At 44.9% G+C, this 121,417-nt stretch overlaps 5 protein-coding genes across 8 annotated transcripts; 4 read left to right on the forward strand and 1 right to left on the reverse strand.

The window, feature by feature from the left end:
* The first annotated feature begins 10,835 nt into the window (after positions 1 to 10,835).
* CCR2 (C-C motif chemokine receptor 2) lies at positions 10,836 to 19,226 on the forward strand. Of its 2 annotated transcripts, XM_049863111.1 has the most exons (3): positions 10,836 to 10,851; positions 11,015 to 11,126; positions 15,956 to 19,226. In XM_049863111.1, the coding sequence occupies exon 3, from the start codon at positions 15,967 to 15,969 to the stop codon at positions 17,017 to 17,019; it is 1,053 nt and encodes a 350-aa protein (XP_049719068.1). In that variant the 5' UTR covers positions 10,836 to 10,851; positions 11,015 to 11,126; positions 15,956 to 15,966; the 3' UTR covers positions 17,020 to 19,226. The 2 variants fall into 2 exon arrangements, with proteins under 2 accessions (XP_049719068.1, XP_049719069.1); XM_049863112.1 differs by lacking the exons at positions 10,836 to 10,851; positions 11,015 to 11,126 and adding an exon at positions 11,204 to 11,341.
* A 13,826-nt stretch (positions 19,227 to 33,052) lies between these two features.
* On the forward strand, positions 33,053 to 39,627 carry LOC126064265 (C-C chemokine receptor type 5). The gene is made up of 2 exons (XM_049863124.1): positions 33,053 to 33,133; positions 35,676 to 39,627. The coding sequence occupies exon 2, from the start codon at positions 35,687 to 35,689 to the stop codon at positions 36,746 to 36,748; it is 1,062 nt and encodes a 353-aa protein (XP_049719081.1). The 5' UTR covers positions 33,053 to 33,133; positions 35,676 to 35,686; the 3' UTR covers positions 36,749 to 39,627.
* An 18,697-nt stretch (positions 39,628 to 58,324) lies between these two features.
* LOC126063611 (C-C chemokine receptor-like 2) lies at positions 58,325 to 60,672 on the forward strand. Its single transcript, XM_049862048.1, has 2 exons — positions 58,325 to 58,414; positions 59,081 to 60,672. Exon 2 carries the CDS (start codon positions 59,141 to 59,143, stop codon positions 60,179 to 60,181), a length of 1,041 nt encoding a protein of 346 aa, XP_049718005.1. The 5' UTR covers positions 58,325 to 58,414; positions 59,081 to 59,140; the 3' UTR covers positions 60,182 to 60,672.
* Positions 60,673 to 65,606: 4,934 nt separating this feature from the next.
* On the reverse strand, positions 65,607 to 117,894 carry LTF (lactotransferrin). Of its 3 annotated transcripts, none has more exons than XM_049862046.1 (17): positions 117,798 to 117,894; positions 114,323 to 114,486; positions 111,835 to 111,943; positions 111,305 to 111,487; positions 110,815 to 110,962; positions 109,705 to 109,760; positions 107,687 to 107,865; positions 106,434 to 106,608; positions 105,424 to 105,578; positions 103,323 to 103,413; positions 102,062 to 102,109; positions 100,944 to 101,099; positions 99,974 to 100,115; positions 96,206 to 96,273; positions 93,207 to 93,391; positions 91,427 to 91,616; positions 65,607 to 65,762 (listed from the first exon to the last, which is right to left on the reverse strand). In XM_049862046.1, exons 1-17 carry the CDS (start codon positions 117,838 to 117,840, stop codon positions 65,728 to 65,730), a joined length of 2,127 nt encoding a protein of 708 aa, XP_049718003.1. In that variant the 5' UTR covers positions 117,841 to 117,894; the 3' UTR covers positions 65,607 to 65,727. The 3 variants fall into 3 exon arrangements, with proteins under 3 accessions (XP_049718003.1, XP_049718004.1, XP_049718002.1); XM_049862045.1 differs by lacking the exon at positions 65,607 to 65,762 and adding an exon at positions 89,509 to 89,709; XM_049862047.1 differs by lacking the exons at positions 65,607 to 65,762; positions 91,427 to 91,616; positions 93,207 to 93,391; positions 96,206 to 96,273; positions 99,974 to 100,115 and adding an exon at positions 67,619 to 67,754.
* Positions 80,123 to 82,552, forward strand: LOC126063612 (C-C chemokine receptor-like 2). Its single transcript, XM_049862049.1, has 2 exons — positions 80,123 to 80,298; positions 80,967 to 82,552. The coding sequence occupies exon 2, from the start codon at positions 81,027 to 81,029 to the stop codon at positions 82,059 to 82,061; it is 1,035 nt and encodes a 344-aa protein (XP_049718006.1). The 5' UTR covers positions 80,123 to 80,298; positions 80,967 to 81,026; the 3' UTR covers positions 82,062 to 82,552.
* Positions 117,895 to 121,417: the final 3,523 nt, after the last annotated feature.

Consider the following 121,417-nt stretch of genomic DNA (forward strand, 5'->3'; position numbering starts at 1 on the left):
TGGCCTTTGAAGTGTTCAGTTTATTCAGGAAACTTCTTTGCTTTTGGTTTAGTCCAGTTGTACTGACCTCGCCTGTATTGTATGTTGTCTTTCTCTTCACCTAAAGTAGTTCTTATCTACTATCTAATTAGTGCAAACCCCTTCCCTCCCTCCCTCCCGCCTCTCATAATCATCAAAGAATAGCTTCTTCTCTGTTTAAGCTATTTCTCAAGTTCTTTTAACAGTGGTCTGATACAATATTTGTTCTTTTGCAACTGACTAATTTCACTCAGCATAATGCCTTCCAGATTCCTCCATGTTATGAAATGTTTCACAGATTCATCACTGTTCTTTTTCGATGCGTAGTATTGCATTGTGTAAATATACCGTAATTTCTTTATCCATTCATCCGTTGATGGGCACCTTGGTTGCTTCCATCTTTCTGCTATTGTAAACAGTGCTGCAGTGAACATGGGTGTGCACATATCTGTTCGTGTACAGGCTCTTATTTCTCTAGGATAACAGAAGGAGTGGGATTGCTGGATTGTATGGTAGTTCTATTTCTAGCTTTTTAAGGAAGCGCCAAATGGATTTCCAAAATGGTTGTACCATTTTACATTCCCGCCAGCAGTGTATAAGTGTACCAGTCTCTCCACAACCTCTCCAACATTTATTATTATGTGTTTTCTGGATTAATGCTAGCCTTCATTTTCTTTTTTGTTGTTGTTGTTGGAGTGCGATAGAATCCCATTGTAGTTTTGATTTGCATTTCTCTAATGGCTAAATATCGTGAGCATTTCCTCATGTATCTGAATGTCTTCTTTAGTGAAGTGTCTGTTCATATCTTATGCCCATTTTTTAATTGGGTTATTTGTCTTTTTGTAGTTGGGTTTTTGCAGTATCATGTAGATTTTAGAGATCAGGCACTGATCGGAAATGTCATAGCTAAAAACTTTTTCCTAGTTCGTAGGTAATCTTTTTACTCTTGGTGAAGTCATTGGGTGAGCATAGGTGTTTGATTTTTAGGAGCTCCCAGTTATCTACTTTTTCTTCTGCATTGTTAGTAATATTTTGTATACTGTTTATGCCATGTGTCAGGGCTCCTAATGTTGTCCCTATTTTTTCTTCTGTGGTCTTTATCGTTTTAGATTTTAAATTTAGGTCTTTAATCCATTTTGAGTTCGTTTTTGTGCATGGTGTGAGGTATGGGTCTTGTTTCATTTTTTTGCAGAAGGATATTCAGTTATGCGAGCACTATTTGTTAAAAAGACTGTCTTTTCCCTGTTTAACTGTTTTGGGGCCTTTGTCAAATATCAACTGCTCATATGTGGATGGATTTATGTCTGGATTCTCAATTCTGTTCCCTTGGTCTATGTATCTGTTGTTGTACCAGTACCAGGCTGTTTTGACTGGTATGGCGGTATAATAGGTTCTAAAATCAGGTAGAATGAGGCCTCCCACTTTGTTCTTCTTTTTCAGTAACGCTTTACTTGCCTCTTTCTCTTCCATATGAAGTTGGTGATTTGTTTCTCCAGCTCATTAAAAAATGTTGGAAATTGGATCGGAATTGCATTAAATCCAGAGCTCATTTTTTATAAAATAGACATTTTACAATGTTAAGTCTTCCTATCCATGAGCAAGGGATGTTTTTCCACTTATGTAGATCCCTTTTGGTTTCTTGCAGAAGTGTTTTGCAGTTTTATTTGTATAAGTCTTTTACATCTCTGGTAAGATTTATTCCTAATTATTTTATCTTCTTAGGGGCTACTGCAAATGGTATTGATTTGGTGATTTCCTCTTCAATGTTCTTTTTGTTGGCGTAGAGTTTGTATGTTTATCTTTTATCCTGAAACTTTGCTGAACTCATCTATTAGTTTTGGTAGTTTTCTTGAGGAGTCCTTAGGGTTTTCTGTGTATAAGATCATGTCATCTGCAAATAAAGATACTTTTACTTCTTCCTTACCAATCTGAATGTCCTTTATTTCTTGATCTAGCCTAATTGCTCTGGCCAGGACCTCCAGCACAATGTTGAATAAGAGTGGTGATAAAGGGCATCCTTGTCTGGTTCCCGATCTCAAGGGAAATGCTTTCAGGCTCTCTCCATTTAGGACAATGTTGGCTGTTGGCTTTGTGTAAATGCCCTTCATTATGTTGAGGAATTTTCCTTCTATTCCTATTTTGCAGAGAGTTTTTATCATGAATGGGTGTTGAACTTTGTCAAATGCCTTTTCTGCATCAATTGATAAAAACATGTGATTCTTGTCTTTTGTTTCATTTATATGATGGATTACATTAATCGTTTTTCTAATGTTGAACCCTCCCTGCATACGTGGTATGAATCCCACCTGGTCATGGTGAATAATTTTTTTGATATGTTGTTGAATTCTATTGGCTAGAATTTTGTTGAGGATTTTTGCATCTAAGTTCATGAAGGATATAGGTCTATAATTTTCTTTTTTTGTGGTGTCTTTACCTGGTTTTGGTATCAGGAATATACTGGCTTCATAGAATGAGTTTGGGAGTATTCCATCCTTTTCTATGCTCTGAAATACCTTTAGCAGTAGTGGTGTTAATTCTCTGAAAGTTTGGTAGAACTCTGCAGTGAAGCCGCCCAGGCCAGGTTTTTTTTGTTTTTTGGGGGGCGGGGGGGAAGTTTTTTGATTACCTTTTCAATCTCTTCTTTTGTTACAGGTTTATTTAGTTGTTCTACCTCTGTTTGTGTTAGTTTAGGCAGGTAGTGTGTTTCCAGGAATTCATCCACTTCTTCTAGGTTTTCAAATTTGTCAGGGTATAATTTTTCATAGTAATCTGATATGATTCTTTTAATTTCAGTTGAATCTTTTGTAATATCGCCCATCTCATTTCTTATTCAGTTATTTGCTTCCTCTCCTGTTTTTCTTTTGTCTGTTTGGCCAATGGTTTATCAATTTTGTTAATTTTTTCAAAGAACCAGCTTTTGGTCTTAATTCTTTCAATCGTTTTTCTGTTTTCTATTTCATTTAATTCTGCTCTAGTTTTTATTATTTGTTTTTTCCTGGTGCCTGAAGGTTTCTTTTGTTGCTGTCTTCCTATTTGTTCAAGTTGTATGGATAATTCTTTAACTTTGGCCCTTTCTTCTTTTTGGATGTGTGCGTTCATTGATATAAATTGGCTTCTGAGCATTGCTTCAGCTGTGTCCCAAAGGTTCTGATAGGAAGTGTTTTCATTCTTACTGGGTTCTATGAATTTTTTTATTCCATCCTTAATGTCTTGTATAACCCAGTTGTTTTTGAGCAGAGTATTGTTCAGTTTCCAAGTATTAGATTTCTTTTCCCTGCTTTTTCTGTTATTGATTTCTACTTTTATGGTCTTATGGTCAGAGAAGATGCTTTGTAATATTTCAATGTTTTGGATTCTGCTAAGGCTTGCTTTGTGACCTAATATGTGGCCTATTCTAGAGAATGTTCTATGTGCACTAGAAAAGAAAGTGTACTTGGCTGCTCTTGGGTGGAGTGTTCTGTATATGTCTATGAGGTCACGTTGGTTGATTGTGGCATGTAGATCTTCTGTGTCTTTATTGAGCTTCTTTCTGGATGTCCTGTCCTTCACCAAAAGTGGTGTGTTGAAGTCTCCTACTATTATTGCAGAGCTGTCTATCTCACTTTTCAATGCTGATAGAGTTTGTTTTGTGTATCTTGCAGCCCTGTCATTGGGTGCATAAATATTTAATGTGGTTATATCTTCTTGGTATATTGTCCCTTTAATCATCATATAGTGTCCTTCCTTATCCTTTCTGATGGATTTAACTTTAAAGTCTATTTTGTCAGAAATTAATATTGCCGCTCCTGCTCTTTTTTGATTGTTGTTTGCTTGATATATTTTTTTCCATCCTTTGAGTTTTAGTTTGTTTGTGTCTGTAAGTCTAACGTGTGTCTCTTATAGGCAGCATATAGATAGATCGTGTTTCTTAATTCATTCTGCCACTCTGTCTCTTTATTGGTGCATTTAGTCCATTTATATTCAGCTTAATTATGGCTAGGAGAAAAAAAAAATTTTCTTTTATGAGTTTAGAGCTGTCATTTCAATGTCTTTTTGTGTGTGTGTGTTGTTGATAGTTTCTTTTTCCCACTTAATTTTTTGTGCTGAGTAGATTACCTTTATATATTGTCTTTTCCTCATATTCATTGTTGTTGATTTTGTTTCTGCTGAGTATTTTTTTCTCGTATTTTATTTTGATGTATAGGATAGTTTGTCTCCTTTGTGGTTACCTTATTACTTACCCCTATTTTTCTAAATTTAATCCTTTTATATCTTTGTATCACCTTGTCTTCCTCGCCATATGAAAGATCTATGACTATATTTCTTAGTCCCCCTTTATTGTTTTAATGTTGTCTTCCTTCACATAATAACATTTCTGTTTCCCTGTTTTGAGCATTTTTTTATCTTATTTATTTTTGTGATTTCCCTGTCTGAGTTGACATCTGATTGCTTTGCCCAGTGTTCTAGTCTTAGGTTGATATCTGATATTATTGATTTTCTAGCCAAGGAACTCCCTTTAATATTTCTTGTGGTTTTGGCTTGGTTTTCACAAATTCCCTGAACTTCTGTTTATCCGGAAATGTCCTAATTTCACCTTCATATTTGAGAGGCAGTTTTGCTGGATATATGATTCTTGGCTGGCAATTTTTTTCCTTCAGTTTTTTTATCTAAGTCATCCCATTGCCTTCTTGCCTGCATGATTTCTTATTGACTCTACCTTTTAGGTAAGTTTTCATTTATCCCTAGGTGCTCTTAAACGTCTCTCTTTATCTTTGGTTTTGGCTAGTTTGATTATAATATGTCTTGGTGACTTTCTTGTAAAATCTACCTTATGTGGAGTTCGATGAACATCTTGGATGGATATCATCTCATCTTTCACGATATCAGGGAAGTTTTCTGCCAACAAATATTCAACAATTCTCTCTGTATTTTCTATTTTCCCTCCCTGTTCTGGAACTTGAATCACTCATATGTTATTTCTCTTGATAGAGTCCCACATGATTCTTAAGTTTTCTTCATTTTTTAAAATTCTTTTATCTGATTTTTCTTCAAATGTATTGGTGCCACGTGCTTTATCTTCAAGGTCCCCAATTCTGCCTTCCACTTGCTCAGTTCTGCTCCCCTGACTTTCTATTGAGTTGTCTTAATTCTGCAATTTTATTGTTAATCTTCTGAATTTCTGATTGTTGGGGTCTGACTATGGATTTTTCCAGCTTATTAAATTTTTCATTATGTTCCTGAATAAACTTTTTAATTTCTTCAACTGCTTTATCTGTATGTTGTTTGGCTTGTTCTGCATATTGCCTGATTTCCTTCCTGATGACTTCAAGGGTTCTGTATATTAACCTTTTGTATTCTACCTCTGGTAATTCCAGGAAGGCACTTGCATCTAGAAGATACCTTGATTCTTTGTTTTGAGAACTTGTCGAGGGGAACATGGTCTGTTTCTTTATGTGACTTGATGTTAACTGTTGTCTCCAAGCCATCTATAAGTTATTGCATTAGTTTATGTTATATTTGCTTACTGTATCATAGCTTGTTGCTTTGTTTTGTTTTAATATGCCCAAATGGATTGCTTTAGTGACCTAGCTTGATTATTTTTGCCTTTGGAGCCCTGACGTCCTGTCCCCAGATGGCTAGAGCTATTATCAGGTATATCAGTCTAGAAGTCCATTCACTTTTCTTTTATGAATTCAGCTCAGGTGTCCAGGTAGCTGATCATCAAATGTATGGTACAGGCTCTGTCCTACAGCCTTAGAGGGGCAGGAGTGTTTGGTGTAGGTACCAGTATCTGATTGCAGCAGGGGGGTCACGCTCTGAATAAGGCAGGGGCTGAGAATCATCCCCCAAGTGTCTCTGAGGAAAGTGGGTCCCTGTTCACTAGAGTTTACAGGTGGGTGGGTTCTGTAGATGGACGATGGGCACCCAATGTTTTTGGTGGTAAGGACTGGGAGGTACCAGTTATCCTCGGGCCCCTGTCGTGGGTGGCTGGGTGACCTGAATGAAGCCACCAGCCCTTAGGCTCCTGATGTGGGTAGGTGAGGACCCTGTTTAATAGGCAAAGCGGTGTTAAACATCAAACACCCACCTCTCTACCGCACAGCTGAAACAGTTGTAGCCTGCCAGCAAGAGCCTATTCTCCTGAAATAGGCCCACACAGGTCCATGCAGGGGGGAAATGTACTCAAAGTCCACAGACCATTTATGCCTGGATAGGAGCTACTTCTGTCCTGAGCTCCTCCGGTTAGTGGAGCTGGTAAAATATCTTCTCCCCCAATTGTGAATTTATTCCTTCTCCAGAGCTCCGCAGGGGTCAGGCCCAGGGAAATGAACAGCCGTTGAAGCCAGCTTGGGGGTGGGGTGTGTGGTAAAATATATGCAAGTACTTAGCTTTTGCTGAGAGCACCGTTCTTTTCTGGTTCTGGAGGTGTGAATAGGCTGCGTGGCTGGCTGGTTCTCCCTGAGGAAACTGTGGCCAAATGCTAGTACCAGCCCACCGCAGCCTCTACCAGGAATGGTGCCTGAGGGCTCCTGGCAATTCAAGTCTGGTAACTTCTCTCCGCTTCTGAACCGTCTCTTCCTCCCCCTGCCCCTCAGTTCATTTTCTAACCTTGCCTTTGATGTTCAGGGCTCCTAGCTTGTCATAAATATACTCGTTTCACTTGTTTTTTCAGGTCTTTGTTGTAAGAGGTCTCCCTGGAAGCATCTGTCTGTTCTGCCATCTTGGCCCTGCCTCCCCTTTCATTTTTATTTTATATAATGTTTAATTTTTCTGTAATACCATGCCTTACTCTTTAAATAGAAAAAAAAATTATAGCTATATATACCTGAGCTGCACTGCAACCGAATTCTCCTCCCCACGCTTGCCCTTTACCCACCACCGAGTATTGATGCTTCCTGCAAAGCCAGCAGCAGTTGGTACATCCCCAGGCAGCCCTGTGGGGCCAGGTTGCCCATCTCCACCACCCTCCACCCACCCAGGTTAAGGCCTTTGCCACATCCACCAATCAGAATCTCTGCCACATCCAGTTCTGTGGGTTCCTTCTCACACCACCTGTGCCTGCAAACAGCAGTATCTGGGTTTCCTGCAGTTGACCCCTCCCTGGGACACCTCAGAAGCCATAGTCAAATAGCATGTGATGTCAGAGGTGGGAGAGCAGTAGCTGTGGACCCCAAGGATAGCTATGGAACATCATCCTGCAGGCCCTCAACCTCTATTCCCCTTCTACTTATCGTGCCTTGTGGTAGAGGTGGGGGTGGGCAATGGTGGTGAGAGGGAATCTCAGGTTTTCAGTTCCCAGAATCAGCATTCACTTGCAGTTACTATTTCTGGGGGCATCGATGAATTCCTTCTAAAACCTCTGTCCTGATCTACCCCCAGCCAAATTCTTCTCGCAGAGCAGGCCGCCTCTAAGGCATGTGGACTGAAATCCAAGTCTAATCATGGAGTAGTTTAAGACATCTGGGCTACTGAAGAACACAAGATAATCTCTCTCCTACAGGGTTTAAATGACTTCCTCTAAGTCACTGGAGAGGGTTTTGTAGCAAGTGAAATTAGCAAGTGAATCTCCCCAAATTTTATTTGGCCCAAAGGAATGGAAACATCTGAAGTGCTAGCTTTACACTCTGTTAATTAAAACTTAAATTACCGTTTTGGATGACATTTTTAGTTCTATTTTTTATCACATATTCTTGTCTGTTCTTGGTTCCTCTAGAGATGAGGGTGAACTTGAGGGATGAAGGAGAACTTCACTCATGCCTGACCTCTGTTACTCGACATTTTCCTTTCCAAGAATCATTTGCAGCTTCTGGGTTTTCTTGCTATAACTCTGTGCCTCGTTGTGTCACATTGTCACTTGGGGCCAAAGTAATGAAGGTACTCTATTTTATTTTTATTAGGAAGACATGACCAGGACATGTAGGAACATAACAACAGTGCTTTTTCTGTGGGTGTCATATTAGTCCAGATCACTGTTTTCAACCAACAATGAAGGTGTAAAATCCTAGAACTTGCCAGTCTATTTTAGTAGGTCACAGGAAGCATGCAAACCATAGAAACCACAGTCAACTAAAACATCTGTGTTGACAAGGGACAAGAATTTCTATATCATCGAAAGGTGCCAATTGAACAAACTCATCGCAGATGAGAATGGAGGTTACAAGGGGCATCATCAAAGTACCGTTTCAGACTGTTGATAATCTTTTCCTGCCTTCTTGCTCCAGCGGCAACTCCCTCCAGCCTGGCTTTGTTCATGTTTCATTTGGTTGAGAACAGGTCTTGCTACCCATAGTCTGGCAGAGAGGCTCTGAGAACAAGCCTAATGTTTAGCTTCGATGTTCTAACCCTGAGCTCTGATCCTCACAGTGAGAATACACAGGAATCTTAACTCTGCATGGCCAGTGTCACCTGGTTCTTCCTTAGGCATTCAGAAAGCATAAACTATTTTCATTCCATTGATTTGCAGAACTGAGCATCTTCTCATCCTTGCCCCAGGTCTCTTGAGGTGGCCACAGCGTGCCCTCTGTGTGATGCCACTTGGCCAGAAGGCACATCAGACAGAGCCAGGTGACTCATGATACATTTTCTCTCAAGCCTACTCAAAGGGCCATGCTCATCTTCCAGACTGGGAATTTGTGAAACCATGCCCAGTGCCAACAGGTAGATAAGGGGTTCTGAAACTCATGGGAATGCATCTTTCCTAACTCTCCATATGCATAAATAATTGTAAGTTGTGCTTACCCAGACTCCGTGTTTCCTAACTCTCTATACGACTAGATAACAGGACAGGGCAAAACAACAAACAAAAAATTATCTGTTTGACTTGACTGTTGTTGTGTGATGATCTGCCATTTACCCCTAGATCCATCTCCACCCATCTCTGTCTCAATGAGAACTGATGTCTGTGGACATCCCCTGGACTCCCCAGTGCTCTGCTTCCTGTTGGGGTCAGCCACTGGGAAACACTAGCTAGAGATCAGAGAGTAAGAGTAGCAGACCAGGACACTTCCTGCTCCTTCTCTTCCCTACTTTGCCGAAGTTCTAGCAGTGGCTGCATCCTTCACCCATCAGCTCTCAACTCCAGCTCTCAACAGGGCTCAGACAATTCTGTTTATTGATTTGATCCTTCAAGCATAGGGGTAATCCCTCCCACTGCTGCTAGTCTCTAGGCACCTCAGTATCCCCTATTGATGCCCTTGGCCTTGTCCAACCCTCTGTAAACATGCTCATCATTATACATAGTCTCTTAAATTCTAGGTGTGTATGCAATTTGTTCCTTGCATTAGGAAGGCAACGATTCAAATCCTCGCTCTACCACTGTTACCTCTGCACCTCTCCTTCTCTCCTTGTTTATAAAATGACAGGGTTGGAGTCAATGAGCTCTACTGTGAAGACAAATGGAGAGTGGCCCTGATCAGCAGGAGCAAAATCCCTGAGTCCTAATCTTCTCCATTCCCAAGTCAACTCAAAGGACTGGTGGCAAGATGCCTGGGTCAGGAGGTTCCAGAGCGGCAAAGCACCCAGCTTCACTGTGGTGGGGGTAACCAGCCTTGTTATTAAATCCCAGAGAGGCCATTTTTTTTTTGCTGCCCAGAGACTACATTAGGGGGTAACTGGGGAACTTGTTCTGTCCGTGAACAAGCAAGGAGCTGTCCTCTAAGTAAAATCCAAAGGTCTTCTTTACACAAAAACCAGGTCTCATGCAGGGCACACTGTGGTAGCCTGTTGAGGTCTACAGAGGACACCTGGTCTGCACCGAGTGGTCTGTTGTAAGGGGTGGCTGTCAACTGCTATTTATTGTCTACTCTGTGCTACCACCACTTTCTGTCAGTTTGCGGTACTGTGGTGATTTGCATGTTGCTACGATGCTAGAAGCTATGCCATCAGTATTTCAAATACCAGCAGGGTCATCCATGGTGGACAGGTTTCAGCAGAGCTTCCAGACTAAGATAGACTAGGAAGAAAGGCCTGAAGATCTGTTTCAATAATTAGCCAGTAAGAACCCTGTGGATCACAACAGAATATTTTCCAATGTGGGGCTGGAAGAAGAGAAGATGGCACAGTACCAGGCAATGTACTATTCTGATGTTACACGTAAAGTTGCCACGAGCTTTGGAGCTGACTGAATGGCAACTAACAACACTCCATGCCAGGCACAGTACTAGCTGTTTTATATCGATTTAACCCTCACAGTTCCCAGGGGTCTTATTCCTCCTACTTTATAGTTGGAAAAATTGAAGCTTAGAAAGAGTGAGTAACTTTCCAATGCCACAGGTTAGTGAGTCCAACCATTCGTTCCTGACCCCAAGGTCTGCGGAATTCCAGAATGTGCCAGTGGCCAGTGGGGGCCAGCTAAGGTCATACTGCCTTCCCCACAGGACCTTGGGAACTTCCCTAGTGCCTGCATTGCAGAATTTATACTGTCGATGGCATTTTCTTTTAACAAAACTTCTAAGAAGGAATAATTCACCAAAGAATTCTTATAATTGTTGTCCTTTTTGCTAAGGACAACACTGACACAAAAAATAATTTAGCAATCTCTTTTTGGTAAAGAGTTTTATCTACGTAAAATCGTAATTGGATTCCAAGCCTACCATGGCACTGAAACCAGTGCGCGCAGGGTCACAGGATGCCCTCTATCATCACCAGCAGACCCCGTTAGCATTTTTTTTTCTTATTTTAAGTCAAAGCTGTCCTCTGGCAAGTGACAAGTTCTCTGTGCTCCTGTCATGCAAATGACCACTGGCAGAAGGGCAGACAGCGGAGGAGTTCCAGATGGAGAGACCCACAAGACAGAGAACCCCATGCGTTCGGTCTGGGAGCAGATGTTCAGGGTGTGTCTGGCTCACACTCAAGGTTGCATAAGCAAGATTTCAAAATGAATTCTACTCGGGAGACCTCAAACAAGTGTATAACGATCCTGGCTGGAAAAGAAGAACTATATTATCTCAAAAAAAAAATTCTTTTTTTGTATCTTTAGCATCACTTGCCCTCATATCTCCGCCTTCTTTTTCTGCAGGAAACTTGATTTCCTACTTCTGCACACCAAGTTTCTACCTCCAGATCTGCTGGGTTTGGTTACTGAGAAGCCTGACACACCAGTGGCGCCTGGAAAAAACCATCACCGACCGGTGAGTTGAGGGGCGCTTTTCCTGTGACTTTATGAATCAGAGGCTCAGAGTGCCTCAAAGCTGTGGAGGCACCTGGACTAGACGCACCTTGAGAGACCGCAAAGCCTGTGAACTCTGGGGGAATGACCAAGACCGGGGCAGGCGGGAGGGAACAGCTGCACCAGGAGGTTTTAGCAGAGATCCTACAGACAGTGAGGAAGCGCAGAGCCAGCAGGGTGAGACATCTCCTGGGACTCGGGGGGGGGGGGGGGGGGTCAGAGAGAGTGCACTAAAATAAGGTAAGAGAAGCACAGTTCTCAATACTACCCTACTCAGCCCCCAAGGGCTTTAAAGATCTGGTACTTTCTACCCTTTCTTCCCTCTCTAGTCCATATATGTGACAGTCCATGCTCTGAACCAAAATGAGCCTCTTGCCTCAACTCAGGAGGTCCACAGAGGCTGAAGTGAGGAGTCTTTCTACAGGCAGGTTTTTACCTGAAGGATGTGTTATAACACCTGAAACCCAAAACCTAGGTCGGTGCATTTCAGCCACCTTGCTGAGCATCCACTGTGTAGGAGCTAGGTATGCTGGAGAGATGGGGGGGGGGGGGTGTGGAAACAGCAGAAAGACAGAGTGGCTAGTATTTGAGATGCCAGGGCATACAAACAACACAGGGTGGAACCCAGGACGGAAGGTGGTCAGAGCAGCACACCTCCTCCCAGCCACCTCCCAGTCTGAAACTAGAGCGAGGGTCTGGTCCGTGTGTTACTGATAGATTTCCTGTGTGATTCTCATGCCCAGCGTCTGAGAGCCTCTGATCTCATTCACACTCTCGGGTTACAGAATAGCCCAGAGGGCTCGCTACGGGAAGGTGCTCTGTGTAAGGACTGTCAATATATCAATTTTTATACGGTCTCCCATCCAATCACCTGGGAGCCCAGTTCACAGCAGGGCATTTTGTTTTCCAGCATCTTGCAGCCAACTAGTTCTGTTACTCACTTTTTCAACTGATACTTACTTAGCAGCTACTGTGTGCTGGGCTCAGCGGGAGAAAGATGTGGCAGTCTGCTTCTGTAAAGATCACAGCCTTGGAAACCCTACGAGGCAGTTCTACTCTGTCCTATAGGGTCACTGTGAGTCAGAGTCAACGCAACGACAAGGTTTTTTTGTTTTTTATGTGCTCGGCTGGGAATCCTTGGGTGGAGCAGCTGGTTAACCAAAAGGTTGGAGGTTCGAATCTACCCAGAGGCACCTCAGAAGAAAGGGCTGGTACTCTACTTCCCAAAAACCAGCCACTGAAAGCCCTATGGAGCTCAGTTCTACTCTGACACACCTGGGGTCTCCATGAGTCGTAATGGAGTCAGTGACATCTTGTTTGTTATTTTGTTTGTATGGGCGAGGCCAGGTTCTGGGGCACTGGCGTGCCTCAGTCCAAAACAAGACCCCTGGCCACATGGAGCTTTTTTTCTAGAGGCAGTGTGTAAGTATGTGTGTGTGTGTGTGTGTGTGCTTGCACGTGCCCGTGCGTTGGGGGGGGTGGGTAAGGGAGTTCTGTGGGTGCAGGTGTGAATTCAAAGGCTAAGTGCCAAAGAAATTTTGTTCCAAGCATGGAAGAATACTTAGAAAATCCGTTAACTGTTCTGTGACATCTCTACTCCCAGAGCCTGGAGTTTGGAGCCCTTGAGAGCCTTTGAAGTAAACAGCCTGAGGTTCAAATCCAGCTCAACCATTGCTTGCTTTGTGGGCTTGAGAAAGACATTTCATCCACCCATGCTTCAATTTCTTCATTTCTAAAATGTATAAATGCTTACACCCAAAGTTGTGGGAAGGAGAAAATTAATGTATGCAAAGCAGCATAGCCAGCGCCTGGAGCTTAAGGAGTACTCAGTGATCATAGTTGTAATTCTTAAAAGCCAAAAACCAAACCCACTGCCATCAAGTTGATTCTGACTCATAGCGACCCTCTAGGACAGAGTAGAACTGCCCCATAGGGTTTATAAGGAGTCCTGTGCATTCATTCAGTGAACATGTATTGGCACCTTCTTTAGCCAGATGCTATCATAAGAGCTGGGAATAGAAGCAGGATTTAGTCCTTGGCCTCAACAAGCACCCAACGTGTAGAAGACAATGTGGTAAGTGCTTATTTGTGGTAAGTGCTTGCTTAAGGGCAAGCACAGAGTGTTGTGAGATGATAAGAGTAATTTGATAGAGGGAGTAAAGAAGACTTCCCAGGGAAGGGGAATTTGAGCAGGGTTGTTGAGGGATGAATAGGAGCTCACCAGCCATTTTAGGCAGCAAGACAAGCATACGCAAAACCAGTGAACCATGAAGGAAATGGTGACTTTGGGGGAAATGAAGAGAAGGTGGGTGTGGCTGGAGCCCAGGATCTGGGACTAGGGAAGTGATTGGAGATGAAGCTGAGAAGACATGAGCTTAGGAAGGCGCAATGAACAGTGGGCATCACCTGTGTGGTCCTACCATATACAAACCACAGGGTTACTGGAGGTTTTGAGCTGAGAGGTGTGTGATCCAATTTCCATTTAGAGAAGACAGTTTGAAAGGGAGGTTGGCTGGAAATGGGGAGTGCAACGAGCAAACACAAACCCACCACAAATCAAGAAGTGAGGAGAGTGTGGCAAGGAAGTGGCAGTGAAAGAGGCACGGGGGGATGAACCGGAGGAGATCTCTGAGGTAGAATTCACGTGACATAATAATAACACGGAGCATTTCTCTGTGCAAGGCTCTGCTGAGTGCTTATCTCCATCAATCTTCACAGCAACTCAGGGAAGACACTGTTCTATTTGTAAAGAGACTGAGACTAAAAAGACGTAATTAGCCCCAAATCACACAGCTTGTAAATTGGGGGCATGATCCAAATCCAGATCTGATAGATTCCAAAGGTCCTGGAGGGAACCCAGGTTAACACCAAGCCCTGCTTCTCAGAAAGCTGAGTAAATGACAATCACCTAGATAAGAAATCTACGAGTGGGAGCAGTTTCAGGAGTGCTTGGTTTCGGAGGGGTTGAATGTCCTCTTTGTTTACTGCATCTCCAGTCACTAGAACAGAGTATGGCTCATAGCGGATGCTCAATAAGTACTGGTTAAATGACTACACCATGAGGAGATGGGAAGTAGGCAATGGAAAATTCAGTTGTGAGGTTTAGGAGAAAGCTGGGACTTGAAGGCAGAGCTTTGAGAAGCATTAACCTACGTGGGAGTTAGAACCCTGAGAGTAAATGATGATATGATTCAAAAAGAGCTTTGTAGCAACAATAAAGAGGTAAAAGGGGTGAGAACCAAGAATAGTGCCTGGGGACGCTTAAGGTGTGGGCAGGGGAGAGGCACCACCACCAGCAAACATTTTTTTATAAGAAGTTGGCAGAAAGATCAATGAGGATGAGACTGGAACAAAGCTGGGCATTTGAAAATTGGGTTGTGATTGGCAGCATCGGCAGGAGAAGTTTTGGCAGGATGATGGAGGCCAGATGACAGATGCAGAAGTTTGAGAGGGGTGTCAGTTAGATAACCCAGTCAGAATGCTTTCAGCTGCAAGTAACAGAAAATTTAACTCAAAGTGGCTTGAAAACACAGGATTATTTTTGTCAGATAACAAGAAACCAGGAGATGAAAAGTGTAAGGGAGGTTTAGGATTCTGCTTGGATTTTCTTCAGTTCTCTGGGTCTTTCATTCATGGCCCCAAGCTACAAATCCTTGCAAGACAAGCTCCTAAAGCTGGTGGGACAGGTAGGGGTTTCCCTGTGTGTCTTTCTCTTATCAGGAAGGTGCATTTCCAGAAACCCCTCACACACTCCCACTAACATATTAATGTCCAGAAGTGGGTCACATGGCTGTTAACACCTGTGAAGGAGGTAGGAAAAGCAAGCTTCCAGCATTTTTAGCCTTGTAATGAAATCAGGCTTGCTGGGGAAGACAATCATTAAAAAAAAAAACAAAAAACCCATAGGGTTGCTATGAGTCGGAATGGACTCAACAGCAAAGGGTTTTGGTTTGGGGAAGACAGTGTTGTGAAATAGCCGTTGGGTAGATAACTGATGTCTGCTGCTAGGACTAAAAGGGAAGTGAGGGACTAGCGTGGAGTCCCTGGGTGGTGCTCGCAGTTTACGTGCTTGGCTGCTATCCAAAAGGTTGGAGGTTTGAGTCCATCCAGAGGCACCTACTTCTGAAAAATCAGCCATTGAAAGCCCTATGGAGCACGGTTCTATTCTGACACACATGGGGCCCCCATGAATCAGGATTGACTCATTGACAACTGGTTGAATGGACTAGCACACATGCTTTTAAGGAAAGAACAAAGACTGGGGAATTGCTAAGTGGAGCAAGGATACTTTTAAGATCAGGGATTTTACATTGTGTGGCCATCCTTTTAGTCTCTATTTCTAATCTGTTGCCCTCTAGTCGATGGATTCCAACTGCCGACATTTTGGTTAACAGCCAAGCTCTTAACCACTGCACCACCAGGGCTCCCTCTGTTTCTAGAACAGAGGAAAGAAAATAGATGGCAAGGAAAGATTTCCCCAGTTCTTCCACAACATGCTGTCCACATCTCAATCTTTCTTTACAAGAAGTATCGCGGGGAATGACAAAGAAGCCACCATCAGTTATGACTATGACTGTGGGAACCACTGAGGAAGTCTGTTGTTGTTAGTTGCCTTTGAGCCAATTCGGACTCATGGCAACCTCAAATGTATAGAGTAGAACTGTGCTCCATAGGGTTTTCTAGGACCTTATAAAAGTTGACTTTTTTTTATTCACAGGTTTGAGCAAGATGGATGATGAAACATTGGGTTTTCTAGGACCTTATGATAGTTGACTTTTTCTTTATTCACAGGATTGAGCAAGATGGATCATCCAACATCGAGTCCGATGTATGAATACATTGACATCGATTACAGTGCTTCAGAGCCCTGCCGAAAAACTGACTTGAAGCAAATCGCAGCCCAGATCCTGCCTCCGCTCTACTCGCTGGTGTTCATATTTGGTTTCGTGGGCAACATGCTGGTCGTCCTCACCCTGATCAACTGCAAAAAGCTGAAGAGCATGACTGACATCTACCTGCTCAATTTGGCCATCTCTGACCTGCTGTTTCTTCTCACCCTTCCCTTCTGGGCCCACCATGCTGCAAATGGGTGGGTCTTTGGGGATTCAGGATGTAAAATATTCACTGGGCTATATCACATTGGCTATTTTGGCGGGATTTTCTTCATTATCCTCCTGACAATTGATAGGTACCTGGCAATTGTCCATGCCGTATTTGCTTTAAAAGCCAGGACAGTCACTTTTGGGGTGGTGACAAGTGGGGCCACCTGGGTGGTGGTTGTGCTTGTCTCTCTCCCAGGAATCATCTTTACCAAATCCCAAGAAGAAGATTCTCATTATGTTTGTGGCCCTGCTTTTCCAATAATATGGAAGAATCTCCATACAATAATGAGGAATATCTTGAGCCTGGTGCTGCCACTCCTTGTCATGGTCATCTGCTACTCGGGAATCCTGAAAACCTTGCTTCGGTGTCGAAACGAGAAGAAGCACAAGGCCGTGAGGCTCATCTTCGCCATCATGATTGTCTACTTTCTTTTCTGGGCTCCCTACAACATCGTCCTTGACCTGATCACCTTCCAGGAGTTCTTTGGCCTGGATAATTGTGATAGCTCTAACAGGCTGGACCAAGCCATGCAGGTGACAGAGACTCTTGGGATGACGCACTGCTGCATCAACCCCATCATCTATGCCTTTGTCGGGGAAAAGTTCAGAAGGTATATCTGGGTGTTCTTCCGAAAGCACATCGCTAAACGTCTCTGCAAACAATGTCCAGTGTTCTTTGGGGAGACAGCAGATCGGGTGAGTTCAGGGTACACCCCATCCACTGGAGAGCAGGAAGTCTCAGTTGGTTTATAAAATAAGGAGCCATTTGTTCATTACTTTTAAAAAAAGAGAAAAATAAACTACCTTTGGGGAAAACAATCCATGTATAATAATAATCTTCAAGGGTTTGTTGAAGAATAAAGACCTGTGAAGCAGGTGCCCAGAAACCTCTGGGTTGTGCGTCCCAAGACAGAGTTATGGCACAACTTGTATAGACAGCGTATGCTCAGGGAATATTCCAGAACAACTACAGGTAGAGACTTTGACTCTCCAGCAAGCTCACCTCAGTTCCTGGATGATGCTGCATCTCCCATGTTTATGCTTTTTCCAGTCTACACCGTTTCATCGTTCTGTCTCTGTTTTTATCAATCTCTTGTAATCAAGGGCGCCCTTGGGGAAGAGGAGGAGATGGCTACAGGTGGAAGGGGAATGAGGGTGAGTGGGTCAGGGTGAGTGTGAGAAGGTGGGAGAGTGAGCATGGTTGAGCCTGGGTGAGTGTGAAATTGAATAAGGGCTTCACTCACTCAACCAGGAAGTGGTGGTGACCCTCAGCCTCATCTCCCACCTGTAGTTAAATTTGCAGGCTTTGCCAGGTCATGGAGAGCTTGGAAACTGTAACAACTTCCCTCGAATTTTGGTTGGGTCCAGTGATCTTCTTGTGTGTAAGTGCATGATACAATTTTTATCTATGACAACCACGAGTCAGAATCAACTCGATAGCAACTGATTGGTTTACTGGCTTTGTGCCAACCACACACCTTACATCTGAAATCCATTAAATGCCCTGTCCCATTATTTGCATGTTTTTTAGGCCTTATCTTCCTATAGAAAATTTTATGTAAAAATTTTGTTTATAAAATATTGCATAATCTATGATCAGCTGAAAAACAAAACAAAAGCAGCTTGTTTGGTCCTTTGGGGGAAAGGACAAGGCTGGAGATAGTGTGAGAAGGAGGTGAAGACAAACGAGTCTGTCCATCCAGAGCAGAGGGGCCGCAGCAAGAAAACAGGGATGTGTGGGAATGTTTCCGGAGTCAGCTAAGAGGAAAGAGCAGGAAGGATGGGTCAGAACCATGGAAAAGCCTGGTGACTTTGCACCTGAACTGTGTTTGTTTCATTGTTGCTGTTGCCTGTCCTCCTGCCCCTGTTGCTTCCTATTTATTTGACCACAGCCTTTATCATATAACTCTTGGCCATAGGATTGCCCTGCTCCAAAGTCCAGTTTGTGGAGGTCCAGGAGAGCAGAGGGGAGAGAATAAAAAGGAAACTGGAGACAAAAATCCCTTGGTAGGCCAGGGAGGCGGTAATCAATCAGTGGGGCCCTGGAGCTTCTCCTTGGAGCAGAGAAGGAGTCTGGAGCCTCACCTGGCAGAAGGCCCCTTCTTTGGGAATGATATACTAATCACATATCAGGCCTCTGAAACTCAGAGTCTAAATTACCAGGAGGATGGGCTAGATGGAGAAGATTCTCGATGGATCTAGATACAGGCTTAGAATTCAGATCAAACAAACAAACAAAAATTTCTTCTCTCTGGAAACAGTAAAAATAAAATCAAAGCTGATAATTGCAACTTGCAAATGTGGTAAAATCTCATTTTGAAGGGTTCCTCCTATGCCCAGCCTGAAAATATGGTAGCAGTCACGGAGAAAAATCTGGTTGAATTTACAGGCTAGGAATATGGCTATTTGGGGAGACTGCTGGTTTAGCATCAATAGTTATTGATCTACAGGAAGTCGGAGGTCTGTGATCTGTTGGCTTATTAGCTCATGTGGATGTAGCTTCCTAAATAATGTCCTTTGGATGCCAGTGGACGCTCTACAACCATCACCTCAACCGTGTCTTTCTTCCTTTAGGCTTGTTGCCAAAAACCTTTTTTATACCACTATGAAGCAATGAATTTAAACATATGTGAGTACTTCAGTGTTTTGCAGTGGTCCTTCCTGATGCTCAAATTGTCCTGTGTTTGACCAGTGGGAGCTCCTCAATCCAGCTGGCTCTTAAATCAAAGCTTTTGAAAAGCTCACTGAAGTGAGGAGCCTGAAGACTCCGTTCTTAGTGGAGCCAGGTTAAGAATGCTCATACATGTTAGCAGTGTGTTTCAGAGCTGATACAAGCAAGAAACGTGGGCTTCTGGAGCCAGGTAACTTGGGAACTACAAGTTATTATGTTATGGTTCTACTTTCTCGCCACTTAATTAAAAATGACTTCAGAACTGGGTGGGTGGGGAGGGGAAGTAACTTCACCTTCTGACATATGTATTATCTTAATGAATATGTTTTGATGATGAAATGTAAATATTGTTTGAAAAGTTATGATTTGGAAAATAAATCAGTGCTCTAATTTGATTGTTTAAAACTGTTTTGTTATACTCTACTGTGATAAATGTCTTATCGTCCACAACTTGCCACTCCGTCTCCTGTGCCGTTGCACACACCTCCCCTTGCCACATGACTTGTGGTGTGCCCAAAGACTGAACACCCTTCTCCACCACAGCTGCGAAAAAAAAAAGAAAAGATACCTATTGCCACGTAGTTGATTTCAACTCATGGCAACCCCACATGTTACAGAGCAGAACTGTTTCAAAGGGTTTTCTTGGCTGTAATTTTAATGGAAGCAGATTGCCAGGTCTTTCTTTCACAGCACCACTCAGTGGGTTCCAACTGCCAACATTTAGGCTAGCAGTCAAGCACAACCTTTTGTACCACGTGGGGACCAGAATGGGAGCTCAGTAACATCATCTGCCTAGTTCAATCAGAAGCTTTCAAAGTGGATCACTGAACCTCATGTTTTTCCCTGCTCAGCCATGGGGAAGGCTCTTTTCAGATCACGGTTCCTCAGCTCAGGTGCCTGAGTGCAGAGCCAGGGACACAGCAACACCACAACCACATGTAATGGGAGCAGAGTCCATGTTCACTATTATAAGCCCCTGAGTTTGGGGTTGTTGATTAAGAAGCAAAAAAGCTGACTAGTACATATGGTATACAGTGACTTCATAAATAAAATTTGGAAATGTGTCTTTGTTTTTTTCATCATGGAATTCAACACAACAAACACATATGAGGATTGCCTTAGTTATCCAGTGCTGTAACAGAAATACCACTAGTGGATAGCTTTAACAAACAGAAGTTTATTTTCTCACAGTTTAGGAGCCTAGAAGACCAAATTCAGGGTGCCAACTCTGGGGGAAGCCTTTCTGTTGGTTCTGTGAGAAGGCCCTTGTCATCAAACTTCCCTGGTCTAGGAGCTTCTCAGTGCAGGAACCTCAGGTCCAAAGGATGCTCTCTGCTCCTGGCGTTGCTTTCTTGGTAATATGAGGTCCCCCAGTCTCTCTGCTCACTTCTGTCTTTCATATCTCAAGAGAGAGATTGACTTAAGACACAACCTAATCTTGTAGATTGAGTCCTGCCTCATTAACATAACTGCCTGTAATCTCATCTCATTAACATCATAGGGTAGGATTTACAACACATAGGAAAATCACATCAGATGACAAAATGGTGGACAATCACACAATACTGGGAATCATGGACTAGCAAAGTTGACACACTTTTTGTGGGGACACAATTCAATCCATAACAAGAACCTACCATGTGCCAGTCTGGGTTGGGTCTGTAAAGACAGATATGTTAACACCTGTGCCCTTCAGAAGCTCCAGGTTCCAGGACTGCTGTTGTGGGTGGGGGAGAATGGTGTAGGCATAAATTACAATGCACTGCATGGAACACAGGAGTAGAGCTATATGGGAAATTTTTTTGAGAGCCCAAAGGACAGCAACTAAAGGGTATTTCTGCTCCATAGTGATAACAGCTACAGTGGACTCTCTTTGCATCCAAAGAAACTGCCATTTAAAAGTTGCCAACCGTCTCCATTTCTAGACATTAAAACCTCAAGTCTCCTTTATTCTGGGTAGAACACTTGAGTGGTCTGTTTGAATTAAGCAGATGAAGGTAAGGAAAGCCCATTTTCCAAGAGGTGGGTGTCATAAGATGGTTTTTGGTGGAGGAAGGGGCTCAACATGGCCCGCCCCATCCCACCTCCCTTGATCTGTGTTGCTTAAAATAGCTGGGGATGTTTGAACAATTTTGCAGAGAGGCCCTGCAGCTTCCTGGGAGTAAGCCGTCAGGACTCTATCCTTTCCCTTTTGCTTTTAATCATTATTAAAATTTCCTGGACAAATTGAAATGGCCTCAGATGTGATGAGCCACCAGAGTACACCACCAAGGGGAAACTCACCATGAGAGAAGAATCTGGGCTGTGACTTGAACTCAACAAGGTAGCTCATGGATTTAGGGGAGGATGGTTCTGGGTGAGGTGAGAGACTGAGGTTGGAAATTTCTTCAGGTGTTGCCAAGTGGCTGCCATGTTTGTAGGAAAAAGAGAGAACAATGAATCATGCAGTGAAAGCCCTGTCATATGGGCAGGCCTGACCTGGGGGGCATGGTGAGATCCCAGGCCACTTCCTCCTGCCACTTGAGAAGCTCTGCCAGCTCACAGCCTAGCAAGTAAAGGTAGGGCATTGATTAATATCTTATTTTGTCACTATCCCTATAAAATCTCCAAATGTAATCAGTTCACGATATGAAATTGTTTTATTTCTCACCAATCCTTGTTTCAACAGGGCCTAAAGGTTGAGTGGATTCCAGAGGGCTCTGTCTAGAGGAGGGGCATGTTCTGTTCTTTCATGCCCCTCCCACACCCCCTTCCCAGCCTTTGCCTAGTGGTCCACCTCAGGGAAACCTCCTGCCCCTCCCTCTCCTAGGCATGGGATGGTGGTGAGACCAGGGGTAGGAGGGCTAGGAAAACGGGCAAAAGGATCTTCACCTAAGGAGCCCAACGGTTAAGTGCTTGGCTGCTAACCAAAAGATGGGTGATTCAAACCGCGCCCCCCCCCCCCGCCCCCCGCAGAAGTTCTGCAGAAGAAAAGACCTAGCGATCTGCTCCCATAAAGATTACAGCCTAGAAAACCCTATGGAGCAGTTCTACTCTGTCACACATGGTCACTATGAGTCAAAAATACACTTGACAGCACCTAACAACAACAGCATCTTTAACCAGCTGCTGCTGCAGTTTATGTCGTGTTGGCCACGGGGCCCCAGTGTGTCAGGCACCTGGGTGGAGGAGTGCTTGTGTGGTTGCTCAGGCACCTGGGTGGAGGAGTGCTTGTGTGGTGGCTCAGAGGGTCTAGGGTTGTGAGGACTCCCCGCTGCCACTTCCTAGACATGTGCTAATGAAAAAAAAGAGGGAGGTGAGCAGACACAGTGATCATGAAATCATGCAAACCACCTTTGTGACAAGACATTTGTTAACCAGAAACTAGCTCAAGGTTTATCTTATGCAAAGAATTTAAATTTAGGTAATTCTCATTGCTTCCTGGGAAATAATTCTAAAACATTAGAATTTCGTGGGTAGTTGAGGTGTCTTTATTACTATAAAACCTCCAGACTCTACACCTGAGAATTTGTGCAAATGAATGCGGGGGAGCTGTGGTCAGGCCATAGAGATCATCTCATGGAGATCACCCTGTCAGTTGATCTCAGTAGTGAGGGACGATTCAATTAATCATGTTAAGATTAGCCAGTGGTCATAACAAAGTGTATTAAGAAAACTTTCTGCATCCCACTTTGGTGAGTGGCATCTGGGGTCTTAAAAGGTAGCAAGTGGCCATCTAAGATGCATCAATTGGTCTCAACCCACCTGGAGCAAAGAAGAATAAAGAACACCAAAGACACAAGGAAAATATAAGCCCAAGAGAAAGAAATACATATTGTGCTATAATTTCCACATTCAGTTGGATCACCTTTCTTGGGAATAGGCATAAATATGGATCTCTTCCAGTCAGTTGGCCAGGAAGCTGTCTTCCGTATTTCTTGGCATAGACAAATGAGCACCTCCAGCGCTGCGTCTGTTTGTTGAAACATCTCAATTGATATTCCTCCAATTCCTGGAGCCTTGTTTTTCACCAATGCCTTCAGAGCAGCTTGGACTTCTTCCTTCAGTACCATCAGTTCCTGATATGGTACCTCTTGAAATGATTGAACATCAACTAATTCTTTTTGGTATAATGACTCTGTGTATTCCTTCTATCTTCTTTTGATGTTTCCTGCATCCTTTAATATTTTCCCCATAGAATCCTTCACTATTGCAACTCGAGGCTTGAATTTTTTCTTCAGTTCTTTCAACTTGAGAAACGCCAAGTGTGTTCTTCCCTTTTGGTTTTCCATCTCTAGCTCTTTGCACATGTCATTATAGTATTTTACTTTGTCTTCTCGAGCCATCCTTTGAAATCTTCTGTTCAGTTCTTTTACTTCATCAATTCTTCCTTTTGCTTTAGCTGCTTGACGTTTGAATGCAAGTTTCAGAGTCTCCTCTCACATCCATCTTGGTCTTTTCTTTCTTTCCACTCTTTTCAATGACCTCTGGCTCTCTTCATGTATGAGCTCCTTGATGTCATTCCACAACTCGTCCACTCTTCGGTCACCAGTGTTCAATGTGTCAAATCTATTCTTCAGATGGTCTCTAAATTCAGGTAGGATATACTCAAGGTCATATTTTGGCTCTCGTGGACTTGCTCTGATTTTCTTCAGATTCAGCTTGAACTCGCATATGAGCAATTGATGGTCTGTTCCACAGTCAGCCCCTGGCCTTGTTCTGACTGATGATATTGAGTTTTTCCATCGTCTCTTTCCACAGATAGAGTCAGTTTGATTTCTGTGTGTTCCGTCTGGCGAGGTCCATGTGTATAGTCGCCGTTTGTGTTGGTGAAAGAAGGTATTTGCAATGAAGAAGTCGTTGGTCTTGCAAAATTCTATCATTCGATCTCCAGCATTGTTTCTATCACCAAGGCCATATTTTCCAACTACTCATCCTTCTTTGTTTCCAACTTTCACATTCCAATCATCAGTAATTATCAATGCATCTTGATTGCATGTTCGATTAATTTCAGACTGCAGTAGCTGATAAAAAATCTTCTATTTCTTCATCTTTGGCCCTAGTGGTTGGTCATATTAACTGGTCTTCCTTGTAGCCGTATGGATATCATCCTATTACTGACAGCATTGTACTTCAGCATAGATCTTGAAATGTTCTTTTTGACAATGAATGCAACATCATTCCTCTTCAAGCTGTCATTCCCAGTATAGTAGACTATATGATTGTCCAATTCAAAATGGCCAATACCAGTCCATTTCAGCTCACTAATGCCTAGGGTATCGATGTTTTTGCTTTCCATTTTATTTTTGATGATTTCCAATTTTCTTAGATTCACACTTTGTACATTCCAGGTTCCAATTATTAATGGATGTTGCAGCTGTTTCTTCTCATTTTGAGTTGTCCCACATCAGCAAATGAAGGTCCCAAAAGCTTGACTCCATCCACATCATTAAGGCCGGCTCTACTTTGAGGCGGCAGCTCTTCCTCAGTCATATTTTGAGTACCTTCCAACCTGGGGGGCTCATCTTCCAGCACTATATCAGACAATGTTCCGCTGCTATTCATAAGATTTTCACTGGCTAATGCTTTTCAGAAGTAGACTGCCGGGTCCTTCTTCCTCGTCTGTCATTAATATCACATGCAAGCAGAATTTTGCTGAAGATGATTCAAAAATGGCTGCAGCAGTATATGGACAGGGAACTGCCAGAAATTCAGGCCCATTTCAGAAGAGGACGTGGAAGCAGGCATATCATTGCTGATGTCAGATGGATCCTGGCTAAAGCAAAGAACACCAGAAGGATGTTTACCTGTGTTTTATTGACAGTGCAAAGGCATTCAACTGTGTGGATCAAACAAATTGTAGATAACATTGCAAAGAATGGGAATTCCAGAACACTTAATTGTGCTCATCAGGAACCTTTACATAGATCAAGAGGCAGTTGTTCGGACAGAACAAGGGGATACTGATTGGTTTAAAGTCAGGAAAGGTGTGCGTCAGGGTTGTATTCTTTTACCATACCTATTTAATCTGTATGCTGAACAAATAATACGAGAAGCTGGACTATATGAAGAAAGATGGGGCATCAGGTTTGGAGGAAGACTCATTAACAACCTGCGTTATGCAGATGACACAACCTTGCTTGCTGAAAGTGAAAAGGCCTTGAAGCACTTACTAATGAAGATCAAAGACCACAGCCTTCAGTATGGACTGCACCTCAACATAAAGAAAACAAAAATCCTCACAACTGGACCAGTGAGCAGCATCATGATAAATGGAGAAAAGATTGAAATTGTCAAGGATTTAATTTTACTTGGATCCACAATCAACGGCCACGGAAGCAGCAGTCAAGAAATCAAAAGACGCATTGCATTGGGCAAATCTGCTGCAAAGGACCTCTTTAAACTGTTGAAAAGCAAAGATGTCACCTTGAAGACTAAGGTGAACCTGACCCAAGCCATGGTATTTTCAACCGCATCATATGCATGTGAAAGCTGGACAATGAATAAGGAAGACTGAAGAAGAATTGACACCTTTGAATTGTGGTGTTGGCGAAGAATATTGAATATATCATGGACTGCCAAAAGAATGAACAAATCTGTCTTAGAAGAAGAACAACCAAAATGCTCCTTAGAAGCAAGGATGGCGAGACTACGTCTTACATACTTTGGACATGTTGTCAGGAGGGATCAGTCTCTGGAGAAGGACATCATGCTTGGCCAAGTACAAGGTCAGCAGAAAAGAGGAAGACCCTAAACGAGGTGGACTGACACAGTGGCTGCAACAGTGAGCTCAAGCATAACAACGATTGTAAGGATGGTACAGGACCGGGCGGTGTTTCGTTCTGTTGTGCGTAGGGTCGCTTTGAGTCGGAACCGACTCGACAGCACCTACAACAACAACAAGAGAAAGAAAGGGCCACATAAACCAGAGACTCCATCAGCCTGAGACTGGAAGAACCAGATGGTGCCTCGCTACCACCAATGACTGCCCTAACAGGGAACACAACAGAGAATCCCAGACGGAGCAAGAAAAAAGTGGGATGCAGACCTCAAATTCTAGTAAAAAGACCAGACTTAATGGTCTGACTGAGACTGGAGGGACCCCAGAGGTCATGGCCCCCAGACTCTCTGTTAGCTCAAAAGTAAAAAACATTCTTGAAGCCAACTCTTTAGAACTATAAGACATAAAATGATACTGGTGAGGAGTGTGCTTCTTAGCTCAGATAGATACATATTTGTCTATTTGTGTGGGCAGCTCCTGTCTTGAGGCGAGATGAGAAGGCAGAGGGGGACAGGAGCTGGTTGAATGAACATGGGAAATACAGGGTGGAGAGAAGGAATGTACTGTCACATTGTACAGAGAGCAACTAGGGTCACATAACAATGTATGTATAAATTTTTGTATGAGAAACTGACTTGAATTTTAAGCTTCGCTTAAAGAAAAAAAAAAAAGATTAGCCAGTGGTTAATTTTCTACTCTATTTCCTCCCTTCCTCCTTAAAGCCTCATTGTTACTGGTCTAAAACAGCCCCTACTATTTTTTCAGAAGGTGGAGTATCGCTGCATAAAAAAAAAAAAATTTTTTTTTTTTTGCATACATACTAATTAAAGTAAATAAAACCCATACGCTTTAATGTCTTTGTGTTTTATTTTTGGCACATGTGAGATCTCTCTTCAGATCAACTTCCTCCAACCCCACCCCCCCCACCCCTGGCTGCTGGGGTCACCTCACCCAGATAGTGGGATCCGGGTGACAGTTCCAGCCCAGTTACCTCCACCCTATCCCCTTGGCATAGCGGCACACTCGCATCCTTGGGCCATCCTTGTTGCCTCACTTTCATGCCTTGTGACCGCCCAATCCCCTTTCTCCATCCTTTTTTCCTTTGTTCAGCTGTCTACAACCTCGTAGTGCCCCACCCTGGAATGAGGTGCCGGCCTCCCCTTCTTACAAGCCCCAGGTGATTCTCTGAGAGCCCCCTCATTTGACTTTGAGAGAGGAAGCACCACCCTCCTTCACATCACCACTCCTGCAACGCTTTCCTCCCCACTTGTCTCCTTATACTGACAGGGGTGGAAGGAGTTGATGAGATGATGGGGCATGAGGCTGATTCTGTCACCTCTTCTTAAGCCCTGGGAGTGGTGTCTGACCCCAGGTGTTGGTGGTTTCCTTTAGAATGTGGGGTACTTAACACCTTTTTGTACTCAGCCTTTGGCCCTGGTTGCCAGTTCTGGGGCACCCGGAAAAGTCCCAGATAATATCCTGTTATGCATAGAGCCGAATATACAGCTGCAGGTGTGATCTGACCAACTGAAAATCACAGTGGTCTATCACCTTAAAAAAAATTTAAGCCAGTTGTTGTCAAGTCGATTCCATCTCATGGTGACCCCACATGTGTCAGAGTACAACTGTGCTCCGCAGGGTTTTCAGTGACTGCTTTTTGGAGGTAGGTCATCAGGCCTTTCTCCCCAGACCATCTTAGTCTGGAAGCTCCACTGAAAACTGTTGAGCGTGGTACCAACACTCAGGCCTCCACTGGTGCTGCATATGCAATGCATTGGCCAGGAATTGAACCCAGGTCTCCTGCATCAGGCCAGAATTTGGGCTGTGCTAAATATAGTTACGGAAGCCCTGGTGGAGCAGTGGTTAAGAGTTTGGCTGCTAACCAAAAGGTTGGCAGTTCAAATCCACCAGCAGCTCCTTGAAAACCCTATGGGGCAGTTCTACTCTGTCCTAGAGGGTCATTAGGAGTCAGAATCAACTCGATGACAATGGACTTGGTTTGGTTTTTAAATACAGCTATGGAATTATGTTGAACGAAAGAAGCCAGATGCATAAGAGAACAGACCATGATTTCATTTCCAGGAGTTATAGAACAGGCTCATCTAATTTATGACGCTAGAAGTAAGAGTTACCTCTGGGCAGGTCACAAGAACACTATCCAGTATAACAGGAATATTCCCTATCTCTATCTGGGTGGTAGTTACATGGGTAGGTGCATATTAAAACTGCACCAAGCTGTACATGTAGGGTTAGTGAACTTTGCTGCACGTAAGTTATACCTCAATGTTTCAGTTATCTAGTGCTGCCATAACAGAAATACCACAAGTGGATGTCTTTAACAAACAAAAATCTATTCTATCACAGTTTAGGAGGCTGGAAGTCCCAATTCAGGGCCTCGGCTCCAGGGGATGGCTTTTTCCCTCTGTCACCTCTGTCATCAATCTTCTCCTGGACTAGGAGCTTCTCAGTGCAAGGACCCTGGGTCCAAAGGACACACTCCCCTCCTGGTTCTTCATTCTTGGTGGTAAGAGGTCCCCTTGTCTCCCCACTCCCTTCTCTCTTTTATATCTCAAAAGATACTGACTCAAGGTAAAATCTAATTTATAGATTGAGTCCTGACTCATTAACATAACTGCCTCTAATCCTGCCTCACTAACGTCACAGAGGTAGAATTTACAACACACAGGAAAATCACATCAGATGACAAAATTGTGATCAATCACACAATACTGGGAATCATGGCCTAGCCAAGTTGATACACATTTTGGGGAGACACAATTCAATCCATAACACTCAATAAAAAAAATAACATTAAAAAACTATATTTATGAACAATTTTTAATAAGATAGGGAAATGCTTATATTTAATGCCTGGCAAAAAAAAAAGAAAGAAAGAAAAGCAGCATACAGAATAATATAATGTGAAAACAATCAAAATATTATGCATGGGGAAAGTTCTGGATTGAACATAATGTATGCTAATGGGACTGTTTTGAGGTTGTGAGAGTATGGCTATTTTATTTTTACTTCCTAGTTTTCTGTTTTCCCCAGTTTCATACAATGAGCATGTGTTGGTTTTATAATTAGACGTTTGTTTTAAAAAAAAATAAAAGATTCATCCGCTACTATTACAGCCCCTTTCGCTGTTGACTCCCACTGACCTAGAGCCAGCTCCAGCCCCAGGTGTTTTCAGATGAGCTGCTGTCGGGCAGGGCTTCAGCTCCCTGTGCTCACGTAGTTGGCCCTTGGAACCCACGCTGGTTCCTGAGCAGTGGCCAGAGATGGGCAAGCAGGGTGAAGCAACCATTGGGACATGGGCTCAATGACTGGATGTGACACTTAACCCAAAGGCAGCCACTTAAAGCTGCCCCAGTGGAGGCCTGGCATGTGAGTCCTCCAAGATGAGCATTGAATCTAGAGTGACCAACCAATCAAAAGGTCATTTCTCATGGGGGCACTGAATGCAATGCATATAAGAACCAGAGCTCACTATCCCATGTGATTGGGGAGGGTGGGGGGAGACAAAGCAAAAGGAGAAGCAGAGTCCAAGGAGCTAAGTCATAAGAATAAGAATGGTAATCAGCTAGTTTTTGTTTGAGTTGCTGTATCTGGAATCATGTTTCATTTATTAAATGCATGCACTTAATAATGCGTTAGAATATTCCATGTATCCCTGGGGTGAACCCCCGTTCCCAGGGGTGACCTGAACTCATCTCTGGACATAGAAAGCCTTGTTTCAGCCTGTGAAGCCTAACACTAATTCCTTCCAATGTGTATTTTCCAAACCAACTCAGCCATGAAGGTGTTTAGTGTTTAAGGTGGAAGCTGCCTTAGGAACCCCAGGTCTAGCCCATCACTTGGCAGATGAGGACACGGAAGCTCAGAGAGGAAAGAGTGTTGCAAAGGTCACACAGAGAGTCCTTGGCATGATCTGTGTGACTCTGAGTCTGGTCCACTGCTCCACACTGCCCCCTGGGGGTGGGCATGCCTTCTCATCCTCCTCCACCCCACGACAGATGCAGGGAACACAGGGCAAAGCCCAGGCTTCACACGGTAAAGGTATGAGCCAACAATGGTTACAATCAGAAATATAACATTTTGTCTTGGGTTGAACTGGGTCCCCCCTCCCAAAAATCACATCCACTCATAACCTGAAAATGTGACCTTATTTGGAAATAAGGTCTTTGCAGATGTAATTATTTAAGTGAAACGAGGTCATACTAGATGATGATACTCTAATCCAATCTGCCTAGTGTCCTTATAAGAAGGCCATGTGAAGACACAGAGACTCACGGGGGAGAAGGTCACGTGACAATGGACGTAAAGACTGAAGTGATGCAGCTGCAAGCCCAGGAACAGCAAGGATTGATGGTAACAACCAGCAGCGAAGAAAGGGTTCTGCCCTAGAGCCTTCGGTGGGAGCATGGCCCTGCCGACATCTTGTTTTGAGACTTCTAGCCTTCACAACTGTGAGAGAATGAATTTTTGTTGTTTTAATCCACCGGATTTGTGGTACTTCGTCAGGGCAGCCACAGGAAACTAGAACATGTTTGTCCAGCATCATCTGAGAGTTCCACACCAGTGTATGACCAGTGACTGAAAGTCTACTCTTCAGAGGACTGAAATTGTAGTCATGTTGCCTATTTTGTGTGAAATTTTACATTAATTCGTTTCTCATTTTGTGTACTCTTTCTAGAACATAAGTTATATTTCTCTGCTTTAAATAGCATCTTGAGGGCTTGCTCTGTGCAGGTATCTGCGAAAGGCTCTACACTTGTTATATCATTCAATCTTAACCACAGACCTATAGAGCAGGATTCTTGTTTTTCTTTTTTTGCCCCCATTTTACAGATAAGGAAACTAAGGTTTAGAGAGTTTCAACAACTTGGCCAGTAAAGCAGTAAATAATGAAGCTGGGTTTAAACCCAACGGTGAAGACTAGAGTCCAGTTCCCCATCATTGGCTCTTGAATTGCACACACAGGATGAACGTGAGCATTTTCTCAATGAGTCACTGTCTTTGGTATGATTACCAGTTACTGGACTCTTCTGATACAGACATATGCGCTTGCACGGGGTGATTCTTGATGACTGGGCTATTTCCGGCTTTTCTAGGTTTCCCCAGCGGTCACTGCTTACTATTCTCCAAGCACCAACTGCTGGTTTCACCCTTTCAGCTTCAAGTTTGTTGATATAGTCAGTTCTCTGTATCCGCAGGTTCCACATCTGCGGGTTCAACCAACCAGGGATGGAGAAAAAATTCCAAAAAGCGAAACTTGAATTTGCAGCTCACGGAGCGCTACACTGAATGCACAACAATGAAGTGAAGTGCAGACATCCCCTGCTGTAGCCTCCCGCCACCTCGCAAATCCTCAGCCTCTCTCCAGTGCTGGCTGTTTGAGCGCTGTTCACCTCGCTACTAGTTCCTACTTGTGCTGTGTGCCCCCTTGGTTTCTGTGAAAAATGGGCTCCTAAAAAGCAAAGAAGTGGTCAGAGCAGTCCCTCAGAGGCTAAGTGTGAGGGGTTGAGGAGAGCGAGAGAAAGGAGTGTCAAGCTAGGAAGGGATGGCTGGCTAGCTCTGTGCTGCGCTGTGGCCTCCAGAACTTCAAGATCACAGACGAGCCAGCATCACAGAGACCCAGGCAGCATTAGCGTTCCCAGCAGAGAGAGCTCCAGAAACTCATAGAAGAGAAGGGCTGCCTTCCAGAGCGAGCCTTCAATTTGATGAAACAACTGTTTTCATCGCATTTAGGTTGTATTAGGCATTATAAGTAATCTAGAGATGACTTAAGGTATACGGAAGGATGTACATAAGTTATATACAAACACTATGCCATTTTATATAAGGCACTTGAGTCTTATGGTATCCATGGGGATTTTGGTATCCACGGGGGTCCTGGAACCAACCCCCCATGGATACCAAGGGACGACTGTACTAATCTGCTCTAGACAAGGATCCCAGGGAGCCAATTTTGTTAGGATTTTATCTAAAATAGCTCTAAGAAAGGACAACTGAATGAGTAACGAAGAGTATGATATTTATTGAGGGTATCCAAAAACACCATACCCATTGCCGTTGAGTCGATTCTGGCCCATAGCGACCCTAAAGGACAGGGTAGAACTGCCTCATGGGGTTTCCAAGGAACAGCTGATGGATTCAAACCACAGACCTTTTGGTTAGCAGCTGTGGCTCGGCTCTTAACCACCGCACCACCAGTGTATGTTACGTGCTAAGTGCTGGGTATGGAAGCCTCACGTAATGTTCCCAGTAAACCAATGAAGCAACCTCTGTTATTCAGCCCATTACACAGATGAGGAAGCTAAGAGCAGAGCCAGGCTCCAAGCTAGGGCAGTTTGACTGCAGAGGTCACTTGCTTAACCTGTGCATTAGGCTACCTCCGTAGATTTGGGAGCATATAATTTTGCTGTTTGGGGGCGCCTTTGCCTCTCCTTAAACCATGAGCCAATATTCCTTATTCTACAGAAGGGGCTCTTGTGGCGCAGGAGGGGCCAGGTGAAACCCGGGCTCTGCTGTGTTCTCAGCTCTGGCGTCAATAGCTGAGGTTTTAGATAAGTAACCACCAAGAAAGCTTGATGTGACTGCAAGTAGTAGTGTCACGTAATTCTGAACTGGACCGTACACTTCTGTCACCTGCTGCCTAGTTCATTTTGCAAAGTTCTCATAGGTCCACCTAGATGTGTCTTCAGAGTCAGAACCCTGCCACCTATATATCTGGACTGACATAGCATCGCCACTCGTAAATGCTGTCTGGTTTGGAAGGCTGCAGAATCGTGAATGTTTAGGGGGCAAATTCATAATGATGTGCTCCACTAGACACCCAATCCCCAGAGAAAGATGGATAAATGCGCCTAGCTCACAGATGAACCTTTGGGTTAAACCTTCCAGACAACCAGGAGTTTTAGTTTAAGGGAGAAAAAGCATCGTGAGAGCAAGCGTATGTGTGTGAGCTGGTGGGAAGGCGGCTAGAGAAGACAGTAGAGAAAGGGGGATCACCATTAAGTATCCCTTCTAAATTTAAATGTGACTTGAGCTGCCTTTCATTCGAGTACAAATATTAAAAGAACCAGCATTCTCCCACCCTTTGAGTCACAATTAAAAATCCATGCAGTCTCCTTTCATCCTTTCCATTTTCTAGCACAATCTGTGTAGCTGGATGAGCAGAGAACAAAAGAAGTCGATGAATTAGCTTTCAGACCGAAGGTCTCCTCTCTAGCCTATTTTCAGCTCAATTCACAGAAATAAAGAACTGCCCTTTGATTTTTTTTTTCCTACAATATTCTTATTCATCAAAACTCCGCCCTCCTTCAGAAGAAACTGAGCATTTCCTACTTTTCTGCTGTCTATACGTTTGATTTGCACAGCTCAGCTGGCCAGAGGAGCTGAGACATCCGTTCCCCTACAAGAAATTCTCCCCGGTAAGTCACCTCTTAGCCACTTTGCCTGTTAGTTAGCTCGGCTTCTGAGATGAGTAAAAGCCTTGGCAGGAAACCATAGAAGACACTTGACAAATACCAGATGCTCAAAGAACTATCTGAAAATGTAATCTTTAAGATAAGGAAGAGTCAGAATCTGGAATGAGTTTCAGTCTATAACATCAGATCTTAAATGATCTTAAATGAAAGATTTTAAAGGGAGCCAAATTATTTAAAATTATTTAAAAAAAAAAAAAAAACGAAGAAGAAAAGAAAAACTCTCAAAAGAAAATTTTTCCGAGAGATGGGTCTTGGCTACAATCTTGGCAGAGACTTTCTTCTGCTAAAGAGAACTATAAAAATCTTCCCCCCGGGATGGTGTCCGAAGGCTTCCACAACCCAAAGTTGTGTCTAAGCCTGCTCTTTTCTGTCTTTTCCTAGAAAAGAGCGAAGCCCAATAGTTGCCCAAATTACTATCAAATTACCAAAAACAAATTCCCCTTAATATATCAGTTTCACAGCATATTTTGTGGATGATTCTTTTTCTGGCTCAGAATTTAAAGAAGCAGTTTTTTTCTGGGTGCTTCTCCCAGCTACCTAATCTAATCTAATCTAATCTAATCTAATGGGTTTGGGGAGTTTGAGACTCACAAGGGCTGATCAGAGAAAAGTCTCACCTAAAGAAGTAAAAGTTATACCAACCATTCTGACCAGGGACACAATAGACGATTCTGGATAGAATGGGAGAAAAATATAGAACAAAACTCAGATGCCTAAAAAAAAAAAAACCCCAATTTTTTGGACTAATAGAGACTAGAGGAACTCCTGAGACTATTGCCTTAAAATACCCTTTGAGCTTGGAATTGAAGTGATTTCTGCAGGTCACCTTTTAGCTAAATAATGGAACGGCTTATAAAATAAACAAATCACCGGTGAGTAATGTGCTCCCTGAAACAATCAAATATATGAGACCAAATGGTCAACATTTACCCACCAGCAAAGATGAGAAGGCAAGGAAGGGAAGGGACTCTAGATCAATGGAAACAGAACAAACGGAATGGAAATACCGAGAGTGCTGACACATTGCAAAAATTGTAACCAATGCCACAGAGCAATTTGTATAAAAATTGTTAAAGGGGAACTTAATTTGCTGTGTACGCTTTCACTTAAAACACACACAAAAAAAATTATTCAAAAACAAATAAATAAAAGGAAGAAGTGAAACTTAAATAGACTGGCCCAGCCAGATGGTTATGAAGGAAAGAAACTAACCCAGAATGTGTGATATTTGCTGGTCGTGGTAGATGAGTACATTTTCCACTTGGCCGTTTCCTGTGTATTTCTAAGGGCTGACAATTGTGGCAATTCAGAAATGACAAACACAAACCCAAGAGAGAAAGGTAGCAATCCGTATTTTACAAATTGTTGACTTCTATGGCTTTCTCTGGGGACTTGGGCATCCGCCCACTTCATTCTGACTACATGGAGGCACCAGGTTCAGGGGCCTGCTCTTTAGTTCCTTCTCCAAGGAGTGAGAGGCAGAGTAGCATGGTGGTAAAGAGTGCAGGCTGCCTGCTTTCAAAACTGGTTGCTGACTAACTGTGTGGCTTTGAGCGACTCTTTCATCCTCTCTGTGCTTGGGCTGGGGATGAGGGTGGCCTTGAGGATTAAATGAATGAGTACAGGCCAAGCTCAGAACAGTGACTGCACTCTAAGTCAACAGTAGTCCTGGCAGGCTCGCTGCATGCTCTGTGGCCTAACCCAGGGCAGCCGAGATGGCAAGGTAGTGCTGGGCTCGATTTGACTCCATTCCTCGAAAATGTTGTCAGAGCTTCACTCCACATTGCTATAGAAAACCAGCAGATTAAATTTTGTGAGATGATGCTTTCGTGAACTTTTCCAACAAGCCAAGCTCTCCATCTAGTGGGCACCACGGAGAAGCTAGTGGCAAACTTGCCCCTCGCTGCAAAATTTCAGCATTTGGCCGAAAAAGGGAGCTCAGTTAAAGGTAGGAATCTATGTATCACGTTGAAAACATAAGGTATAACACGGCTTGCATTCATGGTGGACCACTAAGTCCAACCCAACCTGTTGCCTTGGAGTTGATTCCGACTCTTGGTGACCCGTGTGTTGCAGAACAGAACTACTCCACAGGGTTTTCTTGGCTGCAGTCTTTATGGAAGCAGGTCACCAGGTCTTTCTTCTGTGGCACTGCTGGGTGGGTCCAAACCACCAACCTTTAAGTTAGTAGATGAGTGCAAACCATTTGTGCCATCCAGGGACCTAAAGTACACACGTCGTTCTTGTTGTTGTTAGTTGTTGTCAATGCTGACTCATGGCGACCCCATCTATGCAGAATAGAACTGTGCTCCATAGGGTTTTCAAGGCTGTGACCTTTTGGAAGCAGATCACCAGACCTCTCTTCCCAGGCACCTCTGTAGGTCAGTTCTTTTGGCTAGTAGTCGAGAGCTTAGCCGAATGTGCCTTCCAGGGACCCACATATATTCTAGGACCTTACAAAAGGTGGTTTTTTCTTTATGTACAGGATTGAGCAAAATGGACTATGAAACCACGAGTCCGATGGACTATGGCATCGATTACAGCATATCAGATCCCTGCCAAAAAATCGACGTGAGGCAGATCGCAGCCCAGCTCCTGCCCCCGCTCTACTCGCTGGTGTTCATATTTGGTTTCGTGGGCAACATGCTGGTCGTCCTCACCCTGATCAACTGCAAAAAGCTGAGGAGCATGACTGACATCTACCTGCTCAATCTGACCATCTCTGACCTGCTGTTTCTTCTCACCCTTCCCTTCTGGGCCCACTATGCGGCAAATGGGTGGGTCTTCGGGAATGTAGTGTGTAAACTATTCACCGGGCTGTATCACATTGGCTATTTTGGTGGAATTTTCTTCATCATCCTCCTGACAATTGATAGGTACCTGGCGATTGTCCATGCCGTGTTTGCTGTAAAAGCCAGGACAGTCACCTTTGGGGTGGTGACAAGTGGGGTCACCTGGGTGGTGGCTGTGCTTGTCTCTCTCCCAGGGATCATCTTTACCAGATCCCAAAAAGAAGGTTCTCGTTATACATGCAGCCCTCATTTTCCATCAAGTCAGTATCATTTCTGGAAGAATTTCCAGACTTTAAAGATAACCATCTTGGGCCTGGTGCTGCCACTGCTTGTCATGGTCATCTGCTACTCGGGAATCCTGAAAACCTTGCTTCGGTGTCGAAACGAAAAGAAGAAGCACAAGGCTGTGAGGCTCATCTTTGCCATCATGATTGTCTACTTTCTTTTCTGGGCTCCCTACAACATCGTCCTTGACCTGAGCACCTTCCAGGGATTCTTTGGCCTAGATAATTGCGATAGCTCTAACAGGCTGGACCAAGCCATGCAGGTGACAGAGACTCTTGGGATGACACACTGCTGCATCAACCCCATCATCTATGCCTTCGTTGGGGAGAAGTTCCGAAACTACCTCTTGGTGTTCTTCCGAAAGCACGTTGCCAAACGCCTCTGCAAACATTGTTCAATCTTCCAGCGGGAGGCTCCCGAGCGAGTAACCTCAGTATATACTCGATCCACGGGGGAGCAGGAGATCTCTACAGGTCTGTGAGCTGGACTCAGTCATGTGCACGGCTCAGCTACACACAGCCTGTGGTGGGAGAGACCCTTTCAAAAGGGATGTTACTGCCACAGAGGGCCTGAGAGTCACACATCTCTTTGGCATCCATTTGAAGAATATGAGATATTTAAGCCTGTCCATTCTAGAAAGCTGAATCAAAATATGTTGATGAAATAGCAACCTTCTCATCTCCCCTCCACAGATATCTACTTATGGGCAACCTCTTCCTTTACTGCAAATATTCATTACAGACAAAAAAAAAAGTCAGAGAATTGTTAGTTCTTGAATTTGGTTGCCTGAACAGGAATAACAAAATTAATCAAGGAGTTTATCGTAGCGCTTCTTACCTTGAGCAAGCCAACGTGCAGGCTGTAAATTTGCGTCACACAAGGTCCTCGTCCTGCCTTGGGGAGAAAAGCCATGAGCAGGAGGGCTAAGGAACTCCATCGGCTGTGTGTGGTTTCCCCTGGAAGGTATACATGGCTCTTAAGCTCTACTGGGGTTCAGAGCCAGGTAAGAGCCTGCAGCTTGGTGAGAGCTGGGAAAGCTTCTTAATGAGGGAGGGATTTCAGTTGGACGGTGTGTGACGGAGGAGGGGAAATTGGAGCTTCAGGCTGAAGGCTCTGCATGGGCAAAGCTTGGCTGGGGGAAGGCATGTCGCTGGTTGGGAGGACCCTTGGGAGGAAGGGCGAGGCTGGACCACGTTCCATCAAAGTTTGTGAGTGGAGCAGGGAGATGCAGTGGCTGGTGTTGCAGAAGGCCCATTCCTGGCAAGGTGACTGATTAGGGCAAGGAGTTCAGCAACACTCAGGCCAGGATGAGGAAGGGCCAACCAGGGTGGAGGCCCTGGGGATGAGAAGGAGGGTGGATTTGTGCAGCACTTGGATGCAGAATCCGCAGGACTTGGGGCGGATTCGAGTTGGAGGTGAGGCCCAAAGAGGAGACAGAGAGAGCCCCTAGCTTCAAGAGTGCAAGTTGGAGATGCCTTTAAGGAACCATTAAGGGTGGATGGGGAGGGGGAGGTTGAGGTCAACGTGAAGAAGGATTGGTGTAAGAGGATGAGTTCAGTCTGCTGAGCTTAAACCCAGCTTCTCAGGGAGAGACTTTCGGTGCCATTGGATGACTGATCCTGCCCTCGGGACAGCCCTGGCCATTCCAAAGAATGGGGCAGCTCAAAGAATGAGGTGCCTCAGGGGCCTCTGGAACACTAGACTTATGAAGACAGGAGCTTGAGGTCTAGGGACACATTTTCAGTCAGATATCAGATCCAGGTGAGGAATGATTACACAATGTTATGGACTGAATTTTGTCCCCATAAAATGTGTTGGAATCCTAACCCCTATACCTGTGGAGGAAACCCTGGTGGCATAGTGGCTAAGTGCTACGGCTGCTAACCAAAAGGGTGGCAGTTCATATCCACCAGGTTCTCCTTGGAAACTGTATAGGGCAGTTCTACTCTGCCCTGTAGGGTTACTATGAGTCGGAATCGATTAGACGGCAACGGGTTTATACCTGTGGGTGTAATCCCATTTGAGAATATCGTTTTCTTTATGATGTTAATGAGGCATATCAGCGTAGGATGCTCTTAAACCTACTTTGAGACACAAAAAGAATAGATTAGACACAGAGAAAGCAAGCACAAGATGGGGAAAGATAGATGCCATGTGGAGATCCCCAAGGAACCAAGGAACGCTTCCCTTAGAGCAGACAGAGAGAGAAAGCCTTTTGCTAGAATCATCTCTCTGAATTTGGACTGTAGCCTCCTAAACTGTGAGAAAATAAATTTTTGTTCTTTAAAGCCATCCACTTGTGGTATTTCTGTTACAGTAGCACTAGATAACTGAGACACACAGTTCATTAAACTCCAGAGCTTTATAAAAAAAAGCAGTAAGCAAAGAGTCCCCCAAGAGGTGAGGGAAGCCGAGATGACTAAGATTCAGCCTGCACAGGACACACTAGGGCAGGTATTGTTTTCTGGAGTCAACATCAAGAGGCAAAGGGGAGAAAGAACACATTCATTTGGAAACAGGCAGCCTCGAGCTCTGTAAACCACAACAAGTACATTATACCGACCTCTGTGTTTCAGGCTGGGTGTGGGGGCTTTAGATACTGATGTTTCCAGAAGCCTTCTCCAGACAAACCATGCCAAAACACTAAGGGGCTCACTTGCTTCAAAGGGAGAATTATAATTTTTTTTTATTTTGCAGTTGCTAGTTACATAACTTTGTACATACCTGAAATTGTTTTGAACTTTTAGGCAGCCATGACGGTCATAGTGAAAAATAGGTGGGGAATCAAACAGTTGTGAGAATTACTCAGGGGATTAAAGGTGTTGGAATAATAAGAGGTGTTACTGATTTTTCTCAAGCTCTAATACGTGAAGCTTGAGGGCTGTGATCTGTGTGAAGTGCATGGAAGATCTTTCTCTTTGTTCTTAAGGTTGTTGAGAGTCATAAGTAGATTGTGGCCCCAGCCTCTGGGTCAATTCGAAGGCATTCTGATACCTTTTTATCTACGTGTCCATTTTTATGTACATATAATATTTAAATGGCTTGATGGAAAATATAGATCTTATTAAAAGTACCCTCTGAAAATAATTTATTGTGTTCTTATTCTTTTACTCATGTGTACATTTACAGAATAGCACAAAAAACTGTAAAGCCTTTGTAAGTCCCAGTTAACATATTACTTAAAAAAAAGAAAAAGATGAGAAGGTAAGGAGGCAGGGAAACCAGATTACTAGAAAGGGAATAATGGGAATGGAAATGAGGATGTTCACGATTTTCGTTGTGAAGAATGTAACCAATGTCACTGAACAATTTGAGTAAGACCTGTTGAATGGGAACCTGTTCTGTGTAAACTTACACCAAAAGCACAATAAAATGCTATTTAAAAATTTTTTTTTGTAAGGAGCTGTTTTGGAAAACTTCCTTGGGGGTGGGGAAAAATATATATACAGAGAGAGAGAGAGAATTGTAATTCCCTTGAAATGTTTTTAAAAGTTGGCCCTCTCCCTGGGACAAACTGCCAGAATCATTTGTATTTAAAGAGTATACCTCTAAAGGCACGGGGTTTCTGAGCAATTTAATCTGAAAACTTATGAATTTCAAATTTAATTGTCTTACGTAAGCAAAAGAGTTAACAAACATTTCAAAAAAGGGAATTGATGTGTGTCTATAAGATGGGGAACAGAGAGGCCCCCAAATCTGCAATTCACCTAAACAAATTAACAAAATAACAGGAAATGGGGCAGGGTGCAGAAACAAAGCCATTCCCCAGAACAATGGGGCAGGGTATCAGAGAACAGCCCACAAACTTCTTTAAAGTTGTCTTTCAGAAGCAGCTGGATAAAACCAGCCCCAGGGACATGCGCAGAACATCCACGTGTGACCTTCCACCAGGGGCACTGAGGAGCTGAAGCTGCAGCTGGGGAATGGAACTCGGGGAGAGAGAGACTGCAGAGGTGCAACACCCCGTAATAAGTCCTGCTATGAATCCCAGAGGCCTCTGGGACAGGAGCCATCTTAGAAAGGTGTTGCGTGTGCACCGTAGTTAACATATCCCCCACCTATGCCTATGAATAAACACGAATCTTTTCCCACCCAAAACCTTTTAAAAACCCAGGCAAGTCTTTTGTTCTGTGAGATGGGGGTAAGCATAGCTTAGGCCCTCCTCACCTCCGCTTGCAAGCCTCTTCAATAAAGCTTTGCCCGTGTGGAAAACTCTGCATGCCTCACCTGTTCATTCTTGACCAGTGAGAGGCAAGAACCTCATTTCATTCTGGCAACATTTAAGCATCTGTCATTTGTCTAGGTTTGAAAGTGAAGAAGATAAGTGTTAAAAGAGAGAAAACGGGAACAGGACTTGCCAGGTTCCCCTGAGTGTGCGGGAACATTCACGAAGGCTGCTGGCCAGTCTGAAATGCATCCAAGAACAGACAAAAGAAATAATGTAGAGATAAAAAAAAAAAAAACACCCAAGAACAGACAAAAGAAATAATGTAGAGATAGGTAATCATAAAATCTCAAACCTCCTCTGGGACAAGACAACTGTGATAACCATGAAGATATTTAAAGTTTATCCTTTGCAAAGAATTTAACTTTAGGCGATTTTGAATGAATGGAGGCCATAGAAACCACCTAGTAACCCAATGTCAGCCGATCTCAGAAAGGGGCGCAGGGTTTTAATCAATCCTGTTGAGACTAGCCAATGGTTTATTTTTCCTGTTTCCTCCTCTTCCCCTTAAAAGTCTCACTGTAACCAGCTTGCATTGAGCCACTAGTTTTTTAGAAAAAAATGATCTCCCTGTATGCGTACAGAACAGCTGCTTGAATAAACACTGTATGCTTTAATTCATTGCTGCTTTGATTATTTTTTGCACAATTAATGCCATGGCCTGGCCATTTATCCCCAGTCCTGAGTTGCAGACACATGACGTGTGAGGATGAGTTTGGTTGCTGTAAAGGTTGCTATGCTTTTCTTTCATCTCCATCCCTCCAAAAAAAATTGGCTGCAATCCAGTGATGGTAATGGTGAACATCTGGATTCGGTTCAAGTGTCTCACATCCTGAGTACCCCAAGTAGAGAGGATTCTAAAGCACTGGCCACAGTCACACTGGGAGACGACACATGAGCCGAGCAGAAGACAGTGGAACTGGTTCTTAGGGTGGCCTCTCAGCAACTCTTTTGGCCAAAAGGTGGAATGAACCAAGGGAGGGTCTGAGGGGGTGGGGTTAGAATAGAGGGAAGGGATCAAAGAGAAGAGAGATACTTCCCATGTGGTGAAGGTAGCCACCATGTGGCGGTTGGAAGATGCCAATTCTTAAGGCTGGTGTCCAGGTACTGCTTAGCCACTTCCTATCTTATTAAAGGAATCTAATGTTAACTTGAGGAAAAAGCTATTAGAGGTGTCTGCAGCCTTTCCAAGGCCTGTCTCAACCATGTCCTGGGCCCATCCCTTTACTGCTTGCTGTCCTGGATCTTGAGCCCTGAGCTCCTCCCTGGCTTTGAAGGTCCTTCCACTCCCCATCTCTTCTCTCCCTGTTCCTTTGATTGACAAACAAGTACAACCTTCAACATCTGATTCTATTCACCATTCTTTGGGAGGTACCATACTGCCTCAACCCAAAATTTCCCATCAAGGAGGGGGTTCTGTATATGCCATGGATAAAATCAAAGTTAAGGTTAAAGTCCTTAACAGGAAGAAATAATTTACGAATTCATGAATAAGGATTCTCTTTACATCTGTATTCTAAGGATTCTTAGTATAAGCAGCTCTGTATAAATTAAAACACATTGACATTTCCACTGTTATGATTAAATCGACAAGTCATTTATTTCCTATCCCAGTGAGAGACAGAATCCCAAACTTGAGCATCAACTTTCAAATGTTAATTACTCTAATGAAGACACAAGGCTTACTGCCAGTTACCCTGGAGGCTAGGATTAGAAATGTGAATCAGAAAACAAGTCGTGAACTTTCTAACAATTCTTTAGTTTTTTAACATATCCATTTACCTATAGTCAAAGTGGAGCTCTGGTGGCTCAGTGGTTAAGAGCTTGGCTGCTAACCAAAAGGTCAGTAGTTTGAGCCCACCAGCTACTCCTTGGAAACTCTATGAGGCAGTTCTACTGTCTTACAGGGCCAGTATGAGCCGGAATCAAATCGACTTGATGGCAACGATTTGGTGTTTTGTTTGTTTGTTTGTTTGTTTTTTATAGGCAGAGTATTTGGAAAGCATTCCATAACTTCAGGGATGAGAATGAATTGAAGAGGCAAAAACACAAATACATGTCCACAGCTCCTTCTCTTTTAAATAAAATTCACTACAAAAGCCTTGCTTGTAATGCTTAATGGGTACTGAGTTTCTGTTTGGGATAATTTAAAAGTTTTAGAAATAGACAGGTGGCGTAGTGATTAAGAGCTACAGCTGCTAATCAAAAGGTCAGCAGTTCGAATCCACCAGGTGCTCCTTGGAAACTCTATGGGGGCAGTTTTACTCTGTCCTATAGGGTCACTATGAGTCAGAATTGACTCGACGGCCACAGGTTTCTGTTTTTTTTGGTTTCGATGGTTGCACAACATTGTGAATATAATCAGTGCCACTGAACTGTACACTTAAAAATCATTAAAATGGCAATTTATGTATTTTACAATTAAAAAAAGTTCTCATGTTTTTTCAAAACATAGACTTCAATGTTTTAAATGCTGTATTTATGCATAAAAGTCATAATTGTGACAAAATTCCCACTTTCCTTCATACTTTTATATAAGCATTTTTCCAAGTCTTACTGAATGTACATGGCTCTGTAACCCAACGAGATTCTTGTCCTGTCCTATTAAATTACCCAATGGAAATAATACGGACACCACACTGCCAGTTGCAAGGGAAACAGAAAGTGGAAATTTATTGTCTGCACAGACAAGGAGCAATGAGGGGCCTAGCAACCATAAGACCACATGCTCACTGTCTGAGGGGTTTGGGGAACTTTTTATTTCCAATGGCATCTGGGAGGTTGTGTTTGGCACCCAGAACTCTCCACCTTTAGCCCTCCCATGTCCACATTTAGAGGTCCGGATGTTGAATCACGTCAGTGATGCTCAGGTCCAAGGACGAGCACGGGATTCTGGTACCAAACTCAAACTGCAGTTAGGGCAACAATGTGGTCGGGCCAAACCGCAGTTAGAAGCCCTGGCTTGGCAGGCTGCAAGGTGGGGGGTAACTATGGCAGAGCGGGTGGGATATCTCGGTGGAAGCTTCAGCTCCATATTGTTATTACTTTCTTTTGATTATAATTTTTGTGTCATTATAATTCTGTTATGTTATTTTTCTTAAAGTGGTAACTAGTTTCAAAGAGCATATGTGGAAAGACGAAAGTTTTTTCCAACTAAATTCAATGGAAAGGCCTTCAAAGTCACGCTTTCAAGACCCCTGGGACATACAGTATCCCACCCATTTTTATGCCTCTGGAGTTCTTTGGAAAGGGGGTAGTCCGATTTTAACCCATTTAGCCTCGAGGAAGGAGCCTTTCAAAATGGTTGAAACTCAGAAATCCTCATTGGGAGCCTCATTTTTGTGTACATTGAACATTGCCTTAGGTGATACCTCCCAGATGTGTGAATCTTCTAAACTTTGGACAAGTTTGTCCTTATTTCTGTGCAATAAGCCTCCTCACTATACTTCCCAGTTACTGTGTTCTCATAAGAATGCACTTAATGGAAGAATAAGTTATTGCCAGTCTTCATTCAGGCACAGTGGCCATTTTCTCCTTTATGCCATTCATTATTCCCAAGTGTTACTGGCTCCTTACTTTTCTAGCTTCTGAACAGTGAATAATGCCTTTCCCATAAGAAATAATGCACTTCAGTTAGGGCCCAATCATTGCTTCCTTGTGTAGCAGGTGGAACGCACCACTGTGAGCAGTTCTGCAGTATTCCCGGGCAGCCGTTTCTGCTTCTTAGCTGTTAGTACTGCTTTTGTTGTAATGAAGAATACATAGTAGTGGTAATTTTCCTGCGATTCAAATTCCTTTAGTTTTGTTTATTTTGCCTCTAAGTACTGCTTTTGCACTAATGAAGACTGCATTGTAGTGGTAAATTTTCTGAGATAAAAAAAAAATTCTTTTTTTTTTTATTTATATGTGCTATAAGTGCTACTTTTGCTGTAAGGAAATGTCATGAATCGAATTGTGTCTCCCCAAAATATGTGTCAACTTGGTTAGGCCATGATTCCCAGGATTCTGTGGTTGTCCTCCATTTTGTGATTGTAATTTTATGTTAAAGAGGATTAGGGTGCAAAGTAACACCCTTACAAGGTCACATCCCTGATCCAATGTAAAGGGGGTTTCCCTGGGATGTGGCCTGCACCACTTTTTATCTCTCAAGAGATAAAAGGAAAGGGAAGAAAGCAGAGGTCCGGGGACCTCATACCCCCAAGAAAGCAGCACAGGATGCAGAGCACATCCTTTGGACCCGAGGTTCCTGCACTGAGATGCTCCCGGACCGAGGGAAGACTGATGACAAGGACCTTCCTTCAGAGCCGATAGAAACAGAAAGGCTTCCCCTGGAGCCGACAACCTGAATTTGGACTTGTAGCCTACTAGACAGTAAGAGAATAAAAATCTCTTTGTTAAAGCCATCCACTTGTGGTATTTCTGTTACAGCAGCACTAGATGACTGCCATAGGAAGAATGCATTCTCTCATGTTTCAAAGTTTCATGAAAAATAATAAGGCTAAGAAGGAGACTACAATAAAGTGTATGTGCAGTCATTACCAGGTGCCTTCATATTTCATCTCATGTTTTGCAAATTTTCAAGAAGTAAAATTTAAAAATTAAAAAAAAAAAACTTTATCATTGACTCATATTGGCATGATTTACATTGTCCAGTGTATGCTGGGATACATGGGATCCCAAATAATAGGTATCAAAATTCATAACTCATAACAAAAATTCTGAACTAGTCCTTTAATCAGCATGCCTTCATTAGTGAAAACACACAGTATCAACAAAAAATTCAGGGGAGAAAACAGTTGGGTCTTGAAAGGGTTAATAGCCTTGGACTCTACTGCCCCCCTGTGGCTACTTTAGGAAAACAACAAGCCACCTGCAGCCAGACTTTCTCTGTTATTCTGTGTGCATTGTTCACAGAGAATATATACTGAGTATTTATACACTCAGCGGTTTCGTGTTTGTCTCTGACAGTGCCATTCTGCCTGTGGACAAGAGGTGTTTCCATAGTGGCTCAGAGTTGATGATGCACAACTCACTCCAGTTTTTTCTCTGAAGGACAGGAGCAGCATCAGTGAAGGAGAGAGGTGGAACCTGTGGTGAAATGAAGGTTCCAACTTCCCACGGAAATCTCTGCAGAGCCCTTAGCTCACGGCCTTACAACAAGGCCAGAAAAGGCTTTGTGTCAAACCATTTCTCGTAGTCCATGAAATGCCCCAAGACCTTCCCACATTTATCTCTGTAATCCTGTGTGCCCAAGTGTGTGAAGCAATCAAACCCAATTGGGATATAACCCAACCCAGTGCCGCTGAGTCGATTCCGACTCATAGCGACCCTATAGGACAGAGTAGAACTGCCCCATACAGTTTCCAAGGAGTGCCTGGCAGATTCGAACTGCCAACCATTTGGTTGGCAGCCGCAGCACTTAAAAGTGGGCTCTTTTTTATTCGTGTTTTTCTTCCTCCATTACCGTTAATGCCTCTATTGGTTAAACCCTCTGACAGAGTCATATCATTTGAAGACAGAAAGGTTTTTAAGGATCAGTCAGGTGAAGAGGAGAACCCACCCCAATCCCCAGAGCTTCCGATGGAGTCAGTCTGGCGTGGGTCTAAGCACCTGGTATGTGTTTAATTTCATGCAGTGCTCCCTATGAGCAGCCAATGGTGAACCACTGAGCAGGACTCAGGAGAGCAGCTCTAACCACCCTCACAACTGGCACCTGTGCTAATTTAGGGTCCTTGGGCCTGGAATTTGGGGTCCCTTGGAAACTCTAGGGGGCAGTTCTACTCTGTCTTATAGGGTCTCTATGAGTCAGAATCAGTTCGACAGCAACAGGTTTGCTTTTTGGGGGGGGTGGCACGGTGGTTAAAGCACTCAGCTGCTAACCGAAAGGTCGGCAATTCGAATTCACCAGGTGCTCCTTAGAAACCCTATGGCGCAGTTCTACTCTGTTCCGCAGGGTCTCTATGAGTCGGAATTTACTCAGCAGCGATGGGTTTAGTTTTTTTGTCTAGAGGAATAAACCAAGTATCAAACTTCTGGTCTGATATAGACCCTACAGCTCAAGGCAAACTGGGAGAATGGAAGTTGCAGGCCAATTGCCCACATCCCTCCCTCCAGGACTCCCACAGAAGCATATGCCAAGGAGAAACAAAGTACAAACCAATGTGCCAAAAACTAGGCAAGCCCTGGATACCAATGAGAAGTTCTGGGAAAATTCCAGGGCAGACACAGTTTAGATATAGTGTGATTTCTTATCCCAACCCGAAATCTACACTTGGGACCCACACCCTCAGGTGTGCCTGTGGAAAAGGGATGCAACAAAGAGATCCCAAGTTCACACCTCCTCCCATGGAGGCAGGGGTAGTCAGAGTGGGAGAAGGATGGGAAGCGTCTTCCAACTATCCCCTGAGGGGAGAGAGAGAACTTGGGCAGAAGTTCTGCCCTTCCTCTGAGCAGAAGCAGAAGCATGGGGAGAGGGGAAGTGAGCAAGGATCTCCCCAGTGCACTTCAATTCTGCATTAACCATTTGCAGCTCAACATTCAGCATTCATTCACTCAACAAGCATTTACAGAGGACTTACTATGTGCAAGACACCAAACTATGCCATGAAAGAGAGTCCCTGTCCTCACAAGATTCACTATTTAGAGAGAAAGCAGGCACATAAAGTTACACTGGTGTTTGAAAAGCACAGAGAAGGGTAAGTTATCCCAAACCAAGGATAGGGCCATAGGGAACGGGGTCAGGGAGGGCATACTGCAGCAGTCTAGTGTTAAGGGTGGCTTAGAAGCTGCTTAGGTGGAGCACGGGAGTAGTAACAATGTACAGGCGTGTGCAGAGGTGAGACAATGCAAATGGCAAGGCAAGGATGAGACAGATGATGGATGGATGGACGGAGGCTGTGAGTGTGAGCGTGAGCATGAGTGGCTATCCATCTGCACGCATTCCCCCTGCAGGAGAGCAGCAGCAGTGACTAGTATGGAGGTAAGGAGAGGACCAAAAAGTGCCGCCTCCAGCCTCCCCCTGGATAAAACGGGGCAGGGAGTCTCCCCAAAACAGCACACACATGCGTTAACTATTCATGACCAACCTTCCACATTCACTCATTAATTACCAACATTCATTGAGTGTTTACTGTGTGCAATTTCTATGTCAAGCTGTCAAGTGTAGAGTTTATCTTACAGACCACAGAAACCACTGCGCTGTTAAGCAAGAGAGTGACATAATCACACCAGCTTTGCTTTTTTAGAAAAAGTCTTCTGACCATAGGACAAAGGAGAGAGACTCCAAGATGGAGCAAGCGAGTCACGAGCTCGCTGTAGTCATCCTTAACCAGGCCCGAGTGGAGGCAGAGGCGCCAGGGTGGAGAGGAGGCAAGGGTCCCCTGGGGCCAGGGGCCGAGGCCTCCAGGAAGCAGTTATTCCCAGAAAGCTGACGCTCACCTCTTTTAGTGTCCGTTTTAACATAATCATTTTGTAAAGAAAGTCCTCTTAAAAAAAAACAAAAAAAAACCTGTTGCTGTCAAGTCGATCAACTCATAGCTGCCCTAAAGGACAGAGAAGAGCTGCCCTGTAGGGTTTCCAAGAAGAGCCTGCTGGATTCGAACTGCCACCCTTTTGGGTAGCAGCCGTGGCTTTTAACCACTATACCGCCAGGATTTCCATAAATATTAAACAATGAAATTATACGATGTCTGAGATTTGCTTTAAAATAGTTCATTGGGGTGAAGGGGAAAATGTTGGAAGTATGGCTGAAACAAGGTTGGCCGTATGTTGGTTATTGCTCAGGCTGGGTGATGGGTACGTGGTGGTTTAATATACTATTCTCTACCCATGTGATATGTGAACATTTTCAGCCTCGAAAGCCCTGTGGATCAGTTCTAATCTGCACACATGGGGTCACCATGAGTTGGGATCAACTTGATGGCAACCAACAACAACGCAACAATAATAAAAAAAAGTCAGAAAGAATGAGAGAGGGGGAGAGAGAATAGGAAAAAGAAAGATGGGGAAGGAGAGAGAAAAGAAGGAAGAAAGGATGGAGAGAGGGAGGAGGGTAGAAGGCAGGAAAGAAGGAAGAAAGAAAGGAAAGAAGGGTTTCTTTTCAAGGGCTACTGCAGTGGACACAAATTAGAGAGGTTGACCTACCTACCACGAATTCTAATGTGTGCTACCCAAGGTGAGCCAACCAGGTCTTCACTCCGAGAAATGATAGCCTGACTGTCACTGGCAGTGCCCCAGAGAGAGGGTCCATGACCACCAGGAGGGGAGATATTCCTACACAGAACAGCTCTGGATAACATCCTTCCCAAGGCCAGGTGCTCTGCAATTCCTTCCATCCTGTAGCCAACCAAAACAGTCTCCAAACACTCCTTGCATGGCCAGGTGAGCCTAAGTTTCTCTCTCTGCTGCCTGTACCTGGAGCACCTTAACTAATACAGACTCAAAAGGCTCAACTTTTCCCCACACTCAGAAACAAGTATTTCTCCACTCCATGCTTTTTAGCTGCTCTTCTCTCATTAGCTTTTTGTGGTAGAGGGGGCAAGTTTTCACATACCGATACACAGGTACTCATTTACCAGTCATTTCTGCTACCAGGTGTTTGCCTGTTCTTTTAGAAATTGCTTTCATACAAAACCTGTATTAAATTTAAAACAATGTCAGTTTTGGTCAGTGGATCCTTTTTCCTAGCAAAGTGCTACCTCACCCCCCTGGTCTTTCTCCTCTGTCAAAACCTCCTATCCAGTTCTTCACCCTCCAAGAAGTAATAGCAGATCACAGTGGAAAGTGTCACTAATACAGGGAAGTTTCATTTACAATGATTCATTCAACAAACATTTATGGAGAAGCTAGTGTGCTGGGTGCTAGGATATAATAGGCACCAGTTCTTATGTTGAAGGAGCGATGTAGGAGTCTAGAGACAGGAGCCCAACAGATACACAGCTACAGTCGAGAGTGACACACGCTCCACACACACAGGATGGCTCCTAGCCTGGGGCTGGGCCCTCAGAACTGGCTCCTGACGAGGACAATGGCTCAGCTACTACCCGAGAACCGAGGATAAACCTCCGATTCCTCCCAGTATATCATCCCACACACTCAGGAGCACAAGTGACACTGGTTTATAACCAAGCATGCTTTTCCTCATTCTGACCTTCATTTATTCTCGTTCAAGTTCATCCTCCCTAGCACGTTCAATCCAATCCCATGACTTTTCAACCAAATTCAAGATGCACAAGACTCACCGTCCCAGTGCTTCCTCACCAAATTTTCTCTCACCCCATGGTTGATTCCTCTAGCGCAGCTGTTCTCAGCTAGGGGTCATTCCACCCCCACCCCCACAAGGAACATCAGGCAATGTCTGGAAACATTTCTAGCTGTCACAACAGAAGAGGGGGAAGGCTACTGGCATCTAGTGAGTGGTGGCCAGGACTGCTGCTTAACATCCTACCAGACACAGAACAACCTCCATGACAAAACTTATCCAATGCCAAATGTCAACAGTGTCACGGTTGAGAAAACCTGCTTTCATGATTTTGCCTTGCTTTAGCCTCATCAAGGAGGACGCTGGGGCATGTGCTGGCTGGGTCAGGCCCCTAGAAGACTTCTGCAGCTTACTCTAGATCATGGAACATTCTGGATTCTTTGCATGGTATCTTAGTTATCTGGCGCTGTTATAATAGAAATACCACAAGTGGATGGCTTTAACAAAGAGAAATCTACTCTCACAGTCTAGGAAGCTAGAAGTCTGAATTCAGGGTGCCAGCTCCAGGGGGAGGCTTTCTTTCTTTGTTGACTCTAGAGGAAGGTCCTTGTCCTCAATCTTCCCCTGGTCATGGAGCTTCACCACACAGGAACCCCAGGTCTAAAGAACACACTCTGCTCCTGGTGATGCTTTCTTAGTGGTGTCTTGGTGATGCCTCTCTGCTTGCTTCTCTCTTTTATACCTCAGAAGAGATTGGCTTAAGACACAACCTAATTTTGTAGATTGAGTCCTGCCTCGTTTACATAACTGCCTCTAAGCCTGCCTCATTAACATCATAGAGGTGGGGTTTACAACACGTATCAGATGGCAAAATAATGGACAATCACACAATATTGGGAATCACGGCCTAGCCAAATTGACACACATTTCTGGGGAACACAATTCAGTCCATAGCACATGGCCACAGGAGACACCGACTGTCCACTGGCACTCTATCCTTGCCCAACCATTCATGTCATTCCATCACTTCCACTGCCTTCCCTCATCTGTTGACACATGACATACCCACAATGAATCCTACTAGGGACCAGAATGCCAGGTTCTCAGTCCTCCCCATGCCTGAGTAGACCAGGTGAGCGTGTATCCTTAGCTGTCCTTAGGTCATAACAGTTCTACGTGTCTAGTATCTTTCTCAGTGGCCTGTTTATGTGTGTGTGTTAGGGGATCTCTTACACAAGTAGAAATTATAAGAAAAAGTATGTACATGTAGAGTAGAGAGAGGCATTTCAGGCAGGGGAAACAGTGTGTGGAAAACATGGAGGCATGGGAAGGAGGCAGCTTCAGAGAACAGCAAGTGGTTTACATGCATAGAATGTGAGCTGGGCGTGGAAGGAAATAGGACTGGAACCTGGGAGTGGAGGACGTGAGGACAGGCCTTGCACACTGTGTTAAGGAGTGTGGGGCTAATGGCTTGGAGGGGGGTTTTAAGCTAGGGAGAAACTTCATATTTTGGACTAATCTGATTGGCCCTGGCCATGTAGAAGAAAGTAAGAATGGAGACAGAGACCCTCAACAGAGGTCAGATAGTGCTCCTTCTGAGACACAATGGAGCTGCTCCCAAGGTACAAGAGCTCTGAGTGGAAAGAAGTGAATGGATGGAAAGCTACGAAGGAGGACAAACCATCAGGACCTGGATTTAGGGAGGGAGTCAGGGAGGTCAAGGCAGGGCCAGTGAAATGGGGAGCACTGGCTTCAAGGTGTGCGATGATGGGCTCCATTTTCAGACAGGTTGACTTAGAGATCCTGAGAACATTCAGGTGGCAGTGTTGGGGAGGAGCTGGGTGCACTGGCCTTGAACTTAGCAGTGCAAAGGATGGAGTTCTACATCTGGAGGTCACGGGCAATTAGAGGCCAGTGACTGTGGGAGTGGATGAGATGGATCCCTGAGGAACACAGGCAGGAAAAGGAGCCCCAAAGAAGACCAAGAAGATGTGCCAAGGAGGGTGGACATTGTAGAGAAGACAGCTGTCTCTCAGGAAGAGGGAGTGTCACAATGTCAAGTGCTGCAGAGACGCCAAGCAAGATAAAGGCGGAAAAAACACCTCCTGACTCCAGGAAGCAACCAGAATAACAGGATAACTTGATACTTGTGCTTTGTCTCATCCTGCAATCAACCATGACAAGGGGCTGCAAAGTAATATTGTGTCCTTACACCTAGAAAAACACAGCTTTAGTCCCCATGTTCTGGGTCCTCCAGAGGGGCCAGGACCAGGCTTTGTGGTACACTGGGGGAGCGAAATGGGCCCTGGTGGTGCAGTGGGTAAAGCTAACTGAAAGGTCGGTGGTTTGAAACCACCAGGAGCTCCATGGTGCTTTTGTAAAGATTTACAGTCTTAGAAAACCTATGTGGTTACTATGAGCCAGAATTGACTTGATGGCGGTGGGTTTGTTTTTTCATCTGTTTGTTTTTTGGAGGGTGGGGGGAGTCGGGGACCCTTTCCTGAGGGGGTGACTAAATCCTTTGGGACGAGAAAGGGGACCAAAGGCTCTGGTGCAGAGACAGGAGCCACCTCAAATCCAGCTCCTTGGAGCCTGCAGGGCCTGGGGAAGGAGAGGCTGAGAGGCCTCTGAGGAGCTTGGGGAACTACCCCTGTGGGAGAGCTGGGCAGGGAGGAAGCAGAGTTGGAGCCCTGGCAGAACTCCCAACATCTGGGGCCCACGTGGGCATAGGCTGGGAGCTGGGTCCAAGAAATCAACCAGATTGAAGACCAGGGCGAAACCTCTTCCTGCTTGATTAGAAAGCGTCACAATTTAATTCTGTTAAAGGATTTTTTTTTTTTAAGTGAAGACACTGATTGGCTTATTGCCTTTTATTCATGAGATAAAGATTTCTTATCTATTTAAAATATAGTTAGTATAGGACCAGTGACTGTCTGACCAACCCACCCTATGAAAACCGGACAGTGGCCGATCAGGTAGGAAAAGGAGAAGGAGTGGAAAGAGAAAGGAAAGCTGGAGGTGCAGGGCTGAGAGGACACTCTACTTCCTCTTTGACCCTGTCTTCAGGCTCCAATGACAGCGGATGAGTAACAGTGGGTAGTCACGTGGAGCATGTGGTCTGTGTGGACTGGCCGTGCACGTGACTTCCCTCTTCAGTGTGCCAAGCCCGCATACGTGTCCCATGGCCTTATGACACTGTGGCTTTGGACATTTCAGTTTCCATTTCTTGTCATTCAGGGTAAATGAAATTTACAGAAAACCCAGAGCCCTCAGTGTGCACAGTGGGCACTACGGGGCTCCGGCTAGGTGACCTTTTCTGGGAAACGCACCCACTCCAGCTGCTGGCAATAGGCCTGCTGACAGCTTGAAGTGGCACCCTCCACTGGATGCTGCTCTTTGCCAAGGAGAAATGCCTGCCCAGGCTACGGCTGTCCGCGGGAGATCCAATGACTGGCTGATGTGGGATTGCAAAGCCAACTGGGACAACTCAATTTAGGACAACTCTGAAGGGGCCCTCCAGCTCCAGAGCTCCTGATAGGATCAGATGAGGCCTTAGTTGTAACCACATTGTGGGCCGGTTTCTTCCTCTGCTCAGTCCTGTCTTGCACACTCTCTTCCAGGTGTATCTGGAAATTCTCCCCAACAAACCTTCTGCATGCAACTCTGCCTCTCAGAGTCCTGGATTCCCATGAATCCAATACAAAACAGTCTGACTCTTGGCTTCAACTTCCTCTTCCACCAAAAGTCAGATGCCAATAAGTAATAAAATATCACCACCTTGAGTTCTACTACTTTCCCTTGCCTTAGCCCATTTCTGGAAGACAAATAAATGGGCCCTCAAGAATCTGAAAGAAAAATGAAAGATATTAGGAGGGAAGGGAGGAGAGGTGCTAATTCCTACTAGCTAATTCCTACTCAGGCTTTCAGCTTAGGTGATACTTATACCAGGAAACCTTCCCTGATGCCTCCCAGACTAGGCCAGGTGCCCTCGCTGTCTATATGGGCAAAAGTATAGCTCCTGTGTGTTTCTTCCAGCTTATCACTTGACTTCTGAATTATAATTGATGTGGCAATCTGCTTCCATAAAGATTACAGCCTTGGAAACCCTATGGGGCAGTTCTACTCTGTCCTATAGGGTCGCTATGAGTCAGAATTGACTCGACAGCACTGGGTTTGATTTTGGTTGGTTTGGGTATTGACCAGAGAATGACTAAGTGATTGACTACTGGATCTCAGATAGACAAGGAGGGGCTGATAGGCAGAAGCTGGAGGGCTTGGTGAAAGAGAACAGCAGATATAGAAGGAGTAAGAGAGATTAAAGGAGTAGCGGTTATAATCAGAAAAGTGTACGAGGTTATTCCAAGAGTTCAGAGGTAGTTCGATGCAAACAAACCTGAAAATCTGCCCATGGTGTGAACACTAGTGGAGTGAAACTGAAGGCCAATGAAGTTGAGCTGATCAGCTAAAAGTCTTGGGCACTGAATGGGGGTCCACATGGGCAACTAAGTAACCGGGTGATGGAGGAAATTGGGGTGAATAGGGACAAGTTTAAAAAAAAAAAAGAAAGAAGCAATCAAGCAGGCAGTGGATGGCAGTGTTGAGGCATAGCAGAAACTGATACAGTGGGACAGCTGGGAACTCAAAGCACAGAGTACAGTATAGTTTCACCAACAAGAATGACCCCATTATGATTCAGTTATTGCAGCAGTAAATAGATTCTTTCCTTTTGTCTCAACTCCAGGCCTCTAAACTACTCCTTCCTTCCCATTCTAGAAGAAGTTTCAGGAATCTCAGGGCCTGAACTTGGGTAGGCAGAATTCTGGGAATCAAGTCAAAATAGAAGAATACTTAAAGTGAAAGCCATACTAATTTCAGGAAGTTAGGCTCATCAGGAATTTACAAAACAACGTTTTTCTTTGGAAAACTTCAAATTTCACATGATTCGGTGCCTGCACATATGAGGCACCTGCCTGCTGCTATTTCCCTCCATTTAACCACAAAATGTGCAACGTGTACATTCATGGGGGGTTTCAAGTATCAAAGTTTGAAAGTCAACTCACTCTCTTGCCTGGCACTGACCAATGAGCATAAGGCAAGAAAGCATCATCAGTCACTGTCTTAGTTACCTAGTGCTGCTATAACAGAAATACCCCAAGTGGGAGGCTTTAACAAAGAGAAGTTTATTCTCTCACAGTTTAGTAATCTAGAAGTCCAAATTCAGGATGCCAGCTCTAGGAGAAGATTATCTCACTGTCGGCTCTGGGGGAATATCTTTGTCATCAATCTTCTCCTGGCCTTGGAGCTCCTCAGCACAAGGACCCAGTTACAAAGGATGTGCTCCTCTCCTGGTTCTTCTTGCTTGTTGGTAATGAGGTCCTTCCTCTGTGCTCGCTTCGCTTCTCTTTTATATCTCAAAAGAGATTGACTCAAGATACAGCCTAATTCTGTAGGTTGTCTCCTGCCTCATTAACATAACTGCCTGTAATCCTGCCTCATTAACATCATAGAGGTAGGATTAACAACACACAAGCAACATAGGAAAACCACATCAGTTGACAAAATGGAGGATAACTACACAATACTGAAAATCATGGCCTTGCCAAGTTGACACACATTTTGGAGGGGACATAATTCGATCCATAAAAGCCACCTTCACCTAGTCACTCAAGGTCAGGTATCCTGGCATGGCTCCAAATTGCCCAGCTGCAGGAGGCAGAGAAGCGCCAGGAGGAAGAAACACTACAGGCCCCAGGACTACAGCTGTCACCAATCGGCGGTTTCCCAGGACATGGTGGTCGTCACTTCCTCCCAGAAGCCACACAATCTGGGGGAGGAGAGGATCTCTGGGGAACTGCACAGCCAGGGTTCCCACCCTCACCAACCCCTCCACACAGTTGAGCGTTACTGAGTTTCCCTTTCTGCTTGGTTGCCAGTATGCTTGAAGTTAAATTTAGTGTTGAGTCACATTCTTCTGGGCTCTTTTTGTTTATTTTTTCTTTCTCTTAACAGCTTTTTCATTTTATGCTTCTATTTTAATAGCTACACATTCTTTATCGAAAGCTATCTCAAACACATTTTTGGCATTAAAAAGTCATTTCACCTAGAGATATAAACGCTTAGCCAATGTGTAAGACTGGTCCCCAAATTAGGTCAATCACAGGTACAATGAGTTGATCTGAGACAAGTTCAAAGAAATTCTTCAGTTTTTTTAAGTTCTTCTCAGTTCATCATTCTTCCAAACTGCCCTGTCTCATCTCACGATTCCAAATCTGAGCTGTTCTCTCAGTTTCCTTTTTCTCGGGCCTCCAGTCTACTCCCATCTCCAGCCTCGGTTTGGAGTTAAACTTGTTCTCCTCACATTTTCTCAAGCCCACACTTGATGGAGCGTCACAGTTCCCACCACTGAATTGTCCTACTCTGGGTTCTCCTTCTAAGAGGAGGGTCAGCCCCCTCAAGGGACCTGACACTGGTGTCTTCTGCTGCTGGAAAAACTCCTTGCTTCCGTCAAAATCAATGCCTATTGCCATGGTAGCTCCGTAGACACATCCAAACTCCCTAAGTGACCGAATTCCTGGGCTGAGGGCTGTGGGGACCATGGTCTCAGGGAATATCTAGCTTAATTGGCATAACATAGTTTATAAAGAAAATGTTCTACATTCTACTTCGATGAGTAGTGTCTGGGGTCTTAAAAGCCTGTGAGGGGCCATCTAGGATATTCTGCTGGTCTCACCCCTTCGGGAGTAAGGAAGAAAGAAGAAAACTAAAGACAAGGGAAAGATTAGTCCAAAGGACTAATGGACCACATCTACCACAGCCTCCACCAGACTGAGTCCAGTACAACTAGATGGTGCCCAGCTACCACCGCTGACTGCTCTGACAGGGATCACAATAAAGGGTCCCGGATAGAGTTGGAGAAAAATGTAGAACAAAATTCTAACTCAGAAAGAAAGACCAGGCTTGCTGGCCTGACAGAGACTGGAGAAACCCTAAGAGTATGGCCCCCAGACATCCTTTCAGCTCAGTAACGAGGCCACTCCTGAGGTTCACCCTTCAGCCAAAGACCAAACAGGCCCATGGAACAAAACAAGACTAAAGGGGCACACCAGCCCTGGGGCAGGGACTGGAAGGTAGGGGGGAATAGGAAAGCCGGTAATAGGGAACCCAGGGTTGAGAAGGAAGAGTGTTGACATGTCGTGGGGTTGTTAACCTATGTCATACAACAATGTGTTTACTAACTGTTTGATGAGAAACTAGTTTGTTCTGTAAACCTTCATGTAAGTTCAATTAAAAACAAAACAAAACAAAAATCAATGCCATTGGTCCTGGCACCAAGGTCCCACCTCTGCCCACTCCTCCCACAACTGACAACACTCACTCTCTGGGTTCCATTTTCCCAGACCTTCTCTTGGACCCCATCCTTCACCCACAGCACACACAGTCTGTCAAAAGTGACAGGAAAAATCCAAACACACACCATTTGCTCTGGTTCTCATTGTGGGTCCTTGATCCCCGTGTTAATTCAGGAAGTGGGTTTCTGTTAGTGCTGAAGAAAACCTGCTCACATTTCAAGAAGAGCAGAATATGTAAGGGCCAAGTCCAGGTCTGCATTATGTTGTTTAATCATTTTATTGTGGTAAAACATATATCGGAAACCCTGGTGGTGTAGTGGTTAAGTGCTACAGCTGCTAACCAAAGGGTCAGCAGTTCAAATCCACTAGGCGCTCCTTGGAAACTCCATGGGGCAGTTCAACTCTGTCCCGTAGGGTCACTATGAGTCAGAATCAGCTCGATGTCACTGGGTTTGGTTTCCTTTTTTTAAATATGTATAACAAACGTATTGCCATTTTAACCATTCTTCAGCAACTCAGTGACCTGAATGGCTTTTACCATGATGCGCAACCGTCACCACTATCTATTTCCAAAAGTTTTCCAACACCCCACACAGAAACGGAGTGCCCTTCAGCTGAAACTCCCCGCTCCCCTCTGCCCCCAGCCCCTGAAGATCAGGCCTTCTAGATGCACAGTTACCATGTAACCTGTTCCTCCCCTGCTAGCTGTTACCTGTTCAGAACGCTCCATGTCAGAAGCCAGAGGGGTCTCAGCCTGTCTCAGCACCTTAATATCATGCCCTTAGTATCACTAGGGAAGTCCCTAGGTGGTTCGAATGGTTAACCCACTTGGCTGCTAACTGAAGATTAGAGGCACCTCAGAGGAAGGGCCTGGCGATCTGTTATGGAAAAAATGCGCCATTGAAAACCCTGCGGGGCGCAGTTTGAACTACTCGGGCACACATGGAGTCACCAGAGTTAGAATCAGCTCCACAGGAACTCTGTTTGTTTTTTTTTTTTTTTTTAATGCCATGGGCTCAGCAGTAACTCGACTCCCTTATCAGGGGTAGCCAGAAAGACAGCTGTCTAAATGCCAAGGGAAAATCAAAGTCTGGGCGCCAAGGGGTGGGGAGAGGAGAAAACAACTTCCTGTTTTCTTTCAGTAAGAAATAAATACTGGAGGTCCGTCTGGTGGAGCTTTCAAGTCTCCTTGTTTCAGTTGGGCTCTGAGAGCTGCCGGCTGCTGGCTGCTCAGTTTATTTCCTTGCCCCTGAGGGTCAGGGTCAGTCTGTCCAGAAGAGCGCTGCACTTTTCGACCCTCCGAGGCCGTTCCCACAGCTCCGTGGATGGTGGCTCTGGAGACCGTGCCCTCCCTGCCAGGAACTCAGCCAAGTGGTAAGTCATCTATGTATTTAACCCACTAGGTCCATGCTGATACACACCATGGTTTCACTTTTGCAAGGTCTGTTTATATCCTTCGAGACAAGGACAGCTCAGCCTGTCACAGGAAGCTGCTTCCATGGGTGGGCAAACGTTTTAAACACCAAATTCTTGAAGTTAAACTGTGCTACTTTTTTTTTTTTTACTTTGTTCTCTTTCATTGGGTATTTTCTTAAAGGTTGTCTTCAAGTAGGCAAGGCATGTTTCTACCAAAAATCTTTAATTTCTACAAACACAGTGTAATACTTTTATTTTCCTCATGGGACCTAGCCCACTACTAAGCCTGTAACTGTTTAATGCGTGTATCAGTTACACTTGCTGCTCTCGGAAAGTAGAGACATGGTCAAGAAATGTTTGTCTTTCATCTGCTGAGTTGTGAATCAACTCTGACTAAAGCGAAGCACCAGGACAGGGAAAGGATGGCTGTAGGGGTACTAGCCGCTCAGCGGCTCCGCGGGAGAAAGACCTGGCAATCTACTGCCCTAAAGATTACAACATAGAAAACCCCATGGGGAAGTTCTGCTCCGTCCCGTGAGGTTGCTACAAGTTGGCATCAACTTGACGGCACCTGACAACAGCAGCAACGGCAGTGGTGTTAGTCCTGCTTTTTGTTTCCTCCAGGGCAATACAGCTGTGTGGAGGGAAAAATAACCTCTCGTGTATCCGCGGGGCAGCCTGAGGATGGCTGGTTACACGGCAGCCCCGGACGAAGACTATGATGTTCTCATCGAGGGTGATCTGAATGGCAGCGACACAGAACAATGTGACAAATACGATGCCAGGGTTCTCTCGGCTCAGCTGCTGCCAAATCTGTACTCCATCGTGTTCGTGGTCTGTCTTCTGGGCAACCTCTTGGTTGTGCTTATCCTGGCAAAATATAAAGGACTCAGACACGTGAAGAATATTTATTTCCTAAACTTGGCCTTTTCCAATTTGTTGTTCTCCCTTACCCTGCCATTCTGGGCTTACACTGCCTCTGCTGGGGGGAACCTCGGAGACACCATGCATACAATTCTCATTGGTGTCAGCGCCGTAGGTTTGTACAGTGAGGTGTGTTTCAATGTGCTTCTGACAGTGCACAGGTACCTGGTGCAAAGTCCTTCGCCGACACCCTGTACAGTGTCCTGCGGCATCCTTACCAGTATCTTAGTGTGGACAGTGGCCGTTCTGATCAGTTTGCCTAAGTGCATGGCTTACACACTTCAGATAGAAGGACAGGAAAACAAGTACTCATTTAGCATACCTCATTTTCTGCCAGCTGCTGAGAAATCCTGGAAGCATTTTCTGACCTTAAAGATGAACGTTTTGGGACTTTTGTTTCCACTGTTTATTTTTATATTTTGCTATGTGCGAATGAGACGAAGACTAACGTGCAGGGACAACGAGAATGGCCTTTTCAAGCTTGTTTTTGCCATCATGGCTGTCTTCCTTCTGATGTGGGCACCCTACAATGTTGTACTTTTCCTGTCTGCTTTCAAACAAGACTTCTCCCTGGATGACTGCAAGAGCACCTATGGCCTGGACCAGGGCATTCAGATAACGGAAATTGTTGCCGCCACCCACTGCTTCGTCAACCCTCTTCTCCACGTGTTTTTTGACCAGGACTTTCGGAGACACCTGGGCCATCTGCTCCACCTGAGTAATAACACATCACTGCAACCCGGGAAGGAATCTGGCCGAGACGCATTAGGGGAACAACCCGAGTCTTCCACTCAAGTATGAACCAGCTTCCATTCAAGGCAGGAGAAATAACATTGGCTTTTGTTCCATTGCATTGCTTCGTGTAATTTCTACACGTTTGTACGTAAAATAAGATACAGGGAGAAAGCGAGGGAGGGGGCCAAACACTGACTGAGCATTGATTTTGTCTCAGGCACCGTGCTAGGCTCTTTGTAAATGTGAGCTCCTTCACGCCTCACTACTTGTCCATAGTGTGGCTGGAATTATCCTTCTTTCTCTGAGATGGAAACTGAAGCTCAGACATTTGACTAAGATCACACAGCTAGCAAGTGACAGCGCTGGGAAGCAAACCCAGCTGTCACTGGCTCCAGAGCCTACGCTTCGTTCACTGCTCCAGGCTGCCAAAAATTGAGCAACAAAACATGGGAAATAGACAGTTTTAATCCCAGCCTGAGCACATTCCAAATTAGAAGCAACCCATTCGTATAGACGTGATTTTTTTATTGTGGTAAATATATATGTAACAAATCGTTTGCCGTTTCAACATTCTTCAGGTGCACACTTCAGTGACATTAGTTATGTTGAGCATCTTGTCCATACATTACCAACCACTAGTAATCGGACGAGCTGGCTAGCTGGAGGCTATGGGAAAAGGAGCGGTGAGGTGACTTCTTTTCAGAAGATCTCTGAATTCTCTTGGCTACTTGCCACACCTCCAAAATCCCCAGATACCCCCAACCTGTGAGTCTTCCAGAGTTTCTAGTATTTCTTTTAGTATCTCCTCCTGCTTGACATGAAGACCATGGAATTTTAGGAAATTTAACAATAAGAAATGTAAAATTGTGTTTAAAACCCATTGCTGACGAGTCGATTCCAAATCATAGCAACTCTCTAGGACGAGGTAGACCTGCCCATAAGGTCTCCAAGGCTGTAATCTTTATGGAAGCAGACTGCCACATCTTTCTCTCATGGAGTGACTGGTGGGTTCCAACCACTGACCTTTTCAGTTAGCAGCCAAGGGCTTAACCACTGCACCATCAGAGCTCCTTCAGAATGTGTTTAGGAGATGTTTGACACAATGTGTACTTTGTCCTTTTTAACGCAGCATGTACCTCAGGCCTCACCAGCCTGTGCCTACCAAATGATGTCCCACCTCCCTTCTACAGGCGAATCACTAGGACAGAGGTGCCCACCTGCCGCATCAGCAGGTGGCAGGGTTTGCCTCCATTGGTACCACCTAGATCTGTAAGGGTGGTTCATCTTTGATCCTAAAACAGCCCTCCTATCTCTGCCTTTCAGAGCCAAACAGCACACTCACTGGTCTCTTGATAATCTCACCCCAGGTCCCTGAGGTCTGGGTGCCACCCCTGCCTTGCTGTGCGTAGGATGGTAGGATGGTCATTGCTCTTGGCTGAGTCCTGCAGATACAGAGCTTGGCTGACTACCATTTCCTGGTGGCCCAGCAACTCATTTGTATGGAAGAGAATTTAGCATTGGTGCTTGCTAAAGGCTTTACCTGGTCACTTACCCCTGCTCTGCTCCAGGTCACCAGTCCACACTGCCCCTCCCAGCATCAGACATGTTTTTATGACACGGAACCTTAGAGAAAATTAGTGGGCTCTACGCTCTTTCACGGAAACCCTGGTGGCATAGTGGTTAAGTGCTATGGCTGCTAACCCAAGGGTTAGCAGTTCGAATCCACCAGGCGCTCCTTGGAAACTCTATGGGGCAATTCTACTCTGTCCTATAGGGTCGCTATGAGTCGGAATCGACTCGACAGCACTGGGTTTGGTTTGGTTTGGTTTGAAGCCCTTTCACAGCAGGCCTCTTCCTTCCTATCTAAAGTTTAGGGATGCAAATAGATACACAGGGGCTTCTAACCCAGCTGCCAACCACATTGAAAGCCCAAGTCCTTGCCAAACGCAAAAGCCTTTTTACTTTCTTTCTCAAGGACAGTGGATGGAAATTAAATTGATGAAATGAGGTAGAAAAAATCTTATTTTTCTTAACATCAGATTTCTCCATGTACCACCCCATAACTGAGGATCCCCAATTGTTGTAGATGAACTACTTGAAGAGCCCCTTAGGGGAGTAGGTGAGACTCTCAAGGAGCAGGCTTTGGTAACAATAGATGGCTCCAAGCGACATCCTATAATGGTGGGTCTCAAACACAGGCACACATCACAGTCCTTGTGTTGAAAAACAATTCTAGCCCCCAGCACAGAGTTTTTGATTCAGTAGGTCTAGCTTGGGACCAGAGAATTCGCGTTGCTAACAAGTTCCCAGGGAGTGCTGTCTTAGTCTGGGTTCTCTAAAGAAGCAAAACCAGTACAGCATATTTAGAGAGAGAGAGAGAGAGATTTATCTCATGGAAATGGCTCATGTGATTGTAGAGACTGGCAAGTCCCAAGTCAGTGGGTCAGGTCAGGTGTCAGGCTGGAGGCTTCTCCTGATTTACATACTGGCAGGGGCTGACAAGTCCAAGGATGGCAGGTAAGATGGTGGGCCACTAGCTCACAGCCTTCAGAGGCTGATGAATCCCAAGATCGGCAGGCAATATGTTGGCAACTGGCTCAAGTCCCAAGGACAGAAGTCAGATGATGATGAGCTGGGTGCAGGATCCAGAGCAAACAAGCTTTGCCAGAAAATCTGTATATGTATTGGATGCAGGACACACCCCCGAGGAAATTCCCTTTTCAACTGACTGGCTGCTTGCATCAGATCACAAAATGGGGGATGACTACATCACTACATAACTGCCAAACCACTGAGAATCATGGCCCAACCAAGTTGACACACAACCTTAACCATCACAGATGCAGGTACTACTGGCCTCAGGGTCACGCTTTGAGAACCACTGTTGTAAGAAGAAGGAACTCAGCTGACAAAAGGGTTTTGTTTTGTGCTGACCACAGTATGGAGTTTAGAAACAGAGCTGACTTGCTCAGGAAGATAGAGGGCGTTGGGGAGATGGGGGGTGAGGGGTGTGTGGTTGAGGGAGGAAAGAGGACACCTGAGGCAGCTGACAAATGGAGAGGAATTTAAGGGAGTAACAGATTGACTTGTGCCAGTGAGTTAAGTTTTGCTGAGCCTCTGACTTAAAACCTTTTCTCTGACACCCTGTGTTACTCATTGAGGCCTTGTGGCTAAATTTTCCCTTTTGAGTGATGCTCAAGGAGTTTCGGTGGTGCAGTGGTTAAGTGCTCAGCTCCTAACCAAAATGTCAGTGGTTCAAACCCACTAGCCACTCCGTAGGAGAAAGATGTGGCAGTCTGTTTCTATAAAAATTAAGCCTTGGAAACCCTATGGGGCAGTTCTACTCTGTCCTATGGGATCACTATGAGTTGGAATTGACTCAACGGGCAATAAGTTTTTAATAGAGCTTCGATCTGAGCTCAAGGTGAGTTGGAGTGCACACAGAGGTAACAGGTATGAACAGAAGCAGTCACACACAGCTTTTTCCTAGAACGAAGGATCCTTCATCCCAAAGGTGAGTGTTAGTCACCACCCTAAAAGACAGAAACTGAGGGTGACATATTAAATAGCAGGGTTTTTAGCTTCAAAGGGGATGTGGAGCAACTGGAACACTCATACACTGCTGTGGGAATGTAAAATGGTACAGTTGCTTTGGAAAAGTCTGGCAGTTTCTTTAAAAGTTAAACATATGCCTACCAGTCATTCTGCTCTTAGGTATTTACCCAAGAGAAGTGAACGTGTATGTCCATACAAAGACTTGTACGTGGATGTTCATACCTGTTTTATTTCTAACAGCCCCAAACAAACCAAATGCCCCTCAACAGACAAATGGTTAAACAAATCGTGGCATGTCTATATAGTGACATGTTGTTATTGTTAGCTGCCATTGAGTTGGCTCTCAACTCAGGATAACCCTGTACACAATGGAACAAAATTCTGCCCGGTCCTCTGCTATCCCCATGATTCATTGTGGATCAGATCCTTGTGATCCATTGGGTTATCACTGGCTGATTTTCAGAAGTAAATCACCCAATCTTTCTTCCTAGTCTGTCTTACTCTGAAAGGTCTGCTGATACTACTCCACAAGAAAAAGTAACAAACTTTTTTTTTTATTATTTGCTTTGTTGTTGTTGTTCAGAAAATACACAGCAAAGCATTCACCGATTGAACAGTTTCTACACGTACAATTCAGTAACCCTGATTACATTCTTCGAGTTATGCAACCATTCTCACCCTCCTTTACTGAGTTGTTCCTCCCGCATTAATATAAACTCACTGCCCCTTTAGTTTTCTACTTAATCTTTAACTTGCTGTTGTCCATTTGACCCCATATAGATAGTTCTTAAAATAGCACAATGCTCAAGGCAGACATTCCTTACTAGTTAAGCTAAACCATTGTTTGGTTTTAAGAAGAGTTCAGGGCGTATTTTTGGTTTAAGGTTTAAAGATTATCTCAGGACATTCGTTTCAGAGTTTCATCCAGCCCCCATGGTTCAACTGAGGCAACTATATGAATGACCTGGTAAGATGACTACACTGTCAAATATCCCTGTGATGGTTAATTTTATGTGTCAGCTTGGCTAGACACTAGACTAGATGCCATCCATAACGTAATCGAATGCAATGTAATGCAATCAGCTTCCATAATGTAATCTAATGTAACACAATCAATCAATACGTTGAAAAGAGAGTTTCCTTAGGATGTATTCAGTTTTCAGACTATAAATGGGTATTTTGGCAGAACTGTTTCACGCTCCACTCTGTACTCTTTATGTTTGTCTGACCTACAAATCTTGGGACACAAGCCTGTAGAAAGTCTCCACTCCCTTGAAGTAGATCTCTGTCTCTCTCTATATACGTATGTATATATATCTGGAAACACTGGTGGCATAGTGGTTAAGAACTATGGCTGCTAACCAGAAGGTCGGCATTTCGAATCCATCAGGCACTCCTTGGAAACTTTATGGGGCGGTTCTACTCTGCCCTATAGGGTCACTGTGAGTCGGAGTCAACCTGACAGCAATGAGGTTTTCTCGACTCATAGCAACCCTATAGGACAGAGTAGAACTGCCCCATACAGTTTCCAAAGAGCACCTTGTGGATCCAAGCTGCCAAGCTTTTCATAGCAGCTATAGCTCTTAACCACAGCATCACCAGGGCTCATTCATATATATATATATATACACACACACATAAATGTACATATATATATATGTATGTATATATACACAGAGTTCTAGGGAACCCTGACTAAGACAGTTCCCAAGGAGACAACAGTTGCTTGGTCTGTCCTTAGATTCCACACTATCAGATATGGTACCCAAAACTGCAGGAGAGGAGGAGTTAGACCAGAAACCTTGGAAAACTTGATCCAACTGTGCAAGTATTTGGCCAGACATATGGTTACAGTATAAAACTCTAAAAAGATGAATGGCGCTTTATAAGGAGAGGAAATCCACAGCATTTCTTATTTTATTTCTTGCTACAATGACAGCAGGGAATTGTGAACACAGATGAGACTGGCCAACTCCATCCTCAGGAAGGGAGGGGCCAGGGCTGAGCGCAGTGGAGGGCTGAGGCTCCCCAGGCAAGGCTGCTCACTGGCTTGAGTTTTACCTGCTGAGGAAGGCGCAGGCTTCCAGGAGTGCTGTGGGACACAACAAGGAGGGGAGTCAGAAACCGCCTGCTGCTGCTGAACAGGAACTGCTCTCTTGTTCTTTTCTTTTTTCAGTCAGTAAAATCAATAAGATTTTTAAATCAATCAATGATTCAGGGAAGATACTAAAACAGACACCTTTTTCTTTCCTTCTCCCACCCAATATAATACTCAATGCCTGCCACACTCACCTTGGCCTGGTTTCAATCCCACCCAGAACCACTGATACAGAGATTTCTGGCCCTACCCCCATTCTTGGACTCTCTCCACATCCAGTAGCTCAGACTCTGGGTGAGGGACCAGGAACCTGGATGATCTCAGTGCACAGGAGAGTCCAAGCACACTGAAATTTGCGAATCATCACCTGGAACCCAACCAGAACAACCAAACCAGTTGCCGTTGAGTGGTCTGGCTCATGGTCACCCCATGTGTGGAGAGTAGAACTGAGTTCCATAGGATTTTCAGGACTGTGACCTTGTGGAAGCAGATTGCCAGGCCTTCCTTCCAAGGTGCCTCTGGGTGGGTTCAAACCACCAAACATTCAGTTAGTATTTGTTGTGGATTGAATTGCATCCCCCCCCCCCCGACCAAAATATGTGTTGTAAATCCTAAACCCTGTACCTGTGGTTAAAATCCTATTTGGGAAGGGGTTTCTTTGTTATGTTATTGTGGCAGTATTAGGGTAGGATATGTTTTAAACCAGTGTCTTTTGAGATATAAAAGAGCAAATTAAGCAAGCCAGCAGAGATGGGGGAAGATGGATGCCATAAACCCAAACCAAACCAAACCCACTGCCCTCGAGTCAATTCCAACTCCTAGCGACCCTATAGGACAGAGTAGAACTGTCCCATGGAGTTTTCAAGGAGCACCTGGTGGATTCCAACTGCCGACATTTGGTTAGCAGTCCTAGCACTTAACCACTACGACACGAGAGCTTCCCTTTTAAAGCCTAGAGGCCACATATTTTAGCCACTGCCAGGCTCAGATATGCTAAGCTGATCTAATTTATTAGACTCTACAGCACTGGTTTGTAATATTCTTGGAGCATGGGGGACGGTTCTCTTACTCCCTTGAAATCCCTAAAGATACTACTGGAAGGAACACCTGGGTGAATGGAATTGTAAAATGGGGATTTTGGATAATCATTATAAATCACTAAGTCATTATCATTGGTGAAATCCAAAAAACTTTTTTTTTTTTTTTAGCTTTATTTTTCGTTTCAGTATCCAGAAGAAGGAAACCCTGGTGGCATAGTGGTTAAGTGCTATGGCTGCTAACCACAGGGTCGGCAGTTAGAATCCACCAGGTGCTCCTTGGAAACTCTATGGGGCAGTTCTACTCTGTCCTATAGGGTCGCTGGGAGTCGGAATCGACTCGACAGCACTGGGTTTGGGTTTTTGGGTATTGGGGAAGAAACACTGCAATGCTGCTTTCTCATTGCCATTTCTAAGGCCAAAATGAAAGAGAAAAGTGAAACCATGGGAAGTAACGATGACCTCCCTGGGAGGAAAGGGTGGTGGCTATGGGAAGAGAATGCTCCCCATACAGTTAAATTATGGAAAGGAGTTAAGACGCCCATACTCTACCCACGTCATTTTCAGGACGAGATGCTGAGATTGACTGTGGCTCAAGGTCAAAGAGAGGCAGAGCTAAGGTCAGATAGCCCATGCCACCTCCACTTGGTGGTGGTGGGCCTGGTGGAGAGAACCTCACTGGTGCCAACTGTTAGTTCTGCCCACCCCTCGTTCTGTCATGACGGGTCATGTCTGCCCCTTAGAAATGCAGAGCCAAGATGGAGGAGGACAAGGTTTCCCCAGGTAAAGATGGGTTACAACATGTACCTGAAAGCTCCGATGTAGCCATAGTATCACTCCTTGCTGTTGGGCACACACTTGTTCTGGCCTGAATCGTCACCAATGCACAGAGCACACAGACGGGATCCCGGGTCAGCCCCAGGGGCACAGCTTTGGCTAAAGAATTCATCTGTACAAAAGGAACATGAGAAGTCAGCTCGTCTACCTGAGTCACCATGAGCGGCCTTTACCTAACAGGCGATGTGGGTGAGGGCTTGCAGTGTGTGGCAGGGAGAGAAGGCCCCTGGAAGCAGTTTGAGCCAGAACCCCTGAAGTCTTATTAGGATTCCTTTACGGTGGGAAGTAAAAGATCTGTTCTGATTAGAAACAGAGGCTACCCTTCAGAGGCAGGCAGGTGCCTTTTCCAATGTTTGGAAGCCAGGGCCTATGAGGAATTTAGACCTGAAGCTCCAGGACGTTGGGGGAAAAAAAAATTTTTTTTTCTTCTTTTAAAACTGCATCCAATCTTAAGGTGCAGAGATTCAAGCCCCCAAAACAAATCCGTTACCGTCAAGTTGATTCTGACTCATAGTGACCCTATGTTACAAAATAAAATTGCTCCATAGGATTTTCTTGGCTGCAATCTTTATGGACACAGATTGCCAGGCCTTTCTTCTGCAGTGCCACTGGGTGGGTTCAAACCACAAACCTTTAGGTTAGTAGAAGAGCACGAACTATTTGCATCACCCAGGGACTTTTTAGGGTGCAGAGAAACGGGCTGATATTCCAGGTTTTAAACTTGGGTGGGTAGGTGGGGCATGGGAAGTGGTGTGCACCCTTGACTCTGGGAGAACGTGCCTTCAAGCAACAATTAACCTGCAAATTCCCCACCTGGAAACTCCTTTCCCTGAGGCTCCATGATTAAAAATCCACCCTCCATGTTCAGAGGTCCACAGCACGATGTCCCTGTCCCCCAGGATGGCCAACGCACGACTCCCTCTGGAACTCCTTACCAAATTTACAGGAGCCTGTCTGGGTGAAAAGCAGGGCTCTGGGGACGTTCCTGCCTACAGTCCTGGAACGGCAGTGTGACAGGACTTCTCGACCTTCACTGAGTTCCAGGTGATGTGGGCATCTGCCTTACTAAGGACTGCCACGGCAAGATACCCTTGTACAACAGATGACAAAAGAGCAAGTCTTAGTGGGCTCAAGGACAGCTGTCTGCAACCCAGCCCAGAAGGGGTCAAGAAGCATCCCCAGGAGCTGATTCCCTCAGATAACTGGTCATCCCGAGGTGGCCCCAACAAGCTTAAGCTGTTGCCCCATGTGGAGGTAAGATTGAGCTGAGCTATGAAATAAAGTAATGAAGACAAACTGATTCTCTGAGTTCTGGGGACTCTCCTTGACCAGATACACAATGTCCCTGACCTGTAAACCAGCAATTCACCTTCAGGTGTGGGCTACTGAACAACTAACACTGGACAAAGCGAGTGCCTTCAATCGTGCATAAACCCCAACTGCATGTACGCAGGCAAGGGCAGTGACAGCCACCAAACTAGCTGCTGTGCAGATGCGGGAGCGGGGGCGCTCTCCAGGGACCTTCCCTATGCTAATTCGAGTCACCTTGAACTGTGGGAGGGTTATCCTTGTCCTGATAAGGTGCACCTGACAGGCTTTCCCCAGAGCTAGTGTGGAGCCTCCCCCAGAGCTGAGCAAGCACTACTTCTGCCAGGCAGGTTGGGGGTGGCACATAGAGTGCTGGATTTGATACAGGAGACCCTGGCTCAAGACCAGGATCTGCCATAGTATTAACTACAGCTAATTCTATAGACTTCAGGAAACTCTCTGAGCCACTCTTTGTCCCTCTGTATAATAATATGAGGGTGAGAACACTTCTCTTTCCATGTGGCCAGACCCAAGAGGAAATACGTGCCAAGTGTGAAGGTTGATACAGATGTTAACTATAATTATTCTCCTGTGAATGGTCTGCATCTTCAAAAGTGCTTATGGCTTCTGAGGCTGTGTCTCTTTCTGTGGGTTTTTTAACCCCCCCCCCACCCCCAGCTACAAGGACTTGCCCTTGGCCCCAAAAGTGGCTAATTCCAACTCACTTTCTGATCATCTATTCACGCAATCAGAGCCATCACCAACTTGGGATCCTGAATGAACAAACATGAGCAAAACGTTACTAAACACTCTAATTTATTGAGAATCATTTAATCTCAATAATGCAGAATCAAATCTAAGGAGACTAAGCCCCAGCAGTTGCATCTAACAGAAATGAGTATATGTGTTCCCCAAAAGGCATGCACAGGGCTGTTCAGAGCAGCACTGTTCATAATCACCATCATTATGGATGAAATTGTGTCTCTCAGAATATGTGTTGTAAGCACTAACCCCCATACCTGGATTATAATCCTAACCCCATAAATGGGTATAATCCCATTTGGGAATAGGTTTTCTTTGTTAAGCTAATGAGGGAGAATTAATATAGGGTGTGTCTTCAATCAATCTCTTTTGGGATATAAAAGAGCAGATCAAGCAAGCAGGCAAGGAAGCACAGAGAAAAGATACCCACCACATGATCACCAGCAACCTAGGAATAGAAGCTGAAAAGAAATAAGGACCTTCTGCCAGAGCAGACAGAGAAAGCCTCCTCTTAGAGTCAGCACCCTGAATTTGAACTTCTAGCCTCCTTAAATTATAAGAAAATAAGCTTTCATTCATTATAAGCCACTCACATGGGGTATTTCTGGTAACGTAGCACTAAGAAATTTAGACAGCCACAGACTGGAAATTGCCCTAATGCCCATCGACAGCAGAAGGGATAAATAATTGTGGTGGAGTCACATGACAGAATACTCTACAACGGGATTGGATGTTCCACAACCACAGGCTCACATCGATGAATCTCACAGAGATAACACTGAGCAGGAGAAACCAGACACAAAAAAAGTACATAAGTACATGCTATGGGACTCCTTTAAAGTTCACAAACAGGCAAAGCTGATCTGTGCTGTTACAAGTCAGTACGGTGGTTACCCTTAGGAGGATGGAGGTGGTGACAAGAGGGCCAGAGAGGACTTCTGAAACATGATCTGTCTTAATGTGGGTGCTAATCACATGAGGGAATACAGTTTGTGAAATGTCACAAGTCGTACACATAGTGCACTCTTCTGTATGCATTATATTTCGCTAAAACTTTTTCTGAAGAAGATGAAACAAATCTGTGCTTTGTCAGTTCTCAATGCAATAGGCAGATGGGTAACACAACCATTTCATTAATTCTTTTCCTGATTCTCATTTGAATGTATCCATCCACCTTAACAAGTTCCCTGTCCCCACCACCACAGTCCAACCAAACCAAATCAAATCCATTGCCATTGAGTTGATTGTGACTAGGTAGTAAAACCAGAGAGGCCACTCCCTCCACTTGCTGGAGTTCTCTGCCAGAAGAGGCACCAAACTGCACTTGCCCGCCATGTAGATGAGTCCTACCTTCCCTTAGCACTCTTTTGGTTTGGTTGTTTGTTTTTGGCTCCTATTTTTCTCTCCTCTCTCTCTTCTTTCCCATACCCATCTTAGCTCCACACCTCACAACTTCCTACCTCCTCCCTGCCTTCCTGCACTGTTTGCTGAACATCACACCCCTGAGCAGCACAGGCACGGCCTACTGGAATCTGCCCTGCACTGAATCCCAGCCCACCCTGACATCCCAAGTATGTACCAAAAACAGCCCATTCTAGCCCCTCCCCTTCAGCTAGACCCGACATGCTACATCATAGCTGAACGAATGGCCCTGCCCATTGGACGAGGAAGTGAAAAGTATGCCCACAGATAAGCAAACAAGCAAAGAACTCATAACCCGCCTGCTCTGACACAACCAAATAAAACAAAAAAGCAGGATGAAACAAACAAATCTACAATCAATAACTGAAGAAAATAACTACTGCATGTCCCAAAGACAGCAGACAATATCAAAACATATTTTAAAAAAACCAGGATGGGATGGTTCCAGTAGGCATCCAAAATAAAATGCCAGATGACTGTCCAGTAGAGGAAAAGATACTAGAACTACCTGATAGGGAATTCAAATCTCTAATATTCAGAGCCATCCAAGAGTTGAAGAAAAATGCAGACGAAAATGACCAAAAAATGGACAAATTCATAGAAAAGCAGGCAAATCCATGGAAAATACAGATTTTAAAAATAGAAGAATTCAGGAAAATAATATAGGAACAAAATGCCAAAATATATTCACAACTAGAAATCATACAAAAACAACATCTAGAAATCCAAAGGATAAACAACAAGATTTCAGAAATGAACAGTGTCATGGAAGGTTTGAGGAGCAGGTTTGAAAAGATGGAAGACGGGATCAGCAAAATTAAAGACAAACACTTGAATACAACTTTGAGGAAAAATCAGAAAAAAAGAATGAAGAAAAATGAGGAAACCCTGAGAATTATGTGGGATACAATCAAAAGGAAAAATTTGTGAGTAATCAAAGTTCCAGAACAGGGAGAGAAAATGGAAAACACAGAAAGGATCATTGAAGAATTGCTGACAGAAAAGTTCCTTAATATCATGAAAGATGAAGAGCTGACCACCCCTGAAACTCAATGAACCCTATATAAGATAGAATCCAAAATAAAATCGTAATATCGTGATCACACTTGCTAATACCAAACGCAAAGAAAGAATCCTGACAGCAGCTCGAGTAAAACGAAAAGTCACATACAGAGGAGAAACAATAAGACTAAAAGACTAAGCTCTGATTATTCGGCAGAAACCATGCGGGCAAGAAGGCAATATGATGACATACATAAAACCCCGAAAGAAAAAAATTGCCACCCAAGAAAAATATATCCTGAAAAACTCTGAATTAAATATGATGGTGAAATTAGGACATGCCCAGATAAACAGAAATTAAGGAAACCTGTAAAAACCAAACCAAACTTACAAGAATTATTAAAGCGAGTCCTTCAGTTTGAGAACAAACATCAGACTACAACCTGGCTCTAGGACTGAATATTCTATCAGCCAGATACCAACCGTCATGGATTGAATTGTGTCCCCCAAAATATCTGTCAACTTGGTTAGGTCATGATTCCCAGTATTGCTTGATTGTCTGCCATTTTGACATCTGATGTGATTTCCCTATGTGTTGTAAATCCTACCACTTCGTGTAATAAGATGGACCAGTGGCAGTTATATTGATGAGATCCACAAGATTAGATAGCACCTGAAGCCAATCTCTCTTTAGATATAAAAGGTAGAAGTGAGCAGAGAGACATGAGGAACTCATACCACCAAGAAAGCAGTGCCAGAAGCAGAATGCATCCTTTGGACCGGAGGTTCCTGTGCTGAAATGCTGCCAGGCCAAGGGAAGACTGATGCATCACAAGGACCTTCCTCCAGAACCAACGGAGAGAGAAAGCCTTCCCCTGGAGCTGGCTTCCTAGCCAGACTTCTAGCCTACTGGACTATGAGAGAATAAACTTGTCTTTTTTAAAGCCATCCACTTGTGGTGTTTTTGTTATAGCAGCACTAGATAACTAAGACACCAACCTAGGAAATGAACTCTAAAGGACTATCCAAAACTGAAAGGATTACAACGGGTCACCAGAGAGGTTAATCTGTAAATGACAACAACATCAGAGCAATAAAAGAGGGAATTAACAGTGTAGGTATAGAACTTTCTAAAGGAGAGGAAGGCAAGGCTATACCATGTAATAATAGACTGGCTCAAACCTAGGAAGATAAGGGTAAATTTCAAGGTAACGAGAAAGAGAGTTAACAAACCTATTCATTAAAAAAAAAAAAAAATCAAAATACAGAAGAAAAACATAAAGTCTTGGTAAAAACAAAATCTACAAAAACAAAAGAAATGAAAAAAAAATCCAAAAACAAAAGGAATTCCACACAGGAGAGTAAGAGAAACAAAAAAAAAGTCAGGACCACACACAAACAAAAAAAAACCTACAAAATGACAGAAAGAAACTTAAACCTATCAATAATTACACTGAATGTAAATGGTCTAAACGCACCCAGAAAGAGACAAAGAGTAACAGAACAGATAAGAAAAAAAAATTTTTTAAAGAATCCATCAATATGCTGCCTATAAGAGATACACCTTAGAAAAAAAAAGATGTAAATTTATTAAAAATCAAAGGATGGAAAAAATACATCAAGCAAACAACTACCAAAAATGAGCAAGAGTGGCAATACTAATCTCAGATAAAACAGACTTTAAAACAAAATCCACTATAAAAGACAAAGGAGGGCAATATATAATGACTAAAGGGATGACCCATCATGAAGACATAATCATAATAAACATCTACGCACCCAATGGCAGGGCTCCAAAATACAGAAAACAAACTCTAAAAGCACTGAAATGAGAAATTGAAAGCTCCACAATAATAGTAGGAGACTTCAACACACCACTCTTGGTAAAGGATAGAACATCTAGAAAGAAACTCAACAAAGATATGGAAGCGTAAAAGGGCACAATCAGCCAAAATGAGCTCATAGACGTATATAGAACACTCTACCCAACAGGTGCAAACTACACATTCTTTTCCAACACACACGGAACATTCTCCAGGACAGACCACATCTTAGGCCACAGAGCAACCCTCAACAAAATCCAAACCATTGAGATAATACACAGTGCCATCAATTTAGAAACTGACAACAGGAAGAGCAATGAAAAAAAACCTACTACATGGAAACTTTATAACACCCAGCTTAAAAACCACTGGGTAATAGAAAATTTCAGAGGTGGAATCAAAAAATTCCCAGAATCAAACGAGAATGAAAACACGTCATACCAAAACCTTTGGGACACAGCAAAGGCAGTCCTCAGAGGTCAATTTATAGCAATAGATGCACACATCAAAAAAGAAGAAAGGGAAAAAATCAAAATATTAGCCATACAACCCAAACAAATAGAGGAGAGCAAAAAAAAAAAAAAAGCCCACAGCCACCAGAAGAAAGGAAATAATAAAAAAAAGATCAGAGAAAAAAATGAATGAAATAGAGAATAGAAAAACAATAGAAAGAATCAACAAAACCAAAAGTGGGTTCTTTGAAAGGATCAACAAAATTGACAAACCACTGGCCAAAGTGACAAAGAAAACTAGGAGAGGATGCAAATAGCCCAAACAAGAAATGAAATGGGAGGACATTACAACAGACCTTACTGAAATAAAAAGAATCATAAGAGTGTTATGAAAAACTATACTCGACAAATTTGAAAACCTAGAGGAAATGGACAAATTTCTAGAAACACACTACCTACCCAAACTAACACAAAATGATGTTGAAAATCTGAACAGACCCGTAACAAGAGAAGAGATTGAAAAGGTAATTTTAAAAAACTCCCAACAAAAAAAAGCCCTGGTCCAGATGGCTTCACTAGAGAATTCAACCAAATATTCCGAGAAGAGCTTATACCAGTACTAACTATTTCAGAACACAGAAAAGGAAACGATACTTCCAAATTCATTCTATGAAGCCAGCATAACCCTGATACCAAAACCAGGCAAAGACACCACAAAAAAAGAAAATCATAGACAAATATCTCTCATGAATATAGATGCAAAAATCCCCAACAAAATTCTGCCCAATAGAATTCAGCATCATATCAAAAAAATAGTACACCTTTAACAAGTAGGATTCATACCACGTATGCAAGGATGGCTTAGCATTAGAAAATCAGTTGACATAATCCACCACATAAATAAAAGGAAAGAAAAGAATCACATGGTCATCTTGATAGATGCAGAGAAGGCATTCGACAAAGTCCAACACCCATTCCTGATAAAATCTCTCAATAAAATAGGTATAGAAGAGAAATTTCTCAACCATAATAAAGAGTATCTAAGCAAAACCAACAACCAACATCATTTTGAATGGAGAAAGGCTGAAAACATCCCCCCTGAGAACAGGAACAAGACAAGGATGCCCTTTATTACCACTCCTATTTAACATTGTGCTGGAAGTCTTAGCTAGAGCAACAAGGCAACAAAAAGAAATAAAGGGCATGCAAATTGGTAACGAAGAAGTTAAACCGTCCCTATTTGCAGATGATATGATACTATACGTAGAAAACGCAAAAGCTCCACGAGAAAACTACTGGAACTAATAGAAAGATTCAGCAGGCTAGCAGGATACAAGATAAACATATGAAAATCATATGCACCAATAGAGAGAAAGGTGAAACGGAAATTGGGAAAACAATACCATTTATAATAACCTCTAAAAAAATTAAATACTTGGGAATAAATCTAACCAGGGATGTAAAAGACCTATACAAAGAAAACTACAAAATACTTCTGCAAGAAACCAAAAGAGATCTACATAAATGGAAAAACATACCATGCCCATGGATAGGTAGACTCAACATTGTGAAAATGACAATTCTACCCAAACAATTTACAAATATAATGCAATACCGATCCAAATACCAACAATATTCTTTAAAGAAATAGAAAAACTAATCATTAACTTTACATGGAAAGGGAAGAAGCCCCGAATAAGTAGAGCACTACTGAAGAGGAAGAATAAAGTAGGAGAGCTCTCACTACCTGACCTCGGAACCTACTCTACAGCTACAGTAGTCAAAACAGCCTGGTACTGGCACGACGACAGATACATGGACCGATAGAACAGAACTGAGAACCCAGATATAAATCCACCCATCTACAGTAACCTGATCAAAGACCCAAAGTCCATCAAATGAGGAAAAGACAGTCTTTTTAAAAAGTGGTGCTGGAAAAACTGGATGTTCATCTGCGAAAAAATGAAACAGGACCCATACCTCACAGCTTACACAAACACAAATTCAAGATGGATCAAGACCTAAATGTGAAGCCAAAAAATATAAACTTCATTAAAAAAAAAAAAAATAGGACCAACACTAGACGCCCTAATACATGGCATTAACAGGATACAAACCACAACCAACAACGTATAAACTCCAGAAGACAAGCTAGATAACTGGGATCATCTAAAAATTAAACACTTAGTGCTCACCAAAAGAGCAAAAAGAGAACCTATAGATTGGGAAAACAGTTCTGGCTATTAGAAATCTGACAAAGGTCTAATCTCTGAAATCTACAGGAAAATCCCAAACCTCCACAACAAAAAGACAAACAACCCAATTAAAAAATGGGCACAGGAAATGAACAGTCACTTCACCAAAGAAAGCAGCCAACAGACACATGAGGAAAGGCTTGCAACCACTAGCCATTACAGAAATGCAAATTAAAACCACAGTGAGATACCGTCTTGTCCCAACGTTACTACCACAAATTTTAAAAAAGGGAAATAGCAAATGTTAGAGAGGCTGTGAGGAGACTGGAACTCTTACCCACTGCTGGGGGGAATGCAAAATGACACAACCATTTCGGAAAATGATACAGTGCTTCCTTAAAAAGTTAGAAATATCATATGATCCAGCAGTCCCACTCCTAGGAATATATCCCAGAGAAATAAGAGTCATCATATGAATAGACATATGCACACCCATGTTCATTGCAGCATTGCTCACAACAGCAAAAGTTGGAAACAACATAGATGCCCATCAACAGATGAATGGATAAACAAACCATGGTACATACACACAATAGAGTATATACTCAATGACAAAGAACAATGAAAATCTGTGAAGCATCTCATAACCTGGATGAATCTGGAGGGCATTATGCTAAGTGAAATAAGTCAATCACAAGAAGACAAGCATTGTAAAAACTCATGAAAAAGTTTACATACAAAAAGAGACAATCTTTCATAGTCATGAAGGAGGGTAGAAGGGGTAGAGATGGAAAAACACTAAAGAGACAATAGATAAGTGGTCACTTTGGTGAAGGGTAAGACAGTACACAATACTGGGGAAGCCAGCACAACTTGTCCAAGGCCAGGTCAGGGAAGCTCCATAGACATATCCGAACTCCCTGAGGGACCAAATTGCTCGGCTGAGGGCTGTGGGGACCATGGTATTGGGAAACATCTAGCTCAACTGGCATAACACAGTTTATAAAGAAAATGTTCTACATTCTACTTTTCTTGAGTAGCATCTGGCATCTTAAAAGCCTGTGAGCATCCACCTAAGATACTCCACTGTCCCACCCCTTCAGGAAAAAAAAAAAAAAAAGCAAGGGAAAATGAAGAAAACTAAAGATACAAGGGAAAGATTAGTCCAAAGGACTAATGGACCACATCTACCACGGACTCCACCAGACTAAGTCCAGTACAAACAGATTGTGTCCGGCTACCACCACTGACTGCTCTGACAGGGCTCACAGTAGAGGGTCCCAGATGCAGCGGGAGAAAAATGTAGAACAAAATTCTAACTCACAAAAAAAGACCAGACTTACTGCCCTGACAGAGACTGGAGAAACCCTGAGAGTATGGCCCCCGGACACCCTTTTAGCTCAGTAATGAAGTCGCTCCCGAGGTTCACCTTTCAGCCAAAGATTAGACAGGCCCATAAAACAAAAGGAGACTAAAGGGCCACACCAGCCCAGAGGCAAGGACTAGAAGGCAGGAGGAGACAAGAAAGCTGAAAATAAGGAACCCAAGGTCGAGAAGAGAGAGTGTTGACAGGTCCTAGGGTTGTTAAGCAATGTCATAAAACAATATGTGTACAACTGTTTAGTGAGAAACTAGTTTGTTCTGTAAACTTTCACCTGAAGTACAAGGAGAAAAAAAAAAAAGAGAGAATTATCTCAGGTAAAGGAACGACAACACACAATAGAGGGTAAGCCAGCACAACTGGACTCAACCAAAAGCTAAGAAGTATCCTGAACACAACCAAACACTTCAAGGAACAGAGTAGCAGTGCCTGGGCTCTGGGGACCATGATTTCGGGGGACACCTAGGTCAATTGGCCCAACAAAGTTTATTAAAAAAATGCTCCGCATCCCAATTTGGTGAATGGCGTCTTGGATCTTAAAAGCTTGCCAGTGGCCATCTAAGATACATCAATCTGTCCCAACTCACCCGGATCAAAGGAGAATGAAGAACTCCAAAGACACGAGAATGTTAGCGCAAGAGACAGAAAGGGCCAGGTAAACCAGAGGCTCCATCAGCCTGAGACCAGAAGAACCAGACGATGCCTGGCTACCACCAATGACAGCCCTGACAGGAAACACAGGAGTGTCCCTGATTGAGCAGGAGAAAAGTGGAGTACAGAACTCAAATTCACGTAAAAAGACCAGACTTAATGGTCTGACTGAGACTAGAAAAAAAAAAAAAAAAAACACAATGCCATCGAGACTAGAGGAGCCCTGGAAGACATGACCCCAGGACTCTCTGTTAACCCGGAACTAAAGCCACTCCCCAAGCCAACTCTTCAGACAAAGATTAGACTGGATTATAAAACATAAAATAATACTCATGAAGAGTGCGCTTCTTAGTTCAAGTAGATACATGATACTAAACAGGCAACTCCTGTCTGCGGGAAGGATGAGAAGGCAGAAAGGGACAGGAGCTGGTTGAATGGACAGGGGAAACCCAGAATGGAAAGGGGGAGTGAGCTGTCATATTACAGGAATTGCAACTAGTGTTACATAACAATATGTGTATAAATTTTTGTATGAGAAATGAACTTGAGCTGTAAACTATCACCTAAAGCACAATTAAAAAAAAAAAAAAGTCTATAAAAAACCCAAACATACACCATTTGCTTGGTTCTCACTGCAGGTCTTTGGTCCCCGTGTAAATTCAGGAAGTGGATTTCTGTTACTGCTGACAAAACTCTGCTGACATTCAGGAAGAGAAGAGCATGTGAGGGCCAGGACCAGGTCTGCATTATTTTGTTTAATAATTTAACTGTGATAAAATGTATATATCAAAAAAAAATCACCATTTTAACAGTTCTTCAGCATCTCAGTGACATTAATGGCTTTCTCCACATCGTGCAACCATCACCACTGCCTATTTCCAAAAGCTTCTCATCACCCCACACAGAAACGGAGTGCCCTTCAGCTGAAACTCCCCGCTCCCCTCTGCCCCCAGCCCCTGAAGATCAGGCCTTCTAGATGCACAGTTACCATGTAACCTGTTCCTCCCCTGCTAGCTGTTACCTGTTCAGAACGCTCCATGTCAGAAGCCAGAGGGGTCTCAGCCTGTCTCAGCACCTTAGTATCACTAGGGAAGTCCCTAGGTGGTTCAATTGGTTAACCCACTTGGCTGTTAACTGAAACGTTGGCGGTTCGAGTCTGCCCAGAGGTGTCTCAGAAGAAAAATCCGCCATTGAAAACCGTGTAGTGCACAGTTCTACTCTGACACACAAGGAGTTGCCGTGAGCTGAAATCAACTCCACAGGAATTGTTTGTTGTTTTTTTTAATGTCTCTGAGCTCAGCAGTCACTCGACTCCCTTATCTGGGGTAGCCAGGAGGACAGCTGCGTAAAGGCCATGGGGCAATCAAATTTTGGGTGCCGGGGGTGGGGAGAAGAGAAAAAACAACTTCCTATTTTCTTTCAGAGGCTTAAGAAATAAATACTGGAGGTCTGTCTGGTGGAGCTTTCAAGTCTCCTTGTTTCAGGTGGGCTCTGACAGCCGCTGGCTGCTGGCTGCTCAGTTTATTTCCTTGCCCCTGAGGGTCAGGGTCAGTCTGTCCAGAAGAGCGCTGCACTTTTCGACCCTCCGAGGCCGTTCCCACAGCTCCGTGGATGGTGGCTCTGGAGACCGTGCCCTCCCTGCCAGGAACTCAGCCAAGTGGTAAGTCATCTATGTATTTAACCCACTAGGTCCATGCTGATACACACCATGGTTTCACTTTTGCAAGATCTGTTTATACCCTTTGAGACAAGGACAGCTCAGCCTGTCACAGGAAGCTGCTTCCATGGGTGAGCAAACGTTTTAAACACCAAATCCTTGAAGTTAAACTGTGCTACTTTTTTTTTTTTTTTACTTTGTTCTCTTTCATTGGGTATTTTCTTAAAGGTTGTCTTCAAGTAGGCAAGGCATGTTTCTACCAAAAAACTTTAATTTCTACAAAGACAGTGTAATACTTTTATTTTCCTCATGGGGCCTAGCCCACTACTAAGCATGTAACTGCTTAATGCGTGTATCAGTTACACTTGCTGCTCTCGGAAAGTAGAGACATGGTCAAGAAATGTTTGTCTTTCATCTGCTGAGTTGTGAATCAACTCTGACTAAAGCGAAGCACCAGGACAGGGAAAGGATGGCTGTAGGGGTACTAGCCGCTCAGCGGCTCTGCGGGAGAAAGACCTGGCAATCTACTGCCCTAAAGATTACAACATAGAAAACCCCATGGGGAAGTTCTGCTCCGTCCCGTGAGGTTGCTACAAGTTGGCATCAACTTGACGGCACCTGACAACAGCAGCAACTGCAGTGGTGTTAGTCCTGCTTTTTGTTTCCTCCAGGGCAATACAGCTGTGTGGAGGGAAAAATAACCTCTCGTGTATCCGCGGGGCAGCCTGAGGATGGCTGGTTACACGGCAGCCCCGGACGAAGACTATGATGTTCTCATCGAGGGTGATCTGAGTGGCAGCGACACAGAACCATGTGACAAATACGATGCCAGGGTTCTCTCGGCTCAGCTGCTGCCAGAGTTGTACTCCATCGTGTTCATGGTCTGTCTTCTGGGCAACCTCTTTGTTATCTTGGTAAAATATAAAGGACTCAAATATGTAGAGAATATTTATTTCCTAAACTTGGCCTTTTCCAATTTGTTGTTCTCCTTTACCCTGCCATTCTGGGCTTACACTGCCTCTGCTGGGGGGATCCTCGGAGACACCATGCATACAATTCTCATTGGTGTCAGCGCCGTAGGTTTGTACAGTGAGGTGTGTTTCAATGTGCTTCTGACAGTGCACAGGTACCTGGTGCAAAGTCCTTCGCTGACACCCTGTACAGTGTCCTGCGGCATCCTTACCAGTGTCCTGCCGTGGACAATGGCTTTTCTGATGAGTTTGCCTGAATGCATAATTTACAGACCTCAGATGGAAGGACAGGAAAACAAGTACTCATTTAGCATACCTCATTTTCTGCCAGCTGCTGAGAAATCCTGGAAGCATTTTCTGACCTTAAAGATGAACGTTTTGGGACTTTTGTTTCCACTGTTTATTTTTATATTTTGCTATGTGCGAATGAGACGAAGACTAACGTGCAGGGACAACGAGAATGGCCTTTTCAAGCTTGTTTTTGCCATCATGGCTGTCTTCCTTCTGATGTGGGCACCCTACAATGTTGTACTTTTCCTGTCTGCTTTCAAACAAGACTTCTCCCTGGATGACTGCAAGAGCACCTATGGCCTGGACCAGGGCATTCAGATAACGGAAATTGTTGCCGCCACCCACTGCTTCGTCAACCCTCTTCTCCACGTGTTTTTTGACCAGGACTTTCGGAGACACCTGGGCCATCTGCTCCACCTGAGTAATAACACATCACTGCAACCCGGGAAGGAATCTGGCCGAGACGCATTACGGGAACAACCCGAGTCTTCCACTCAAGTATGAACCAGCTTCCATTCAAGGCAGGAGAAATAACATTGGCTTTTGTTCCATTGCATTGCTTCGTGTAATTTCTACACGTTTGTACGTAAAATAAGATACAGGGAGAAAGCGAGGGAGGGGGCCAAACACTGACTGAGCATTGATTTTGTCTCAGGCACCGTGCTAGGCTCTTTGTAAATGTGAGCTCCTTCACGCCTCACTACTTGTCCATAGTGTGGCTGGAATTATCCTTCTTTCTCTGAGATGGAAACTGAAGCTCAGACATTTGACTAAGATCACACAGCTAGCAAGTGACAGCGCTGGGAAGCAAACCCAGCTGTCACTGGCTCCAGAGCCTACGCTTCGTTCACTGCTCCAGGCTGCCAAAAATTGAGCAACAAAACATGGGAAATAGACAGTTTTAATCCCAGCCTGAGCACATTCCAAATTAGAAGCAACCCATTCGTATAGACGTGATTTTTTTATTGTGGTAAATATATATGTAACAAATCGTTTGCCGTTTCAACATTCTTCAGGTGCACACTTCAGTGACATTAGTTATGTTGAGCGTCTTGTCCATACATTACCAACCACTAGTAATCGGAAGAGCTGGCTAGCTGGAGGCTATGGGAAAAGGAGCGGTGAGGTGACTTCTTTTCAGAAGATCTCTGAATTCTCTTGGCTACTTGCCACACCTCCAAAATCCCCAGATACCCCCAACCTGTGAGTCTCCCAGAGTTTCTAGTATTTCTTTTAGTATCTCCTCCTGCTTGACATGAAGACCATGGAATTTTAGGAAATTTAACAATAAGAAATGTAAAATTGTGTTTAAAACCCATTGCTGTCGAGTCGATTCCAAATCATAGCAACTCTCTAGGACGAGGTAGACCTGGCCATAAGGTCTCCAAGGCTGTAATCTTTATGGAAGCAGACTGCCACATCTTTCTCTCATGGAGTGACTGGTGGGTTCCAACCACTGACCTTTTCAGTTAGCAGCCGAGGGCTTAACCACTGCACCATCAGACTCCTTCAGAATGTGTTTAGGAGATGTTTGACACAATGTGTACTTTGTCCTTTTTAACGCAGCATGCACCTCAGGCCTCACCAGCCTGTGCCTACCAAATGATGTCCCACCTCCCTTCTACAGGCGAATCACTAGGACAGAGGTGCCCACCTGCCACATCAGCAGGTGGCAGGGTTTGCCTCCATTGGTACCACCTAGATCTGTAAGGGTGGTTCATCTTTGATCCTAAAACAGCCCTCCTATCTCTGCCTTTCAGAGCCAAACAGCACACTCACTGGTCTCTTGATAATCTCACCCCAGGTCCCTGAGGTCTGGGTGCCACCCCTGCCTTGCTGTGCATAGGATGGTAGGATGGTCATTGCTCTTGGCTGAGTCCTGCAGATACAGAACTTGGCTGACTGCCACCTCCTGGTGGCCCAGCCTCTCATTTGCACGGAAGAGAACTTAGCATTGGTGCTTGCTAAAGGCTAACCTGGTCAGCTACCCTTGCCCTGCCCAAGGTCACCAGTCTACACTGCTCCCCCAAGCCTCAGACAGGTTTTCATGGCATCGAAACTTAGAGGAAATTAGTGGGCTCCCAGCCCTTTTACAGCAGGCCCCTCCTTCCTATCTCAAGTTTATAGATGCAAATAGATACACAGGGGTTTCTAACCCAGCTGCCAACCACACTGAAAGCCCGAGTCCTTGCCAAACCAAAAAGCCTTCTTTTTTTTCTTCGTCAAGGACAGTGGGTGGAAATTTGCTTTATGCTGATGAAATGAGGGGGGAAAGTCTTGTTTTTCTTAACGTCAGAATTCTCCATGTGCCACCCCAAAACTGGAGACCCCCATTTGTGTTAGATGAACTACTTGAAGAGCCCCTTAGAGCAGTGGGTGAGGCTCTCAAGGAGCATGCTTTGGTGATAATAGATGGCTCCAAGTGACGTCCTGTAATGGTGGATCTCAAACATAGCCACACATCAGAGTCCCTGTGTTGAAACACAGATTGCCAGGTCCCGGCACAGAGTTTGTAATTCAGTAGGTCTAGCTTGGCACCAGAGAGTTTGCATTGCTAAAAAGTTCCCAGGGAGTGCTGTCTTAGGCTGGGTTCTCCAGAAAAGTAAAACCAGTGGAGCTTGTGTATATATACAGAGAGAGAAAGATTTGTCTAAAGGAAATGGCACATGTGATTGTAGAGACTGGTGAGTCCCAAGTCTGTGGGTCAGGTCAGGTGTAAGGCTGCAGTCTTCCTGAGTTACACAGCAGCCCAGGCTGACAAGTCCCAGGGTGGCAGGTAAGATGGTGGGCCACCAGCTCACAGGCTGCTGAATCCTAGGATCGGAAGGCAATATGGTAGGCAACTGGCTCAAGTCCCAAGAACTGGAGGTCAGATGATGATAGATCAGGTGCAGGATCCAGAGCAAGTGAGCTTTGCCAGAACATCTGTGTATGTATTGGATCCAGGCCACACCTCCAAGGAAATTCTCTTTTCAACTGACTGGCTGCTCGCATCAGATCACAAAATGCGCGATGACTACATCATTACATAACTTCCAAGCTACATCGTAACTGCCAAACCACTGAAAATCGTGGCCCAACCAAGCTGACACACAACCTTAACCATCACAGATGCTGATGCTACTGGCCTCAGGGTCACACTTTGAGAACCACTGTTGTAGAGAGAAGGAACTCAGCTGACAAAGGGGTTTTGTTTTGTGCTGAGTACAGTATGGAGTTTAGAAAGAGGGCCTACTTGCTCAGGAAGATAGAGGGCATTGGGGACATGGGGGGCTGAGGGGTGTGTGGTGGAGGAAGGAAAGAGGACACCTGGGGCAGCTGACAAATGGAGAGGAATTTAAGGGAGTAACAGATTGACTTATGCCAGTGAGTTAAGTTTTGCTGAGCCTCTGACTTAAAACCTTTTCTCTGACACCCTGTGTTACTCATTGAGGCCTTGTGGCTAAATTTTCCCTTTTGAGTGATGCTCAAGGAGTTTCAGTGGTACAGTGGTTAAGCGCTCAGCTGCTAACCAAAAGGTCAGTGGTTCAAACCCACTAGCCACTCCGTGGGAGAAAGATGTGGCAGTCTGTTTCTATAAAAATTAAAGCGTTGGAAACCCTATGGGGCAGTTCTACTCTGTCCTATAGGATCACTATGAGTTGGAATCGACTCAACGGGCAACCGATTTTTAATAGAGCTTCACGTCTGAGCTCAAGGTGAGTCAGAGTGAGCACAGAGGTGACAAGTATGACCAAAAGCGGCCACACAGGGCTTTTTCCTAGAACAAAGGAGCAGTCATCCCAAAGGTGAGTGTTAGTCACCACCCCAAAAGACAGAAACTGAGAGTGTCATATTAAATGGCAGACTTTTTAGCTTCAAAGGGGATGTGGAGCAACTGGAACACACATATACTGCTGTGGGAATGTAAAATGGTACAGTTGCTTTGGAAAAGTCTGGGAATTTCTTTAAAAGTTAATCATACACCTACCAGCTATTCTGCCCCTAGGTATTTACCCAAGAGAAATGAACGTGTACATCCATTCAAACCTTGTATATGGATGTTCACAGCCATTTTGTTTCTACCAGCCCCAAACAACCCAAATGTCCGTCAATATGCAAATGGATAAGCAAATGGTGGCATATCTGTATAACGGAATGTTGTTGTTGTTGGCTGCCATTGAGTTGGCTCTCAACATGTGACAACCCCATGCACAATGGAACAAAATGCTGCCGGTCCTGTGCCATCCCCGTGATTCATTGTGGATCAGATAGTGGTGATCCACTGGATATTCTTTGGCAGATTTTCAGAAGTAAATCACCCAGTCTTTCCTCCCAGCCCATCTTAGTCTGAATGCTCTGCTGATACTACTCTACAATAAAAAGTAAGAAACTATTTTAGTTTTTGTTGTTTTTCAGAATACACACAGCAAAGCATACACCAATTGAACAGTTTCTACACATACAATTCAGTAACCCTGATTACATTCTTCGAGATATGCAACCATTCTCACCCTCCTTTACTGAGTTGTTCCTTCCCCATTAATATAAACTCACTGTCCCTTTAGTTTTCTACCTCATCTTTAACTTGCTGTTGTCCATTTGACCCCATATAGATAGTTCTTAAAATAGCACAATGCTCAAGGCAGACATTCCTTACTAGTCAAGCTAAACCATTGTTTGGTTTTAAGAAGAGTTCAGGGCATATTTTGCTTTAAGGTTTAATGTTCAAAGATTATCTTAGGACAATTGTTTCAGGGGTTCATCCAGCCCCCATGAATCCACAATGTCTGGAGTCCATGAGAATTTTAAATTTTGTTCTGCATTTTCCACATTTTCATCAGGACTCTTCTATAGAATATTTGGTCAAAATGTTCAGTAATGGTAGCAAGACACTATCTACTTCTTCTGGTCTCATGGCAAAGGAGGCAGCTGTTCATGGAGGCAATTATCCACACATTCCATATCCTCCTATTCTTGACTCTCCTACTTCCTCTGTTGCTCCAGGCAATTAAAGGCCAATTGTTGTGCCTTGGATGGCCACTTGCAAGCTTTTAAGACTCCAGGCACTCTGCAACGAACTAGGAGGTGGAATATAACTGCATTCTTAGGCCAATTAACTGGGATGTTCCACGAAACCATGACCCCAAACCTCCAAACCAATGAACAAAATCCCATGAGGTGTTTATTTGTACATAAGCAGTCTCAGCAGATTTTTTTTTCATTGTTGTAAATAAATCTAAATGAATAATTTCTTTTTATAAGGATTGGCACAGAGCTGGCTCCTATGAGGCAGAGATTAAAGATGTCCCAAATGTCCAACTTTTCCAAACCATTGTCGCACTCCATCATCTCTAACATCCACTACTCCTCCTCCCCTCAGCACCCTCCCTCCCATAATTCCATAATTCACTGCAACATCTCACAGAACTCAGGAACCGCATCAAGGAAATGCCACGTACAGTTTTGGAGGCTGGCAAGTCTGTGGGTTAGGCATAGGCTTGACTCACGTGGCCACTGGGGCTGACAAACCCAAATTGGCAGGCCAGATGACAGACTGCTGGCTCATGATTCCCACTATTGTATGCTTGCCTACAACTTTGTCATCTGATGTGATTTCCCTACATGTTGTAAATCCTATTGCTGCAGATTTTAATGAGATGGATTAGCAACAAGTATATTGATGAGATCTGTAAGGTTAGATAGTGTTAAGCCAAGCTCTTTTGAGATATAAAAGACAGAAGCCAGCAGACAGACATGGGGACCTCATACCACCAAGAAAGCAGCACCAAGAGCAGTGCGTCTACTTTGAACCCGGGGTTCTTTCAAGGAGAAGCTCCTAGTGCAGAAGAAGATTAAGAAGAAGGACCTTCCTCCAGAGTAGGCAGAGAGAGAAAGCCTTCCCTTGGAACTGATGCCCTGAATTTGAACTTGGAGCCTACTAGACTGTGAGAGAATAAATTTCTCTTTGTTAAAGCCATCCACTGGTGGTATTTCTGGTATGGCAGCACTAGATGACTAAGACAGCTAGGAAAAGTGGATTTCATTGGTAGGCTTTTAATTTCCCTTTAGAATCTGATTTATGCAACAGCCTTCATACTATTCAAATATTAGACATTCTATAGTGCTCGCATTAGAACTAACATGGCTACACTATCAAATGTTACTCACTGAATAGCCTGGGCAGGTTAGTTAGGATGGTAACATATTTGGCCATAATACAAAGTAGAAAATAGGAAAAAAAAGTGAATTTTCATCCTGGGATTATGTGACCTCAGTTAATGTCCTCCCCTGACAGATTTCAGAGGGTTCTGCAGGCACCAACACAACAGCCCATCTCACTGATGGTAGTGAACGCTGGCCAAGCGGTCAGCTCCATGGCGGTGGGGACAGGATTTCAAGGGCCTTTATCTGAACTCTGTCTTTGAAGGGGCAGTCTCATCCTAGTCAACTCAATGAGCCAATGGAAAATAACCAAAAGCAGGAAAATGTTCCCTTCTTAGGAAATGATTACCCAATTGGACTCCCTTTCCTGGTAGGGGGAGTCTGGGCACTAATAGCAAAACCCAGCCATTTGGCCCTCTCTCAAGTCCCTTCCTTTGCATCAAGGTCATGGGTCAGGAACAACACCTTGGGGAAGAGAAGTATGGAAGACATGTTTAAAGGACAAAGCATGAAGTCCCCAAAAGGCAGAGAACAGAAAGTCAGAAAGGAGGAGAAATTCCACAGAAGCTAAGGGAACAAAGCTTCAAGGAGAAATGTGTGGTCAACAGGATCAGAGGCAGCAAAGGGGCCCAGTGGAAAGAGGTATGAAAATCCCCATTAATTGGCAACAAGAAGGGCATAAGTGTCCTTTTCCAGAACCACTTCAGGAAACTGAATGGGTTAGAACCAATTGCAGTGGCATGAGGAGAGAATGAAAAGGAAGACAATGAAGACAGAAAGCTTAGACTATGCTTTGAAGAGCTTGGTTGAGGACAGTGGGTAAAACACTAGTGACTAGAGGTTACCTGGAGGTTGAGGGCTAATAAGGACAAGGGACAGGAGTATTTCACACTATGCCTGAGATTTGTCTAGAATATGAAATACTCACAAACCTTTCTGATATTTACTTTCTTTCACTGATCTAATTTCTACTCTCTATTCCCTGACCCCACCACTACCCTGTCCTGAAAATACACACACACACACACACACACACACACACACTGAGGCAACTATGTAAATGACCTGGTTAGATGACTACACTGTCAAATATCCCTGTGATGGTTAATTTTATGCGTCAGCTTGGCTAGACACTAGATGCCATTCATAATGTAATCAAATGCAATCAACTTCCATAATGTAATCTAATGTAACACAATCAATCAATAAGTTGAAAAGGGAGTTTCCTTAGGATGTATTCAGTTTTCAGACTATAAATAGGTATTTTGGCAGAACTGGCTCTCCCTCTACTCTGTACTCGTTCTGTTGTCTGACCTACAGATCTTGGGACACAAGCCTGTAGAAGTCTCCAATCCCTTGAAGTAAATCTCTCTCTCTCTCTCTTTTGATATATGTATATAAAGAAAAACTTATTGCCGTCGAGTCGATTCCAACTCATAGTGACCCTATAGGGTAGAGTGGAACTGCCCCATAGAGTTTCCAATGAGCACCTAATGGATTTGAACTGCTGACCTTTTGGTAGCAGCCATAGCTCTTAACCACTACGCCACCAGAGATCCCCCACACACACAAACACATATATATACGTTTGTGTTTCTCTAGAGAACCCTAAGACAGTTGCCAAGGAGACAACAGTTGCTTGGTCTGCCCTTAGATTCCACACTATCAGATATGGTACCCAAAACTGCAGGAAAGAGGAGGAGTTAGAACAGAAAACTTAGGAAACTTGATCCAACTGTGCAGATATTTTCTCAGACATATGATTACAGTATAGAATTCTAGAAAAGATGAATGACTCTTTATAAGGAGAAAAAACCCATAGCATTTCTTATTTTATTTCTTGCTACAATGACAGCAGGGAATTGCGAACACAGATGAGACTGGCCAACTCCATCCTCAGGAAGGGAGGGGCCGGGGCTGAGCGCAGTGGAGGGCTGAGGCTCCCCAGGCAAGGCTGCTCACTGGCTTGAGTTTTACCTGCTGAGGAAGGCGCAGGCTTCCAGGAGTGCTGTGGGACACAACAAGGAGGGGAGTCAGAAACCGCCTGCTGCTGCTGAACAGGAACTGCTCTCTTGTTCTTTTCTTTTTTCAGTCAGTAAAATCAATAAGATTTTTAAATCAATCAATAATTCAGGGAAGATACTAAAACAGATACCTTTCTCTTTCCTTCTCCCACCCAATACAATACGCAATGCCTGCCACACTCACCTTGGCCTGGTTTCACCCCCACCCAGAACCACTGATACAGAGATTTTTGGCCCTACCCCCATTCTTGGACTCCTCAAACTCCCAATGCCTCTGACTCTGGGTGAGGGACCAGGAACCTGGATGATCACAGTGCACGGGGGAGTCCATGCACACTGAAATTTGAGAATCATCACCAGGAGCCTAACCAGAACAACCAAGCCTGTTGTCACTGAGTGGCCCCGCTCATGGTGATCCCATATGTGCAGAGTAGAACTAGGCTGCATAGGATTTTCAAGGCTGTGACCTTTTGGAAGGAGATTGCCAGGCCTTTCTTCCAAGGTGCCTCTGGGTGGGTTTGAACCGCCAACCTTTTGGTTAGTAGTTGTTGTGGATTGAATTGCCTCCCTCCAAAATATGTGTTGTAGATCCTAACCATTATACCTATGGTTATAATCCCATTTGGGAATGGGTTTCTTTCTTGCATCAGTGTGACAGTATTAGTGTAGGGTATGCCTTAAATCTAATCTCTTTTGAGATAAAAAAGAGAAGATTAAGCAAGCCAGCAGAGATGGGGAAGATGGATGCCACACCACATGAATATCACCAAGGAACCAAGGAAGAGAAACTGAAAAAAGGCAAGGCCCCTCCCCCAGAGATGACAGATACAGAAAGCCTTCCCCTGGAGATGGCGCCCTAAATTCAGACTTCTAGCCTCCTAAACTGTGAGAAAATAACATTTCTCTTTGTTAAAGCCAACCACTTACAGTATTTCTGTTATAGCAGCTCTAGATAACTAAGACAGTAGTCAAGTGCTTAACTGATTGCCCTACCCAGGGACTCTGCCTAGAGCCTACAACACTGTTATGTCTCCTAAATATTTTTAAATAATTAAGTCATTTTCATTACATTTTCCTGGCTAAGATAAATTTTCCTAGATTCTAATTTTCTGAGGATTGGCATCCTCTGTGTTTGGTGCTGGAGTCCCTGGATGGTGCAAATGGGTAATGCCCTCAGCTACTAACCTAAAGGTTGGAGGTTCAAGTCCACCCAGAGACACCTTGGAAGAAAGGCCTGGTGATCTACTTCCAAAAATATCAGCTGTTGAAAATCCCATGGAGCCCAGTTCTACTCTGACACACATGACATCACCATGAGTCAAAATCACTTCGACGACAACTGATTTTTTACTGGTTATGTTTGGTATTATGGAAACTGTCTAGAAACCAGAGTTGGTCATTTCTCAATACATATGTATACACACACATTTCATTTTGCTGAATAAAATGAATTTTCAGTTTCTAAAAACTCCATGGTAGTCACCATCAGCATTATAAAAATGTGGCATACTACCTACTGCTTTATTTTATTCTCTAATTGTTTCACTTTGTCAAAGAGATCCAGATTTCATGGAGTGAAGAGGTACTATATTGCCCTAAATTTCTTTAGACCCATCTTCATCCCTAGAATGCTATTTGTCCCTCAAACTTTGGCCTTCACCCAAGATGGTTTCCCAGTGATGTTATCTATGATCCACTTACGGGAGGGTGAGCATTTTTTCAGATTAGCAACTGCTGTGACGTATGCTGCTCCCAAATATTTTTCATAAGTTGTTTTTCCCTGGAGATTGGCCAGACATTCAGTGTTGTCATTGAACAGAAGGTTTTTCGTTTCAGACTGGAACAAGCAAAACTTGCTTGGGCACCTAGATCCATTTCTTCCAAACAGATTCTGTGTCAAAGGGACAGACAGTAAGTGACTGGCTGAGGAAACCGGAGAGTTTGTGGATTAGAAAGGCTAAGGGCATTTCTTCTATTCAGAACCAGTCTCAGGAAAACCACAGGGCAGAAGGAGCTGAGTTCTGGGTCTTTTCACCACCTTGGTTGACTCTTCTCCTGCCCCATGTCCCCCTGCTGCCCAAACCCCCAGTGTCCCATCCCCACCCCCCACCCCGGGCCTGCCTTCTCTGAGCAGCTCCAGGCCCCTCACTGTTTCTGATCTCACTGCCCACCATCTTCCATCCTTCTTTATCTGTGGCTCTTTCCTTAGAACTTCTTATGGGTAGGTTGAAGATTTTTGAGATCTTCACCGAAACCCAAACACCTAGAACATTTTAATATGCCACCTCTCCCAGAGAGTCAGTCTGCATTGGAAAATCCAGTCTCTGCCACTTCCCAGGTCATTGCCTTGGGTTGGTCACTCGGCCTCCCTTAGCTACAGTTCCTCCTCTAGATGCAGCAGGATGTGCCATGAGAACCAAACACCTGGATGATGGCAGACCTCCTACCAGCACCAATGAGTGCACCACAGTCAGGCCTCAGTAAATGTCAGCTATTGTGGAGGCCCGCACACCTGGATGATGGCAGACCTCCTACCAGCACCAATGAGTGCACCACAGTCAGGGCTCAATAAATGTCAGCTATTGTGGAGGCCAGCATGTTGCCATGATGCAGAACAGGCTTCAGCAGAGTGTCCTGGCAAACACAGACTAGAAAGAAAGGCCTGGTGATCTATCTACTTCTGAAAATCAGCCAATGGATACCCTGTTGATCACAATGGTCCGATCCACAACCAATCATGGGGAAGGCACAGGACTGGGCAATATTTCATTCCCTTGTGTGGGGTCACCTTGTGTTTGGGGTCAACTCAAGGGCAACTAACAACAACAATGATGTGGCTATTGTTACCATTCTAGTGCTGTGTCTTTAGAAGTACACCTAGAGACATGATGTTTTCATATAAAAACAAAAGTTCCAATAAAGAATCATAGATACTGGGAAAGGGAGAATTTTAAGATTGCCTTCAAATCACGTTCACATAAGCAACCCTAAATCTGTAGAAGAAGTTCTGGGTTTGTGGTTTTTAGGGATTACAAGTGCAACAGAGGCCTTGTTTGTTTCCTAGTGTTTAGAACATTTGTTCAAGAGCTGCAGGTTCTGGAGATACCCCCGGGGCAAACACTGTCTACCTAGGTGTGGTGGGAGGGAGCCTCAGTCACTCCCCTCATTTGACTGAAGAACAAAAGGAGGGAAACAAAGAGTAACTGTCCCCAAGCCAGGCTGTATGTGCAACAGTTCAAGGTCACAGAGGCTCAGGGCAGAAATGAAGTCAGTTATAGAAAGCCCGATGTTGGAACCTTCTGCAGTCCTCCTGTAGCCTCTGGACAGTCCCAGAGGATGAAACAAATACTGTCACCATCGTCTTCAAACAGGGGGACTAGACAGAAAGACTTGAGATGGCCTAGTTCACCTAGCTCTGTGGTCCCCCAGCTGGCAGGAGCCCATGCGGTAAGAAAGCCCAGGGAGCCCTCATGGGCCTTACCTGTTGCTCGAGCAGCACCTTTTCAATGTATGCTGCCCTCTCTTTCTGAGATACCACAGCATGACTTGGGGCTTTGGCGAGGTGGCATGTCTGAGCCTGGGACACAGGCTTCCGGGAGCCATCAAGGCACAGCAATTCAAAGTCCTCCACTTTCAGATTCTTAGCCCATTCCTCAGAGTTTTTTCCTGGGGGGGAGAAGGAAGGAAGGAAGCATCAGTCACAGCTGTCCAGCTTAGTCAAGAGGTTTTTTCTGGGAAGATGTAACCAATCCATCGGCTGTCAAAGTGCCCATACTGGGGTCATGGTGATGTGATGGAGAGAGAATGTGGTTGTGCCCTGCACAAACTATACAAACCTCCAATGTATCAAAAATTGGTGGTGTATCTGAGTTTCAGTTTATGGTAATGAAAAAATTCACATTGATTAAGGGTAAGGGTTGCAGAGTCGATTATTGGAATTACCGTCAATAAGTTGGACACTTGTAAAAAGTTGATTTGGCAAAAGTTGTGTGATAGATATATTTACAACAACAGCAACCAAAAAAACAAAAGGGGGGGGCAGTTGCTAAGATTTCTTATGTACATCCAAATACTTCATTGGATTTGATTTCTTGGTTTGGAGGTTTAGGGTCATGGTTTCATGGGACATCCCGATTAATTGCCTGAATAGTGTGTTTAGTGCTTCTGTTCTAACTCCTAGTTCAGTGTGTAGTGCCTGGGGTCTCAAAAGCTTGCAAGCAGCCATCCAAGCTACACCACTTGGTGTCTATTTGCCTGGAGCAGCAGAGGAAGAAGAAGAGTCAGGAATAGGAGGAGGATATGGAATGTGTGAATAACTGCCTCTATGAACAACTGCCTTCTTTGCCATGAGACCACAAGAAATGGATAGTTCCCAGTTACCATTACTGAACATTTTGATCAAAGATTCTATAGAAGAATCCTGATCAAAAGGGGGCATATGCAAGACAGAATTTCAAACTCTCAAGGACTCTAGACTTTCTGGAGCCATGGGAGCTGGATGAACCCCTGAAACTACTGCCCTGAGATAATCTTTAAAACTTAACCAAAAATATCCCCTAAAGGCTTTTTAAACTAAATAATAATTGAGCTTTACTAGTAAGGAATGTCTGCCTTGAGCATTGTGCTCTTTGAAGAAGTATCTCATGTGGTCAAATTAACAACAACTCGAAAGACTAGACAGGAAACTAAGGGAGCAGTGAGTTTTTGTTAACAGGGGAAGCAATTTGGAAAAGGAAGATAAGAATCGTTGCACAAATTGAAGAATGTAATCAATGTCACTGAATTATGCATGCGGAAATTATTTGGTCTATGTTCTGCTGTGTATATTCTCAACAATAACAACCACAAAATAAATTTTTTAAAAAATTAGTGGTATATCCATACAATAATTGAATGTTATTTGGCAATAAAAAGGAATGAAGTACTGATACATGCTACAATGTAGATGAACTTTACAAACATGTTAAGTAAAAGAAGCCAGACACAAAGGCCATATATTACATGATTCCATTTATACGAAATGTCCAGAATAGGCAATACATGAGGACAAAGTTGGTGGTTGCCAAAGGGTAAGGAATGGGGGGTGGCTATACAGAGGCGAGGGTCTTTTGGGGGAGTGATGAGAGTGTTCTAGATTGGCATCTGTGTATGTGCTGGAGATGACTGAATTTTACACTTTGAATGAGTGAATGAGTAAATTTTATGGTATGTGAGTTGCATCTCAATAAAGCTGTTAAAAAATTTTTAAAGAAAACAAGAATGGGTTTAATGCCTTTCCACACCCTCTACCTATGCCATATTTTCCTGTGAGTTCCAGAAAAATAGTTGCTTTATTTTCAAGGAGGAATTGTTTTCTCCTTCTTTCATATTCAAAGGTTCTTAATGCAGACAGAGAAAGGATAGGAACTTCTATGAGTTTATCACATATATTTAGTCAATTCCAATAAAATACAATTTTATACCACCAGAGAACCTTAAAATTAAATTTGACATCAATTTGATCCTTGGAGATCCCTTTGGAAGCCACACCAGTGCTGCAGAAATTCAATTTAATGGCTCATAAATTCTAAACATAATTGTATGCATGTCCAGGTGTGGAAATAGAGGTTCCTCATTCAGCCCCTGTCCGTCTTCCTGCCTTTCCCCTTAAGAACATACTTCATCCATTCTCTTGGCTTCAACCGTTTGACACTGAGATCATTCCAAATCTACACGTTTGGCTTTAATTCCTCTCCCAGGAGACATGAGCTAGGAGGAAGGAAGGAGGAGCAGCTGTAGCTGCAGATATGTTTGAAGGAGGGAGGCAGAAAGTTGAGGCAGCTGTTTCCCAGGGAACAAAATGACAAATCATCTGCCAAGGATGAGGGGTGGGAGGCTGAGAAAAGAGGCAGACTTCTGAAGGTGGCAAAGGGATGAGGGGTCTTTAATCTGGTAAATATTTTTTTCATCTAGAGATCAGAAGACAAAGTCATTGTTCAACCATCAGCTAGTAGATTGTCTTCCATCATCTGCATCTGCCTGTGATTTTGCCTCCACTAACTCCCAAGGAGTTTCCAGAGCAAGGATCACATGTGGCTGAATGAAGGCCCCTAGATGCTTTTTTAAAAAGAGAAACTTTATTTGTAGATGTTCAATTTTAGTGACATCCACATTCAGTTTTCCATAGGCATGAAAGATCTGGGGCAGGCAGAGGGTGTGCTTCTGTGGTTGACTAGACAAAGCTTGGGAGATACTTGCTACTGAGTATGGCTGCTCTATCCTTGTGTGTGTATGTGTGTGTGTGTGTGTGTGTGAATTTCATTTCAAAATCTGTGTGACACTTATAGATGTTACCATGTTGCCTACCAAGGCAAAGAATTTTGGACTTAATCAAAAGCCTGGAAAAGGTTATAATTCCTTCCCAGTTGCAAACCTGAATACCAGGATGTATTGTGATGCCAAAGACTGCTTTAAAGGAGGAAGGCAAACAGCTTCACATACCATTAGTGTTCTCCAGGACAGTGACGCTCTTCACAAATGCAACATCTCCCGCCCTTTCAGCCAGACACCTAAAATGTTCCAGAAAATAAACATAACAACCAGAGAAGAGAGACTATTAGAGTTTTCAGAAATATTTGTAATATGTGTTGTTGTTGTTGTTAGGTGCCATCAAGTTGGTTCTGACTCATATATATATATCCCCAAAACTAAGAAAAAGAAGGTGGGAAGTAAACATATAAAAGATAAAGGCAAATATTTCTGGGAACTTCTGGCTTAAAATGGCAGATTGAACACATAGGTGTATCCTCTTTGTTTCTAAAATCCCAGTAAAATAATAGAATTTTTTTTTTTTTTTAAAGCCATAAGCCCATAAAAGAGAGAGAGAGAGAATGGGGAGGAGAAAATAATAACATTTACAAGTTAGGGAGAAAATGAATGTGTAGTAAATTACCTAGCAGAGCAAAGAAAGCTGTAAATATAAATTAGAAGTAGGGGAAGCCCAGAAGAAAGCTGATGTGTGCTGTGGAACCCCAGAAAGGCTCAGTATTTAGAGATACCAGGTATCATTGAAAGTGGCTAAGAACATGAGGATTGGATAAAGCCTACATAAGATTCAATTTAGGTGCCTTCACATCCCATGCAGCTGGGAGGTTGCTCCTCCCTCATCCTGGCAGAAAAATGAAGGCCTGCTCACTGGGAAGGTTAGACCTGAAAGACACTATGGTCTAGAGAACCAAGCACTGCTGAGGGTGGGGATGCAACACTGAAAATACAGAATGGAATGAAAGCTTATATCCTGCAAGATAAAGTCCCAGACCCTTTCCTCCACTCAGCTCCCAGAAGGCTGGCTATCAGAGTTATATCTCCCAGAAAGGAGACAGGAGGATGCCTTCTTGGGGGAAACCGATCAACTCAAGAGAAATATCTATAGATTCTAATATTGGAATGCCTCACAATGAAATGATTCAACCCAATTGCCCTACATTGAGGCCTGTAGTCATCAAGACTTGACAACTGATACAGAACTAACAGTCAGATTCTAGTGTTTCACTCTCAAATATGGACAAACAGCCAGGGACCATCAGATATTTGAAGAAAGACTATAAGATATGGACACCAAAACACTTAACTCTCAGACGATACAGAAACAACATAGGGGAGAGAATAAAGCTTTTTTTAAACAGTTAATATCATTAAAGAGATGAAAGAAGGTGTAGCATTCATGAAACAAGAACAGAAAGTTCTAAAAAGGAATAGCCTAAAATACAAGCTTTCTTGAAAAGTAAAAAAAAAATCATGAAAATTAGTTTAAATGATATAATTATTAGATTAAACTGAGCAAGTATTCCAGAAATTAAAAGATAAAGAAGAGCAGATAATAATCCAAGAGATTCTATAATTTTAGAACTAAAGTTTAAAGAGAAATCAGAATAAATAGAGGGATGAAAATTATCAAAGAAATAATAAAGTAAAATTTCTCAGAATTAAACAACTTGAGCTTCCAGATGAAAAGAGCCCACCAAGTGCCCAATTCAAAGAACTCCAATAAAATACAATTTTGAAACACCAGAGAATATTAAAATGAAATTCGACATCAACCCGATCCTTGGACATCATTTTGGAAGCCACACCAGTGCTCTAGATCCTAGATTTAATAGTTCATAAATTCTACATGTAATTATACGCATGTCCAGGTATATGAAAACAGAGGCTCGTCATTCAGCCCAAGGGAAATCCCAGCATGAAGGCCAGGGAATCCCACAATCCCAGATGTATGGCTGACCTAGACAGCAACAACCCAAACTGGAGCTGAGGAAATAGAAGTCTTCAGGAGGAACATTTCCAAGCAAATAATGAAATTGAGACGGCACCCAGTGTGTGTGTGTGCATGCGTGTTTGTGTGTAAGGAGATGTATACTGTAGCAGACAGTTTTGAGATGATTCATTGTTTAAAACACACACACAGAAAATGAAAAAAATAGGACACCTATTAACTCCAGAGGAAACAGAAAGTTGGTACAACTGGAAATACAATTTTGCTACACTACACATTTATATGAGAATAATACCTACATGGTCATAATAACGTAAGCACTGAATACGATATAATCTTATTGAGTGCTAAAGGGATGGGAGAGGCACAGGGGCCAGTATGAGAAGGCTAGATCTTCGTCTTCCATAACAGGGAGTCAGCAGGTAACAGTTGAAAGTTAGCAATCAAGAACCAACAGTATAAGGATGTCAGACACATAGAGCTGAATAGGACCTCTGTTCTAACTTTCAACTGTTTTGTTATAAATTGTCCCAATTCCAACTGTGGGCATAATTTAAACAAAAGACAAACCATTCTTTTCTAGTACAAACAGATACACTAAAATGTTTGTATTTCCAGTGAGATAATACTTTGCCGCAAGGTTTGGGAAAGAAAGACCACATGATTCCCTTGGAGTCTTACCAGGCATGTGTCTGTAAAATATTTCTGAATGGAATCACACCACAACTTTCCCATTTGCAAATCTTAGCGCCTTAAAAGTATTTTTGTACACTCAGCAATTTTTGTTTTGTTTTTCTTCTCAGTCACTCAAAGTATACAAAATCCATTTTTATGTCATCCCATTACTGGAAGGTTACTGAATTTTTTTTTTTTTTTAAGTCTACCCCTAAAACCAAACCTGTTGCCATCGAGTGGATTCCAACTCTTAGCGACCCTACAGGGCAGAGTAAAACTGCCCCATAGAGTTTCCAAGGAGCACCTGGTGGATTCGGACAGCCGACCTTAACAACTACACCATTAGGGTTTCCTTTTTGAAGTCTAAACCCAAAAAACCAAACCAACTGCCGGTTTTTTGAAGCCTACCCACTGCCATCGAGTCAATTCTGACTCATAGCGACCCTGCAGGACAGAGTAGAACTGCCCCACAGGATTTCCAAGGAGCGCCTAGCAGATTCGAACTGCTGACCTTTTGGTTAGCAGCTATAGCACTTAACCACTATGCCACCAAGACTAGCGGCCCCATATTTTGGCATACTGTCAGGCTGAGCTATGCGATGCTGATCTAATTTATTAGTGCCATCTAGGGTTGCTATGAGTCGGAATCGAAAGGTTTGGTTTGGTTTTTTAGTGACGGAATATATTTTTGGAGCATGGGGGAGGATTCTCTAATTCCCTTCAAATCCCTAAATATACTACTGCAAGGAACACCCGGATGAATGGAATTGCAAAATGGGGATTTTGGATAGTTACCATAAATCACTAAGTGATTATTATTGGTGAAATTCAAAAAACTTATTTTTTGTTGTTAATTTTTCATTTCACTGTTGGGAAGTAACACTGCAACACTGTTTTCTCATTGCCGTTTCTAAGGCCAAAACGAAGGAGAAAAGTGAAACCATGGGAAGTAATGATGACCTCCCCAGGAAGAGAAAAGGTGGTGGCTATGGGAAGAGAATGTTCCCCACACCGTTATATTATGGAAAGGACTTAAGATGCCCATACTCTACCCACGTGACTTTCAGGACAAGATGATGAGGCCCACGGAGGTTGACTTTGGCTCAAGGTCCCAGAGAGGCAGAGCTAAGTTCAGACAGCCCATCCCAGCATCCACTCGGTGGTGGTGGGCCTGATGGAGAGAACCCTCACCGGTGCTAGCTGTTAGCTCTGCCCACCCCTCGTTCTGTCATGACAGGTCACGTCTGCCCCTTAGAAATGCAGCGCCAAGATGGTGGAGGACAAGGTATCTCTTGGTGGAGATGGGTTGCAACACATACCTGAAAGCTCCATTGTACCCATAGTATCTCTCCTTGCTGCTGGGCACACACTTGTTCTGGCCTGAATCGTCACCAATGCACAGAGCACACAGACGGGATCCCGGGTCAGCCCCAGGGGCACAGCTTTGGCTAAAGAATTCATCTGTACAAAAGGAACATAAGTCAGCTCGTCTACCCGAGTCACCATGAGCGGCCTTTACCTAACAGGTGATGTGGGTGAGGGCTTGCAGTGTGTGGCAGGGAGAGAAGGCCCCTGGAAGCAGTTTGAGCCAGAAACCCTGAAGTCTTATTAGGATTCCTTTACGGTGGGAAGTAAAAAATCTGTTCTGATTAGAAACAGAGGCTACCCTTCAGAGGCAGGCAGGTGCCTTTTCCAATGTTTGGAAGCCAGGGCCTGTGAGGAATTTAGACCTGAAGCTCCAGGAAGTTAAGGGAGAAAAAAAAAACTTTTTTTTTTCTTCTACTTTTCATACCTGCATTCAATCTTAGGGTGCAGAGATCCAATCCCCAAAAACAAACCCGTTGCCTTCGAGTCGATTCTGACTCACAGTGGCCCTATGTTATAGAGTAAAATTGCTCCATAGGGTTTTCCTGGCTGTAATCTTTGTGGACTCTGATTGCCAGGCCTTTCTTCTGCACTGCTGCTGGGTGGGTTCAAACCACAAACCTTTAGGTTAGTAGATGAGCACAAACAAGTTGTGCCACCCAGGGACTTTTTAGGGTGCAGAGAAACGGGCTGATATTCCAGGTTTTATCCTTGAGTGGGCAGATGGGGTGTAGGAAGGGGTATACACCTGTGTCTCCCGGAGAACTTGACTTCAGGCCACAGTTAACCTGCAAATTTCCAGCTCTGCCTCTCCTTCCCTGAGGCTCCACGATTGCAAATCCACCCTCCATACTCAGAGGTCTACAGCACGATATACCTGTCCCCCAGGATGGCCCACTCACGGCTCCCTGTGGGACTCCTTACCAAATCTGCAGGAGCCTATCTGGGTGGACAGCAGGCCCATGGGGATGTTCCAGCCCGCAGTCCTGCCCAGAGCTGTGTGGCAGGACTTCTTGCCCTTCAGGGAGTTCCAGGTGATGTCGGCGTCGGACTTCCTAACAACTGCCACAGCAAGGTACCCTTCCATGACAGATGACAGAAGAGAAAGTCTTAGTTGGGCTCAAGGGCAGCTGTCTGCAACCCAGCCCAGAAGGGGTCAAGAAGCATCCCCAGGGGCTGATTCCCTCAGATAACTGGCCATTGCCAGGCGACCCCAACAAGTTTAAGCTGCTGCCCTATGTGGAGGTGAGACTGAGTTGAGCTTTATGAAATAAAGTAATAAAGACAAGCCGATTCTCTGAGTGAGTGCTGGGGACTCTCCTTGACCAGCCACACAACGTCCCTGACCTGTAAACCAGCAATTCACCTTCAGGCATGGGCTACTGAACAACTAACACTGAACAAAGCGAGTGCCCCCAATCGTACATAAATCCCCAACTGCATGTGTGAAGGCAAGGGCAGTGACAGCCACCAAACTAATTGCTGTGCAGATGTGGTGGGGGGCGGTCTCCAAGGACATTTGTGCTGATCCGAGTCAGCCTTGCACTGTGGGAGGGTTATCCTTGCCCCAATAAGGTGTACCTGACAGACTCCCCCGAGAGCCAGTGGGGAGCCTCCCCCAGAGCTGAGCAAGCACTACCTCTGCCAGGCAGGTTGGGGGTGGCGCATAGAGTGCTGGATTTGACACAGGAGACCCTGGCTCAAGACCAGGATCTGCCACAGTATTATCTACGGCTAATTCTATAGACTGCAGGAAACTCTCTGAGCCACTCTTTGTCCCTCTGTATAATAACAAGAGAGTGAGAACACTTCTCTTTCCATGTGGCCAGACCCAAGAGGAAATACATGAAAGTTCTCTGTCAAGTGCAAAGGCTGATACAGATGTGAATTATAATTACTCTCCTACGAACGATTCGCATCTCCGAAAGTGCTTAGCTTCTAAGGCTGGGTCTCTTTCTGTAGGTTGTTAAAAGCCGCCCCCACTCCCTCCTGCAGCTACAAGGGTTTACCTTTGGCCCCCAAAGTGGCTAATTCCAACTCACCTTCTGATGGTCTATTCACACAATTAGAGCTATTACCATCTTGGGATTCTGCAAGAACAAAGATGAGCAAAGTGTTACTAAACACTCCAAGTTACTGAGAAACCACAAGCTCTTTAAATCTCAATAATGCAGAATCGAACCTAAGGAGACTAAGGCCCAGCAGCTGCACTGAACACAAATGAGTGTGTGTGTTCCCCAAAAGGCATACACAGGCCTGTTCAGAGCACCGCTATTCACAATCGCCATTGTTATGGGCTGAATTGTGTCCCTCAAAATATGTGTTGCAAATCCTAACCCCCATAAAAAAAAAAAAAACCCATACCTGTGGTTAAAATCCCATTTGGGAAGGGGTTTTCCTTCTTAAGCTCATGAGGCAGTTATTAGTGTAGGGTGTGTCTTAAATCAATCTGTTTTGAGATATAACCGGGCAGATTAAGCAAGCAAGCAAGCAGGGAAGCACAGAGAGGAAGCTACAGGCCACGTGATGGCCAGCAACCTAGGAATAGAAGCTGAAAAGAGATAAGGACCTTCCCCTAGAGCAGACAAAGAAAGCCTTCCCCCCTAGAGCCGACACCCTGAATTTGAACTTCTAGTCTCCTGAACTGTGAGAAAATAAACTTCTGTTCATTATAAGCCACTCGCTTGGGGTATTTCTGTTAACGTAGCACTAAGAAACTAAGACAGCCACTGACTAGAAGTTGCCCTAATGCCGGTTGACAGCAGAAGGGATAAATAATTGTGGTGGAGTCACACGACAGAATACCCTACAACGAGATTGGATGTTCTACAACCACAGGCTCACATGGATGAATCTCCCAGACATAACACTGAGTAGGAGAAACCAGACATGAAAAAGTACATGCTGTGGGACTCCTTTAACATAAAGTTCACAAATAGGATGGCGGTTACCCTTGGGAGAACAGAGGTAGTGACAAGAGGGCCAAAGGGGACTTCTGAAACATTCCGTATCCTAATGTGGGCACTAGTCACATAGGGCAGTACAGTTTGTGAAACGTCACTGATTCGTATGCTTAGGGTACTTTTCCGTGTGTGTTATATGTCAGTAAAACTTTTCCTAAAAAAGAGGAAACCAGTCTGTGCTTTGTCAGTTCTCAACTCAGTAGGCAGATGGGTAACACACACCATTTCATTAATTATTTCCCCTGATTCTCTCATTTGAATGTATCCATCCGTCTTAACATTTTCCCTGTCCCCATGGCCCAGAGGGAATAAAACCAGAGAGGCCGCTCCCTCCACTTACTGGAATTCTCTGACAGGACAGGCACCAAACCACACTTGCCCGCCGTGTAGATGAATCCTCCGTCCAAGGTCATGGCGTCAGCATCTCCTTTCTGCAAAGACAAAGCAAATCCCGGCATCATGGTGAGGCTGTTCCCTATCCTGCCTGTCTTTACAGCTCTCTGAGAGGTCAGCTCTATGTCGTGCTTTCTGGAGCACTAGAAAGAGGTAGGAGTTGTTTTAACTGAGCACCCAAAGGAAATACCATATGCACTATTAATTCTCTACCAGCCCCACAACAATTCAACTGAAACACCAGACACAAGTTGCACTAACCCTCTGTCCTCTGAACAAAACCCTTTCTGTGCCCCGGCACACCGCGGATGTCCTTCTGGACCAGCCTCCCTCACTGACGAGACAGATGGGAGCAGCCGGCTTCACTAGGCTCCACTCATTAGCACTGTACTCCTAGTGCTACACAGTGTTGCTCAATAAATGAGCAGAAATTATCAACTTTATTCACTGTTCAGGTTGTAATGCCCTGTACCCATGAATGTGACCTTGTTCGGAAATAGGGTCTTTGAAGATGTTAGCAGTTAACATAAGGTTATACTGGAGAAGGGTGGGTTCTAATCCAATCTGAGTGGTGTCCTTATAAAAGAGGAGAAGAGACACAGAATCACACGGAGGGAAGGTGACCACGTGAAGACAGAGGTAGAGACTGAAGTGACCTACAAGCCAAGAAGCTAGGAGAAGGGCATGAAACAGGTTCTCCCTCAGAGCCCCCAGAACGAATCAACATGGCCCATGCCCTGATTTGCACTTTGAGCCTCCAGAACTGGGAGAGAATAAATTTGTTCTTATAAAGCTACCCAGTTCACGGCATGTTGTTACAGATGCCCTGGGAAATGAATACACTCATCAGCAGAGTGAACAAGCCCAGGCATCGACACTGGAACACAGGTTCATCAGGATTGCAAAGCTCTCTCTTTGACCCAGTAATCATTTTTGAACAACAACATTTAAAATAAATAGAGACATGGACAAAGATATCTCTTCAAGGATGCCGCATCACAGCATCGCTCATAATGGCAAAATAAGGGGGACAAAGAGGAGAAGGGTCATGACTAAACTGAGACTCATCAGTGTAAAAGATATCCTGGAACCCTTTTTTTTACGAGAGTTTTCAAAGAATCCGAATTCATGTGGGAAAATGCCCATGATACACTGTTAAGGGAAGAAGGACTAAAAAATGACATAACTGGACTGATCCAGTATTGCTGTCTGCGTGTTCATAGATGTACCCTGGAACCTTGGGGTGAGAAATTACCAAAACTCTGTGGGAGCTCTGGTGGCCCAGTGGTTAAAATGCTTGGCTACCAGCTGAAAGGTCAGCTATTCGAACCCACCAGCCAGTCTGCAGGAGAAAGATGTGGCAATCTGCTTCTGTAAAGATTACAGCCTCGGAAACCCTGTGGGGCAGCTCTGCTCTGTCCTATAGAGTGGCTAGGAGTCGGAGGTGACTTGATGGCTATGCGTTTATCTCTCCGTGAAGGCTTGCACTGACCTGCTAACCTAAAGGTTGGCAGTTCAAGCCCACCCAGTGGTACCATGGAAGAAAAGCCTTGGCAATCTGCTTATGTAAAGATTACAGCCAAGAAAACCCTATGGAGCAGTTCTACTCTGTCACACGTGGGGTTGCCATGAGCCGTAATCAACTCAATGGCAACTATCAACAACAATCTCCCTGTGTGAGTTCATAGGTGGGTTTTGCTGTTTTACATTATACTTCTCTAAACATTCCAAATTACCTACAATAACTGTAAGTTGTTCTTATATTTACCGGAGTGGAAAACCCACAGTTTTTAACACATAAAGCTGCCTGTTAGCACAGCCTGCACTGGCCCGGAGCAGACCCTCTCCGGCAGTCCCTGTTTAACCTCAGGGGCTCCCGACTTCACTTTTAAGCAGAAACCCATGGCCTTGGGTCCTCTAAGGAGCCCAACTCCACGCTGGGTGGGCACCCGTTATCCCCACCACCGTGTGACAAAGGCACTGCCCCTACAAGGTGCTCTGCATCTGCACACCCTTGCCCTGCTCCCAGCACCCGGCCAGCTGCCTACCATGATCAGGACGATGCAGTCCTCGCTGGTGGAGGCCGTGGCACAGGACACTTTCCCTCTGCTGTGGCGGTTCCACCGTCTGCACTTGCTCTGCTCCTCGCTGCCCACAGCACACCACACCACCCGTCTGCTCCGTGCCGCCGATGTTGTCGCCTCTGCAGAGGGGGAGGAGAGCCAGGTTGGCAGGGATCCTGAACCTTGGGTAGACACTGAGGCACCCACTCCTCAGATCTCTGCAGAGTCCAACGCCACTCAGAGTGCCCTTTCCTGCTGACAGACTAGGGAGCTGCTTCCTCCAATGGGTGTGTCAAGGCATAGCCTCTCTCCTCCTCCACACCTCAGCCTCACAGCCCCTTCTTCAGGTGGATGCAACACCCTTTGTTTCTCACTTCTGTTCCCTTGGAGATCTTCTCTGGCTTCTAATCCATACATCAATCCTTAGTATAACAATTTGCCTAATGTCTCCATCCTAGAGGAAGAAAGCTCCCTAACATGGGACAAGTGACAGCCCCAAGAGGTGGCACCTGGCATCCCGATGTAACCTCTCCTGAGGCCCTCAGATACCCCCATACTACAGTGCAGTCTAGTGTTCACCTAGACTCCCACCCCAGACCCTCCGATAGAAGGATAGCCATGGCTGAGTTCCTTACTGTAGTATTTTATCCCAACCAAGCCCAGGGCCTTGGTGGAAACGGAAGTCCCTGGAGTCATCCCAGGAGGGCCCTGGCTCTGTCAGTTCATGTTCACAGGAGGCAAGTTGATTTTTCTGTCATGGCTGGGGAGCCTGATATGCACAGGGGCATATGCCAACATTAACAGGTGGCCAGGACCTTTGTCTGGAGACTCTTCTCGCAATGCTAAAATGTCCTGACTCAGTCAACAAAAGACACTGGGACCTGCATCAAGCCCACTACAGTGGAGAGCCCTCATTGGCCAGGAGACGGAGAACGGACCACCACCGAGCCCACTGCCTCCTCCCTGGCACCCCACCCTGCCCGGTCCTCCCTTACTTTTCCTCAGGTTCTGGAGGGCAGTGTAGTATCTGGAGCCGAGGTACAGGCCAGTGTCTATCTTCGAGGGGATCCTCAAAAAGCCGATGGCAGCGTCCTTGAACAGCAGGTCCTTCTTCCCAGGAGGTGAGGCAAAGAGCTGGAATACCGGTGCCGTGGTTTTTCCAAACCTTTCCTGATTAAGGGAAAATACAATTATAAGTGTCCATGCTAAACAGGAAGGAAATATAAAACGATGTTGAAAAATAGTATCTGGACCTTTGGGAGCCTCAGTAGACACCCTCTACAGAGGGACTCATGCCAGCCCCGTGGCATGAGCTCAGCAATGTTTTATTCTTTGGGAAGCTGCTGGGGTCCAGGCACCTTAGCACCCTGAGAATACTACCTCCCCTGTTTATGCGCCAGCCAACTGAGGATGTGTTTGGCAGTTATGGGGAGGAACACTACAAAGCACCACAGTCATTCCCACCCCCTAAGGCCTAGAACTCAGGCTGAACACGGATGCTTCTCGGTTCTCAAAAACTTCTCTGAAGCCAGAACTGGGCAGTGTCCTCGCCCCTCTGCCCTAGAAGGTAGTCCACCCCACACCCATTTTCCTCTGTGCTGACCATGCTCTCCAGGACAACAGATGGGTTTCCAGGCCATGTAACCCAGGAAGACACCAGCACCACACACATGGCCAGGGCAGTCCTTGCTGGGCACCCGGGAGATACTGCAAGTCCTGGTACCCTCAGGTCTCTTGGAGGAGCAAAGAAGGATCAAGTCCAGGGAGCGCTGAAGTGGACCCAGAAGCAGAGGGAGGTAGCACACGGGCACCCAGCAGGGCAGAAGCTGGGAGGTCTGCTGCACCAGGGCAGATACATAGGGTCAGCTGCGTAGGGCTTCAGCCCTCTATCACCTCCCTAATGGCCCTGATGGGAATGATGGGGATAAGAAGGAGGACTCACTTCCACCTGACATTGTAGAAGACTTGCTAAAGGATGTGAAGGTTGAAGAGTGAAATTAGACAGGAAAAAAAGGCAGAGGGGCAAACTCTCTGAGATACTGTCAGTCAACAACACTAGACAAGAGGGTTTCATTGCTTCTGCTATCCAGAGTGCGGGCTGGCCACAAGTGGTCCAAGGCACTAACGAACACTTCTTCAGTGAGGCTACCAAAGGCTTTCTAGAGTGGCAGAAATTTCGGGAATGAAGGACCACCCCACCCCACCCCACCCCCCATTCCAAGCAGTGTAGAGGTGTGGGTGGGGATACCTGTGCCTGGCGGAGAAGCTCCCAGATCAAGTTTTCCTTGCCGTTCACACTTCGGGCCACAACGGCATGAGAAGGGACCCGGCCCAAGTGGCAATCCTTGAATGCATCCACTGGCTGCCGAGTGTTATTTGGGCAAAGCAGCTCATACTTGTCCCTCTCAGTCTTGTTTGGCAGGTTCTCTGGGCAGAGGGAAGGGGTGAGAGGGAGCTCAGATGAGCTCAGTCCAGGCAGTAACCATGAGCTATAGTTCCCCTCTACCCATAGAATTTTGAGCTGGAGGAGCTGGCTTACAGAGATGACCAAACTGAGGGTCACAAAGGCAGTAAATTTCTCCAGAGCTCTCAGAGAGGTAAAGATATTTCCCAAAAAGTCTTGGGGCCAGCCCAGTGTTTCAAGCCAAGAGGGCCAAACCAGGCCCCATCTATTTCCACAGCAACCCTGTGTGGGGAGGACAGCTGTTCTGGGGAGCAAAGAGGAAGAGGGTCACATCACGGAGACAAGCCCAGGGGCCAGCCAGGAGGCACTACCTCACACACATCTCTGGAAAGAATAAAAAGGGCAACAGTTGTTAAGTCAGGAAATACAGTTATTCACTCGCCAGTAGTGTTTCAAAGGAAGGAAAAAAAATGTTCTTATGAGTGAGTTCACCCACATTTTCAAGGAACTATTAGTATAGTTCACGCAAGTTACTTCAGAATATACAAAGTGAAAGAAACCTGCCCAAATCATTGTATGAGATTAGTGCCACCAGGGTCTCAAAATCAGAGAAAGTTAAATACAGGGGAAAGAATTACAGGACTATTTTACTTATGAATATAAATGTAAAAATTCCAAATAACATATTAACTCACTCAACCTAACAGAGTATTTGAAAACTAATAGATCAGGATTAAGGCTAATCAGCTTATTCTGTTAACAAAAGAATGGTTGAAGATCAAAAAAACTAAAGTAATCCACCATGTTGATAGATTAAAGAAGGAAAACCACAATATCATTTTAAACTTAATAGGTGCGGAAAAAGCATGTTCAAGATCTATTCGCAATTTTAATTTCAGAAATATAGTAATAGTAGAGAACTTGATAAAGTTATTGAACTTGATAAATACCATTTATCAAAAACCTATAGCAAAATCATTCTCTGGTGGTCCTGGGTGGAATGTGGACCTGTCTCTATTGGTCTCATCTCTGGTGGTCGGGGGCAGAATTTGTACCTGTCTCTAGTGGTCCTGGTGGAAGGTGATACCTGTCTCTGGTGATCCTGGGTATAATGTGGACCTGTTTCGGGTGGTTCTGGTGGAATGTATGCCTGTCTTTGGTGGTCCTGGTGGAAGGCGGTGCCTATCTCTGGTGGTCCTGCCTGGAATGTGGGCCTGTCTTTGGTGGTCCTAGGTAGAATGTAGGCCTGTCTCTGGGGGTCCTGGGTGGAATGCGGTGGGTTTGTACACACCCAGCAATTGTGCTTCAGTGTGTGGTCGGTCACCCAGGGACATTCTCCTGCGGGGCAGTAAGAAGACAACTCTAAAGGTAGCAGTCTTGGAGCTGTTATTGGTAGAGAAAAGAAGAGCACAACCTGGCTGTCCCTCACTAAGTGATAGATAAGTAAGGTACGGTGGACGCACTCCGTGGAATCCTCCTCCACTGTGAGAACCTCTTAACTAGATGTACACACAACAGCCAAGATAGATCTCTAAAACAAAACGCTGAGTGGTAGGCCTAGGAGCAGCACGGTTTCTAACGCTCAGTAAAGCTTCTGTGAACTTAAAGCCCAGAAACTCAAAACAGCACTGTACGTTCTGTGTGACATGAAAAGCTCCTGGATGTGGGTATCTGTGAGGGGAAGAAATGGCAGGGGGCATGGGAGATTCAAAGAAGACTACTCATTGTGCATGGGAATAACACGACATAAGAGGTGCGCCCTGTAGTGTACCAAGAAGAAGGGCTAAATTAGCTCCACACTCAGCGTGTGATAGAGTAAGACAAAAGGGGGTGGTACCCATGGCTCTATTCCCCACTCTCACCAAACACAGTGCTGTCCTTGACAAAAGCCACTTCTCCAGCCCCGTCCTGCAGGCACCTGTGACATGAGAAAGCACCAGAAGGCTCAGCACTGAGTGGTTGCTCCTGGACTTCCTTCTCCTGCCCCCCCTGGGTCAGGGGACCTAGAGCACATGTCCTGTGGGGTATCTGCTCCCCCAGGGGGATTCTGAGGAAGAAAGGCTCAGGGGCTAGCCAGAGGCCCCCACCTTTTGCTTTAAGGCTGAGAAGTCAAGGCTTTTTTTCTCCTGCCTAGTATCCGCCAGGTGCTCCTTGGAAACTCTATGAGGCAGTTCTACCCTGTCCTATAGGGTCGCTGTGAGTCGGAATCGACTCGATGGCAATGGGTATGGGTACACAGGGTTGGGGGGGGTGTTGGTGGAGGCTTGGTCCCTGTCCAGGTGGCTCTGGTTTTAAACACACACTGGCAGGACATAGGACAGGTGGTTCTTTCTCCCAGGATTGAGTGTGCAGATGTGCCCTGGCCGGTGTGGCCTCCCTCCCTGCAAAATGCCTGCTGTCCAGGAGGCAGCATGGGGAGAGAGGGAGCAGGTGTGTCAGCCTCTGCTTGGGGCAGAAGGGCCAAGGGGGTGATGCAGGCAGAGCTCCCGGTCCTCCGGCTCTGGAAGAGGCCCAGATGGGGAGAACAACGTCAGCCTGGACACTCTGGCTGTCCTGCCCAGTCAGGAGCCTGGGACTGATGGCCTCCTGGCAAGACTGGTGGTCTCCTGGCAAGAACCCTTCAATCCCCTTGTGGGTGGCCGGAAGAGCCCAGGACAGCTCAGGGACAGAGCTGATTCCAGGTTCTCTGGGAAGACGGAAGGAGCCTTAATGAGGGGGCTTTTTTTCCAGCTGATGTAGAGGTGCACGGGGCCAGAGGTGGGGCCCAAGGGGCTGCAGGGGAACGTGCACTGACAAGGCAGACACCCCTCTTTGGGCTCAGTCTTCCTATCTGCACAGCAGTAGGAGAACTGGACCTACCCTCTCAGGTCCCTGCAACAAAACTGTGCTCTATTTGGGCCCAGAGAAGGGTTACCTGGCCTGAGGACATTTGGCACTTGGTGTACTGTAAAGAAGTGAACGGCCTCACTCACCTGAAGGCACCGGAGTAGCCAAAGTAGGGTTCCTGAGAGGAGCAAGCACATTTATTTGCCCCTTGCCCTGCACACAGGCTACACAGGCTGGGGAACCGTTTTCCATCTACGCAGGGAACACAGCTCTTCGAGAAGAACCTGGACACCGCTGTTTAACACAGAGAAGTGAATGGAAGAGCTGGAGCCACCCCTAGCCCCAGCCAGCTACATCCCCATGGGCAGAGGGAGCCCTCTCCCCTACCTCTGCAGGCAGCCTCTGGGTGGTGCTAGGATCACAGGGAGATGGCACTTAGCTGCCTTGTCCCCAGGGCTGCTGGTGCAGAGGGCCCTGCCCGGGCATATTTAAAGCTGGTTAACCTCACCCCACCTCAGACTCATCGCACATGTTCGTTCACCTGATAGTATGCAACTGTGTGAGCCCAAAACCGCCTGAGTATGCAGCTGGAGTAGAAACCTCTGCCTGACACCCACCAGCCCCCAGCCATCTCACCAGTCTCAAGGCGTGTAGGTGGCCCTGTCCACTTCAAGGATGGACGAAGTGTCCCAATAGGGATGTTCCAACCGGCAGACCTGCCAAGGCCCGTGTGGCAGGATTTCTTGCCTTGGAGTTGGCTCAGCTGGAAGTTGGTCCCTTTCTTCACCACCGCCACAGCATAATAGTGGATTTGTTGCCCTGCAAAGGAGCAGAAAGGATTGAAGGCTCCCAGCCTGAACCAGAGGAAGAAAAACAGCCCACCCCTCCCAAGCCCCTGGTGGGAAGAGGGAACTGAAGGCTGCAGTCTCATCTGGTGTGGAGCAGCCAGGAGCCTGCTCTGTCTCCCCAGGACAGTACCGTCTTTCTTCGAGGGTCAGCACCAGGAGGGACAACCTCATCTGGTCCAACAAGCCCAGCGACTTGGCTCCCTGCACACGTGATGCCAACCAAGCCCCTGCCTCTGTGTGTGCTCATCCGTCCTGACTCCACAGCGCCCAGACCAACGCCAAGGCGCGGCCAGCTTCCGTGTCCCCAGGAAAACTCACTTTCTTTGGTCCCGTAGACCTCAGCCACGACAGGCTTCAGCTTATAACGGTTCTGGCCTGCCTCAAACACCAGACCACTGTCGAGCGTCACAGCATCTGCCTCGTTTGCCTAAAAGAAAAGATGCAAACCAGCTTTAGGAGAAAACCTGTCCAAACCCCGGCCAGAGGATTTCAGGACATCATAAATGCTCCAGGGCAAGAAGGGCCTTCTAAAATGTCATTTTGTCCATTCTCCAGCTTTCAGTTATGTCCACGCATGTCCCTGAGAGATGGCACCAGCCAAAGGTCCCCTTTTGGGACAATGAGCACTTGCCCAACTGCCTTAATCCCTGACTTTGAGTAGTTCCCTGTTCCAGGGGCCCACCTGTCTCTATCACTCTCCCGTCCACACCCTTTGCAGTTGTTTAAAGTTTTTTCTGTAGATGCTCTCTCCTCTGTTTGGGCTCTATATTTATTTCTTTCAATTTATTTTTTATTCAGTAGAAAATATACCTATTAAGAAATCTCAAAATTATTGTAATAAGACACGTTCCTCCCATAAACCAAGTTCATACTGCCTTCTACATGCTTACATATTTCTTATATTTATTTCTTGTATTTGCAACATGGTAGACATAATATTTTGTGGACTGCTTTGTTCATCTAAAACAGCACACATTTTCTTACCTCTGCAGAGCCTCTATTGATTTGATGGACTGCATCATATTTTATTATAATGTCAATATTCCAGAATTTATTAAATAATTCCCCAAATGTTCAGCACTTGAGTTATTTCTAACTCTTTCCTGTTAGAAATTATGAAAACTATGCTTTCATGAATATCTTTGACCTCACAGTTTTTTGTTGTGTTTTGTTTTTCCTTCCAATGACCTGCTTCCTTGGGATAGGCAACTGAGAGGGGAATCACCGAGACAATGAGTATATTTATCTATATGTTATCCATATGTTGCCATTCTGTTTTCCAGAAAATCCATAATGCCAATTTAGAAAGCCACTGACAATGAGGCCCAGTTTCACTACAGAACCACTGATAGGAGAGACTATTGTTTTAGTAGGTGTTCCTACTTGAGAAAATGCCAAAGGTAATCAATTGCTTAGGTGTATATTTCTCTGGTGATTAAGAATATTTCATAAGTCTATTTTATTCATTATGGTGTCTCTGTTCATATCATTTTTTTTATGTGAGCCTACATTTCTTACTGATTTGAGTCAATTTCTTTATATAGAGTATACACAGTAACCACTTGTCAGAGCTGACATAGTCTGCTGCTTTCTAATTTTTTTGTTTAAATGTTTTTCATTGTTGGAATTAATTTTTTTTATGTTTTTAAATCTGCCAGTTTCCTTCACGATTTAATCCATTGCTTCAAAGCTAATTAATTTTTCGGTCCTCTACAGTTCAGCTAGTTAACTTGTCCCCTAGTTTTTCGATAATATGGGTTTTATTTCCAACCATTTAATCTATCTCAACTTTGTTTTGATGTATGGTATGTATGGTATGGGGTTCCTATTAAAAATGCAGATTCCATGACTTTACTTTATCCACAGGTATTTGGATTCCATTAGTTAGAATAAACAAAAAAAAAAAAAAAAAAAAAAACCCGTTGCCGTCAAGTCGATTCCAACTCACAGTGACCCTATAGTTAGTTAGAATAGGGTCCAGGAATTTGAATTTTAAACAGTAGGAGATTCACAGAATATACTTGTGAAATAACAGCCTAAAAGAGTGATCGAACTAGATTTTTTTCTCTAAGTACTATTCTGATAACTTCATTACATTTATGAAATAATCCTACCAGGTTGCCATGGAAACTTTAACATACAAGCCACCATGTGCTGGAGTTAAGCACGCGTGACCGCAGCACACAGCAGACGTGCAGAACAAATTGGTTGTGTGAATGAGGAAAAATTATTTCGGTAGATCTTTAGATCTAGAAAAACCAAAAGGAATTAGAAGTTACCTACCAGTCATGATACCCTTTTCTTTCTCTCTGCAAATACCATGGACTAATTACTTTCTAATGCCCAGTGCCCAGCCAGGCCCTTCCCCAGCAGTGTGGTGTGGTGACTATGACCAGGGCAGGCTTATCTCTCTCAGGGTTGAGGTACTGATTCCTCGAGAGGTTTTACCTTTCAGATTAATCTGCCAACGTTACATACTCATCATCCATGACCGTTTATGTTTCAGTTTTGAAAAGATTTTACTAGCTGACATTATATACTAACATTTTATTAACTACATTAATCTGTGTTGAGATCCCAACTTCCTTAACTATGGTCTCTCCACTTATAGCTCTTTAGCTTGTTTCTTTCTGCTTTCAAAACAACCTTGTTTCCTGTGAGAGAAGGCTGCTCCCAACTTTCTGGTGCCCAAGAAGTAAAGCAGGGGGAGTAGGAGAGAGAGAGAATTACTGTTTTATTCCATTCTTCTCCCTTCCTTTCCCTTACTGTCCAGTTTGGTCCCACCCAACAAATGGCATTTACTTACTGCGATGGCCTTTATACATTCCTGGTAGGAAGTTCTGTTTACGCAAGTGAGATGGGCAGTACCCACTCTTTCCATATTCTTTTGGAATTCGGAGCATTTTGCTGCCTCGTCGTTTGATATGGTGCACCATCGAACGATATTCTCAGAGGCAGCCAGACATAGACCTGGGAGAAAGAGGCCTAAGAGTCAGGGCTCACCCACTGCCCAGGAGAGAGACAGCCTCACTCTCTGATGGAGTCTTCTGAACTCCTATACCCCTCTCTGCTCCCCTCCCATAAAAAAATCCCTTCTAGTCTGTGTAAATCAGACCACTGTCCTCAGCGGAGACAACTTACTGGCCTGAAGGGGACTCTGTGTTGTCCAGAGAGCTTTGATTTCACCTCAATTCTCAATAAATTAAAGGAGACAATCACAGCCTCTGAATTTCTTCTTCCTTTCTATGACTTTGATGTATTTCCTACCCCTAAGAAAAATGATGATGACCCCTCACATCAAGTTATGGAGTTCTTCCACCTGCTTTGTTCCGTCTGATCCTGGAAGACAGGCAGGAAAGAGATTATTGTTTACTGATGTGGAAACTGGCTCAGAGGCATGTGGAGGCTGAGAGGCATGCTGCTCAGCAGGGACGTTGTCCAAGTCTCTCTGGCTGGCTGTGTCTACGAGCATTTCCCCAGAGGACTCCAATGAGAACAAAGGGAAATACACCCGACTCCGTCAGGAGCTGCAGTGAGTGGTAGGGCCTGAGTTAGCCCCACTCGCCTCTACTTGGACAGACTGGCCACTGCTTGTGCTCTGGCTGAGCCTGCTTTTATTGCTAGACTCTCTGTAGCTTCCATGAAGGAAGAGGCTGAACCTGGTTTGCTCACAGCTCTTAAAAGCCATATGGTTGCCTGATAAAGGGAGGGGATGTTGTGAACAGGGGTGAGGAGGCCAGCATTGGGAGAAGGGAGCAGGAAGAGGGAGTTGGTGGGAGGAATTAACTTGGTAGTGGATGGGTCCTGGAGGTGAAAGGAAATTGTGAAACGAAGACCAAGCCTCGAGCCTGGGCAGGGGGAGGGGAGCATAAGCAGTAGCAGGAACAGGGAATGGTGGGGGGAGCCTGTTTCCTCCTCCAAGAAGCATTAAACCTGGGGAGGAAAGGACCCCTGAGCACCCCTCCGGGATCCACAGCCCCCACACTCCAGGTACTGGTTGCAGAACACACTGCTCCATGCATCCCCTCCTACAGCCCCCACCACCCAGGAGGGAGCTGCACTCCCTGTCAGGACCAAATGTTCCCTGCAGCAGGGCTTGGGCTGGAGCTGGCTCCTTCTGTATCCCAGCCCAGCCCCTGCACTCAGCACTGGCCACTCAGATGCTGCCTGCCTGCCAGGTAGATGCTGCTGCCTGACAGGTGGAGTCTTCCTGAAGTTATGTCCTCAGATTCCTTCTTGCAGACATGCAGTGCCCTGGCCTCAAAGGCAGGGGCCAGAACAGGAGTTACACTTCCCACCCACCCCTGGTCAGCCTGATTGGGAATCTCACAAGTGCTTCCCAATCCTGAATCCCAGGGGTGGAGCAGACTGATCCCCCACCCACTGCTCAGATGGGTTAAGATCCAGCTGGCCCCACCCCTCCCAGCCCCTGCCAGAGGCACACCCATGGAGAGTAGAGCAGGCATCCCACAGGGCAGCTGTCACCCCCTCCTCAGGTAGGACAAGGGCTTCAATGACACTTTGGGGCACGCTTCACCATTCCACTGACTGCAGGCTTCAAACTGCAGAGTTCTACAGTAGCCGAGACAACCAATAATTCAAGTAAAAAAGAAACCCAGGGGCGCAGCTCCAAGCCAGAATTCTGGAATGTGACCAGCACTAGGAGAGCAAAACCCCTCCCAGGTGGCCCCAACCATCTGCTGGGGAAAAGGCTGTGGCTGTCCCCCAGTAGGCTTCCCATGAGGGTAGCAGTGCCCAATCCTGCCTTAAAAGAGAGGGATGACCAACACCATGGGGAGGAATTGGGAGAAGGGACCACAAGGGCAGGGGCAGGACTGGATCATTATTCCCTGGGTTGGGGTATAAGGTCACCACCACTCTCTAACTCCCCACCTTCCACCCAGGGAGCTCCCAGCCCAGAGTAGATGTCCTCAGACAGAGGCGGCTGCACCAGGCTAGGGAGGAGGTGACACCTGGACTTTCACTCTGGCCCCTAGTGCTCCCCCACCCCCCTTGTCTGAGTGCTGATGCTCATCGCAGCTCTTCCCACTGCTACCTCGGACCTCCCCAGGCCCCCACTACAGAAAGCCTCAAACTCACACTTTGACATCACAGAGCTAACAACTGTTTGTCTTTATGGTTGTTAGCCCTGTACTCACGGTGTCCCCTTGCATAACCAGATTGAATCAGCTTATTTTTCAGAAGTAGATTACCAGGTCTTTCTTCCTAGTCTGCCTTAATCTGGAAGCTTGGCTGAAACCTGTTCAGCATCACAGCAACACCAAGGCTCAACTGACAGAGGAGTGGTGGCTACGCATAAGGTTTGTTGGCTGGGAATTGAATCCAGGTGTCCCGCGTGGTTGCTGTGAGTCGGAATCCACGCGATGGCAACAGGTTTGGTTTTGGGTTTTTTGTCCCCCATGGAGGAGCCCTGATGGCACAGTGGTTAATAGCCCAGCTGCTAACCAGAAGTTCAGCAGTTTGAATCCTCCAGCTGCTGCTTGGAAACCTTATGGGGCAGTTGTACTCTGTCCTATGGGGTCGCTATGAGTCGGAATTGATTCCAGGGCAAGAAGTTCAGTCCCGCATGGAAGGCAAGAATCCTACCACTGAACCACACTGCTGCTAACATGTGTTCGGTCCCTTCTATTTGGCATGTTCTGCCCGTCACACCCTCTGGCAGAGGGGCTGGGTCCAGCCGGTTGGCATCCCCTGTCTGCAGTGGAAAGTGTGTGTACACCTGTGCCCAGCACTGCACAGTGGCACCTGTCTCCTTCTCACAAGACCCCTGTGGAACCAGTGTTGGGCCATCTTTAAAATGAAGAAACTAAAGCTCAGAGAGGCTCAGTTTTGCCTCATAGTCACAGTCCCCGCAAGAGCTGGGATTTGGGTTCTCCCATAGGAACTAGGGCAAACCACTCATCCTTTCTGAGCCTCACTTTCCTCCCACATAAAACGTATGTAACAATCCGATGGTGCCAAAGGTCTGGGTGGGACAAAATGGGACAGTGTCCCCGAGGCCTTTTGGGAAGCTCTGCGCAGCCTTGGGGATAGGGTTACCGGGCTTAGAGGAGCCCCACTCTGGCTCTTCCCCAGGCCAGGGGGCGGGACTGGCCTAGCCCTTCCTCCCGGCATCTTCCCCGCTGCGCGCCTGACCGCTTTCCTGGCTGCAAGCGCGGGGATGCCCACCGGCAGGGCGCAGAGACGGGGGCGCCCACCGGGCAGGGCGTAGGAACCGGGATGCCCACTGGGCAGGACGCGTCCCCCGCACCTGCACTCACCAAGAGCCCCGAGGGACAGGAAGATAGGGAAGACGAGCCTCATGTCTGGGTCCTACAGCAGTTCGGCGAGCGTAGGCTCTGCCACCTGCGCCGGCTCTGCCCATCTTTATCTAGGACTTGGTGACCTCACGGGTTTGCCCCACCTTGTTGCCCAATAGTATCCTCCTTCCTCCTCTCCACCCTCACCCCCTGCAGGCAGGTCAACTAGTCCCTTGAGGCCCTGGGCTCTGAAAAGCCCTCGGGACAAGGGGTGGGAGGGGCAGTGCCTGGGCCAGGTTCCCAGGAGAGTAAACTCAGCCTCCACCCCAACCTGCAGCCCTGGTTGTTGGGATGGTGTTCTTTCCCGCCCACTGGTCTGTAAGCTCCTGAGGTGTCCAAGCCCCTGCGTCTTACTCTCTCTCTGGCCCCAGCACCTCCTAAGGGTGAGACACAGCAGGGAGTCCTAAGGTAAATATTTGTGAATTTTGAGACAGACTGACATTTCCTTTAGCAATTTCTAAGGTGCCTGGGAGCTCAGTTAGGGTAAGGTGGGTCCACCACCACCTTCACCTGAACCGAGTTCTAAAGAGGACCCAACTGACCAAGCAGGTCAGCCGGCAGCAGCCTGAGACAGCTGGCAGGAATAAGGGAGACTGCGTGGTTAAGGGCTACAGCTGCTAACCAAAAGGTCGGCAGTTCGAATCCACCAGGTGCTCCTTGGAAACTCTATGGGGCAGTTCTACTCTGTCCTACAGGGTCGCTGTGAGTCGGAATCAACTCGACGGCAGTGGATTTTGGCGGGGGGGAGCCCAGAGTCTGTCCCCTGCTTCCCATGCCCTCCAGCCCTGCTGAGACTCAGATTATGGCTCCTAAAAAACAGAGCCAGACCTCAAGAGGGGAATGGCCAGCACTCATGCCCATGGCTGGCTCAGTGTCACTTCCTCTGCCAGTGGGAAGGATGTTCCACCACTTTTGTGTGTGCGTGTGGGTAGAATGAGGTGGGAAGTCTCTGGATGGCACAAACAGTTAAACACTACTAGTAGCCGAGAGGTTGGCCTTTGGAACCCACCCAGAGGTGCCTCTGAAGACAGGCCTGTCAATCTGCTTCCAAAAAGTCACAGCCTTGAAAACCCTATGGAGCACAGTTCTACTCAGCACACATGGGGTCACCATGGGTCGGAATCGACTCAACAGCAACTAACAACAACAAGTATGAAGTGGAGATGGGGACCCCATTTTGATAAATGTCATATTTTTTCTTCAACACATAAGCTGGCCCTATTTGGGGAAGCCATTTTCAAGTTCAGAAGCTAGAATTCTCCTTCTAAGAATGCATCTTACACTCCAGGGTTTATAAAGGCTTATGTACAAGGGTCTCCAGGGCAGAGTTGCAAACGAAGAATCCATCCCTGGGGGTGTCACATTGAGTGTAGTGCCCAGGCAGCAGTGGGATAGGCTGGAGGCTCCAGGAAGCCCGAAGCTGCCCTGTGTGTACTGATGTGAACTGACCCCAAGAGATACTAGGTGAAGAAGTAAGGTGCTCAACAGTGAGGGAGATACAAGCCACCTGACACCTCCTTTGGACAGGTCAGTCTGGGCAATGTGTTACTCTGAAATCTTCTTGTCCACAAAAGCCTCTGCTCAGACCACTTGGGGCTAAGAGACATTTTCCAGAGTAGACGGGCAATACCTCAGGGAGCAGCACTGCAAGGGTGGGCATCAGCGTGCACTCAGCTGGGGAAAACCTGGCCCAGCCCAGGTCTGGGAGGCTCTCACGGAGGCTGTGGAGTGCCTCCATCCGTGGACATGGACCTTGCCCAGGCATAAGAGCAATATCTGATCACGGATCCCGCTTCCCTGGCACCAGAGAGGAGTCTGGGGTTCAATACCAGAATCACCAGTTGGATCTCAGGGTGACAGATCCAAGGTCTCTCATTGTTTGGAAACACAATATCGCAACATCAAAAGTTGCTTTCATCAATAATTGCAATAAGCTGTTTCAAAAAATAGTGAAGAAATACATAATTGACTAATTCTTAGGTGGGCTGAAACACCTTTTACCTCAGTTAGCAACTAGGCTTTGCTTTTTCATGGTTAAAAAGGAATTAAGAAACGTTAACAACCCATGTCTCCATATCTGAGTGCAAATTAGAAAAAGGATAGGTTGGGAGGTCAGGCACCCGTATACCCTCCCTTATCTGTTACAGTGTTGGCAGGAGCACAGAGAACCCAGGGCCACAACCAACAAGCTAACCTTGAGGGGTACCCTGAGGGCAGGGCTGGGGTGGGGAACAACAGGACCTATTGTTTCCTTGCTGGGTCTGCTGGGAATGGCCTGGCCCCAGGGCAGGGACTGTGCTCAGATGGACACACTCTGAGCCGCCCTCTAAGTCCATCTTCGAAGGAAGCTGGTCTAAGGAGTGGGTCTGCCCAGAAAGACAAATGAAGTTTATTCATTTGGGCAACATACACAAGGTGTGCACCTACTATGTGCCAACACTGGTGGGTGCCATGAAGGACACAAAGAAGAGGGATCTGACCCTGCCCTTAAGAGCTGCTGGCACAATGGGGGTGGGCCAGGCACAGGTACAAAGTTCTATCATATAGGCCCACTAGGGAAAGCCAAGGAGGTATAAACAAAGTGAGGGTGGAAGCCCAGAGGACGGGTGACTGGTTCTCATCATGAAGGAACAGCATTTGGCCTGGGCACTGGAAGGAAGAGTAGGTTTCTATAGGTAGAACTTTCCAGGTAGAGGAGACAGCCAAATAAAGGCTTGGAGCATGGACCCAGTGACCAATTACATGAATATGCCAAAAAAAAAAAACTCAAACCCGTTGCTGTCGAGTCGATTCCGACGCCTAGCAACCGTACAGGACAGAGTAGAACTGCCCCATAGGGTTTCCAAGGAGTGGTTGGTGAATTCAAACTGCTGATATTTTGGTTAGCAGCTGAGCTCTTAACCACTGCACCACCAGGGCTCCTACCTGAGCATGAAGGACAACAAAAGGTCACTCTGCTCTTTCCAGTCTGGAACTCTTGATAGAAGAAGGTTGAACAGTCACCTCCTCTCTCCTGAGCTCCACACCATGCATTCATCTGCCTCTGGGGAGCTCCTCTTGCAGGTCCTGTAAGCACGTAAGCTCGATGCATCTAAAATGGAGCTCATCCACTACTTCCAGCCCTGCACCTTCTCCTGTATTTCCTACGACTTTCCACCAAACCCACCAATCTAAAAGCCACAGAGTCATCCTTAAATTGACCTACCAGCTAGCCCAGTGCATTCGATGATCAACATAGACTGAATGTATGAATGAGAAGGAGGGGCAAGCTAGGAGAGGGATAGCAGGTCCTGTTTGCAACGAGGGATAGTGAGGGGCATGCTGGGCCACCCCAGAGCCTGTGTGCATGGACTCGTTTATTTATCCATCAATTTAACACAGATGTATCTGATGTGCCAGCAACTGGGCCCGCTCTTGGGGAGCCTGCAGGGAAGTAGGATGCAGGTTTCCAAATCTTAAGACAGTGGCATGACTCCAAGGGGCACGAAGAAGAGCTGGCGGATATGTAAACCCCCGTGCAGCTGCAGGAGCTGGTGCTTAACAGGCAGGTGTGGGAGGCTGACTCCCACTTCCCTCCACCC

The sequence above is a fragment of the Elephas maximus genome, chromosome 20 (genome assembly GCF_024166365.1).
Source record: "Elephas maximus indicus isolate mEleMax1 chromosome 20, mEleMax1 primary haplotype, whole genome shotgun sequence".
NCBI classification, from domain to species: Eukaryota; Metazoa; Chordata; class Mammalia; order Proboscidea; family Elephantidae; genus Elephas; species Elephas maximus.

Coding starts and splice junctions, on each gene's coding strand:
- CCR2 (XM_049863111.1), top strand. CDS start 15,967: ATGGATCATCCAACATCGAGTCCGATGTATGAATACATTGACATCGAT.
- LOC126064265 (XM_049863124.1), top strand. CDS start 35,687: ATGGACTATGAAACCACGAGTCCGATGGACTATGGCATCGATTACAGC.
- LOC126063611 (XM_049862048.1), top strand. CDS start 59,141: ATGGCTGGTTACACGGCAGCCCCGGACGAAGACTATGATGTTCTCATC.
- LOC126063612 (XM_049862049.1), top strand. CDS start 81,027: ATGGCTGGTTACACGGCAGCCCCGGACGAAGACTATGATGTTCTCATC.
- LTF (XM_049862046.1), bottom strand. CDS start 117,840: ATGAGGCTCGTCTTCCCTATCTTCCTGTCCCTCGGGGCTCTTG. Junction 109,761..110,814: donor GGCTACTCCGGTGCCTTCAG/GTGAGTGAGGCC, acceptor CTCATGTCACAG/GTGCCTGCAGGACGGGGCTG. Junction 102,110..103,322: donor TGTCCTGTCAGAGAATTCCA/GTAAGTGGAGGG, acceptor TTGTTCTTGCAG/AATCCCAAGATGGTAATAGC.